General features: G+C 63.1%; 2 protein-coding genes across 6 annotated transcripts; one reads left to right on the top strand and one right to left on the bottom strand.

Moving 5' to 3' along the window:
- Window positions 1–22,950: 22,950 nt before the first annotated feature.
- Window positions 22,951–88,831, top strand: SLC12A7 (solute carrier family 12 member 7). 4 transcript variants are annotated; one of them, XM_070357766.1, is made up of 25 exons: window positions 22,951–23,175; window positions 63,175–63,269; window positions 63,586–63,708; window positions 65,911–66,057; window positions 67,203–67,257; window positions 68,513–68,643; window positions 68,900–69,141; window positions 69,650–69,861; window positions 70,848–71,015; window positions 72,388–72,486; window positions 73,044–73,101; window positions 73,402–73,576; window positions 74,033–74,151; window positions 74,461–74,559; window positions 74,938–75,057; window positions 75,715–75,819; window positions 76,654–76,822; window positions 80,522–80,717; window positions 80,946–81,115; window positions 81,364–81,495; window positions 82,006–82,113; window positions 82,409–82,587; window positions 83,139–83,153; window positions 87,052–87,185; window positions 87,473–88,831. In XM_070357766.1, exons 1-25 carry the CDS (start codon window positions 22,983–22,985, stop codon window positions 87,562–87,564), a joined length of 3,336 nt encoding a protein of 1,111 aa, XP_070213867.1. In that variant the 5' UTR covers window positions 22,951–22,982; the 3' UTR covers window positions 87,565–88,831. The 4 variants fall into 4 exon arrangements, with proteins under 4 accessions (XP_070213867.1, XP_070213868.1, XP_070213869.1 ...); XM_070357768.1 differs by lacking the exon at window positions 22,951–23,175 and adding an exon at window positions 50,148–50,377; XM_070357767.1 differs by lacking the exon at window positions 83,139–83,153.
- Window positions 88,832–93,786: 4,955 nt separating this feature from the next.
- On the bottom strand, window positions 93,787–113,887 carry NKD2 (NKD inhibitor of WNT signaling pathway 2). Of its 2 annotated transcripts, none has more exons than XM_070357771.1 (10): window positions 113,732–113,887; window positions 113,600–113,635; window positions 113,239–113,336; window positions 98,117–98,177; window positions 97,624–97,772; window positions 97,232–97,327; window positions 96,470–96,617; window positions 95,925–96,009; window positions 95,382–95,509; window positions 93,787–95,262 (listed from the first exon to the last, which is right to left on the bottom strand). In XM_070357771.1, exons 1-10 carry the CDS (start codon window positions 113,754–113,756, stop codon window positions 94,712–94,714), a joined length of 1,377 nt encoding a protein of 458 aa, XP_070213872.1. In that variant the 5' UTR covers window positions 113,757–113,887; the 3' UTR covers window positions 93,787–94,711. The 2 variants fall into 2 exon arrangements, with proteins under 2 accessions (XP_070213872.1, XP_070213873.1); XM_070357772.1 differs by having other exon boundaries at window positions 97,624–97,751; window positions 113,732–113,886.
- Window positions 113,888–124,953: the final 11,066 nt, after the last annotated feature.

Here is a 124,953-nt window from a genome sequence, read left to right on the forward strand (position 1 = left end):
GGGTCTCTCGGCTTCAGGGCCTGAATGCACACCCGGCAGAGCCAGGTCTCGGCCACAGGCCACGGAGCCTGTGCCCAGGCGGATGCTGCCGGCTCTCCGAGTCTGGAGAGGCGGGGCTGGGGAGGCCGTGCGTCCAGGTGAGGCGGGAAGGCAAGCCGCTCTGGATAAGGAAGGAGGAAGGGCCTTGGGCGAGCAGGCCTGACAGGCCCCAGGGGACGAGCTCCCCATGAGCCGGGTTTCCGGCACGATGATCACGACGACGACGACCCAGAGCCGAGGGGAGCGCCGCCTCCGGCTACAAACCCTCTCAGCAGGAGGGCGGGCCCCCGCGGCCAGGAAGACGCGGGCGAAGGCCCGACATGCATTCCTAAGTGTTTCTGCAGGAAGCAGGCCCCACCAGACGAAAGCGGCTGACTGCGAGCGAGCGCTTGGACCCCAGATGAGTTTCAGCCGGAAGGTTGGCGATGCGCAAAGCTTCTTCTTGAGGCCAGTCAATCAGGGCACAAGGCGATCAGAGCACAGCCAATCAGTTAAGTTCAGTGACTCAGTCCTGTCAGATTCTTTGCGACCCCACAGACTGCAGCACACCAGGCTTCCCTGTCGTTCACCCACTCCTGGAGCTTGCTCAAACTCATGTCCATCACGTCAGTGATGCCATCCAACTATCTCATCCTCTGTCGTCCCCTTCTCCCGCCTTCAATCTTTCCCAGCATCAGGGTCTTTTCCATTGAGTCAGTTCTTTGCACCAGGTGGCCAAAGTATTGGAGTTTCAGCTTCAGCATCAGTCCTTCCAATGAACACCCAGGACTGATTTCCTTTAGGATGGACTGGTTGGATCTCCTTGCAGTCCAAGGGACTCTCAAGGGTCTTCTCCAACACCACAGTTCAAAAGCATCAATTCTTTGTCGCTCAGCTTTCTCTAGGGTCCAACTTTCACATCCATACATGACCACTGGAAAAACCATAGACTTGACTAGACAGACCTTTGTTGGCAAAGTAATGTCTCTGCTTTTTAATACGCTGTCTAGGTGGGTAATAGCTTTTCTTCCAAGGAGCAAGCGTCTTTTAATTTCATGGCTGCAGTCACCATCTGCAGTGATTTTGGAGCCCAAAAAATAAATGAAGGAGTAGTGGCCAGAGGACCATCCACACCAGTGCCTGGGCACCACTACCTGTTTGGCTGACGGTCAACCTGGAGGGAAGGTGACCAGGGGCTTGGCGACCAGGTGGCCTGGGAGGTGCTTTGCGGATGGACCTGTGCGGATCGCAGAGTGCCAGAGGATGTTTGCCCGTTTATGCTCCCCAGAGGGACCTGGACCCCGGCGCAAAGGTGGATGACGTACTCCTCTCTGTGGGTGAACCGCCTCTTCCCCACCCTTCCTGGGGAGCTCAGGGCAGAGGAGGCAGAGAGGAGACCCGGCAGGCTGGAGGCTTGGCCTCCCCTCTCTGGGGCCCTGCTGGCTACAGCCAGGGCTGGGTGCACCGTTCAGTGCCCAAGAACCAGCAGAGTCCCCCCTGCAGTTGGGGACATAGGGAAACGCGTCCTTCCTGGGCAGGTGCTGGCTGGGGCATCCACCTGCCTTCCCCACCCAGAGGGTTTCTCACTCACCCACCCCGTCCGCCTCAATGTTTATTCAGAAGATTCTCCGTGGGGTGTTTCTGACCCTGAAACTCACTTCACAGCTAAGGATAAGGGATGGGTTCCCTGGAATGAGTCCAGACCCCAGAAATGGCTGACCTGAGAGAAAGCAGGCCTGCAGGCTGAAGGCCCCTCGTCGGCCCAGGGCACCATCTGGGGGCTGGCATGCTGCCCGTCAGCGCCGGCCTGGAGGCTGCCCATCTCCTGGGCCCATGGTGGGGGTGGTGGGGATCCATGTTTTGCTCTGCTCCTAGCTGACCCCAGCCCTGCAGCTGGGGGGAGCTCCCTGCAGGGACGCCAGTGGGGCTGAAGGGCTGCCCGGGCCTCCCTGGCTGCTGGGGCTTCGGAACCACTGGACAGCTGGTGGATCTCAGCTCCTGACCTGCCAAGGGCCCCAGGGGTGGGCCTGCTGGGCCTGCTCAGCCACTGTGGCAAACCTGAAGCCTGGAGGCTGAAACAGCAGACGTTTTTGGGGGTCTGGAAATCCGAGCTCGAGGTGCTGACCAGTCCTGCTCCTGGGGAGGCCTTTCCTGGCTCAGACGCCCCGTCTTGTGTGTCCTCCCTGGGAGAGACAGACTCCCTGGGGCTTCCTCCTATAAGGACGCTGACACTGTGGGATCGGGTCTCCACCCCTGACCTCGTTTAACCTTAATATATCCCAGAAGCCCCACCTCCAAACGCGACCACAGGACGTCAGGCCTCAGCATGTGAATCTAGGGACACAACTCCGTCCACAGCAAGGAGTGCACTGGGGCCCAGGCGTCCTCTGAGGGCCTCTGAGCTTCCCAGGGGAAGTCGGGAGGGTTTCACCAGCCATGCAGGGTGACCGCTCAGGACTGAGGGCCGGTCACCCCCCAGGTCAGGACCTGCATAGCTGAGCTCGGGGCAGGCAAGAGCACATGGGCGCGCAGGCGGGCGGAGAGGAAGGACAGAGCAAGCCCTGGCAGGCCGCCTGTGGCCCGAGTCAGGGATCGGCCGTCCTGCCGGGATCAGCTCCTTCGTCTCCGGCTCTTGTTGTCATGACCCTGGTGGTGCTGCTAATCTTAAACCTAGACCCGTGCTGAGGCCTGGGAGGAGGAGGGGAGGGTCCTGCTGCCAGGACTTTGGACCTCCTCCCGGGAGGAGCGGGGACCTCCACTGCAGGCAGAGGGACAGCTGTGTGGTGTTGCTGAAAGCCTCAGCATGGGTGGCTAAATCTGGGGAGAGAGGCCCTGGGGATGAGCAGGCAGGGATGGCCTGGATTCGGGGGTGGGGGCTGGGCATTGCCCTCTTCCGAGCATTTTCCTGGGGCCCGGGGACCCGTAGTCCCAGACTGCAGGGCCAAGCAGTGTCCCCAGTGAGAGGTGGTCACTGAGCCTGGGAACAGAGCGGGGCCCCTGGGGGGCTGGGCGGAGGACACAGCAGAGAGGAGCCTGCCTGGGCTGGGGGCGTGCCCCAGAGGAGCCCAGGCACCAGGAAGGAGGCGGTTGTGGCCCGCGTGGGCAGACCCAGGGTGGCGGGCCCTGTGCACATGGAGGCCCTTGGCAGGGGCGGGGAGGACCCGGCTTCGCCACGCCCATCGAGGTCACCGGCCCCTCCTCAGCCGGCCGCCCAGGCTAGGGGCACCTTTGGGTCAGCGGCTGGAGGGGAGGGGGTCCCATAAAGGCAGGGGCAGTGCTCAGAGGAGGAGCACGGTTGCAGGCCGCCTGCACTGGACAGAGGGCTGCCTCCGTCTGGGCGCTAAGGCAGCCCAGTTCCTTTCAGAGCGACGTTCCCATAGGTCGTGGTCACTGAGAATATCAACGAAGCAGACAAACCACACTTCTCTGCACAGCCTGCCAGGTGCCGAGACCCCTGCCCCCCTTTTTTTTCTGGCCACACCATGTGGGATGCGGGATCTTAGTTCCTGGACGGAGGATCAAAGCTGTGTCCCATGCACTGGGAACGCAGAATCTTAACCGCTGGACCACCAGGGACGTCCCCCCACCGCTGCCCTGTGATGGCTCTGGATGCACCAGGGTTTCCATTCATTCCAGGCACCACCCCTGATGGACACGGCCTATTCGGGCTGCTCCTGTGTCTTCACTGTACCATAACCTTCTCCACCAGGTGGGACCCCAGGGATCGCCTTCCAAATCTGTTTAGGGCGCTGGCATGAAGTGGGCAGCCAGGGGAGGTTAGGCTTGGGGGCGGGGTAGGGGTGGGTGAGGGTCACTCCAGACAAGCCTGTCCTGGTTGAAGCGGGTCACTACACTCAGAGGACACGTTGCTGACGGTAATGTCTGGACAGGCCAGCAGGGCGTGAGGGCGCTCAGAGAGACGTGGCACCCGCAGGCAGAGGGACACACGCTCACGTGTGCACACACGCACCCTAGCGGGGCCCCCAGGACTCCCTGGAGACTGGGGTTTGCACCTCAGCTGCTGGAAGCCCTGCTGCTGCAAGGTCATTATCCATGCGCCGGTCCATTCCCAGCCCCGGCTTCATGGGGCCCAGGAGAGGGAAGCCAGCGCCCTCTGCCTTGAGCTCAGGGCCCTGCAGAGAAGCCCCGTGTGGAGGGCGAGGCAGTGGGCAGGAGCACCGGGCCGAGGGTCACTCAGCTGCCGGCTCCCCGGCCACCTGGGGGTTTCACGTAGGTTCTCCTGACGCTCCTCCAGGAAAAGAGAAAAGGCTGGGACGTAAGTCCCAAAGTCTCACTAAAGTTTAAAACTGTTCATTCTTTAGCAAGTGGCACCGGTTCTTATTCCAAAATCACTGACATGACACCCGGCCCCTGTCTCTCTGTCTGTCTCTCTGTCTCCCAGGCCCACTGGTGGAAAGAGACTGGGGGTGCTCCATGCTGCAGGGGAGGGGTGGTTGCCCAGCAAAGGGGAGGGTCAGGGCAGAGGGCCCTGAGAGGGAGCAGTGGGAGCAGGAGGGACACCCCTAGGGCCTGAGTCAGGAGGGGTGTGCTCCGCAGCTGTGGTGGGAATGGCTGCAGGATGGTGCTGTCCACGTGGGCTCAGACCCACCCAGATCACTGGCTTACCGCACGGAGGGTGAGGCTCAGGCCCTGGCGGGTCTGCACGCTCCCGACACAGACAGACCCTGAGTCCCCAAGCCTGGAAGCCACAGCCTGACTTCAGATTTTCACAATTGAGCTAAAAACAAACAAAAACCCAATTCAGCTAGGTCGGCATTTGTGGTGGCTCTCCCCGCAGGAGGTGATGGAATTCCAGCCAAGCTCCTTCAAATCTTGAAAGACGATGCTGTGAAAGTGCTGCACTCAATATGCCAGCAAATTTGGAAAACTCAGCAGTGGCCACAGGACTGGAAAAGGTCAGTTTTCATTCCAATCCCAAAGAAAGGCAATGCCAAAGAATGTGCAAACTACCGTGCAATTGCACTCATCTCACACGCGAGCAAAGTAATGCTCGAAATCCTCCAAGCCAGGTTTCAACTGCACTGCAGGAGACCTGAGTTCGATCCCTGGGTTGGGAAGGTCATCTGGAGAAGGAAATGCCAATCCACTCCAGTATCCTTGCCTGGAGAATCACATGGACAGAGGACCCTGGTGGGCTACAGTCCATGGGGTCGCAAAGAGTTGGACACGACTGAACTGAGAGACTAACGCTTTCTTTTCAGGCTTCAACACTGTGTGAAGCAATAACTTCCAGATGTTCAAGCTGGATTTAGAAAAGGCAGAGGAACCAGATATCAAAGTACCAACATCCACTGGATCATAGAAAAAGCAAGAGAGTTCCAGAAGAACATCTACTTCTGCTTAATCGACTACGCTAAAGCCTTTGACTGTGTGGATCATGACAAACTGTGGAAAATTCTTAAAGAGATGGAAATACCAGACCACCTGACCTGCTTCCTGAGAAATCTGTATGCAGGTCAAGGAGCAGCAGTTAGAACCTGACATGGAACAACAGACTAGTTCAAAATTTGGAAAGGAGTGCGACAAGGCTGTATGTTGTCACCCTGATTATTTAGCTTATATGCAGAGTACATCACGTGAAATGCCAGGCTGGATGAAGCACAAGCTGGAATCAAGATTTCCAGGAGAAATATCAATAACCTCAGATATGCAGATGACACCATCCTTATGGCAGAAAGCGAAGAGGAACTGAGGAGCCTCTTGATGAAAGAGGAGAGTGAAAAAGCTGGCTTAAATCTCAACATTCAAAAAACTAAGATCATGGCATCCAGTCCCATCACTTCATGGCAAATAGATGGGGAAACAATGGAAACAGTGACAGACTTTATTTTCTTGGGCTCCAAAATCACTGCAGATGGTGACTGCAGCCATGAAATTAAAAGGTACTTGCTCCTTGGAAGAAAAGCTATGACCAACCTAGACAGCATATTAAAAAGCAGAGACATTACTTTGCCAACAAAGATCTGTCTAGTCAAAGCTATGGTTTTTCCAGTAGTCATGTATGGATGTGAGAGTTGGACTATAAAGAAAGCTGACCACCAGAGAATTGATGCTTTTGAACTGTGGTGTTGGAGAAGACTCTTGAGCATCCCTTAGACTGCAAGGAGATCCAACCAGTTCATCCTAAAGGAAATCAGTCCTAAATAGTCCAATATTCGTTGGAAGGACTGATGCTGAAGCTAAAGCTCCAATACTTTGACGCCTGATGTGAAGAATTTACTCACTAGAAAAGACCCTGATGCTGGGAAAGATTGAAGGCAGGAGGAGAAGGGGAGGACAGAGGATGAGATGGTTGGATGGCATCACCGACTCAATGGGCCTGAGTTTGAGTGAGCTCAAACTTCGTGATGGACAGGGAGGCCTGGCGTGCTACAGTCCATGGGTCACAAAAAGTCGGACACGACTGAGCGACTGAACTTCCCGCAGGGCCTTGAGGCTGGTTTGAGACCTGATCTGTCCTAGCTGCCCCCAGGCCGGTGAGGCTGTGCTGGAATTCGGTGTCCTCCATGGAACGGGTGGCACACGGGTTCCTCCAGGCAGCTCTGTGAGCTACTCCTTGTTCTGAGGCCCAGGCCACTCCCGCCTACCTCCAGGCTCTTTCCCATGCACAGCGCCCTCCACTTAGGGACAAGAAATCGGGGGTCTCTGCCATGCAGACCCCGCTACTATTTCTGCCCTGGGCTCGAACCTGCCTGGAAATTGTCAGCTATCAGGGCCTGGCACCCAAGGGCTCTCGTGAGGACCCGGGAGCTGCATCAGTGAAAGCTGTGGGTTCTAGAGGCCCCACCTCCTAGGCCCCACCAATCCCACTAACCCGCCCACGGATAAACCCTCCCACCGCCTCACTCCTCTCACCCCCCCACCCCGCCCACCGCCTCACCCCGCCCACCGCCTCGCCCCTCACCCCACCCACCGCCTCACCCCTCTCACACCTCACCCTGCCCACCGCCTCACCCCTCTCACCCCCCCACCCCGCCCACCGCCTCACCCCGCCGACCGCCTCACCCCTCTCAACCCCCCCTCACCCGCCCACCATCTCACCCCGCCCACCGCCTCTCCCCACCCATCCCCTCACACCTCACCCCACCCACTGCTCACCCCTCACCCTGCCCACCGCTCACCCCTCTTACCCCTCACCCCGCCCACCGCTCACCCCTCACCCCGCCCAATGCTCACCCCTCACCCTACCCACCGCTCAACCCTCTCACCCCCCCAACCCCGCCCACCGCCTCAACCCCTCTCACACCTCACCCCGCCCACCGTTCACCCCACACCCTGCCCACCGTTCACCCCACACCCTGCCCACTGCCTTACCCCGCCTACCGCCTCATCCCGCCCACCACTCACCCCCCTCACCCCGCCCACCACCTCACCCCTCCCACCGCTCACCACTCAGACACCTCACTCCTCACCCCTTCACCCTGCCCACCGCCCACCCCGCCAACTGCCTCACCCTGCCCACCACCTCTCCCTGCCCATCTCAGCCCTGCCACCCCCTCACCCCACCCATCGCCTCACCACGCCCACCACCTCACCCCTCCCTCTACTTACCCCTCCCACCAAAGGCAAAGTCCATCCTGCAGTGAGTCCTGGCCAGGGAAGCCTGGGAGTTCAGTTCAGTTCAGTTCAGTCGCTCAGTCGTGTCCGACTCTTTGCGACCCCATGAATCGCAGCACGCCAGGCCTCCCTGTCCATCACCATCTCCTGGAGTTCACTCAGACTCTCTGTTGTCCCCTTCTCCTCCTGCCCCCAATCCCTCCCAGCATCAGAGTCTTTTCCAATGAGTCAACTCTTCGCATGAGGTGGCCAAAGTACTGGAGTTTCAGCTTTAGCATCATTCCTTCCAAAGAAATCCCAGGGCTGATCTCCTTCAGAATGGACTGGTTGGATCTCCTTGCAGTCCAAGGGACTCTAGAGAGTCTTCTCCAACACCACAGTTCAAAAGCATCAATTCTTTGGCGCTCAGCCTTCTTCACAGTCCAACTCTCACATCCATACATGACCACAGGAAAAACCATAGCCTTGACTAGACGGACCTTTATTGGCAAAGTAATGTCTCTGCTTTTGAATATGCTATCTAGGTTGGTCATAACTTTCCTTCCAAGGAGTAAGCGTCTTTTAATTTCATGGCTGCAGTCACCATCTGCAGTGATTTTGGAGCCCAAAACGATAAAGTCTGACACTGTTTCCACTGTTTCCCCATCTATTTCCCATGAAGTGATGGGACCGGATGCCATGATCTTCATTTTCTGAATGTTGAGCTTTAAGCCAACTTTTTCACTCTCCACTTTCACTTTCATCAAGAGGCTTTTTAGTTCCTCTTCACTTTCTGCCATAAGGGTGGTGTCATCTGCATATCTAAGGTTATTGATATTTCTCCCGGCAATCTTGATTCCAGTTTGTGTTTCTTCCAGTCCAGCGTTTCCCATGATGTACTCTGCATATAAGTTAAATAAGCAGGGTGACAATATACAGCCTTGACTAACTCCTTTTCCTATTTGGAACCAGTCTGTTGTTCCATGTCCAGTTCTAACTGTTGCTTCCTAACCTACATACAGATTTCTCAAGAGGCAGGTCAGGTGGTCTGGTATTCCCATCTGTCTCAGAATTTTCCACAGTTTGTTGTGATCCACACAGTCAAAGGCTTTGGCATAGTCAATAAAGCAGAAATAGATGTTTTTCTGGAACTCTTGCTTTTTCCATGATCCAGCGGATTTTGGCAATTTGATCTCTCGTTCTTCTGCCTTTTGTAAAACCAGCTTGAACATCAGGAAGTTCACGGTTCACGTATTGCTGAAGCCTGGGAAGGTGCTTGGAAAGGGACCAGCTGGCCTGCTTTTAGGACCTGGAGGTGGGCGAGAGGAAGAGGCGGGACCCTGGCCGGGGTGAGGGGGAGCTGGACCTGTGCCCTGTGAACAGCAGTGGTGGGGGCTGACAGTGTGAGGGGATGTTTCCTTCACCCTGAGAAACGGGGTGGATGTTGCCGTCTATTTTAATATGTATGTGAGAGACTGAAGATGGAGAAAGACAGACAGCGGCCAGACCAACCGTGGAAGCAGAACTCGGCCCCGGGCCTGCGGCGGCCGCCCCAGAAGCCATCCAGCCCTACGATCCCTGCGTCCCTGATTCCACTGGTCTCCAGCTCAGGACCAACCGCAGGGGGCCGGGTGCTGCCCCCACCCACCTCGTGAGGCGCCCCTTCTGGCCCCCGTCAGCCTCCTCTGGCCCCTCATCCACTCTCACCTGGGGTGCTCTCCCCTTCTCTGCCCACCTCAGAGGCTGCACGTCCCCACCCCCACCCCCGGGTGGCCCACACTGGAGTCTATCTCGGGCTTCGCGCAGCTTGAGATGTCCCTGCCAACAGGGACCTTGGGCTCACATGAGGTAATCAAACCCAGGAAGGTCTGTCTGTACCTTCTGCCCAGCAGCACTGTCCCCGGGGAAAGGCCCAGGGAAGCTGAAGAGCAGGGAGGGCCTTGGGGCCCCCTGCCCTCTGGATCCTGCTGGGGGTCCTTCTGGGGGGAGCTCAAGGGTGGGCCGAGGCTGCCGTGAAGTCTGCTCGCTTGACATTGAAGAGTGGGCATCAGCTCCTGCGGGTCAGTGACCACTGTGTGACCTGTCTGCTCGCCATGTCCACAGGGACGGCCAGGGACACCTGAGAGCTGGCTGGTGGCTGGTACAGACCTCTCTGCCCCCACGTGGACACGAGGTGACAGACACTCAGCAGGCATGAAGACTGGGTGAGACTGCAACAGGAGACGCCTGTTTTGAACACAGTAGGGTTTTGGTTCTTGTTTCTGTTTCAAGTGTGACTGAATTCTCTTACGTTTAAAAAGTCAGCAAACCTAAAGCCACACCTGAAGTAGGAGTCAAGAGACACCTGCAGTAACAGGCGAGTTTGGCCTTGGAGTACAAAATTAAGCAGGGCAAAGGCTAACAGCGTTTTGCCAAGAGAATGCACTGGGCGTAGCAAACACCCTCTTCCAACAACACAAGAGAAGACTCTACACACCGACATCGCCAGATGGTCAACACTGAAATCAGAGTGATTATTTTCGTTGCAGCCAAAGATGGAGAAGCCATATACAGTCAGCAAAAACAAGACTGAGAGCTGATTGTGGCTCAGATCATGAACTCCTTATTGCCAAATTCAGACTTAAATTGAGAAAAGTAGGGAAAACCACTAGACCATTCAGGTATGACCTAAATCAAATCCCTTGCAATTATACAGTGGAAGTGAGAAATAGATTTCAGGGACTAGACCCGATAGAGTGCCTGATGAACTATGGATGGAGGTTCGTGACATTGTACAGGAGGTAGTGATCAAAACCATCCCCAAGAAGAAGAAATGCAAAAAGGCAAAATGGCTGTCTGGGGAGGCCTTAAAAATAGCTCAGAAAAGAAGAGAACCAAAAGGCACAGGAGAAAAGGAGAGATATAAGCATCTGAATGCAGAGTTCCAAAGAATAGCAAGGAGGGATAAGAAAGCCTTCCTTGGTGATAAATGCAAAGAAATAGAGAAAAACAACAGAATGGGAAAGACTAGAGATCTCTTCAAGAAAATTAGAGATAACAAGGTAATATTTCATGCAAAGATGGGCACAATACAGGACAGAATTGGTATGGACCTAACAGAAGCAGAAAATATTAAGAAAAGATGGCAAGAATACACTGAAGAACTATATAAAAAAGATCTTCGTGACCCAGATAACCATGATGGTGTGATCACTCACCTAGAGTCAGACATCCTGGAATGTGAAGTCAAGTGGGCCTTAGGAAGCATCTCTATTAACAAAGCTAGTGGAGGTGATGGAATTCCAGTTGAGCTATTTCAAGTCCTAAAAGATGATGCTGTTAAAGTGTTGCACTCAACATGCCAGCAAACATGGAAAACTCAGCAATGGCCACAGGACTGGAAAAAGTCAATTTTCATTCCAATCCCAAAGAAAGGCAATGCCAAAGAATGCTCAAACTACTGCACACTTACATTGATTTCACAAAAATAATGCTCAAAATTCTCCAAGCCAGGCTTCAACAGTACGTGAACTGAGAACTTCCAGATGTTCAAGCTGGATTTAGAAATGGCAGAGGAGCCAGAGATCAAATTGCCAACATCCATTAGATCATGGAAAAAGCAAGAGAGTTCCAGAAAAACATCTATTTCTGCTTTATTGACTATGCCAAAGCCTTTGACTGTGTGGATCACAACAAACTGTGGAAAGTTCTGAAAGAGATGGGAATACCAGACCACCTGACCTGCCTCCTGAGAAACCTGTATGCAGGTCAGGAAGCAACAGTTAGAAGTGGACACAGAATAACAGACTGGTCCCAAATCAGAAAAGGAGTATGTCAAGGCTGTATATTGTCACCCTGCCTATTTAATTTATATGCAGAGTTCAGTTCAGTTCAGTCACTCAGTCATGTCTGACTCTGTGATGCTAAGGACTTCAGCACACTAGGCCTCCCTATCATCAACTCCCAAAGCCTACTCAGACTCCTGTCTGTTGCATTGGTGATGCCATCCAATCATCTCATTCTCTGTCCTTCCCTTCTTCTCCTGCCTTCAATCTTTCCCAGCATCAGGGTCTTTTCCAGTGAGTTGGTTCTTCGCATCAAGTGGCCAAAGTATTGGAGCTTCAGCTTCAGCATCAATCCTTCTAATGAATATTCAGGACTCATTTCCTTTAGGATTGACTGGTTGGATCTCCTTGCAGTCCAAGGGACTCTCAAGAGTCTTCTCCAACACCACAGTTCAAAAGCATCAGTTCTTCGGCGCTCGGCTTTCTTTACGGTTCAGTTCTCACATCCATACATGACTACTGGAAAAACCATAGCTTTGACTAGACAGACCTTTGCTGGGAAAGTAATGTCTCTGCTTTTTAATATACTGTCTAGTTTTGGTCATAGCTTTTCTTCCAAGGAGCAATGCCTTTTAATTTCCTGGCTGCAGTCACCATCTGCAGAGATTTTGGAGCCCAAGAAAATAAAGTCTGTCACTGTTTCCATTGTTTCTCCATCTATTCCCCATGAAGTGATGGGACCGGACGCCACATCCTTCATTTTCTGAATGTTGAGTTTTAAGCCAGGTTTTCACTCTCCTCTTTCACTTTCATCAAGAGGCTCCTCAGTTCCTCTTCACTTTCTGCCATAAGGGTGGTGTCATCTGCATATCTGAGGTTATTGATATTTCTTCCAGCAATCCTAATTCCAGCTTGTGCTTCATCCAACCTGGCATTTCTCATGATGTACTCTGCATATAAGTTAAATAAGCAGGGTGACAATATACAGCCTTGATGTACTCCTTTTCCTATTTGTAACCAGTCTGTTGTTCCACGTCCAGTTCTAACTGTTGCTTCTTGACCTGCATACAGGTTTCTCAGGAGGCAGGTCAGGTGGTCTGGTATTCCCATCTCTTTCAGAACTTTCCACAGTTTGTTGTGATCCACACAGTCAAAGACTTTGGCATAGTCAATAAAGCAGAAGTAGATGTTTGTCTGGAACTATCTTGCATTTTCAATGATCCAGTGGATGTTGGCAATTTGATCTCTGGTTCCTCTGCCTTTTCTAAATCCAGAGTACCTCATGTGAAATGCCGGGCTGGATGAAGCTCAAGCTGGAATTAGGATTGCTGGGAGAAATATCAATAATCTCAAATACACAGATGACACCACCCTTACGGCAGAAAGTGAAGAGGAACTGAGGAGCCTCTTGATGAAAGTCAAAGAGGAGAGTGAAAAAGCTGGCCTAAACTCAACATTCAGAATTATGGCATCCGGTCCCATCACTTCATGGGGAATAGATGGGGAAACAATGGAAAGAGGGATAGACTTTATCTTTTTGGCTCCAAAATCACTGCAGACGGTGACTGCAGCCAGGAAATTAAAGGACGCTTGCTCCTTGAAAGAAAAGTTATGACCAACCTAGACAGCATATTAAAAAGCAAAGACATTACTTTCTCAACAAAGGTCCATCTAGTCAATGCTATGGTTTTCCCAGTAGTCGTGTATGGATGTGAGAACTGAACCATAAAGAAAGCTGAGCGCTGAAGAATTGATGCTTTGGAACTGTGGTGTTAGAGAAGACAGTTGAGAGTCCCTTGGACTGCAAGGAGATCCAACCAGTCAATCCTAAAGGAAATGAGTCCTGAATATTCATTAGAAGGATTGATGCTGAAGCTGAAGCTCCAATACTTTGGCCACTTGATGCGAAGAACCAACTCACTGGAAAAGACCCTGATGCTGGGAAAGATTGAAGGCAGGAGGAGAAGGGGAGGGCAGAGGATGGGATGATTGGATGGCATCACCGACTCAGTGGACTTGAGTTTGAACAAGCTGGGGGTTCATGATGGACAGGGAGGCCTGGTGTGCTGCAGTCCATGGGCTCGCAAAGAGTCGGACGCGACAGGGACTGCACTGAACTGAAAGCCACATTCTCAAGTGCCATCAGTTATCTACCCATGTCACCAGAAAACACACCACGGAGAACTGATGCCCAGCAGGCCTCGGAGGGGCAGGACCCAAAACAGCCTGTTCCCTGCAAGGTGGCCGTTCAGCCCCACTGCCCGGCCCTCTCCCTCCTAGCCGCTCCCCCGGGTTCCAGGCTTCTGCCAACCTAACGGTCACAGTTGCTGGACCCTCGAAGGGATGACAGGGGTTGCTTTTTACTCTTACAACCACTGTAGAACGTTGAGGAAGCTGGGTGCTTGCTGCCTGTGGCCACTGGGGATTGAAACCCAGAAGGCCTGGCTCTGGAAGGCCTGCCTTGACCGTCGGGAGCTGGAACGGCTGGTTGATGAGTGGACAGGTAGCTGGATGGTGCAAAGAGGTTGCGTGAGCTGGGAGCCTTGTCTGAGAGCTCCTCCAGGAGCCAGCTGGCCGTGGCATGAGGATTCTTTGCAGCTCAGATCGCCCACCTGCAGGCAGTGCCCGGGCCACCCGGTGCGGGAGGCAGGGCCGGCTGGGGTCTGCCGTCCCTTGAGGCTTGAAGGTCTCAGGCTCCAGGTACCACCTGTCGCCAGAGCCGTGGGAGGTGCCGTGGGGAGGCTCGGGGCCAGTATTACCCGGGGGCCCTGTTGCTGGAGCTGGCTGAGATGCCCAGCCCAGGAAACCTGACCTCCCAAGGGAATGGGGGTGGGAGGAGCCCAACGCATCGGGTGGCCGTGCTGGGCCAGGTGGCGGGTCAGGTGGCCGAAGTTTCCGTGTCCATGAGTCCAAAGTGGGGCAGGTGTAGCTGTGGGGAGGGGCTTACAGCTGGGGGCTGACCCCGAGACCCGGGAGCAATGGGGACAGGGTCGGGGGGCGAGAGAAGGGCCAGTGGGGAGTCTGAGCACCTTGACCTGGGGCTCTGGGCCTGATTCCAGAGCCAGGGCAGCCCAGCCAAGGCTGGTCAAACCCACAGCTCTGGACTCTGCTGCTGGGGGGTCCTCGGTGAGGACAAAGCCCACCTCCTGCCGGCCACTGACCGAGCGCCCCTGGCCCTAGCCTGAGGAGGAGATGCCCCCGACTGGGGCCTCCTTCCTGGCCCTGCAGAAATGTCCCCCGAGCCCTCACCTACCCCCACCCACCATTCACCAGCCAGCCCTCGTCACCCACCATGGCCAAACCAGCAGCGGCCGGGGGGCAGGGCTCAGGCCTGGTCTCGGGGCCTTGGCACCTGTGGGAGGCCGTGCAGAGAGGCAGCGCCCGGGCAAACGCCGGCTTTCCCAGCAGGACGAGGTGACATGGGGCTGCGGGGACTCCTGCCGCCAGGACCTGCCCTGCTGGGTCGTCTCCCGTCTGACCCCGCCCGGGACCATCCCAGCAGCCTCAGGACCAGCCCGCCACCCCCGGACCATCCTGCGTCACCCTGGGGTGCCCGCCCCTCTCTCCCTCTCCCCGTCCTCATTTAAGCTCCCCGAGGGCAATCACGACACTACCCGAGCTCAGCACACAATTAAAGGCAGAAGATGGGAACTTAAGCCAAACAGCCTTGAGGGTCCAGGGCAGATAATAGCTGTTTCGACAGGTTTCAGAAGAAAAGAAGAATGAAAATTGATATTTACCGAGTGCCAATTTATGGCTCAGACGGTAAAGAACCTGCTTGCAATGGGGGAGACCTGGGTTCAATCTCTGGGTTGGGAAGATCCCCTGGAGGAGGGTATGGCAATCCACTCCACTATTCTTGCCTGGAGAACCCCATGGACAGAGGTGCCTGGCAGGCTACAGTCCATGGGGTCTCAGAGTCGGGCATGACTGAGCAACGAAGCACAGTTGCACTGCAAGGGGAGTTTCAGGCGTTCATTCTCCCACCCATCGTCCACCCACCCACTGTCCACCAACCATCCATGCCTCCACTGTCCCGCACCCATTCGTCCTCGCATTTATCCATCGTCAGTCCGTCCACCCTCCCTCCTCTCATCCTTCATCCACCGCTCTACCTACCATCCATCCACCCCCAGCCACCATCTGTCCCTCTCTCCGGCCATCATCTCTGTATCCCTCCCTCCATTTATTCCTCCATCCACCCTTCATCCACCATCCACCCCCTCCACCCTTTCACCTTTGTCTACTCCTCCACCACCACCTGTCCCTCCCTCCATCCACCATCTCTGTATCCCCGCCTCCATCCACCCACCCTCCATCCACCCATCATTCCACATCAGTTTCTGAATGTCCAAGGCACTGCGCGCCGTCCTGGGTGCTGGAGCAGGAAATAATACAGTGGTGTCCACAGAGAATCAAGGGCCACAGGCCGCTGCTGTGCCCCAGAGTCCTGCTGGGCTGGTGGGTACCATCCGGTTTGGGCACTGGGGTGGCTCAGAGCCTGAAGAGGACATTCTGAAGGCGGGGGATGGACACAAAAATAAAGCCAGTCCTCCAGGTGTTTTCCAGGGGGCCCTGCATGTTTGGGCTCCAACTATGCATCCTCGAAAAGCCTGGGGCACCCCTTCCTGGCAGTGAGGGCCTTACAGCCCAGCATCACCTTTCAGAGGTGCAGGGACTTTGCTGATCCCTGCTGAGCTCCCCGTCACCCCTCAGTCTGCACCTCCACCACCCCCAACCCCTGCCTCACCCCTAACCCCCCACCCCACTGTGCCTGCCCATGGACTCCTGATGGGCAGCCACAGAGGGTCGGGCTGGCAGCTGGCCAGGGCCCGGGGAGCATCCCAAAGTCAGTGAGATGCGGTGGCTGCGGGTCTGTGTCCGCCTTGGCTGAGGGGAGGGGCTGCCCGGGGCTGGGGACACCATCCCCCCAAGTTCGGGCTTTGCATCCTGCAGCCGCAGGGGTCTCCTTTCCCAAGGGCAGTGCTGTCCCCGAAACACACCCAACCCTTAGCCCACCCCTCACTGGGAAGCGTCTCAGAGCTGCCAAGGGAGCCCAGCCTTGCAGAGGATCTCACGGGGCAGTGGGCCCAGAGCAAGCCTCATTCTCTGCAGACACGGAGCGGTGGGAGTTGCCCTCACAGCCAGGAGCCACAAAGGAAGCGAAACTGAAACGGGAGGCAGTGAGAGGAGCCGCCTCCCGGGCAAGAGGGCGCAACCCCAGGCGCCCCCGTGGGGTGGGAGGGCTCCCTCACAGTGACCCAGAGGGAGCCTCCTGGACTCTACGGGGCTGGGACCCCAGGTGGCCCGTGTCTCGCCTGGCCCTGCAGGACCAGGAGAGTGCAGGCCGTTGGCTGGAAGCTGCTGCTGCGCCGAGCACTGTGTTCCCGGGAACCTGACACACCTGGCCCTGGAGCTGGCCCCACGGGAGGCCCCGCGTCACCCCCGCCTCTTAACCGGGCCCTGGGGGCACCTGCCTGGGGCACCAGGCGACCCTGGTTGCCAAGCTCATACGCCCTCAGTGGGCTCCGCTGGCCACGGCTCCAGGCCTCGGAGGCATCCAGCGCCCTCCGGGCTGTGCTCCCCAGGGGCCTGAGGGCCGGCCAGGCACGTGCTTGTCACGGCAACGCTGGGAGCAAGGCCGCCTGGGCAGCCCGGCACAGCGGGGGCACGACGCCCCCGCCCTGGGGGACAAAGGAGCCTCGTCCACCATCTCCTGGGGGCGGTCTGTGACTCAGCACCCCAGCCACGGGGGGCGGCGAGGCCAAGACAGCGGGGCCGGCCCAGACTGGCCGCCTGGCTCTGCCCCGGGCTCCAGCTCCGGGCAAAGGAGCCCCCTCATGGCGCCCCTGCAGCCTGAGAGGGAGGAGGACGTCCCTGTGGGAGCTGCCCCGGGCCCAGTCCCCTTCCAGCGTCCGGCCCAGGGAGGCCACGTGCCCTCGGGCCCTGGCCGGGCTGCAGGATGGCACCTTGGGCCCCCGGGCCCAGTGGGCACCATCCATCACGCGCACGTGGGGGGCTCGGCCCGGGGAGACCCCGCCCCTTCCAGGGGAGGCCTTCCCGCGGACGCAGGACGCTCGGGCTCCCCCTTCCGCTTGACGTTGCAACTCGTGGGCTTTATTTTTAGAGGAGCGTTAGGGTGGCAGACGAATCTGTTGGAGAGGACGGACCGCCTCCCGCCATAGTTTCCGAACGGGTTGCAGTTCAGGGCACCTGAGGAGCCGCTCTCCTCATTGTCAGCGCTCGGCTGTTACGCCGCCTTTTCACTCCCTTGTGAACTTGCGTGTTCCCGGGGGAAGAGGGGCTCCTGGACCCCTGGCTCAGAAGACAGGAAGGAGAGGCCCTAGAAGGCAGAGGCAGCATGCACTTCAGGGACCCGCCTGCAGAGCGGGGGCCCGTGACCCTCCCTCCCGCCCCCACCCGGCAGCGGCCGCGCCTTCCTCTGGGAGGGGACGTGGTCTCGGGCAGCTAGAGAGCATCAGGCTTGAGTCCACAGATGGAGGGAGGGGGTTTACTAAATACAAGGCCGTCTGGATGCTCGCAGGTGAAACCCTGGGACGCTGGGTATCGTTCAGGATGACACGGGTGGGGTGGACGCAGCTGAGCCTGGGCAGGACGGGCGTCAGCTCAGGCCGTCTGCCTCGCACGGTCAGACCCCTGCAGAAGAGCGCTGCAGGGGAGTGCCTGTGATGGCTCTGCTTCTGCAGTGGCTCCTGGTCCCCAGCAGGGACGCCCAGTTGCACGGCTTCCTCCTCGCTGCCCCCAGGAGTGAGCCCACCTAGGGATATGACCACGGGGCTCAGCGCAATCACTGTGCAGACACAGGGCTGGGCCCTCCCAGCATCTGCAGCCCCCTCTGACCTCATGGCTGCCCACAGGGCCGGGTCAGGTCCACTCCTGAAGGCTTCCCGCCACCCCAGGTTCGCCAGCTGCTCCTGGGCCCCAGGGGCTCGGGTCCGCTGTTCCCCTCCAGGCAGCTGGGAATCGACCCAGCTCAGCCCACTGCCCAGGCCCAGCCAGCAGGCTCTTCCCACTAGTGTTTACAGATACAGTCACAGGCGGAACAAAATTGAAAGCCCTGGTCAGTGGTGAGAAGACTGGAGAAGGGTGGGCAGAGGTCATCTGAGCCTGAGACCTCAGAAGCCCCCGGGACCAGCCCTCCACCCCAGGGGCACCTCCCTGGGGAGGCTCAGCCCCAGCTCCAGCCAGCCCCAGGGGTGCTCGCTGGTGCTCGGGATTTGCCTCATATGCTGGGGGAAGCCCCCTGACCCCCACGGCTCTGCACGCCCCTCACCTCCTCCCCAGCCGCCCTGTCTGCATCTCTGAAGGCAGGTCAGCCCCACGAGGGCCCAGAGGGGTCCCGAGGCCCGAGCGCAGCTGTTCAGGGGGTCGTACAGGCCTCCCAGCTCAGGCACAGCAGGAGGCCAGGGGCCCTGCCCCCCGCCCCACTGTATCGCTCTCTCGGTCTCTGTCTCTGTCTCTGTTTCCCCCCTCAGCCTCTGCTCACACTGCAGCCCTCTCTCCCTGGGAGCCTGCTCTGGGGTGGGGGGGCAGGGGAACATTCCAAGGAGACGCTGGCCTTCTTGAGGTGCTCACAGGAGCTGAGGAGCTGCTGATGGGGAGGGGCGCGGCCTCTAGGTCAGTGACGAGCCCCTCTGCGGTCTCCCACCAGACAGAGCCCAGCTCCCTGGAGTGACTGCTCAGGCCTCTGACCACAGGCCTCCCTGGCAATGAAATGAAGCCCCCAGGCGCCTTGTATGTGTGTGTGCACGCGCGTGTGTCCACACACGTGTCGTCTTGGAGGATGGCTCCAAAGGGCCCGGGCCGTCCGGATGGGACCTGGAGACAGGCGCCGCCCACCCTGTCAGCTCCTCTCCTCGGATAACAACGGTCCCGTCCCTCCCGGTGCAGCAGGGCCTCTGGGAAGCTCCAGGTGACGGTGGGTCCCCTGGGCCAGCATGGACTACAGCCCGCGGGGGCCCGCCTTGGTCTGACCCTGTGGCTGCCCTGGCAGGGCCAGTGGGACATGCCGAGGAGGGCCACTCCCGTCAGAGAGGCCAGTGCCGCCTGAGCTCCTGAATGACTGCCAGGCAGTCAGGCAGGCAGCGTGGCTCCTGTTCAGATGGCTGACGGCACTGACTGCCGTGGACGCCCAGAGGCCCCGTCCCAGGCCTAGCCCATCACCTTCTGTCCACAAACCACTCCGACACTTGTCTTTCGAGTCCCCTGAAGAGCCCAAGCGCTGCCACGAGACCGGGCTTCTGGAAGCTAGGCTGCGGGTGCGTGCGTGCTCCCTAGCACACTTGTATGGCCGGGACGCCACTGTTAACGTCTGCTTTGCAACTGTCCGTTTCCATTTCCCTGCTCAACCTCAGAGCGCAGCCCCTGCCCACACGGGGCCGAGGGCCTGGGGTGCAGTGGGCCTGTTCACCCGAGGTCCACTGGCCAAAGTCAGCGCAGCCCCAGAGTCTTCCAGACTTCCAGGACTACAGACAGGGAGCCTGGCTGGGCCAGGCCACTGTGGGCACTGCAGAGGCAAGGCTGGGTGGGGGCGCAGGCTGTCCTCAGGCAGAGGCTGGGAGGGCCCCTCACCTGACGGGCCCCGGACAGAGGGAAGAGAAGGCCTCCCGGGTCAAGCCTGCCCATAGCCGCCTCTGGTCTCAGGGTGGAGTGTCAGGGCAGAGGAGGGCTCGGTGGTCCTTTCCCAGCTTGGTGCTTCTGATGACTGCTGATGACCTCCAGGGCTGTTCCCTTTTCAGTTCTGGAAAATGCGTTATTTCATATTTCCCCAGAATTTCTAGAAAATTCCAAAATAAGAACAAAAGGAGGGACGAAAACAGAAGAAGTAAAAGCAACAAAGAAAGACAAAGCTATCATTCTTTACAGGTTAAAAAAAAAAAAAAATCCCTGCAAACCACAGAGGAAACTGGGAAAACAAGCGAATAATGGAATTTAGAGTTCTGGGAGGTGGCAGGTCACAAAACAAACATGCAACAGCCAGTAATGTTTGTCCTGTTTTGGTTTTTACATTTCAGCAATAATTACAAGATCCATTACAGTAGCAACAAAAAATGTGAACATGCGTGAATTAATATAATGAGAAAGACTTGTGGGACCTGGGTGGAAAGATTAGACACTTTAAAGACAGTTTCCAGCAAATTTACTTTTAGAGTGAATGCTTTTTCAATCAAAACATGAAGGCACTTGGGGGAAAACTTTCCACAGTGATTCAAATATTCGTCTTGAGGGGAAAAGAGTGAAGGCAAAAATGGCCTAGAGAATACTGAAGAGCAGGGGTGGGAGTGCTGAGGCAGGACTGCCGTCCTGTGAATCATGGGGACAGAGGGTCTGTGGAAACCCCACTTCTGCCAGGAGGGCCTCCTGAGAACCTAGCAAAAGCCAAGAAGGCTGTGCAGGAACGAGATGGGAGAGGCTGGGTGTGCCTGCAGGTGTGAGCGGGAGAGAGATGGGAGTGTCCAGGTGTGCCTGCAGGTGTGAGCGGGAGTGAGATGGGAATGTCCAGATGTGCCTACAGGTGTGAGCAGGAGAGAGATGGGAGTGTCCAGATGTGCCTGCAGGTGTGAGCAGGAGTGAGATGGGAGAGGCCAGGTGTGCCTGTAAGTGTGAGCAGGAGAGAGATGGGAGAGGCCAGGTGTGCCTGCTAGTGTGAGCAGGAGAGAGATGGGAGAGGCCAGGTGTGCCTGTAAGTGTGAGCAGGAGAGAGATGGGAGAGGCCAGGTGTGCCTGTAAGTGTGAGCAGGAGAGAGATGGGAGAGGCCAGGTGTGCCTGTAAGTGTGAGCAGGAGAGAGATGGGAGTGTCCAGATGTGCCTGCAGGTGTGAGCAGGAGAAAGATGGGAGTGTCCAGATGTGCCTGCAGGTGTGAGCGGGAGTGAGATGGGAGAGGCCAGGTGTGCCTGTAAGTGTGAGCAGGAGAGAGATGGGAGAGGCCAGGTGTGCTTGTAAGTGTGAGCAGGAGAGAGATAGGAGAGGCCAGGTGTGCCTGTAAGTGTGAGCAGGAGAGAGATGGGAGAGGCCAGGTGTGCCTGTTAGTGTGAGCAGGAGAGAGATGGGAGGGGCCAGGTGTGCTTGTAAGTGTGAGCAGGAGAGAGATGGGAGAGGCCAGGTGTGCCTGCAGCTGTGAGTACAGGGCTCTGCTCACCCTCTCTGCTGCTATGTGGTTGGAGGTGGGGGAGACAACGAGAGGGTGAGTGTAAGAGGGGAGTCTTCACCCACAGCTCTCCACCTGTCCCCCTGTGCTCTGGGGGCCTCTAACCCTAACTTCTCATCTTCCCTCGTTAGCAGAGCTCCAAACGTTGGCAGGTCCGTGTCCCAGTCTTCTCAACAGGCAGGTGTGGCCACGTGACCACATTCTGGCTAACGGTGTGGTGTCTGATTTCTGGGCCACGTTCTGGGGAGGGGTGCTGATTGTCCCTTCCACTGCTTCTTCCCTCCGCTACTGGAATGCAAATGTGAGGGCTGGACCAGGAGCAGCTACGATGGATCAAGAGGTGAAGGAAAGGAAACTATTGCACTGCTGAACACCCACCACCTTCAAGTCACTGCTTAAATGTCACCACCTTCTGGCACTGCTCCAACATCCCACTTAAAATCTCACCCCCAGACCCCTTCTCTTTCTGTCTCTTACTCAGAGCTCTTGTCGCGGCCTCTCATATGGAACTCAGGCTTCAGAGCTACAGGGACTCCGGCCTCCTTGCGTCATCCCAGGGCTGGGCTCTGCTAGGCACCAGTACACATTCAGGGAATGGATGAATGAGTGAAGTGTTGCACAGGAGTGAGGTGCGAGGGGGGTGAACCTGAGGCTGGAGGGAAAGCAAACCGGGCATCCCTGGGGGCCCTGCCGTGGAAACCCGGGGACAGAGGTGGCTGGTTCTTGCCCAGGGCCCCCTTGCCTCCCCAGCCCCACCTTAGCCCTCCTGCCCTCCCGGGGCTTCTGCCAGGTAGAATTCTGAGGGAGGCCATCTGCCTGACCTCCTGGGCTGAATGACTAGACCCAGGTGGCCAAGAGGCCAGAGTGGGGGGTGGGAAATGCCAGGCCAGGGCCCCTAGCCCCCAGAGTCTCCCCGTGGGAGGCCTCTACCCTCGGTCACTGGGGAGTCTTGGTCCTGGCCCTCAGTGGGCATTCTCAAGGTCCCCAGGCTGCTTCAGGGGGTGGCCGCACTCCCCACACCAAAGCCGGACCTCCAGCGTCCCTGGCCTGTCTCTCCCCAGACCAGCCCTGGCGCCTGGGGCGGGGTCTCCGGGGTTTTGCAAGGAGACCCCGCGGCTGCGCTCTCCTGAAGAGACAGTACTGGCTTCCAGAGCAAGGTTTCAGCGTCTTGGGGAGAGCAGGGGCGCTCTGCGAAGGTGGGCACAGCCTCTGCCCAAGGCCCGACGGCTTTCCGCGGTGCCCGCGTCCCTCTCTGCGCTCCGGGCCGCCCCGCCCGCCCGGCCCCGGGCGCCCACGCCCGCGCCGGCCTAGGTCCCAGGGGCTCAGGGTCCATTGGCCTCTCGGGTGCAGCGCGTCCGGCCCCGCCCCTCCAGGCCCCGCTCCTCCCCGCCCTCCCCACACCGGGCCCCGCCCGCGTCCTCGCCGCCTTCGCAGCGCCCGCACCCGGAGGCCGGGGCTGCCGCTGGGGCCACCATGTCCCAGCGCTTTGTGGTGACCCCCGCGGCGGGCGGGGCGGGGGACGCGGGGCCCAGGCCCGGGGGCGGCGGCGGTCAGAGCTGCAGCTCCGGCCGGGGCCCCGACGCGGACCCCGCACCCTCCCCGGAGCCGCCGGCGGTGGACGCGCTGCCCATCCTGCGCTACTGCCGCGAGCCGAGCCGCTACTACGGTAGGTGCGCCCCCTCGGGGCGCCGCTTCCTCCGCGTCCGGGGCGCAGGGCCGGGCCTGCGCCGTGGATCCGGCGGGAGGACTCCGGGGCGCTGACCTCGGGGCCGCCGCGGGTGGTTGCGTGGTGTCGAACTGGGGTTCACCTGGTGCCCCCGTCTGCCTCGCTCCCCCGGGGGAGGACGGGGGAGGGCCTTGGCTTAGCGCCCCTCATCACGGTCCCCCTGCCTGTCGCGGGGCTCCGGACAGGAATCCGTCCTGGGCCGCTGTCCCTGGGGACTGGCTGGTGACAGCCCCAGGCTCCTAGTGACAGCGCCGCTCTGGGAGTGCAGGGTCCAGGCCAACTCAGCTGCGGTGTGTAGGGGCGGGGCCCCTCCGCAGCCTGCGGTGCTCGGAGGACCGCCAGCCCCGCCCGCGGCCCGCTGCCTCCTCCCCAGGGCCCCCACCCCGGCCTTTCATTCCTGAACCCCTGCCTGCGCCTCACCTTCAGCCTCCAGACCCCGGACGAGGGCGATGGCGCAGGCACCTGTGGCCGCCCCGTCTGCGCGGAGGGCTGGTTCATCGGACACTGGTCAGGCCACTGGGTCTCCGGTCCCGCTCTCCGCCGGGAGCCATTTCCTGGGCTCCGGGGTGGGGGTGGGGGGTGCGTGGGCACCTGATGACTGACCTGCACGCAGCCTCAACCCCAGAACCAGAGGGGTCCTCCCCACCTCCGAGGGGCCTCCCGGCTCCCGCAGACCCTGAGTCTCCTGTGAGCGCGGATTCCGCAGGCGCTGAGCGGTGCGCATCAGAGCCACTCCGTATTTCTGGGGTGTCCTGCCGGCCTGCATCCCTTCTGGGGAACCGAGGTAGAGGGGTGCACGTTCTGGGGCCGTGGCAGCGAGAGGCTCAGCAGCAGGCTCTCCATGGACCCCTGCCCAGGGAGGGCTCCCGACACAGCCTCGGCCTGGGCCAAGGGGCCTCAGCCTGGCCTGTTGGCTGGACCCCGATGGGCGCCGTCCCGCATGGGGCTGCTCTCCCACGCGGCAGGGCCCAGCAGGGGGATGCGACCTGCCCCGCGCCTTGTTGCCCTTTGCGCCCTCTGTGATGCCCACCCTCGGCACCCGCTGTGATGCCCTTTGCGCCCTCTGTGATGCCCACCCTCGGCGCCCTCTGTGATGCCCTTTGCGCCCTCTGTGATGCCCTTTGCGCCCTCTGTGATGCCGACCCTCGGCACCCACTGTGATGCCCTTTGTGCCCTCTGTGATGCCCACCCTCGGCGCCCTCTGTGATGTGCCCTTTGCGCCCTCTGTGATGCCCTTTGCGCCCTCTGTGATGCCGACCCTTGGCACCCGCTGTGATGCCCTTTGCACCCTCTGTGATGCCCACCCTCGGCGCCCTCTGTGATGCCCTTTGCACCCTCTGTGATGCCGACCCTCGGCACCCGCTGTGACGCCCTCGGCGCCCACTGTGCTGGCCTGTGCCCCTGGGGACGCCCTCCGCTGGCCTCCTGCTGTCTTCGTGCTCACACTCACATGCAGGAAGGGCACTGCCCAGCGTCCTCTACGTTGCAGGTGTGAGAACGGGGACCCCTGACTCCAGGACCGCCCCCACCCACCTCTTCTTGTGGGGCAGCTGTCTGGGCTCAGGCTCCCGGCCGCCCCCCGCCCCCACCCATTCAGCGTCCAGCCCTTGGGGGTAGAAACTGCGCTGAGTCTGGGGCCACTGCCTGGCTACCCAGCCGATAGACAGCCAGGCTCCAGCGGTACGGGAGTTCACGGGCACAGCGCCGCCAAGGATCAATCCAACGATTTTCTGTCGTTCCCACTGGACGAGAACAAAGGACCTATTATTTGACGCTGCCATTAAGAAGACAACGCAGACTAAGTTGAAAGCAGCAAGTGCGGGTCTCACCAGTGTGCCTGGGGCTGAGCCAGGGAGCGCTCGGAGGGCACCTGTCCTGAGCTGCCCGTCACCCACAGGTGGTGGGGTGACCCAGGGGCGCCTCCTCACGGCAGGGCCCAGGCCGAGGCCATGTCGGGAGCCCTCCCTGGCCTCCCGGCCACTGATGACCAACTGGAGGAGCCGCTGGGCGGTCTGGTCACCGACTTGGTCCCGCGCGCAGGGCGGGTAGGCGGCCACGCAGCTCGCCCGGGAGGGGCCCTGGGGGTGGGCAGGGTCGCGGGTGGTCGGGGAGGACCTGGCCGGCAGCGAGCGTGGGGACTTCCCGGGAGAGGGGTGCTGCAGAGAGGCCCCGGGGCAGGCCCTCCGGTGGGATCGGTGGGCTTTCCAGACACCTCGCTTCCCCTACCCTCCTCCTTGTGTCCCCACCCTGAGGGTCACACCACTCAGAGGCCCCGCCTCTCAGAGGCCAGACCACCCCCGGCCACCTCCGTGTCTCTGTGGCCCGAGGTGGGCTGCCCTTGAAACAGGCCCTGAGCAGAAGGTTCTAGAAGCGGGGGCCAGGCCCTGCCTCTCAGGGCCAGTGGACAGCGCCTGTCACTTCCATCACTTCCGGGAGGGGCCTCCCGCTGGGCTGGTGGGGCCTGCCTGGCCAAGGGACTTTGAGGACCACCCGCCAGCCTGTCCATCTGGGCAGCGGGAGCTCAGCGATGTGGCCTGGTTGGGCCTGCCCTGGGCCTGGGGAGGCAGGCACCACAGCATCAGCTGCACGGCCGCCCTGGGAGGAGGCAGGTGAGGGGGCGGCAGGGCCTCTGCCAGGGTCTCAGCGGTGCCCACAGCGTGGGCTCGACCTCTGCTTGCCTGCTCTGGGCCTCCGGCCCTCCTGCTGCTGGCCTGGGCGGGTGTGCTGGCCTGGGAGTGGGAGGTGCCCAGGGGCCTGAGGCTGAGGGGCTCCGGGGAGGTCAGCCCCCTTGTCTGCCCGCCTTGTGGGCAGCCCTGCCCTGTGCCCTTGGAGATGCCGGGGCGGGGCGGGGAGACTGGCTTCCCACGTCAGGGGACCGTCCCCCCAGCATCGCCCCACCTCCACCCTGATCAGGGTTTGGCCCTCCGGGTCCTTTTGGAGACAGGGTGTTATGCTGGTGAGACGTGAGTCCTGCAGGCTCCCGGGGTTACGCCTGGCGGAGGGAAGTGCGGGCCTCTCGCTCTGAGCACTCGAGCGAGTGTGTTTGTGCTGTTTCTGTGTGTGTGTGTGTGTTCACGCACATCTAATGTTCACGTGTGCCACTGTGTGTGCTTGTGTCTGTGTGTCTGTGTGCTGGTGTGTGTCTAATGTCTGTGTGTGTCTGTGTGTGTGTATCTGTGTGTCTAGTATGTCTGTGTGTGTGTTGTCTGTGTGTCTAGTCTGTGTGTGTCTGTGTGTCTGTGGGTCTAGTATGTGTGTGTCTGTGTGTGTCTGTGTGTTGTCTGTGTGTGTGTCTGAGTGTGTCTAATGCTGATGTCTGTGTGTGTTTGTGTCTGTGTGTGTCTGTGTGTGTGTCTGAGTGTGTCTAATGCTGATGTCTGTGTGTGTTTGTGTCTGTGTGTGTCTGTGTGTGTGTCTGTGTGTGTCTGTGTGTCTGTGTGTGTCTGTGGGTCTAGTATGTGTGTGTCTGTGTGTTGTATGTGTGTGTGTCTGAGTGTGTCTAATGCTGATGTCTGTGTGTGTTTGTGTCTGTGTGTGTCTGTGTGTCTGTCTGTGTGTCTGTCTGTGTGTGTCTGTGTTGTGTATGGGCCCCTGTGGGAGCTGGGGGAGGATTCCTCCTGCAGCTTAAACCACCCACAGCGCGTCCCTGGCTTCCCTTCTTTGCTACAGAACATTCATCTCGGCTTCTTTTCCGGGGCTGGGGCCGGGCAGGGGGCATCACAGGTTCTGAGGCACCAGCTCCCTTTACACATCAAGCTTCTCTTTAAATAGAAGCTTTAGCTCTTGAGAGCCAGGGCCTGTGTCAGGTGGCACGGTGGGGCCCCGGCCCCCAATGCCCTGGGTGGGCCCTCTCTGCCCACCCCGCACGTGCCAGCTCACACCGCAAATAGGCACAAGGGGGTCTCTATCGGTGGCCATGGGATGCCCTTTACCCACTGGCGGCTGCGCGCACAGGCCAGCTCTGCCCCGGGGCCCCTGTAGCCGCCCACTTCAGGCTGCCCTCCTGCACCCTGTGGGTAGTGCCCACCTGGCCTCTGGCTCCCTGCCCTCCCCCTCCCACCTGGCCTCTGTCCCCGTGAGCAGGGCTGTGGCCCCAAACAGGCCTGGGCTGGCACTCCAGAGGTGTGTCCACAGGGCTGACTCTTGGCCCAGTATAGTGATTGGAGGGGTGACTACGAACATGGGGCATGAACGACACTGTCAAAAGACAACCAACAGGTGGGAGGAGGTGCCTGCAACTCGTACGTCTGATGAGGGATTAATATCCACAATATATAAAGGACACCCACAACTCAACAATAGCAACAAAATCCAATCACTAAAAAACGGGCAAAGGTCTGAAAGTCATCTCTCCAAAGAAGACATATGAAAGGCCAGTAAGCATGTGGAAAGATGCTCAGCTGCGCTGGTTATCAGGGAGACGCAAATCAAAACCACGAGATGCCACTTCTTACCCATCTGAATGGCTATTAAAAAACCCAGACAATCACAAGTGTCGGCGAGGATGTGGAAGTAGCAGTGCCTGGGCACGGCCGATGAAAGCGGAAAACGTGCAGCCCTTGCGGAAAACGGCCTGGCGATTCCTCAAAAAACTAATCAGAGCTACTGCCTGACTCAGAGGTTCCACTCCTGGCTGTGGACCCAGCGGAACTGAAAGCAGGAGCCTGAATGGACTCCGAGCACCTGCGTTCACAGCGGCGGCGTGGAAACATCCCGGTGCCATCGCTGGATTGGCGGATCCACAGCCGTGGTGGGCACGCAAGAGAGAATGGGGCTCCAGCTGGAACGGGAGGACGCTCTGGCCTCCGCGACAGCGCAGGCGAGCTGTGAGGGCTTTGTGCTCAGTTAGCTGAGCCAGACACAGAAGGGACAGCCTGCTGGACTCTCCCTCTGTGAGGCCCCCAAGCAGCCCGGTCTCAGGGACAGAAAGCAGAGAGGTGAGGCTGGGGGCTGGGGTGGGAGAGGGGGTTCAGCGATGCTGAGGACAGGGCTTCCCTTGGGGAGACCAGAGAGTTCTGGGGGTGGTGGGGCGGTGTTCACACAGCAGCGTGACTGTCCTTAACGCCGCTGAGCTGTGCATATTAAAATGGCTGAAAATGCTGCTTCATGCCATAGAGGTTTTACAACACAACAAAACACCCCCAAAGTGGAAATACAGAAGGGCTGGGCAGACAGGAAAAGTAAGTTCTTCCCCAGGCTCCGTTCCTCCCAGAGAACCCTGGTCTCCTGTCTTCCATCTTCCGGGAGAGGCCAGATTGATTAACTCAATTCACACTGCGAGGCCTTCCCAGGAGTGGTCCTTTTTAATTTAAATTGCTCTCTGCAGGTGCGCGTTCAGGCCTCTCACAAGAGTGTGTTTGTCCACGGGCCTTCCTGTCTCAAAGGACTCCCCGTGAGGCCCTTCCCGTCCTGGAGGGGTGGGCGCAGGTCAGGACGGCCCAGCCACGCTGCTGCCCCTGGCTCTGCCTCTGGGCCGGAGCCCCTGGTGGGAAGGGGCGGCGTGCCCCCAGCCTCCCTGCCCGCCCAGGGCCCTCCTCTCTGGATGTGTGGGGATCTCAAGGCTGCCCTCAGCTGGGGGCACAGACCGGACTCCCCCTCCTGCACCCCCACCCGCACTGGTGGTCCTCAGCACAGACCCGGGAGCTCGGGTCTGTCAGAGGGAAGGGCGGGTGGGCCCTGGGTGCTCCTGGCCTCGTGGCTTCCTCGCCCTTCCTTGCAGCCTCTGCTGTCGTCTGTCCTCTGCTCAGGGTGGGGTGGGAGCCGCCTGCACTTCCGCCCTGGGTGCAGCAAACCTCCCGGGTCAGAGCTGGGGTGGGCTGAGCCTCATGCCCTCTAGGGGCCTGGGTGCAGGTGCTTGAGGCGGGACCCGGCAGGCAGGGCCCGGCGCTGACTTCCACACTGTGTCTTGGCCACGGGCAGGGAGCGTGCCTGTGTGTGTGCGCGTGTGTCTGTGTGAACAGTCTGTGTGTCTGTGGGCACGAGGGTGCGTATGTGCCTGTGTGTGCATGTGTGTGGCAACAAGGGCCCTGTGATGGGCTCAGAGCCGGGCAGCCTTCCCCTCCCGCCGTCCGGCCGCCCTCTTTCCTGCTGTCTGTGGGGCTGGTGGGTGCTTTCTGGCAGCCTCAGTGGAGGCAGGGTGTGGTGCCAGCCTCCTTGACTCCCTGCCCTGAGCTCAGGGAGCAGGGGGCCCTGGGGTAGAAGAGGCCATGAGTTGGGGAGGTTCACCCACAGCACAGCTTGGGGCTGCTCTGGCTTTCTTTGAGGGGGTGCTTGGGACGTTCTGGCGTCCCGTGGGCTCACCTCCCGGGCTGTGGGGGCCGCCCCCTTCCAGGGGGACTTCTTGGGGTCTGGAGGGTCCCCAGCCCTGCCCTGCACAGGCGGGTCACACCCCAGGCCTCAGGGGAGCCGGCACAGGGCCACAGCCTCCTCGGCCCCTGTTGGCCTCGCAAGCAGGCGCTCAGGATCCGGCGGCCACCCCGTGGGGGGAACGGGCGGGTAAAGTCCATTCTCCTCTCTCGACGTTCAGCTGGTTTGTCTGCACTGAGCTCCACACGCATCCAAAGGGCAGAGTGTGGGCTGCGGAGGAACGAGGCTCGTGGGGGTGGGTCAGTTGGCAGCACCCCGGGCGGTAACTTCAGCCTGGGGTTGGGGGACAGAGCGAGACGGAGAAACAGGAAGATAAGGAGACGGGAAAGTGTGCACAGAGAAGGGGTGGGGAAGGGGCCCGCTGACCCCTTGAAACGTGGCCAGTGCAACCCTGGAACAGGATTTAGTTTTTAAATGTTTAATTAGTTTAACGTGAAACTTAACTGCGTGCTCTGCGGCTGCTGAGCCGAATGGTCTGGGCGCTGGGGATGCCGCAGGGGAGGGACCAGGCAGGGCCCGCCGGACGACCGGCTGTGGAGCGGGTGGTGGGTGGTGGACGTGCCGGGACTCTGTGATGACCAACGAGTGGGCCGGCCTGGCTGCTGTCCCCAGTGTTCCTCCGCCTGGGTCCTGACCCTCCAGGACCTCAGAACATGACTGCATTTGGAGACGGCAATTAAGGTGGATGCAGTCACTAGGGTGGCTTCATCCCGGCTGTCCTTATGAGAAGGGGAGCTCGGGACACAGACACACAGAGGGGCTACCTCCCTGCGGACCCTGCCCAGTGCCCCCGGCTCTGTGCTGCCCTCAGCCCCCAGGTGGCTCCCCTGCCTCCCCACAGGGCACTCTGGTGGCCACGGGGAGCGGGGGCCCTGCGGCCGGGTGTCTGTTGACTGCCTTACCCGCACCAAGCCTCCTGCCCCCTCTTCCCCGCCACCTGAACCCTCCCCAGGGCCGGCTCCTGTCCTCGTTGCCTGGAGACGCAGGCACTCCCGTCCCCCTGGACTCATGAGCAGAGCAGGCGGCACTGCGACGCTGAGCAAGACTGTGCCGGGCGCACGGGGCCCGCGTCCCGTTTACAGAAGGACGCCTCCCAGGGGTGCGGGGCCGTGGAGCCTGCAGGTAATGCCAGCCACCCGCCTCCAGCCTGAACGCCTGTGCCCACCCGCCCAGGGCTGTTAGTGAGCTGAGGGCGACCACCCACAGATGTGGCCACTACCCAGACGGTGGTCAAGAGGACCCCAGTGCTGGGTGGAGCCAGCCATTGCCAGGGCCACCTTCCTCAGGAGGTACCCATCCGAGCCCATGCAGGTCGGGGGCTGCAGGGTCCTAGGGGCCTGGGTCCTGCCCTGCAGCCTGCACGAGGAGAGACCCCGCCCTCCTGTGGACTAGGGTGCTCCGTTGGCCCGCAGGGAGGGGTCCCCAGGCCCCGGATGCTGCTCCACCGCACGCCCTCCTTGGAGTCCTGACCTGTGAACACAGGCTGGGGCTCGTGGCCCTGCAGGGTTTCCCAGTCTGACGGGCGTGGGGGCCCCTTGGGTCTTGGGGGGTTGCTGAGCACTGCAGGGGAGCCGTGAGGCTCTCAGCCTGAACCAGCCTGGCTCGGGAGGGGGGTCTGTGCCCACCGACCTCGATGTGCTGAGGCGAGGACATTCCCAGCCACGGTGCAGTGTCTGGAGGCCTGGAGTGTGTACCCAGGTACCCCTGGAAATGCTGTTTTAGGGCAGGCTGCGAAGGTGTCAGAACGTGGGGGGCTAGGACGGCGGGGTGGGGGGCTCACAGACGTTCGTAAGACACGCAGGCCTGGAGTTGGGTCGCAGATGTGGAGCCTGGCTGCCCACATCTGTCTGGCACGGCCACGCGGCCCACCTGGAAGGCAGACCACCTCACAGAGCAGCCTCATCTGCTGGACGGGCCAGGCCTCGGTGTGCAATCTCCACGGGCTGTGCGCCCTTGGTGGGGGCTGGGGGCTCTGGGCGCCGCGTCCTGCACTGCCCGCCCCACATGTGTGGCCCACAGCCCCTGTTATGGGCACGTGGTGGGGTGGGGGGCCCAGGTTTGATGCCACTCATGGGCTGAATGGTGATCCCTAAAGACACATCCTTGCCCTGACCCCTGGTATCTTCCTGGAAAAAGGCTCTCTGCAGACGTGATTCAGGGTCTGGAGATGACGAGGTCATCCTGGCTTCGCTGAGGGCCCTGGCTCCAAGACGAGTGTCCTGAAGAGACATGGAGGGGAGGAGATGGGCATGCAGAAGACGGGGACAGAGGCTGACCACCTGCAGCCTCAGACGCTGGTCGAGGCAGGATGCATACTGCCCCCAGCCCAGGCCACACGCGAGCCTCCAGCCCCAGAGCTGAGCGAACGTTTCTGAGTCAGGCCACCCGCTGTGGTTACAGGTCTCAGCACCCACAAGACCCCGCTCTCGAGGGGCGCCCGTGGGGCTGGGCGGGTTTGTCTGAGGTGCACCCTGGCCCTGGCGGGGAGGGTGCAGAGGAGCCTGGGTGTGCCCGACGCCGCCTCGCTGGACCTGCCAGGGCCTCCCCCTGGGCGGCATCGGCATGGCTGCCCTCCAGGAGGCCTCACGTGCTCCGCTGCTCGGGACGCGTGGCTGGGCGCGGGGGCACGACCGCAAGCACAGGGCTGGAGGGGCCCAGGGGCAGCAGGCCCAGCCCAGACCGCCTCCCTCCCGAGCACCCGCCCTGCCGCCCAGGAGCCCGCGCGGCCCCCCAGACCCACCGTCCTGAGGGCCTCACGGGCGGTCCCGCTGTCACCCCAAAGCCGGGGGTGCCTTGGGGTTCAGCCAGTTCAGTCGCTCCCTAGTGTCCGACTCTGCGACCCCATGAACCGCAGCACGCCAGGCCTCCCTGTCCATCACCAACTCCTGGAGCTTGCTCAGACTCACGTCCATCAAGTCAGTGATGCCATCCAGCCATCTCATCCTCTGTCATCCCCTTCTCCTCCTGCCCTCAATCTTTCCCAGCATCAGAGTCTTTTCCAATGAGTCAACTCTTTGCATGAGGTGGCCCAACTACTGGAGTTTCAGCTTCAGCATCAGTCCTTCCAATGAACATCCAGACCTGATCTCCTTTAGGAGGGACTGGTTGGATCTCCTTGCAGTCCAAGGGACTCTCAAGAGGCTTCTCCAATACCACAGTTCAAAAGCATCAATTCTTCAGTGCTCAGCTTTCTTAATAGTCCTACTCTCACATCCATGCATGACCACTGGAAAAACCATAGCCTTGACTAGACGGACCTTTGTTGGCAAAGTAATGTCTCTGCTTTTCATTATACTGTCTAGGCTGGTCATAGCTTTTCTACCAAGGAGCAAGCATCTTTTAATTTCATGGCTGCAATCACCATCTGCTGTGATTTTCAGTTCAGTCACTCAGTCGTGTCCAACTCTTTGCGACCCCATGGACTGCAGCACGCCAGGCCTCCCATCACCAACTCCCAGGGCTTACTCAAACTCACGTCCATCGAGTTGGTGATGCCATCCAGCCATCTCATCCTCTGTCGTCCCCTTCTCCTCCTGCCCCCAATCCCTCCCAGCATCAGAGTCTTTTCCAATGAGTCAACTCTTCGCATGAGGTGGCCAAAGTACTGGAGTTTCAGCTTTAGCATCATTCCTTCCAAAGAAATCCCAGGGCTGATCTCCTTTAGGATGGACTGGTTGGATCTCCTTGCAGTCCAAGGGACTCTCAAGAGTCTTCTCCAACACCACAGTTCAAAAGCGTCAATTCTTCAGCACTCAGCTTTCTTCACAGTCCAACTCACATCCATACATGACCACAGGAAAAACCATAGCCTTGACTAGACGGACCTTTGTTGGCAAAGTAATGTCTCTGCTTTTGAATATGCTATCTGGGTTGGTCATAACTTTCCTTCCAAGGAGTAAGCATCTTTTAATTTCATGGCTACAGTCACCATCTGCAGTGATTTTGGAGCCCGAAAAAATAAAGTCTGACACTGTTTCCACTGTTTCCCCATCTATTTCCCATGAAGTGATGGGACCAGATGCCACAACCTTCATTTTCTGAATGTTGAGCTTTAAGCCAACTTTTTCACTCTCCTCTTTCACCTTCATCAAGAGGCTTTTGAGTTCCTCTTCACTTTCTGCCATAAGGGTGGTGTCATCTGCATATCTGAGGTGATTGATATTTCTCCTGGCAATCTTGATTCCAGCTTATGCTTCTTCCAGCCCAGTGTTTCTCATTATGTACTCTGCATAGAAGTTAAATAAGCAGGGTGACAATATACAGCCTTGACGTACTCCTTTTCCTATTTGGAACCAGTCTGTTGTTCCATGTCCAGTTATAACTGTTGCTTCCTGACCTGCATATAGGTTTCTCAAGAGGCAGGTCAGGTGGTCTGGTATTCCCATCTCTTTCAGAACTTTCCATAGTTTATTGTGATCCACACAGTCAAAGGCTTTGGCATAGTCAATAAAGCAGAAATAGATGTTCTCCTGGAACTCTCTTGCTTTTTCCATGATCCAGAGGATGTTGGCAATTTGATCTCTGGTTTCTCTGCCTTTCCTAAAACCAGCTTGAACATCAGGAAGTTCATGGTTCACGTATTGCTGAAGCCTGGCTTGGAGAATTTTGAGCATTACTTTGCTAGTGTGTGAGATGAGCGCAATTGTGCGGTAGTTTGAGCATTCTTTGGCATTGCCTTTCTTTGGGATTGAAATGAAAACTGACCTTTTCCAGTGCTGTGGCCACTGCTGAGTTTTCCAAATTTTGGAGGCCCCCAAAATAAAGTCTGACACTGTTTCCATTGTTTCCCCATCTATTTGCCATGAAGTGATGCTACCGGATGCCGTGATCTTAGTTTTCTGAATGTTGAGCTTTAAGCCAACTTTTTCACTCTCCTCTTTCACTTTAATCAAGAGGCTCTTTAGTTCTTCTTCACTTTCTGCCATAAGGGTGGTGTCATCTGCATATCTGAGGTTACTGATACAGCCCAGCATTTCGCATGATGTACTCTGCATATAAGCTAAGCAAGCAGGGTTACAATATACAGCCTTGATGTACTCCTTTCCCTATTTAGAACCAGTCTGTTGTTCCATGTCCAGTTCTAACTGTTGCTTCTTGACCTGCATACAGATTTCTCAGGAGACAGGTAAGGTGGTCTGGTATTCCCATCTCTTGAAGAAGTTTCCACAGTTTGGTGTGATCCACACAGTCAAAGGCTTTGGCACAGTCAATAAAACAGAAGTAGATGTTTTTTCTGGAACTCTCTTGCTTTTTCTGTGATCCAGTGGATGTTGGCAATTGGTCTCCGGTTTCTCTGCCTTTTCTAAATCCAGCTTGAACATCTGGAACCTCTTGGTGGGTGTCAGCAAAAAGTCACAGGGTGGGAGAGGAAGGTTATAGTGTTACAGCAAGTGAGGAGGACCCCAGGGGTCTCCCCCAAACAACGAGACTGGGGGTGCTTTAAACTAAGGGCACAGGCACATTCATGAAGGGGCCTGAGCAAAGAACTCAGCCTAGAACTGGGGCAGAGTCCACAGACACCAGGCCTGAGCTGATGGAAGTCACCCCTGTCAACACCATCCTTCCCTGCCCCAGGGTGGGCCCTCGGGAGGGGCTCAGACTGCTTTATGCTGAACCATTGTTTCTTCCCTTTGTTCCTGTTCTCTCCCTTCCCTGAAGATCACTGATCACTGAGACCCGCCCCAGGGCAAGCCTGCCTTCAGGCTTCAATGACAAAGCAGTTCAGTCGTTCAGTCGTGTCAGACTCTTTGCGACCCCATGAATCGCAGCATGCCAGGCCTCCCTGTCCATCACCAACTCCCGGAGTTCACACAGACTCATGTCCATCGAGTCAGTGATGCAATCCAGCCATCTCATCCTCTGTCGTCCCCTTCTCCTCCTGCCCCCAATCCCTCCCAGCATCAGAGTTTTTTCCAATGAGTCAACTCTTCGCATGAGGTGGCCAAAGTACTGGAGTTTCAGCTTTAGCATCATTCCTTCCAAAGAAATCCCAGGGCTGATCTCCTTTAGGATGGACTGGTTGGATCTCCTTGCAGTCCAAGGGACTCTCAAGAGTCTTCTCCAACACCACAGTTCAAAAGCGTCAATTCTTCAGCACTCAGCTTTCTTCACAGTCCAACTCACATCCATACATGACCACAGGAAAAACCATAGCCTTGACTAGACGGACCTTTGTTGGCAAAGTAATGTCTCTGCTTTTGAATATGCTATCTGGGTTGGTCATAACTTTCCTTCCAAGGAGTAAGCATCTTTTAATTTCATGGCTACAGTCACCATCTGCAGTGATTTTGGAGCCCGAAAAAATAAAGTCTGACACTGTTTCCACTGTTTCCCCATCTATTTCCCATGAAGTGATGGGACCAGATGCCACAACCTTCATTTTCTGAATGTTGAGCTTTAAGCCAACTTTTTCACTCTCCTCTTTCACTTTCATCAAGAGGCTCTTGAGTTCCTCTTCACTTTCTGCCATAAGGGTGGTGTCATCTGCATATCTGAGGTGATTGATATTTCTCCCAGCAATCTTGATTCCAGCTTGTGTTTCTTCCAGTCCAGCATTTCTCATTATGTACTCTGCATAGAAGTTAAATAAACAGGGTGAAAATATACAGCCTTGACGTACACCTTTTCCTATTTGGAACCAGTCTGTTGTTCCATGTCCAGTTCTAACTGTTGCTTCCTGACCTGCATACAAATTTCTCAAGAGGCAGATCAGGTGGTCTGGTATTCCCATCTCTTTCAGAATTTTCCACAGTTCATTGTGATCCACACAGTCAAAAGCTTTGGCATAGTCAATAAAGCAGAAATGCATGTTTTTCTGGAACTCTCTTGCTTTTTCCATGATCCAGAGGATGTTGGCAATTTGATCTCTGGTTCCTCTGCCTTTTCTAAAACCAGCTTGAACATCAGGAAGTTCATGGTTCACGTATTGCTGAAGCCTGGCTTGGAGAATTTTGAGCATTACTTTGCTAGTGTGTGAGATGAGCGCAATTGTGCGGTAGTTTGAGCATTCTTTGGCATTGCCTTTCTTTGGGATTGAAATGAAAACTGACCTTTTCCAGTCCTGTGGCCACTGCTGAGTTTTCCAAATTTGCTGGCATATTGAGTGCAGCACTTTCACAGCATCATCTTTCAGGACAAAGCAGCTCAGGCCCCAAATGGCTCGTCTTCTGTCACCAGAGCCTGGTTCTTTCTCCGGGGACCCTCCCCTCACCCTATCTGCTTACCCCAGGAGGAGGAGGAAGTGGCCCTGGACCCCTGCAGAGGGGATGGCTGTGTCCTGTAGTGGACTGAGAGGTGACCGAGGAGCCCGCAGAAACGGGGACCTGAGTTGGGGCCCGCTGCCCGGAGCAGACTTGACCTCAGTATGCGGCCTGCCAGCGGCTGGGCTCCCCCCCACCCCTGCTCCCGTGTGGCCGGGGCTGCTGGCAGGAGAGTCCCCCTTGAAGGCCCTCGAATCAAGAGAAGCCCCCCACAAGGGAGTGGCCCCACTGCAGCTTGCAGTCCTTGAGGGGCCCCCACACGTTCAGGAGCTGGTGATGGACAGGGAGGCCCGGCACGCTGCAGCCCATGGGGTCACAAAAAGGCGGACATGACTCATGGACAGACCTGAACTGAACTGGTTGACCCTGGGGGCAACTTCACTGGCCCCAGAGGCTGAGAGTGGTCACCGAAGGTCCAAAAGGGTCAGGCAGGACCATGGGGACATGAGCAAGGTGGGCGAGGGTGGCAGGAGGGCCTCGGACTGCCCGAGGTAGCAGAGGTGCCCAGCGCCACGGGGCCACCACGTGGAGAATGGTGCCCCGGCTTCTCCCCAGAGCAGTGTCTACCTGGACTTCACAAGCCTCAACCTGGGGATCATCCCAACCTAAAGGCAGGGTGGGTGATGTGCGGGGTGGGAAATGCTGCTGGTCTCAGAAATGCCGCTGGGGGTGGGCTGCCTGCTGTGTGCGGGGTCCTGGTTCAGGCACGGGAGCCACAACTCAGATCTCAGGGCCCGGCCTCCTCTCCCTGCCCCTGACCTGGGGTCCTAAGGATGCTCTCGAACGGAAGGGGGCGGGAGGCGGGGCTTGGCTGCAAGGGCCGCTGGCAGGAAGAGGGCCTCGGCCGCCGCTGTCCACCAAGCACAGCAGCACAGAGGCCTTGCTGTGCACAGGAGTGAGGAGCTCCCGGGGCGAGGGAGTTGGCCCCGCCGTGGCACTCGTTTGGGAGGGAGGGAAGGGGAGAGGGCATCCCAGCTGAGGGGGGCTCAGGTGTCCTGACCCGGCTACAGCCGGGGAAACCGATGGGGCTGGGAGGGGGCGTCCCCCCAGGTTGGTGAGAGGAGCCCTGGGCCCCCTGTGGTTGGTCCTGAGCTGGAAGGCGCGTCAGTGACTACCAGGGCCCGTCGCTGCTGAGGCTGTGGTTTAGCTTCTGGGCTGGCGGTGGCAGAGGCCGTGGGCCAAGCACCGTGGTCGCCTGTGAGCTGGCCGCCCTGCCCTTGGAGTCTCTGCACCAGTGATGGGGCTCCACGCGGAGCGGGACTGAAATGCTTCTGTCGTTGGCTTGTTTTTAGGTTTCCGGAGGGGAGCACGTAGCCCCCACGGCTGTGGGGTAGACAGCCCTGCGGTAGAAGCAGAGTGAGCTCCAGGGGGCCCAGGAGGGTGGAAATGTAGGGACAGTGCTGGCCCTGCTGAGTGGCACTTAGTCCAGAGCAAAGTCCCTGCCGCTGCAGGCACCAGGACACAACCTGCAGGGGTGTGGCCTGGGCCTGGGGCGTCAGCCCCTGTGGGAGACCCGCCTAACAGACAGCAGGGGAGCCAGGGTGACCGCCAGCCTGGAGGACCCGCCTGCCCGTGGGCTTGCTGGATGGCCCACGCCAGCCTCTCTCTCTTTCACTCTGAGCTGATGTCGCCCAGGTCCCGGGCCTCCTCGTGACTGGGGCTGCAGTTCTGTTCCTGGGAAACCCCTGCAGATGCAGAGTCAGAAGCCACCGCCGCCATCAGCTCAGCCACCAGACAGGCCCCAGAGGGGCATGAGAGGCTGCCTTCTCCAGCCATTCGGGGTCACAGTCACGGCCACGGCTCCGGCCACGACCCTACGGTCCCAGGGGAGGCCTGTGGGCCTGGGGAGGGAGTCTTCTTTTGCCTGTAGGTTCACAAAGTGGAGGAAACACCCCTCAGATGCAAGTGCCCTTTGCTTTTGCCCTCCCGCCAGCCCCTATGCCAGGGTGGGGTGGGGGCTCTGCTGCTGGGCCTCCCATCATCCTGCTCCCCCCAGGCTCCTTCCCGGCTGCCCCCGGCCCCCACCTGCCCCAAGGGCGCAGCCCTGCCCTGGTGTCCCCTGATGCTTGGCCTGCCCAGCCCGCCCTGCCCCACCGTCTCCCTGCCCTGGGCAGCAGAGGCCTGGGGAGGACGTCTGCGGTGAGTGGAGACCAGGCTGGCGCCGGGCACCCCCGCAAGGATACAAGAGTGAGGCCCGGGTCACTGTGCGTGCACCTGTGGGTCCATATGGGAGACCAGTGTGTGTCTCTGTGTGTCTCTGTGTGTCTGCATGTCTGTGTGTCCATGTGTATGTCTGTCTGGGTCTGCATGTCTATGTGTGCGTTCATGAGTGTGTCCGTGTGTCTGTCTGTATCTGCATGTCTGTGTGTCCGTGTGTGTGTGTCTGCACGTCTGTCTCTCTGTCTGTGTGTGTCTGTCTGTGTGTGTCTGTGTCCATGTGTCTGCATGTCTGTGTTCATGCATGTGTCCTTGTGTCTGTATTTGCATGTCTGTGTGTGCATCTGCGTATCTGTCTCTGCATGTCAGTGTCCGTGTGTGTCCATGTGTCTGTATTTATGTGCATGTCTGTGTGTGTGTGTGTGTCTCTGTGTGTCTGTGTTCATGTGTGTGTGTGTCCATATATCTGTAGGGGCTGTGCTGGTCCTGGTCTGACAGGCAGGGCCTCAGGAAGGGTTGAACGGGAATGTCCTGAGCGGAGGAGGCCAGCCTCCCACAGGACGGGCCGCGTCAGCAGTGAGACGACCGTCTGGGGGAGACCGGGCACCCTGGGGGCGGCCAGCTGGGGGTCAGGAGCCTGGGTACAGCTCCTCCCACCACTGTGCAGCCAGCCTGGGGTCAGGGACCCTCTGGGGAGGCCGCCAGGAGCAGACTGAGGGCTGGGATGGCCAGCTGGCCCTGCGCTAAGCCATCTGGGCCTGGGGGCTCACCTGTGGCCTGGCTCCAAGTTGGGGGTTGCAGAGGCCCCCCCCACTGGCAGCGGGAGCTGTGGCCTCTCTTCTCTGCCTGCCTGCCTGCCAGGCACACCTGATGCCCCTTGCAGTGGCTCCCGTGGCCGTTCCAGACGTGGCTCGCGCCCTGCCTGGCTTGACCAGGGTCCCCGGGGCCCCACCGGCCCCTTCTCTTGACCACCTGTGCACCCTGTCCTGTCCTCCGGGCAGCAGGGACCTCCCCACGTTGTGAGCTAAGATTCTCGCAGCCCCTCGGCTGAGTTAACGGGCCCTGCTTGGCCTGCCGCCCCGCCCCGGGGCAGGTCCAGGGGTGTGTGTGTGTGGGGGGGCAGTTTCTGGCCGCTCAAGCTGGAACCTGGACTCTGGCGACCCCCCTCAGGGGGACTGAGGTTTGCACTCACAGGGCCTGCTGGTAACACACGTGTGCACACACCTTTGTCTGTGCGCCGGGTTCCCGTGGCCTCTGTGGCCACACGTGGGCTCCTCACCCAGCAGACCCGAGCCCTTCCTGCCGCTGTGTACGAGCCTTGCTTCCTGTTTGTGCTGAGACGCACGCGACCCGGCGTTTACCACCCGAAACTTCTCAGCGCACAGCCCCGTCACACCACCTCCCTGTGACCCCTCGTCCTGTGCGGCTGCAGAGCCGTCCCCGTGAACACTGACTCCCCACCCCCGCCCGCCACCCCCTGCCCCCCAGGAGCCCGACTCCTCTGGGCCCCGGTGTGAGCGAGCCCTGCAGGGTCTGTCCTCCCGGGACGCGTGCACCTCGCTGAGCACCGGGTCCTCAGAGCTCACCCGTGCTGGAGCCTGGTGAGAGGGGAGGGGAGGGGAGATTCCAGAACCTTCCCCGAGTGGAGCCAACACTGGCCTCCTCTTCAGTCCTTCAGTGGGGCCACGGCGCTGGAGGGCAGGGTGCAGGCCCCTGGGCCTCCCGGTGACTGTCGGGCGAGTAACAGAAGGCCAGCAGGGGCGCGGAGGACACCGAGGGGGCCCCGGGCTGTACCTGGGCCTGCTGCCCCAGCTCTGCCTCCGGCCCATGTCCCGTGGGGAGCTGCCTTGTCCGTGGGCCTCCTGGGCCTCTGCCGCTCATCCTGGCTCCTCTCAGATCCTGCCAGGAGGCCGGGAGGCAGAGGCGTTCCAGCAGGTTCCAAGCCCGCCGCACACCCTCACGCCCAGACCCTCTCCCATCCGGCTGGCCCCCACTCAGCTCGGGCTGTCTCCCCACTTCCACCTTAGTCCCTGCCCAGACCACCCTCCCTGGACAGATTCCTGCCAGCTCCGTGGTGCCCATCCTCAGGCCCCCTCGGCTGCCTGGGGGTCCCCCTTTGTTCAGGGTCCTTCTGAGCTCCGCCCCCCCGAGGCTGGGCCGTATGCCCCCTCCTGTCCCCCTCGTCACCCTGGTGGCCCTTGTCCTCCGCCTCCCTGGCCTCCTCCCTGGGAGCCTCTCCTGGCTGAGGTCCACGTGTGTCCGAGGCTGCAGCTTCGGGGCGAGTGGAAGTTCTCCCTGTCCTCTCACCTGACTTGGGGGCACCAGGCAGAAAGCTGGGCAGGTTTGGGCCTGGCGTGTCCGCTCCTGGGCGTGGGAGCCCTGAGCTGAGCCCTCCCGACCTCCCTTGCCCTCTGCCTGCTCTCCTACCCCGTGAAGCTCCCCCGGCGCCCACCTTGGTGCTCGGCGAGGGGGCACCTCCCCGCAGTCAGCCTCACCCGGGGGCCCTGCCGGACCTGGCTGAAGCCAGCGCTGGGGCCTCTGCAGGGTTCCGGAGCTGCCGAATCAGCCACCTTGGTGGGGCAGCAGAGAGTCATGAGACGAGACTCCTGTAAACCGAACTGGTGCACTTTTGAGTGACTTTCACCCTTTTTTCTCAATCACATCCAGAAAGGAAGTCATCAGGTAACACCAGAGGCTTCTTGGGTTTTCAGGGGAGAGCAGAGTCCCGTGCCCTGGGCTGCCCCAGCGAGCACGTCCCTCCCCTCCCCGCCCCGCCCCCAGTGGGCTGAGCCCCACCCGCAGGCCCACGGCCCAGGGGTCGGATGACAGGGCACAGCCCAGGTCCCCGACCTCTGACGACAGCTGGCGTCTCTGCCTCTGAATCACCTGGTTCCGGGGCAGGGGAATAACGCAGGCCTTGGAAGCAGGCGTCCCTGGCTTCTGTGACGCCAGCCGAGGTCCTTTCTTTTCTTGCGGCTTCATCACGTCAGTTCCACTCCACCCGTCAGGCTGTGACCCTCCCCGAGACAGCGGCTGCGGGCGCCGTGGTGTTTATTCCGCAGCGGGTGTCGGTTCATCCTCAGCCCCCAGTGTGCCCCCGTCTTTCCTCTTTGGGAACCCTCAGTTTTCTTTGTCTGGGATGGGGGGGCGGTGTCTGTTTTGTAAGTAAGTTCATTTGTGGCTTTTTTTAGACTCACATGTAAGCCGTGCGTTTTCTCTGACTCGCTGCTCTGAGTGCGACCGTCTCTAGGTCCGTCCACGTTGCTGCGAACAGCATTGTTCCGTCTGCTTTAACGGCTGAGTGGCATTCCGTTGTCTTACGGGCCACGTCTCTATCCGTTCCTCTGTCCACAGACGCTTGGGCTGTTTCCGTGTCTGGCTGCTGTGAGCAGCGCTGCAGTGAACACTGGGGTGGGGTGTCTTTCCTTTCGATGCCCGTCCTTGCTGGCGTGGGAACCCGGAGGAGCTGCTGTCCCAGGGAGCCTGAAACTCTCTTCCCCTCCCCTCCGGGCTGGCCCCTCCTATGACCCCCTCCCCTCCGGCCTGGCCCCTCCTGTGACCCCCTCCCCTCCGGCCTGGCCCCTCCCGTGACCCTGGCCCCTCCCGTGACCCCCTCCCCTCTGGCCTGGCCCCTCCTGTGACCCCTCCCAAGCTGCAGTCACGGGGCTTTTCTGGTTCCCCTTCCTGTCCTGCATCCCTTTTCTCCTCAGCAATTAGATGGTCTGGCCCTGGGTTTTGTTTTCCTCCGGGCGTTCCCTCATATCACAGGGTCTGACCCGCCAAGCTTGTCTCTCAAAGGACCTGGATCTTGTGTTGGGGCACAGCCTGAGCTGGTGGATTCTGAGTCTGAGGCCTGTGTGACCTTGGCAAACTTCGGCGGCAATCAGAGCTTATTTTTAAAATGTATTTTTAACTCATTGCTGTGAAAATAGAAATTAATGGCTTGCAGCTTTTATACAAAAAGCTGTTCTCTGTAGACAGAGGCGGGATGTACGAGCTAGCACAGCCCTCTCCGCGCTCACGTGACTCGAGCCCAGCGTTTAAGGTTTGAATGAGGTCATTAAGCTGAGAGATAGCTGTCCAACCCAGGGACTGTCCATCAAACGCACTTCCCTTCTCTCTCTCCTCACGGAATCAAAGAAAGCCAAGAAGAGAGGTGGGTTTGGTTCAGTTTGCCAGAGCAGATCTGAAGTTTGAAACTCAGGGTGACGGCTCAGCCCGTGTGGGGACTGGTTAGCAGAATTGGCCACAGCCGGGCCTGTGTGTGTCCCCGCGCCCCCCACCCCCGACACGCACAAGCGTCCCTCAGAGGTTCACGTCCGGGAGTCTCGGCTGGAGCCACGTGTGGCCCCCAGCCTGGCTGCAGTCCTCTCCCTGGGCCCAGGACGGGTGGCATGACCTTGGGGCAGGTCCCAGTCTCGCTATCTGCGCTGTGGGTAATAATAGGGTAGAAATCACCACCCTGGGCACTCGAGGGTGGCCTGCTTATCTGCGGGCTGCAGCAGCTGTTTCATTTAAAAGACTGTGAGGTATTTTTGTCTCCACTGCACGTCACCAGACGCAGCAGGTCCAGAGGAGTGTCCCACGGGAGTCGGTACCCCCGTCTGTGGGTGAGAGTTGGCCACTGAGAGGCCTCCTGTCTCCTTCTGGGGGGCTGTGTGCACGTGTGTGCACCTCTGTGTGACCCTGTACCCGCAGGGAGCATAGTTTAAATGCTCGTGTTTACTCGACACAGACCCTGGAAAGTGTTCCCCACGACCCTGTACAGGGAGCACGGAGTAAAGGGAGTGATCAGGAGGTGGGAGGAACCCAGGTGTCCGTCAACAGCTGACCAATAAACCAGTGAGGCCCATTTAGACGCTGGAATGGGATTCCGCCTCCCAAGGAAAGACGTCTGAGACTTCCCTGGTGATCTAGTGACCGAGACTCCGAACTCCCAAAGCAGCGGGCCTGGGTTTGATCCTGGTCAGGGAACCAGATCCCACATGCTGCGACTGAGACCCAGAGCAGCGAAATAAATAGATAATTAAAAAAAAAAAAAAAAAAAAAGACCTTCTGATACAGGCCCCAGCGTGGAAGGCCCTCTAGGCTCTGCTGTCAAAGGACAGGCACTGAGCAAGTCCCCGCCTAAGGGCCCGGATAGTCAGACCCCCCAGAGGCGGAGCATAGGGTGGCAGGTCCCTGGGGCGGGGAGGGGGTGGGAGCTGACGTTTAAGGGAGACAAGTTCAGTTTTGCAGTATGAGAAAGTCCCAGATATGGAGACGGTGGTAGTGGCAACTTAACCACGCGTTTATGTGAATGAACACCGCAGAGTATTTGTGGGGCCCTGCCCAGCAGGGGGCTTCCCTGGGGGCTCAGATGGTAAAGGGTCTGATGGTCTTTCTCCTCCGGTGAGGGCTGCTCACCCCAGTCCACGCTGGAGCCCCACCCAGCCCTGTCTAGCTCACTGTCCCGGCAGCGGTCCGTGCCGGCTGCTGGTCCTCCTTCCCGCTGTCACGCGGGCAGGATGGTGCGGCCCCCTCTGCCTCCCGCCTCACAGCCCACCACAAGGGCCCGCTCCCTGCTCGCTGGTCGCTGTTGGCAGGGCTCGTGCATTGCTTGCAGTGGACCGACCCGGCCTGCTGCTGGGAACACCTGGGGTGTCTCTGGGCCCACACGGTACTGTGGAGTCTCTGGGCGGTGACAGAGTGTGGTTTGCACACCTGCCCGTCAGGTAGCCCCGTGCCCCGCCCTCGCCCGCATGGTGCCTGTCCTTCTGCCGGGAGGTCCTTCCAGGGTCCGCCCAGGCCTGGGTTGGCTGCCCAGCCCGTGGCTGCCGTGGGCTCCGCACCCACTTTCCCGCCCCAGCCGTGTCTGTGGAGCACAGAGGTGGTCACTGTCCCCAGTGACCACTTAGGGTCCTCTCGTGAAAAGTGTCTCAGGTCATGACAGAGTCCCCAGCCTCCACTCCTGTGTGAGCTTCCTAGGAGGCTCAGTGGTAAAGGACCCGCAGGTCAGTGCAGGAGACACAGGAGATGTGGGTTTGAACCCCGAGTCGGGAAGACCCTGGAGGAGGGCATGGCAGCCCACTCCAGTATTCTGGCCTGGGGAATCCCGTGGACAGCCCATGGGGTCACAGAGTCCAATACGACTAAGCATGTCTGTGTTTTCCAGCCTTGAGCTCAGGCTGCAGGCCTGGGGCCTCTCTGATGGTGAGCCCCGGAGCCACCCCACGGGGTGTCCTGGGAGCCTGCCGGGTGGCCAGGCTGCCCGCAGCCCTAAGGGAACCCACGGCGCTCTGAGGGGTGAGACGGGAGCCTGGTCACCGCATCAACAGGAAGGTCCTGAGGGGACCCAGTGCCGCGTGTGGAACCCGACGCCCTTTAGGAGGACTGCTGTTGGGAACCACCTGCAGGCGGGGCTGGGATGGAGGACCGAGCAGCAAAGGGGAGCCGCTGGGCCTGGAGGGAGGTCAGGGGCTCCAGAGTTTGAAGCTGACACTCCTGTCAAGCTCCCCAGCCTCACACCCCATCCTGGCACAGGAGGCTGGTGCCGGCCCACCCGGGAACTCCCCTGAGAGTCCGGCGAGGGCGGCTGTGCCCTGACCTCGCCCCAAGCCCTCCCGGGCCTGGGCTGGGGGTGCGTGGACGTGCAGGGGGCTGGGGGCTGCCCGGAGATGGCAGGGGGGGCAGGGGGCTGAGAGACTGGGCTGAGAGCCCCGAGGCCCTGAGCGTTGCCTCTGCTGCTGGTGGCCGGCCCGAGGCTGAGACGAGACGGGAGCTGCAGACCGGCTTGGATGGGAGGTGGCATCACACATGGGCATGGCCGAGGGCGGGGGCTGCTCCCAGGGTCCCTGCGGGGCTGACGGCCCTCAGGGGGTCGCGGTCCGGGGTGATGAGGGCTCCGGGCTTCCAGGCCCCTCTGGGGCCCCAGGACAGGGTTGGGCGGGGCCTGCAGTGACCACAGGACTGGCCTTTGCACCCCCGGGTCCCACTGCTTGAAAAGCGCCGTGTTGTCAGAGGTGCGACCCTCAGCGTCGTGGTGAGACTTGGAGCATCCTGTGGATCGGGCAGGACTTCTTCGAGCTTGCATGGGACCTCTTAGCTCCTGTCTGCAGTCTGAGGTCCAGACGAGCGTCTGTGCTTTCCCAGGGAGGGTCTCACAGGCCAGATCTGGTTTCACGAAAGAGTGGCGGGGCCGGCCTGCTGAACCAGGTGTCACATGCGGCCCCGCCCTCCCGGGACCCTCCTGAGGTGGGCAGTGGGCCTCTCCTTTTTGGAGAATTACAGCCATGGGGGCTGTGGTCCCTGGGGCTCCGGGCAGCTGAGACCCTCCCTCTCTGCCCCCTGGCAGATCTCAGCCCTGACCCTCTTCCCAATAAACCTGCTGGAACGACCCCAGAAATGGCCGGCATCTTCGGGGGTTTCAGCTCAGTTCAGCCCCATCCCGGCCTGTTCTGGGCCGTGTCCCACCCAGTCCCATCTCCGCCCAGGCCCACCCTCTCCCGGTGGGGGGATCCCCATCTCAGGGTCCATCACGCCCAGAGTGGCCTTCCGAGGCCCTGGCTGGCAGCTGAGCTTGTCCAGTCGTCCGAATGTCCTGCGGGCGGAGGGCCAAGAATCCCGTGGGGCCCGGCCAGGCCCAGTGTTTCTCTTTGCCGCCCCCATCCCTTCTCTGCAGGGTTTGGAAAGCTCTTTGCAAAGTCCTCAGATTACAGGGCCGAGTTTCTCAGGGTGGGGATGCTGCTCTCTCATCAGGGGCTCTGGGTCCCCTTGGTGGAACGCGGGCAGGAACCGGGAACCCGAGGCTGTGCTCCCCCGACCCCACCTGCGTCCCACCCTGGCCGGAGCCCGTGAGGACTGTTCCCAGAGCTGACGGCGAACGTTTGTTCGAGATTCATTGAAAAGAGGCTACTTGTGGAGTTAGAGGACAGGATGCGTCTTGGGCTTTAAAAGAAGTGGGAAGCCCTCGGTTGTTCTAACTCAGGAGTCCTGGGGGTGAGGTCGCAATAAGGGTGAGGAGGGTACTGCCCGCTGGTGTGAGGGCCCCCCAGCCTTGGGTGTGGGAGGTGAGATGCCCCGCCGGCCCCGTGGGGGTCTCCCGGATGGTCTGCCCTGCGACTGGCTCCCAGCCTCCAGCGCTCAGGCCCTGGGCTTCCTTTCCTCCGCTCCGCCAGGTCTCGGGGGTCTGCTGGTCTTCAGCACCACCCACCAGGGACTTTGCAGGGAGGTGCCGCCCACTGCTGCGTGCGCCCTGTTCCCGGAGGCCGAGGGCAGGGTGGGCGGGCCTGGGACATCCAGGCACCAGGATGAGCCGGCCACTCAGCCAGGAGGCAGCTGACGTCCTCAGCGGGGACAGGCGGGGCGGGCCTCCCCGGGGACACGGAGGGCGTGGAGACAGCGTCCAGGATCCTGCGAGGCCCCTTGGAAACAGGCGCGTCTGTTGTCTGTTCCGTTGTCTCACTGGACATCTAGCTGATTCACAAAGTTGTGTGGTTTCAGGTGCCCAGCAGAGTGGTTCAGTTACACACACACATTCTTTCTCAGATTTTTTCCCTTATGGTGTATTACAAGACGCTGAGCAGAGTTCCCTGTGCTATGTAAGTAGGTCCTTGATGTTTGTCTCTTTTACATATACTGAAAAAAGGAAATCTATTTACCGAGAGCTCTAAAGCTATCTTAGTTTGAAAAAATCCCAAACCGACAGGAACGTGCAAGGACCCACATGTGCCCCTGTGCGGTCCTTGCCCGCCACACGCTCCCCCCCCCACCCCCACCCCGCTTCAGCCCTTTCACCTGGAAAGAGGGCTGGGTTTTGTTTGCTTCTCAGGTGGCAACAACGTGATTCAGGAGCCAGGCATTGTTCCATGGGACCCAGAGCCAGCTGGGGCCAGGGCGCTGGCCCAGGCTTCGAAATGCAGGGCTCCTGAGTGGGCCGGACTTGGGTCCCCGAGGGGGAGCCCCCAGGTGGGGGGCCTGGACTTGGGGTCACAGTGTGTGGGCGGGCTGGATGCAGGGTCACCGACAAAGGCTTCTGCAGACTCAGCACCGACTGCCACCCCAAGTTACTGCTGCCTGTGGGCACGGGTTGGGGGGTAAGTTTTATTGGCAGGGCCCCGAGGGCAGGAGGCCTGCCAGCCTCCTCACAGCCTGGGCGGGTCTCAGCTCATGGTGGCCTCGGGAGCTTGCCAGGAGGTCCACCCCTCGGTTTTGCAGATGAGGAAACTGAGGCCAGAGGTTGCTGGCAGGGGCTGGGGTCGGCCCTTGGGTTTGCCGCTCTCTCCAGGCGGGGAACTTGCTGTCTGGAGGAGGCCCCGGGCTGGCTTGGTGTGTGTGTTGTTGGGGGGGTGTCCCAGGCATCGGGCAGGGGCGACCCCTCTCTGAGCCACGGTTGTGCAGGGTCCTCATGGGTGGCAGGAGAGGGTCTATTGCCCCCACCCCTCAGCCCCGCATCCGTGGTGTCATCTTCCCCAGGGAGCTGGCCCTTCCCAGAGAACGTCTGGGGACCCTCCCTGACCTGCAGGGGGGTGGACAGCCGCCTAGAACCATCCGCAGCCCGGAGCTTGAGCCTCGGCTTGGCTTTTTCGTGTTGAGTCCTCTCCTTCTCCTCAATCACTAAATACTTCGAAGGTCACCTCGAGGAGTTACTGCCTTTGTGTTTGGGAGCCTCATTGTAACTGAGCGTTTGCCCAGTTTCAGGGGCACACCAGCTGACAGTATTGTCCCAGTAGGGACTCTCCTAGGGAGCAGAGAGGAACGAGGAAGTGCATTTGGAAGCCCGCTGACACTGAAAAAGGCCGGCCTCTGCCATCTGACACGCCGGCCCCTTCCACAGGCCTGCAGAGCCCCCTCTGCACAGGCTGGGCTGCGGGGGTGGCTGGGTCAGCTGCACCCCCTCCTCAGAGGGCTGGTGCCGGGTAGGGGTGGGAGACAGGGGAGCCTTCCCAGTGGGCCCAGCGATCCGGGGCCGGGGTGGGACTCTAGACCGCCTCACTGCTTCTCTCGTCTTCCATGGGGATCAGCTTTTCTGGGCCTGGCTCTCTGCGGTTTGGATGTTGACAAGAACCCAAGGCAGGGGAATGCACAGCCAGATGCCTGAACAAAGATCAAGATAAAGCCTCCTGGCTAAGGCCCGTAGCAACCCCAGGCCTCAGTAAACAACCCGCCTGCTGTGCAGGAGACCTGGGTTCAACCCCTGGGTCAGAAGGTCCCCTGGACGAGGGCATGGCAACCCACTCTGGTATTCCTGCCTGGAAAATCCCATAAGGTCCCTAGCAAAGAGTCAGACAAGACTGATCAAGTAACACTTTCACTTTCCTGCTGGAGGCCAGGAGCAACCCCAGGCCTTTTCAAACAGGATCTGGGCCTGCTTGACCCACTACAGTGCCCCGACCTCGCTGCCCACACCACCTACATTTCACCTCATTTTTGTAAAAACGTTTCTGGGGTGACCCGCTGCACCCCGCCGCTGCAACTCTGAACTCATTTCTCTTCGATGGACTTTCAGCCGTTGCCAGATTTTCTGTGTCTTTAAGAGACTACAGGGTGCTTGGAGGCCACCTGGCAGGTGGCACCCTGGGTCTGGCAGCCCACCTGTGCCCTTCATGCCCTAGCTTCCCTTTCCCAGGGGCCTCCCCAGACCACACCGCCAGGGTCGGGCAGGGCGGGCTCCCTGAGCCAGCAGGGATGGGCCTGGGGCCCCGGTGGGCGGGTGCCCGCGGCGGAGCGCCTGGCGACCTGTGTCCTGCCCGTGTCCCTTGTGGACTGAGCCCTCTGCTCGCGGGAAGTGCTTCCCTAACCCGAGCTCTGGGTGAGTCAGGCAGCGGGGAGGGGAGACGCCCTCTCGGGTGAGGGGGCAGTGAGGCCGGAAGGGGTCCAGCTTCGGGCAGCGGGCTGGCAGCGAGGGCGCTGAGCGGGCAGAGGCCTGCGCCGGACATTGGCAAAGCGGGCAGCTCCGGAACCGAAAGTCAGCCGCTGGGGCGGGGCGGGCCGGGGGTCCGGAGGCGGCGGCGGCCCCCGCGCGCGGGCCGGGGGAGGGTTCTCGGTGGAGGGCGCCCGGCGTGGCTCCGGGCACACAACTTCGCCGGGGCCGGCGGGCCGGCAGGTGCGGTCACGTGGGGCGGGCGGGCCGGGGGCGGGCCGCGCGGACCCCGCCCCTGCGCCCTGGTCCGGCCGCGTCGGCGGGAGCGGGCGGAGCCGCGCCCGGGCGCGCGGAGCCGAGCGGGGAGCGTAGAGTGGCCGGAGCTCCGGGCTCGCCATGCCCACCAACTTCACCGTGGTGCCCGTGGAGGCGCGGGCGGACGGCGCCCAGGAGGAGGCGGCGGAGCCGAACGAGGCGCCAGGCCCGCCCGAGGGCGGCGAGCCCGACTGCCCGAGCCTGGGTGAGCGCGGCCGCACCTGCCCGCGGGACAAAGGCGGAGGCCCGGCTGCGCGGGTCGGCGGGCGCGCGGGGGAGGCCGGGGCCGGAGGAGAGGGCGTCTCGGGAGGAGGGGCGGGGAGGCGGACGGCGCGCCTAGAAGGGCCGTGGGGCTGCTCTCCGCCCCGTTCCCGGGCCCCGCCGGTTCCTCTCACTCCTCGCTAGTTCCACCACTTTGCCTGCCCCTGCAGTTCCCCTCTCGCCGCCCCGTCTCCTGCCTGCCGCGGCCCGCTGCCCGAGCTTCGTGGTGGGGGCGCAGGGCGAAGGCTTCAGGGACCGTGGGCTCGCATATGCCGCGCCCCCACGTCCCTCCCCTACGCGGCCCCGGCCCGGGACGCAGAAAGCACCTTTTTCCCCCACTTGGGGAGGGGTCGTGAGGAGGTGCGAGACGCCCTAGGTAGCTGTGGAGACGGAGGAGGGTCTCTTCCAGAGCGTCCCCAGGCCCCCCAGGTGACCTGGTGTGACCTCCACCCCCGGAGAGGCCGAGGGGGGCGGAGTGCCTGCCTGCTTCCTTCCCGGCCGCCTCTGCTCCACTGCGCTCCGCTCGCTCTGGGGCAAAGGGCCGCCAGGCAGATAAGCTGCCAGGAGGACCGGCCCACTGCCCTGTGGGGTCCTGCGCTGGAAGGATAGCAGGTCCCTGCCGGGCGGAGAAAGGCCGCCATCGCCCCCCACAGAGCTGCTCAGACCCGGGTCCTCCTGCCCCTGTGTTTCTGGAGCCCGGAGGTCTCTGGCACTTTCACTTTCTCTGTGGGGTGGGGATCCCCAGCCTGCTTCTCCATCACGGGGGCTCCAGGCCCCGACTTCCCTACAGCTGGTGGGTGGATCACCCGAGGGCGCCGCCTCATCTCTGGGCTCAGCCCCTGTCGAAGTTGGGGTTACTGCAGCATCAGGGAGCAGGTGACCAGGCAGGAAAGACGGTGACGCCAGGGCAGGCGACAGGTCCTTCGAGCCGCCTCCAGGACAAGAGGCCGGGTACCTCCTGGGGCTGTGCACCATCCCGGCCGGTGAGGGCGGCTCCGCAGGGTCCTGCCCCCTCCCTCAGGGTCTGCCTGCTTTCCTCTGCACAGAGGTATGGGACTGGGCAGGGCTCCAGCGGCCTGTCCGGTGGAAAGCAGGCGGGACTTGCAGGTAGAGTCCCTGAGCCCAGCCTCCCCAGCCGCGGCTCCGGCTAGGGGGCCAGCGGCCTTCCCAGGTGAGCCGCACCTCCCTGGCCCCCAGGAGCCATCGGGTCCTCAGGGGACCCTTGCCGCCCCCCAGGAGGGCACCCCCCCACCCGCTGGCCCCTTCTCAGGCAGGCCTCAGTGGCTGTCTGCAGACCTGGGCATGGCTGCAGGGGCCCGCGAGCCCCCTGCCCACCCTGGGTCTGAGGCTCCTGCTTTCTCTGCCAAGCCCACTTCAGCCCCTGCCTTGGGCTTGTCCAGCATCGCGTTTGCTTGCGTGTTCAGAGGCAGGGGCCCTGGCAAACACCACGTGTGGGCATCTCGCGTGCCTGTCGACAAGCCCTCCGGGGTCTGAGCTGACCCTGGCCTTGAACGAGCTGGCACAGGACTGAGCCCGGGGCTTCTCTGTCTTCACTCACGTTACCTTGGAGGAACGGCAGCAGGGGCCTTGGTTCTCTGGGCAGAGCCCCTGTGGCTCTGCAGGCAGGCGTGCTGTTGCCTTTCGGAGTCCGCTCGAAGCCGTCAGCCCACAGTGGTGCCCAGAGAGGCCTTGTGATGGTGGCCAAGGCATGGCCAGTGTGATGGGGCGGCTGGGAAACAGCTCACGTTCTGCTGTTGAGGGGCCCACCCTGCAGCAGGGAACTGCTGGTGGAGCCCCTCGCAGACCCATGTGTGGGGTCCTTGCCCCCTTGGCCCAGCCTAGGGCCTCACCTACTCATCACAGGGTCACTGAAGATCCTTCCCGACTCTGTGACTGGCCCTTGAACCCCTGAGGAGGCGCCTGGCTTTCCGGCTGGGCCTCCTGATGGTGCTGGTGAGACAAGCTCAGGGAGGCCTTCCCGAGCTGGAGCATGCTGGAAATTGAGGGCTGGGGGAGGGCTGCCCCTGGAGGGGCCGGGCTCACTTCTGCGCCTACTTGGCTGACGCGGCCGTGGGACCAGCCCAAGTCTGCCCACCCGAGCCCACGGGCCTGGCGCGTGAGCCCGTGACACGTGGAGGCCGGCCCAGGCTGCCTTTGCTTCCTGCGCTCCCCTGCGCTCCTGGCCAGGCCTGCGTGGGGCCCTGTGGTCAGTGTGTGAAGCCATGGCCCGCTTCTGGCCGTCCGAGGCCCGGGCCTCCACTGGGGTGCGGTGGCCGACACCCAAGTCTTGACCTTGCGCTGCTGCTGCTGTTGTGACCTTGGCTGAGTCGGGTTGGCAGGCCTGGGGTTTAGAGCTGGGGGGGAGGCCTGCGGGCAGTGGTGGGGGGGGCGTCCAATGTTTGGGAGGTGTTGTGTGCGCTCCCGGATATTCGCCGGACCCCACCAGCCCCCACAGAGGGGGTCCCGCCCGTCTCCCCCCGGACTCTCCCCTCCCCCAGCTCTGCTCTCACTTCCCTTTCCTTCCTGGCTCTTCCTCTTTGGATGCCTTTCCTGTAATTTCTTGCTCTGTGGCTCAAGCCCTGAGGGTCACCTGGGGGCTTCCTTGACCTCTGCGAAGGCAGCCCGAGCTGCCGACCCTGGAAGCCCTGGGGGCGTCATCTGGGGTCCTGCTGGGACTGAGGGGTCCGGGGAGCAGGCTCTGTGCTGCCCGTTTCCCCGTGTGGCCGTAGCCCTCCAGGGGCTGCTCCCACGGGCTGGCTAGGCGAAGGATGTGAGCTCAGCCGCAGGGGCCTGAGATGAGCCTGTGGGTTCTGTCCCGCGGGTCAGGCGTGCAGCCTTTCCCCGTCGCCGGGCTCCAGGAAGGAAGGGCTGCGGACTCTGAGCAGGAAGGGCTGACCCTGGCCCGTGTCCGGCACCCCCGCCGTGGGAATCTCTGTGGGCGGTCTGGGCTCTGGACCTCACTCAGGGAGTCTGTGATGCTGGATGGAGGGGGTGGGAGGGCCAAATTCCATCTTTAAAGGCGCAGGACAGCCCAGGCCTGGATGCTCATGGGGCGGGCGGCCTGCATCCTGGCCTCCCCGTGCCTGTCGAGGCTCTGGGGCCACCTCCAGGCCACGGGTCCTTTTCTTGGAAACCGGGAGAAGCGTTCTGAGTTTCTCTGCCGAGCCCTGCAGACCTGCGTGTGTGCGTGCCTGTGTCTGTGCGTGTCTGTGTGGGTCTTGTGCGTGTCTGTGTGTGTGTGTGTCTGTGTGTGTGTGTGTCTGTGTGTGTCTGTCTGTGTGTGTCTGTGCGTGTCTCTGCGTGCCTGTTTGTGTCTGTGCGTGTCTGTGTGTGTGTCTTGTTCGTGTCTCTGTCTGTGTATGTCTGTGTGTGTCTGTCTGTGTGTGTCTGTGTGTGTCTGTGCGTGTCTGGGGTGCTGGTTGGAGCACTGCCCTGTGTGTAGGTCCCTGGCAGCCCTGGGCAGAGGGGTGCCTGTGTGCTCCATGGGCTCCATCAGGGAAGAAGGGGCCCCGGAGGCCAGCGGGGCGTGTGCATGGAGGGGCCTCTGTGCCCAGGCCAGGCTCGCCGCCCCTCTGCCCATCACCTGGGTGGGGCAGTGGGCTGGGCTGAAGGGACCCACTGCTGCTCCAACCCCGGGGGCCTGCTGCTTGGTGGCGCCCCAAGGCCTGTTGGAGAGCGGGGTCCCCTTCTCACCCTGGGACTGGAGGGGACTCAAGTAATTGACCCTAAACGTCTGCTGTTTTGGGCTTCCCAGGCAGAGCTAGCGGGAAGGGAAAGACAGGAAAGAAAGTGAAGTGCTATGTTGTGTCTGACTCTGTGATCCCAGGGACTGCAACCCGCCCGGCTCCTTTGTCCACAGAATTCTCCAGGCAAGGATCCTGGAGTTGGGTGCCATGCCCTCCTCCAGGGGATCTTCCCGACGCAGGGACTGAACCCAGGTCTCCTGCATTGGAGGCGGATTCTTTACCGTCTGAGCCACCAGGGAAGTTCAGTGGTAAAGGACCAGCCTGCGACGCAGGAGACACAAGAGGCTCAGGTTCGATTCCTGAGTCGGGAAGATCCCCTGAAGGAGGAAATGGCAACCCACGCCAGTATTCCTGGCTGGAGAATCCCATGGACAGAGGAGCCTGGCAGGCTACGGTCCACAGGGTCGCAAAGAGTTGGGCACGACTGAGCACACCACATCCCCTGCGTGGAGGCAGGCGGTGGGCTGGTAAGCACTGCCTGGAGGAGAGGGAATGGGGGAGACTCACTGCAGCGCTGGAGGCCGGGCGGGGACGGTGATGAGCTTGTGGACCCATCAGGGTCGTGGCACCCCAGGGTCTTGATCTGCTGCAGCTCAGGGTGTCACAGGCTATGCAGCAGCACCTGGGGTGGCCAGAGGTGTCTGCCAGGCCGGACACGGTGGGCGAGGGAGCTGCCCTCCACATCTTGCCTCCCGGAGAACCTGTTCATGGGGATGGGGCTCTGCCCAGCGGCCATAGTCGCGAGCCGACCCTGGCAGGTCCTGGTGCCTGGGCGGGTGACCCCTGGGTCGGCCTGCACTGCTGCGCAGGGGGATTGTGGCCTCATGCGGGGCTATCTTTCCCAGGCCCATGGTCGGGCTCAGGGTGGGAATCGGAGGCACAGGCTGGGGGTGGACGTGTGCCACTGGCCGCCCCCAGGGTCTCCATCCCCAGCCGCACATGCGGGAGGCTTCAGGGCAGAGGCTGCTGTCCAGCGGTGAGCGTGGGCTGTGGTCTCTGCAGCCATTGCCTTCTGCTCGAGGGGGAAGACCCCCCACCCCGGGGCCCATGAGACGGAGGCCAGGCCAGGTCTGGGGCCTGGTGGGAGTAGACGGCTCCCGGGCATGGCAGCTGGGCCTGGGGCCTTGCGGGCTGCTGCAGGCGGCCGCCGTGGGCTGCCTGCTCGGGGGCCTGGGGCAGCGCTGTCTGCAGAGAGAGCAGAGAATGAAGGGTTAACACGTTTCTTTCATGAGAAAGCGGGCACCCCCCGAGAGCCAGGCCTGGTCTGTGCAGATAAGCTGTGCTGCAGTGGGACCAGCCCAGGAATGAGACGCCCTGGCTCCCCCATCCATGGCCGCTCCCCCATCCACGGCGGCCCGCGCTGTGCTGGGCCCGGAGCCCGCTGCAAGGAGCCCCAGTGAGTGCCCTGTCCAGGTGCCCTTGTGGCTGGTGGGGGGGTGGGGGTCTGCAGCCGTGCCCCCGGAGGGTGGTTGGGAGCCGTCGGTGCTGGGTCTTGCCTGGGGCCTCAGGCGTCTGTGCGGGCCAGCTGCCCACGTCCCTGCTTGGGCCCAGAGGCGGGGCCCCGCTGCGCATCCGTTTCCTCTTTTTGGGGTGCTTTCTACTGAGGACAGAGTTGGGGGAGGTGTAAGCTCCGTTTCTGAGCTTCACGTGGCCGGGGTGGGACCCGTGACCCTGCGCGAGTTTCCTGGGCTTAGGTTGTCCTCAGGCCGTGTGCTGGGAGGGGAGCCGGACGGGCCTGCGGGCCTGTGGTTGCCCCTCGCAGCCAGGCCGCCCCCTTCTGCCCTGCCTGAGGCTGCTCTGCAGCCAAGCCTGTCTGGGATCTACACGCGGTTAGCGTACGGCTGTCCCCCAGGGTACCGTCTCTCAGGTGTTCCCCGGAGTGGGCTGTCCCCTGGGGGGTCAGGAGGCCCCTCAGAGACCCCGCATCTTGCTGAGGCTTCTCACCCTGCCTACTCTTCTGCTCTGGAGCTGGCCTGTCCCAGAGGTGGCCCTTGGGTTAGGCCCCGTTCTCAGGAGGCTCGCGGGATGGGACGGTCTCTGGGGAGGGATTGTGTGGAGCCAGCATCAGAGGACAGGAGCCCCAGGTGGTTCTTGGGTTTCCTCCTCTCTCTGAGTGGGGTCTTGACCGCAGCCAGATGGAGCCTGAGCCGGTAACGGGAGCCGCCTCGGGAGGCCGCTGGGGTGCCCAACTCCCGCCTTCGGCTCTGGCTGCGCTGGCCCTGTGCCCCACCTAGGCTGGGATCACAGCCGCGGGTCCCTGAGAAAGGAGTGGCCGGAGAGGGCGTGGCACCCACGTGATGGAGGGGTGGCGGGGAGCCATGCTCCCTGAGTCCACCGGTGGCCCTCACCGCCCGGCGCGGGGTCGTGTCCAGATGAGAGGAAAGTCCCTGGAACACACTCTGTTCTGGAGGGCCCAGCTGTGCCCCGTCCCACACGCGTGTGCTGACCATGCGTCTGTGCACACCCCGGGTATCTGGCTGCTCCTCTGTGTTGGCGCCTCTCCGTAGCCGAGACGCCCAGAGCCGCCCCGTCTCAGCAGGGGGTGTCTGCAGCCCGACTGTCGGGGTGGCCGTGGCCTCGGTCCTCCCGCCCCGGAGCCTTCCTGAGTCTTTCTCTGAGTCCATCCCGCCCTTCGTGTTTTGAGGAGCACCTTTGTCCCTGGGCTCTGTGGGACAGCGTGGGAGGTGGCGGTGGCGGGGAGGTGGCGGTGGCGGGTTAGAGGGCGGTGAGCAGGACACAGCTGGGCCAGTGGGCCTTGCCCCGTGGCCCTGCTGCCTGCTGTGGGTTTTGGCTCATTCCTGGTCATGCCAGGGTGCTGGTGGCAGGATGCCCCCGGGAATGAGTGTCCTTTCACGAGGGCTCTTTGGAGGTGCCATGAGCTGGCCCTGCCCACCTCTCCACGCCGAGCTCCCCCGCCCGCCAGGCGCTGGCTCCAGGCGGCCAGCCAGATGCCAGGCGCACGCCTGTGGAGGGCACTCCCAGGTGGGGGCAGGGTGCCAGGCCCGCTTCCCGCCCTGTACCGTGGTCCGGGGTGGGACGACGCTGCCTGTAGCTCTGGCAGGGGGGCTGTGTCGGTGGTGGGGTCAGCTTGGGGTGGGGCAGAAGGGCTGGGTGCACAGACAGAGACTGAATCTGCCAACCTGGGGTCACCCGGCCAGGCCCCTGGCAAATGGCGTCTCAGCATCTGGTCCTCCCTGAGATGGCACGGGGGCCTCGCAGGCCAAGAGTGAGGGTCAGGGAGACCCGCGGAGGCTCTGGTGCTCAGGGCCCATCCACCCCGCGGAGGCTCTGGGGGCTCGGGGCTTGTACCCCCCGCAGAGGCTCTGGGGGGCTTGGAGCCCATCCACCTGCCGCCCCCCTCACGGCTCCCAGCTGTGGGCTGGAGTGTCCATCTCCCACTGGAGCCCCAGGTGGGAAGGCTGGCCGGCCCTCCAGGAGCAGACGCTGGGGGAGATTCCCGTGCCGGAGGCGGTGTCGGCGGGAGGGCTGTGGGCGGCTCTTAGCCTCTGCTTTCCTCTCGGTGTTTCCTGTGTCTTTGCTGCAGAACGAGTTACTGTTTCAGCCCCAGACTTGCTGTGAGAGCAGCAGAGCCCCTGGGCTCGAGCGGTTCTGTTTCTCCGGCCTGATGGCAGGGTGCTCCTTCTCAGCCCGTGCCCCTCGGGCATGCACTGGTGGCCAGGCCCTGGATTTCAGATCCAGCGTCAATCCTGGCCACAGAGCATGGAGGGCAGGGGGCGCTCATAAACTCGGTGTCGGGAGACCTAAAACCCCTGGTTCCAGCCCCTGGTGACGTGGAGGAGAGCCCGCCGTGGGGGCCGTGGCCGTACGGGGAGCCCAGGGAGTGGCCGGTCGGGCTCCACACGAGGTCGGCAGGTGGGGCCACGGTCCTGGAGGTGCCCTGCGCCCCCGGGAGGGCTGGGTGCCCCCTGTGCAGGCCGCCCATGCTTGGTGGCAGGAGGGGGCTGTCGTGGGCCAGCTGACCCTCAGGAGTGCCTCTGGCCCTGAGCCTTGGGGCCTTTCCCGAGACTCATGCTGAACCCCAAACATGGAGGTGGAGGAGCTGCTGCCCTCGGGGCCTCGGCGGGCAGGGCTCTGACAGAGGCTCTGCCCCCACCTGGTCCCGGCCACCCCCCACGCCCTGTGGAAGGCCCTGCTGTGTTCATGACAGGGACGCCCAGTCTCCTCCGGGGAGCAGGAGCCAGAGTGCCGTGCAGACTTCCCGCCCCGAGTCCGGAGCCCTGCGTTCCACATGTCCGTAGTCCCCACTCATGTTTACTGATTCGCGGTTCAGTTTGCATCTCGTGGAGCCATCAGTGGGGCATCAAAACTGGTGAGGGGAAACCAGATGCAGGGCAAGTGGAAAGGGTGGAGGCCGTGGGGTGGGTCAGCATGCAGGGTGAGCCCCAGCAGTGGCACGCGGGGGGCTTCTGAGGGGGCCCCGCCTGTGAACTGAGGCGGGCTGTTCAGGCGAGGGGGAACGGACAGACGGAGGGGCCAGCTCTGCTGGGGGCGGTGGGGGGTCCGCCCCACAGTCTCCAGGCCATTCTGTGATTAGACGTCTGATGCGAGCCTGGCCTGCCCGTTAGAGCAGGTTAACCCGTGGGGCTGCCTGTCCTGAGCGCCCCGGCCTGGGGATGGCAGGGTGGGGGCTGCCCTCCCAGCCGGCCTGGCCCCAGACACCTGATCTGCATCGGGGGCGCCCTTGTCACATGGCCTGAAGGCCGCTGGACCCTCGGGGGCACCGGGGGACCCGCCCCAGGAGGATGGATGCTTCAGGGCCCCTGGGATTCCCTCTGCTTGGGCTGGTCCTGGGTCCCCGTCATCATGAACAAGCAGAGTGAGCATGGGGCTGCAAGCCTGGAGCGGGGTCCAGGCCCCAGGAGGACCCCCGCCCTTCAGAGTCCCCATGTGAACGGAGGGCTCAGGCTCTAGAGGTCTTCGTGCAGGGACTGCTTTGTGCACACAGGAGTTGTAACCTGCTGCTCCCTTGAGAGATGAAAGTGGATGCTGTCCAGAAGTGAGAGTGATTAACACAGGTGACCCCTCAGGTGGAAACATTGGATTTTTCCTTTAATTACGACCCTGATCTCTGTGCGGGGGTGTTCTGTGTTTTATTTGGGCCGTGCTGGGTCTTTGTTGCTGCCTGGGTCTTCTCTGTCGCAGCGAACAGTGGCTTCTCATTGTGGTGGCTCCTCTTGCTGCGGACCTCAGGCTCCAGGGCCACGCGCTTGGCTGCTCCAGGGCACGTGGGGTCCCCCAGCCCAGGGCTGGACCCCGTGTTTCCTGCTTGGCACGTGGGGCCCCCCAGCCCAGGGCTGGACCCCGTGTCTCCTGCTTGGCAGGTGGCTCCTCACCCCTGGGCCACCAGGGGAGCCAGGAAGCACTCTTTGATCTTTAGTCAGGGGTCTTGGCTGGAGCGGGTTGAGGAGGAGAAGGCTGCCCTCGGCCCGGTCCAGGCCCCCCACCTGTGGCCGCCCCTTGCTTGGGAAGGCGCTCGTCCCCACGTGTGCGTCTCCGTGGTGCTGGGCCTGAGCCCTGGGGAAGCCTCGAGGGCTGACTCCCCGCCCATGTCTCCAGGAGGGGAGGCAGGCAAGTCTTGGTTGAAGGATGAGCTGTGAAGACGGTGGTCCCCCGTGGGAACTGAGGCTTGCGGTGTGCTGGGGGCGGCCTCCAGGCCCAGGGTTTATGGAGACGCTTGAGGGGTGTGCTGCTGTGTCTGTGGTGTGTTTTGTGTGTGTCCCATGTCCTCTGTGCTCATTGCACGTGACGTCTACAGCGTGCCCAGAAGCCGCAGGTGGGAAGGCAGAGGCCCCCGGGCGCCGGGCTTCCGGTGCGCTCGCCCTGCCTGCAGCGTGCAGCCCATCCTGGCCTGGGGGGTGTCCGCGGCGCTGTCTCCCAGTCTCCACGTCGTCCTGTGTAGCTACCGCACCGCCTGACCCGGGTCCGTACACCTAGCGGTGGCCTGTCCCACACCCCGGCCCCTTCTGTTCCCTTCCGGCCTCTGGTCGCAGAGCCCCATCCGTCTGGGGGACGGGCGGGCTGTCCCAGCTCCCGATCGAGGTCGCTGCTTGCTTTCCCAGCCGTGCCTGGGGCTAACCCCACTGCAGGTGCCCAGCCACCCTGTGCCCAAGGGCGTTCAGGCCGACCCGCCAGAGGCCCCCCGACCACAGGCTGTGCTTCCAAGGTGGGGGCTGGGGTGGGCGCCCCAGGGCTTTTGTGCTGAGCAGAGCGGAGGCCCTGCCCGCGCCAGCCACTTCTCCCGGATGAGAAATACAAGTCCCAGGCAGGGTCCGTGACTTTGTGCAAGGTCGGGCAGACGGGGAACCCGACACCCCTCTGGGGGCGGCCGGCGCGGCTGGAGCCGGCGCCCGGGGCTGGGCCAGCCTGCGTGTCCTCCAGCGTCCCGTCCGCAGACAACTCTCTGCAGCTTCCGTTTACGCCAGAGCCCCAGTCGGAAATGCTGGCCTCTCGTTACCAGAAAAAGGATTGTTATTACCAGAAAAGCACGGTCGTGGGGACGGGAAAGGACGCTGAGTGACCAGCGGGAAGGAGACAGGGAGGGGCTGGTGCTGCCCAGACGCCCGCCGAGCAGGGAGGGGCGCTCTGGCGCGGATTCTCGCCCAGGTGAGGGCAGTTGAAGGCAGCTGTGTTTCTTAAAGGGCTTCCCAGGTGGCGCGAGTGGCAGAGAGCCTGCCAGTGCGGGAGACGTAAGAGACGCAGGTCCGACCCTTAAGTCGGGAAGACACCCTGGGGGAGGAAATGGGGTCCACAGAGGTGTGTTGTGGGCTTTGTTTTGACCTGACGCCAGAACCTCAGCTTCAGAGAACACACTTGAGCGCAGGATAGCGTGTTCCCTGGCGCTGGCCCTCCTGCCTCGTGCTCCCCAGTGCCCCTCCTCATGCTCTGTCCCGTCTGCCGAGAGCAGGCGGCCGGTGTTGTGCCATCTGCGTTTCCTCTCGCGAGCCCTGCAGTCCAGTCACCAGCCTCGGGACCTGCAGTGAGTGCAGGTCTTGGGCTTCGCCATCAGCCCAACAACATCTTTCGTGGAAAGTGCCGGCTGTGCTCTGCACCCTGACGCCCCGTCTCGGTCTTCTTTCTCCCCCCTTCCGGAACCTTCTGGAGCCTTCTGGAGCTGGCCTGTGTCCCCTGTGGCTTCTCTCCTGAGGAGGGTGGTCCCCACTTGGCTTTCAGCTCATGTTGGGGCTCAGGAGCCCCAGCAGGCATGCCCTCTCCTGGGTGTCGTCAGCCTGTGACCCACACATTCACCTGACCTTGGTTTGCTGGGTGGTCGGCTCGTCTGGACACCACCCCTGCCATGTGGGCAGCTGGAGGAGCCGTGGACAGCCCTGTCCCTGCCTCTAGCTCTCACTTGTGCTCCTAGCGTCTGCTGGCAATTCCCCCCCGCAAGCACTGACCCCCATCTCTGGGCCCCGTAGGCCTGTGCCCCCACGGTGGTCCCCGGGGCTGGGCAGCGGGCAGTGTGGGTCCATCCAGCAGGGGCCAGGGCTCTGCCCGCTGAGTGCTTTCACGGGCTGAGCCCTGGGAATCTTCTGGGAAGGGGCTGAGAGGCCTGGGGGGGGGCATGGAGCTGAGTGGGGCCTCTGGATTTTGGGGGGCTCGGCAGGTGGCAACCCCTGGGCCCCAGCAGCTACTGTTTGTCTCGTGGCGAGGCGTGGGCACATGGATGGATGGAACACGCTCGCCCTGTGCGTCTGGGCTGGGCTTTTTCTCGGGACTTGGGGGTCACCCATGAGTCACCCCCCAACCCCCAACAGGGCCTGGTGAGTGGGTGATTCTCTGCCATGGCCATGCTTGGGGCTGGCCTGGGGCCTGAGAGAAGCCTGCTTTGGGTGCCTTTTCCCCATGTCCTCGCTCAGTTCTTTCAGTAGGGCCAGGTCTGTCCCAGAAGGCCCATGGGTGGCGCTGACGTGCAGGAGGCCCCAGCCGCTCCCCTAGCTCACCTGTGTCCTGGGCGGCTCCCAGAGCGGCGCTGACCTTGAGCCAGGGCTGTGCTTAGAGCGGTGCCCACCTGGTTTTCCTGCTCACGTTGCAGTGGAGCACACGGTCACGCCCGTGTCTGAGGGTCTGGGCTGACCCATTATTGCTCTGTGGACGGCTGGTGCCAGAGGTCTCCAAACACTCGCGCTGGGGTTGGTGGCCCAGGCCTTCCCGACAGGAACTACGGAGACGGCAGGGCTGCGGGTGCTCCGTGTGGGCTCCGGGCCCCTCACGGGGCGGGGCTCCCAGCGGGCAGGGTCCCCAGGCCCGGGGGTCGGAGGCGCTGTCAGGGCAGAGCCTCCTTACAAAGGCCGGTCCCCGCTGACGCTCAAGGCCAGGCTGGCGGGAGCTGCTGGTCATGAGCTATTTGTCCTGAGGGACCTGTGATGCTGGAGCCGGACCCCAAGCTCTTGGACCCAGCGCTGCCCTCAGCCTCGTCTCTGCCTGGCGCCTTCGCCTGGACAGATCACCGAGGGCGTGAGGGCCAGGTCGAGAGGGGCCGGTTTGCTTGTCACCGCCCTCACCCCCACCCCTCCCTGGGACTCCCGCCCCGTCTCACTGAGCCCCTCCCCGTCTGGCCCGGCCACTCCCTGTCTGACCGAGCCCCGCCCCGTCTCGCTGAGCCCCTCCCCGTCTGGCCGAGCCCCGCCCCATCTGACCACGCCCCTGCCACATCTCAATGAGCCCCACCCCGTCTAACCCAGCCCCTCACTGTCTGACCGAGCCCCTCCCCGTCTGGCCCGGCCATCTGAGCCCCACGCGCTGCCACATCTCACTGAGCCCCATCTGACCACGCCCCGCCCAGCCCCTCCCACTGGCCGAGCCCCGCCCCATCTGACCACGCCCCTGCCACATCTCACTGAGCCCCACCCCGTCTAACCCAGCCCCTCACTGTCTGACCGAGCCCCGCCCCGTCTGGCCTGGCCACTCCCTGTCTGCCCGAGCCCCGCCCCATGTCCCTGAGCCTCGCCCCGTCTGACCGCGCCCCGCCCCGCAGGAGACGGACACCCCAGGGAGAGCAGCCCGTTCATCAGCCATGGGGAGGCGGACACAGAGAGCGTCTATGAAGGGAAGAACATGGCGCTGTTTGAGGTGAGCCTCACTTCCCCCTCCAAGCAGGTGGCAGGAGGAGCCATGCGAGAGGCCCACCCCCGGCCTCACGGTGAACGGAGGGTCCCGGCTGAGGCCTCAGGGAGCCCCTCGGAGGGGCTGGACCCGGGCCACTTCGGAGCTCTGACCTCGAATCCCTGACCCCTGGGCCGTGTCCACAGCCCCCTGCCCACTTTGGATATGTTGGCCTCAGGGCAGACGGAGCGGGGACACCCCCCCGGGTGGTTGATCTGGTCAGTTGGGCGATATCTCTGGGGTGGGGATGGGTAACTGACTCCATGTCTTGGCCCCAAAACAGGAGGAGATGGACAGTAACCCCATGGTGTCCTCACTGCTCAACAAGCTGGCCAACTACACCAACCTCAGCCAGGGCGTGGTGGAGCATGAGGAAGCAGAGGACAGCCGGCGGCGCCAGGCCAAGGTGAGCCCCACCCCGGGCCCCAGGCCCCCAGGCCAAGGTGAGCCCCACCCCCGGCTCCAGGCCCCAGGCCAAGGTGAGCCCCACCCCCGGCTCCAGGCCGCCTGGCCAAGGTGAGCCCCACCCCGGGCCCTCACCCCCCGGGTCCCCCAGCCTTGGACTGCCCCCTGCCCTGGCCCCTAGCCCAAGGTGCTCCCAAACCCCGGGCCCCCGCCCCCCGGGTCCCCCACCTGGCTCCCAGGCCAAGGTGACCCCCTACCTGTGACCACCCCCCGGGACCCCAGGCCAAGGTGCCCCCACCTTGCAACCACCACCCCCAGCCCTCAGGCCCCCAGGCCAAAGTGCCCCCCACCCCGGGCCCCCCACTCCCCGGGTCGTCGTGGGCCCTATCTTGCTCCCACCTTCCCAGGGGCCTTATTTCTGAGCATTGTCTCTGGGACTCTCTCCCAAGATGAGCCGAGCTGCCTGCGGGTCCCCGCGGAGGCCCTGTGTGCACAGGGGAGATCGTGGACTTGTGTCCCGGGCAGGTGGCCCCGGCCTCCGTCCCCCGGGGGCTGGGAGCAGGTGCCGCAGGCTGCCCGGGACCCTCTGCATGATGTGTGGCCGGGTGGGTGGGTTTGCCAGATGCCCCAGCCACCCCACCGAAGACTGAGCGTGGGTCCCTCCAACTGAGGGGCACTGAGCTGGGGCATCCATCCCCCGAAGACGCCTTCTCCAGGGTCCAGGCACCTCTCATGTCCCGGGCCTGGGGACCACTCGGGTTGACCCTTCAAAGCGGCCTCTTTTGCAGTGCTGGGGGCCCTGAGTGGCCTTTCAGGACGGGGCTCTCCTCAGCTGCTGGCCCTGGCTGGGCTGGGGGCTGGCCTTGCATCACCCTCTCGTTTGCTGCCAGGCCGTGAGCCCCCAGTCCCCCCATATTCCCCCCATAACCACTTTGAATGTCACACGCCGACACTCGGGGTCTAGGCTGTGGGGCCGTCCCAGCTGAGCCCGCCAGGCATCTGACCCACCTCCCTGGCCATCGGTGCCCCCCAGAGTCAACTCCTGGGTCATCTGCTCTGCAGGCGTTCCTGTGTGGCCCACCCAGTCTTCCCCAGAAGCACCCCCCGACTTCCTTTGAGGGGGTGTCTTGGGGCTGGACTGTGTCTCCCCAGCCTCCACGGGATGCCCCGTTTCAAGCAGCCTGACCCCTTTCATGGGAAGTGTTTTTGCAAGCCGGTCCTCCAGATTTTTTCCCCCTTGCTCACCTGAGTTTAAGCTGCTCCCCCCGTTAAACATTCTCTTGTCTTCTCGGCCAGGTGACCCCAGATCCCAAGTGGGCCACCCGACGCTGAGGTCTCGCCGGCCGTCGGCAGGACAGGCTGGCCCCCGGCCCTGACTCTGGGGTCTCGCCGGCCGTCGGCAGGACGGGCTGGCCCCCGGCCCTGACGCTGGGGTCTCGCCGGCCGTCGGCAGGATGGGCTGGCCCCCGGCCCTGACGCTGGGGTCTCGCTGGCCGTCGGCAGGACGGGCTGGCTCCTGGCTCTGTTTTCTGGGTGGCTTCCTGGGCCGTGGTCCGTGCGGGGTCCCAGGCGTTCGCATCACGCGCCCTCCTGCGGTTACCCCTTGGCAGGGCGACCCCTCTACCAAGCTGTGTCTGGGCCCCGTGCGGGCGGGACCCTTGGGAAGGGGTGGCCTGCAGGCAGCACGTGCCCCCCGCCCCCTCGCAGGTCCCCCCCTCGCTGGACCTCCACCTCGTGGTCAGGACCCGGCAGGTGCCTGTCGTGGTTTAGGCCCTGGTGGCTAGTGCCTGGTCCTTCCCCCAACCTCTCTTCCTCCAAGTCGGGGTCTCCTGAGGACCGGGGTGCAGGCATGCTGGGCTATCTCCCCACCTTCTCATAGCGCCCCTAGGAGAGGAGGGTGGAGCCTGCCCCCACCCCTGCTCCGGGTTCTGTCTGAGCCCTAGGCGTCCTCTACCTCCCTGGGGCTTGCGGTCCTGGGGCCCGGGACGTGCACGCGGCTCCTGGGCTGAGGGGAGCCGGCCCGGCCCTGGCAGCCTCTCCGTGTCTTCCCAGGGCCTGGGGCATGCACGCGGCTCCTGGGCTGAGGGAAGCCGGCCCTGGCAGCGTCTCCGTGTCTTCCCGTCCTCTGGCCTCCCTGCAGTCCCGGGGCCCGGGGTGTGCATGCGGCTCCTGCCCGGCCCTGACGGCGCCCGCTCTCTTGCAGAGCCCTGGCATGGGCACCTTCATCGGCGTCTACCTGCCCTGCTTGCAGAACATCCTGGGCGTGATCCTCTTCCTGCGCCTCACGTGGATCGTGGGGGCGGCCGGCGTGCTGGAGTCCTTCCTGATTGTGTCCATGTGCTGCACCTGTGTGAGTGGGGGGGGCGTCGGGGCCCTGTTAGCGTGCCCCCACTTTCACCTGTGCGTGGGGCAGGGGGCTGGCCGTCAGGGTCCACCCGTCGAGACCCCAGCCTCGCCTGTGGGCAGGTCGGCCCTTGGCTGCTGACGGGTGGGCAGGGCTGGGGGCTGGCGGGGTCTCCACAGAAGCAGGGTGAGTGAGTGTCCCTGGACGGTCACCACTGCCGGCCGGCCTGCACTTGCAGCATCTCCCCTGCCTGCTGGGAGCTTCTGGGCATTCCCCGGGGCTCCCATTGGAAGGAGGGGATGCCTGCTGGTGACGTATTCAGACCCGGGTGCACCAGGCCCTCTCAAGTGGCCCCTGGCCCCTGCCCTGCCCCTCCCTCCATTCCTGTGGTGAGGAGGGCCATTCAGCCGCCCTGACCGCAAGCGCCACCAGCCCAAGAGGACCCAGCGGGCAGACGAGTAGGGCCCCCGGCCGCCCCGCGGCAGTGGGGTCGCGCCGTGGTGTTCTGCACTTAGTGTCCCCGGGAGCATCTTTGGAAGAATCTCCCCCAAAACCGACGAAAGCAGGAGACGGAGCAGGGCCTTGTGAACCGGAGTTGCGCCCGGCAGGACCCGTCCAGTGGGTCGCCGAGGCCTCACGCCTCCCTGGGCTCTTCCGTCTGGTTTTCAGGTTGTGAAGTGTTGCCTGCCCGCCGCAGGCATGGCCACGTCCCTGTGCAGGTGGTGGGGCTGGAGGCGGCCTGCCCTGGACAGGCTCCCGTGGTCTCCGCCCCACGGTCGGGGGTGCGCAGACAGGGTCCCGGGCACGTCACAGGAAGTGTGCCTCCATGGGGTTCCCCTGCGTCCCCCCAGGAGATAAGCATCTCGATGGGGCCTCTTGCCTCCCACGGGGAGTGGGCACCCACTAGAAACCAGCCCTTCAGTGCAGGAGGGCCTTGAGCCCGGGCACCCCTGGGTGATCCCAGGAGCTTGACGTTGGAGGTCAAGTAGCCAAGGTCCCGAGTGCTCCAGCCATGCGGCCGCCCGGCCCCTCTGTGGTCAGAAGCTGGGAGCTGGCCTGTAGGCGGCCCTGCCCGGGCCTGGCGCCGTCTGCATGCTGAGGTGGCTGTTGGAAACCCTCCGTCTTCTGAGAGGCCCCCTGTTTATCCTCAGACGATGCTGACTGCCATCTCCATGAGTGCGATTGCGACCAATGGCGTGGTCCCAGGTAGGGGAGCTGCGGGCAGCTGGGCGTGGCGGGGCGGGGCTGCGTGGCTCCGAGGTGGACAGGGCTGCGTGGCCACTTCCTGTGACCTTTGCCTACACCCCGGGTGGCCTCAGGCTTCAGTGGCTCAGTGGTGAAGAATCCGTCTGCAGTGCAGGAGACCCGGGTTGGATCCCTGGGTGGGAAGATCCCTGGAGGAGGGAATGGCAGCCCGCTCCAGTCTTCTTGCCTGGAGAATCCCGTGGACAGAGGAGCCTGGTGGCCTGCCGTCTATGGGGTTGCAAAGCGTCGGATGTGACCGAGTGCCTGAAGCACCCTCACCACCGGGTGGCCTCGGGGCAGCAGAGAGTGGTCCCGGGGTGGGAGGGAGCCTGTGTCCTGAGGGGTAGACGGCAGGGAGCTCGCCCTCCAGGGGCCCTGTGGGCAGAGACCCTGCGGTTGAACAGGGAGCCCCCCACCCACCGCGTCCCCACCCCCGGGCGCGTCGGGGCTTCTGTGAGGCCAGGTGGGGTGTGTACCTGTGGTTCATCCCCTGGAGCCCGCACACCCAGGGTCCCTGTGAGACTGGGTTTCTCCTCCGAGACACCTCTGTGGCGTTTCCCATCGTGTTCCCGCTGCCACCCGTGGGTGGGGCTGGTGCCTCACAGGCTGTGGCGTCTCTTTGGCCCTGGATTCTGGCTTCCCACAGATTGTGGTTCTCTTCCCAAGGCGAGTCGTTGCCAGGATTAAACTACACCAGAGTGCCGTGGGGCTGGGGGAGGTGGCCGGGGGTCCCAGGAGGGCCTTATGGGCAGCCCCCCGAGGGGCCTGCCGCTCTTCAGGAGGGGGTGCGCCTTCAGGTGTCCTCCAGGTGCCCCTTGCCACGCACGGTCCCTGGTCGGTGTCCGAGTGGGGTCTCAGCCCGCCAGCAGGAGGACCAGGGACGGGCCAGTAAGCTGGGCGCCCTCACGCCCTGAGGTGAGACGTGGAGCCGATGACTCAGTTTCCTAAACGTTCTCGGGCGAAGTTAAGAGAACGCAGGTGTCGGCCGTCGTGGTCTCGGCCCTGGGCCCTGACCCCCTGCTTGGAGCTGCACCTCCTCAGCACAGCGTCCGAAGTCGGCCGCCCGCTGGGAGGAGGTGCCGGTGGATACCAGGCGGGTCCCTGGCCCGCCTCCGCGCGCCCCGTTCCGGGATGAGCCCGCCTGCCCTGGGAGGCTGGTATTCTCGGCCGGTGGCGCGTGTGTAACCTGCCGTGTCCCGTTCGGCCTGTCTTGCAGCGGGCGGCTCTTACTACATGATATCACGGTCTCTGGGGCCGGAGTTCGGGGGCGCCGTGGGCCTCTGCTTCTACCTGGGCACCACGTTTGCAGGGGCCATGTACATTTTGGGGACCATTGAGATTTTTTTGGTAAGTGCTTTGTTTCGGGCCGGGTTCCTTTGTCCAGCACATCGGTGGCCATCTGATGCCCGTTTGGTGACCCGAGGGTCTGTCCCAGCGGCATCTGCGGGTGTGGGGGCTCATGGGGTGGGGGCGACACCCAGTGCAGAGCCCCTGAGAAGGCCCTCTGGGAGGCACTGGCGCCCCAGCCCCTCCCTGCTCCCGGGGGTCCCCTTGGCAGGGTGGGCGGCCTTCCTGACCTGGTCCTGTGCCCTGTGCCCTGCAGACCTACATCTCACCCGGCGCAGCCATCGTGCACCCTGAGGGCGCGGGGGGTGAGGCGGCAGCCCTGCTGCACAACATGCGCGTGTACGGGACCTGCACGCTGGCCCTCATGGCCACGGTGGTCTTCGTGGGTGTCAAGTACGTGAACAAGCTGGCCCTGGTGTTCCTGGCCTGCGTGGTGCTCTCCATCCTCGCCATCTACGCTGGCGTCATCAAGACCGCCTTCGACCCGCCCGACATCCCGTGAGTCCTCCGCCAGGTCCTGGGGCTGTACCCACTGAGCGTGTCGGCCGGGCTGGGGACCGGGCCGTGTCCACAGCCGTCGGCGCTCTGGCCGGGTGGAGGACGGGCTGGCAGGCCTGGGACCCGTCTGGCGGCACCGCGCTGCTCCCGGCCGAGGCCTGTCCTCCCCGAAGCCCCTGAGCAGGCTCCTTCCTTGTCCCCTTCGGGATTGAAGGCAGCGGCCCTGGTCACGGAGCGAGTGAGCCCCAGTGCCGCCCACACGGGGCTGGTCCAGGGGGCGCCTGGTCCGGGAGGCGCTGGCCCTGAGTCCCCACCCCCGGCTCCTGTGCGCCGCTGTGCACCCGCGGGCGAGCTGTTTGCGCCACGTCAGACGCCCCAGAGCAGAGGGTCACGAGACAGACCGGGGTGTCCCGCTCGTGGACGCAGCTCCTCCCCAGAGACCCCTAAGCCACACTTGGTTACAGAGGGGGACAGTGGGCAGAGGCTTTTCACTGCCCGCCCCTACCAGGGTCTGTCTGCTGGGGAACCGCACGCTGTCCCGACGTGGCTTCGACGTCTGTGCCAAAGTCCACACCGCCAACAACAGCTCAGTGACCACCGCGCTCTGGAGCATCTTCTGCAACGGCTCCACGGACAGCACTTCCTGTGACCAGTACTTTCTCCACAACAACGTCACCGAGATCCAAGGCATCCCGGGCGTGGCCAGCGGTGTCCTCCTGGGTGAGTGTCCCCCCCCATGGGTGAGTGTCCCTCCCTGGTAAGTGTCCCCACCGGGGTGGGTGTCCCCCCCTGGCGAATGTCCCCTCCTGGTGAGTGTCCCCTCCCGTGGGTGAGTGTCCCTCCCTGGTGAGTGTCCCCACCCGGGTAAGTGTCCCCCGCTGGCGAGTGTCTCCCCCTGGTGAGTGTCCCCACCCGGGTGAGTGTCCCCCACTGGCGAGTGTCCCCCCGGTGAGTGTCCCCACCTGGGTGAGTGTCCCCCGCTGGCGAGTGTGCCCCCCTGGTGAGTGTCCCCACCCGGGTGAGTGTCCCCCCCTGGCGAGTGTCCCCCACTGGTGAGTGTCCCCTCCTGGTGAGTGTCCCCTCCCGTGGGTGAGTGTCCCTCTCTGGTGAGTGTCCCCCCCTGGCAAGTGTCCCCTCCTGGTGAGTATCCCCTCCTGGCGAGTGTCCCTTTCTGGGTGAAAGTCCCCCCCAGGTGAGTGTCCGTCCCCTGGGTGAGCATCCCTTCCCTGGGTGAGTGTCCAGTAGGTCTCTGCTGGCTGGGCCTCCACTCCCGCTCCTTGGGACCCTGTCCTTCTGTCCTGCTGGTGGCCTTGTGACTACGTCCCCGGTTGCTGACCCTCTGGGCCCCCCGGGTTAGTGTTCCCCAAGCTTAGATGCCTGGTACGCCGTGGAGGGGGCAGGTCAGGCCTGGCATCGCACTCCCAGCTTTGGGCTTGCGGAGCAGCAGTCTGGGGTTGATGAGGAGGTGCCGGGCGGCCGTCAGGGCGGCGTCAGCAGTCGGGTTAATGTCGGTGCACAGCTGTCGTCCACAATGTCTGGTGTCTTCAGACTCCAGCACTGAAGCCTTTGCTTCGGCCGTCAGGAGACATAATTTTCCCTGGGCTCAGTTGCTCCGAGTCCACATTCCCTGTCCAGGCGGGGTCAGCGCTGGGGAGCTGAGCCCTGGGCGGGTACTGGGGTCTCGTGAGCCGCCCTTGCCCCCGCAGACAACCTGTGGAGCATGTATGCAGACAAGGGGGCGTTCGTGGAGAAGAAGGGGGTGCCCTCAGTGGCCGTGCCAGAGGAGGCCCGAGCCCGCGGGCTGCCCTACGTGCTAACCGACATCATGACCTACTTCACCATGCTGGTCGGCATCTACTTCCCGTCCGTGACCGGTGAGGCCCGGGTCCCAGGGGTCCAGTACACACCCCCCTACTGAGTGGGGGGCCTGGGCAGCTGTGTGGCGTCAGGCAGGTTCGTCCACGCTCTCCTGAGAGGCCAGGCTATTCAGAGAAGCCCTGTGACCGTGGCGTCAGCAGTGGACGCAACGGCTGTCGGAGGCTGCTGTCCTTGTGCATATGAGAGAGTCTGCTGACCTTCCTGGAGGGACTGGGAGACTGCTGTCCTTGTACGCAAGAGAGAGTCTGCTGACCTTTCTGGAGGGACTGGGTTGCAGGCTAGCCCCCACGCCCATGTGCCTGCGTACACACACACACACACACACACGTCCACAGGCTCACGCGTGCATACATGCATGCACACCTACTCTCAGGAAGCCCTCAGCCTGGCCGTGGTCCCCTGGCCCCCCAGCCGACCGAGCAGCCCGTGGTTGCATTTCGGTCCCTGCTGCTCCAGGCTCCCTAGAGCCTGTCCACACACACTGGGGAGGCCGGCCTGCCGGGGGCCGCTCCCCTCCTGCCCGTGGCTCAGAGCCGGGGGAGGACAGACATGTCTCTAGCCTCCCCGTGGAAGTGGGTCATGTCTCACTTAGGCGGTAGTTGGGGTGGGGTCCAGCTCCTTGGGGTCTTTCTCCTGTATTCCTGTCTCCCCGCCTGTCGGTGATGAGGGCATAGGAGCCTCCCCTGTGGGTGTGGGTGTTTCCACGCCCCGTGGCACCACACCCACGGGCTCTGCTCAGGCCACACCTGGGACAGATCACAGGCGCTCAGATCACATGTATCTCCATGAGCACGTGCTCTGAGCTCAGATGGACTTACTCAGAGTGTATGTGCTGGACAGAGCGATGGGGGTGGAGGCGGAGGCTGCTCCCCGCGGGGGGTGAGGGGCTGAGGCTGGGCCACGTGCTGACCCAGGCCTGGCCCGGGGGTGAGTCAGCGTTTGGCAGCGGCCTCCCAGGACTTTCTCACTCCTGGCTGCGGGGATTAACGGCGTTCAGGGGACGAGGTCCGAGCTGGATGCTCACAGAGGCTGGCTCTGGCATTGGCGCCCGGGGCTGAGCCTGGGCTGAGCCATGCTCTGCTCTCTGCTGTGACTTGGTTCATGGCTGGGCGGCTGATCCTGCGGACACTGTGGGGGACCTCAGGGTGCCCACCCACGTGCCCTGCAGTCCCATGGCATGTGGTGAGGTCCAGCCCGGTCTGTGAGGCCCAGCGTGATGACAGCGGCCCTGTGCAGCCTGGGGTCTCTCCTGTGTGTTGTGAGGGAGCCCCCCTGCCTCCCACTGTGCTCAGACTCTGCCCGAAGGGGCTGGGCGGGCACCGTCTCCCAGGTGTGCCCGGGGACCATCACCACCCTCTGCTTCCACAGGCATCATGGCGGGCTCAAACCGGTCCGGGGACCTCAGGGATGCACAGAAGTCCATCCCCACCGGGACCATCCTGGCCATCGTGACCACGTCTTTCATTTGTACCCTTTGAGCCCGGTGTGGGGGCCCAGTGTGGGAGGGTGGGCGGCTGTACCGTCCTCTGCTTGTGGCTGGGCCCTTGGGGCCTCCTCCAGGTGCCCCCCACCCCCTCCTCTAGGTGGCCTCGGGTGGCCCTGACCACACGCCCGCTGTCAGAGGGGCCGGGCTAGCCTCGCCCTGACTCCTGGACTCCAGCCTGGGTTGGTTGAAGAGTGTGGCTTTGCCTGAGAACCAACCGCATGTAGTGAGCACTTAGCTCCATGACGCGTGATCACATGCAGCTACGTGTGTGCTCACACCACGCTTTTGTCCAGCGGGGGTCCCTGGCGTCGCCGTGCTGGTGGGGCCGTTTCTCCCCGAGTTCACCCCTTCCCAGCCGGCGAGGGTTCCCACTTGGTCCCAGCAGTGGTCACACCAAGGGCCAGGCCCGTCCCGACTGACCCGAGGTATCCCGTCCAGGGGGGCCGAGACCCGAGCAGGGGTGGGCAGGCGGGGGGCTGGTGTGAGCCGCCCTGTGGCCAATGTGTTCTGCCCGCTGCGTCCTTGACCCCGGCTGCAGACCTGTCCTGCATCGTGCTTTTTGGGGCCTGCATCGAAGGTGTAATCTTGCGAGATAAGTACGTTTCGTTCACGGCTTCCAGGAGCTCCTGGGCCAGCGCTGGTTTCTTTGATGACTAGTATTGAGACTGGGGAGGGCAGGGTATCCAGCCTCGCGTGTCAGGGTGTCCCAGCGGTCGGTGTGCTGGGGTCGGGCCCGTGCATCCCTCCTGTACTGGAGCCTGGAGCCCGCACCACGACCCTGGGCCCCAGGAGAGCTGGGTGCAGGGGCTCCGGGGGGGCTGTCGCTCCCTCTCGGTGGGTGGGAGTCAGTCTCTGTTCTCAGCCGCCCTCTGGAAGCTTGCACCCCCCGCCCCCAGGTTTGGGGAGGCCCTGCAGGGGAACCTCGTCATTGGTATGCTGGCCTGGCCATCTCCCTGGGTCATCGTCATCGGCTCCTTCTTCTCCACCTGCGGGGCCGGCCTGCAGAGCCTGACCGGGGCCCCGCGGCTGCTGCAGGCCATCGCCCGGGACTCCATCGTCCCCTTCCTGCAGGTGAGTGCCCCCCCATCACGTGTGTGAGACCCCCGGGAAGCCTGCCTCTGAGGGCCCGGGGTCTGCCTCCGAGCGTGAGCGTCGTGATCAAAGGCTGGGAGGGTGCAGGTCCCCACCTCCAGCCTGGCCGCCCCGCCCTGAGCCTGTGCTCTTGTCTCGCTCTGCGTCTGCCTCGGACTTTGGGTTTCCCGTCCCAGACCATGTGCGGGAAGGAGGCAGGGGGCAAAGCTTCCTCCCGGGAGCCACGGTCCCCACGGGGCCCTCCCAGGCTGTGCGCCCAGCCGGCACTCGACGGGAGCCCCGGGCTCCGCGCTCTGGCCTCTCCTCCTGGCTGTGGCTGGGTGGGGTCCATTCTAGTGTTGCAGCCCTGAGGCCTCCTTTGAGCTGAACACAAGCGTCTCGACCTCTTGCCCACACGTGAGTGTTCTTCCGGCGCCCATCCCCTTCTCCGGGCAGGTGTTTGGCCACGGGAAGGCCAATGGGGAGCCCACGTGGGCCCTGCTGCTCACGGCACTCATCTGCGAGACCGGCATTCTCATCGCCTCCCTGGACAGCGTGGCCCCCATCCTGTCCATGTGAGTGGCTGCGGGGGGCTCCTGTTCACGGAGCAGGGGGTGCAGACGAGGCTGGGAGGACCCCCCGGGACCCAGCCCGGCCCTCACGGGAGTGGTGGCTGCAACTGGGAGGACCCCCGGGACCCAGCCCGGCCCTCACGGGAGTGGTGGCCGCAACTGGGAGGACCCCCGGGATCCAGCCCGGCCCTCACGGGGGTGGTGGCCACAGCTGGGAGGACCCCTGGGATCCGGCCCGGCCCTCACGGGTATGGTGGCCACAGCTGGGAGGACCCCCGGGACTCGGCCCTCATGCTGCCGCTCGTGCCCCAGGTTTTTCCTCATGTGCTACATGTTCGTGAACCTGGCCTGCGCCCTGCAGACCCTGCTCCGCACGCCCAGCTGGCGCCCGCGCTTCAAGTACTACCACTGGTGAGCATGCGGAGCTGTTCCTGCCATCCCAGGGGCGTGTTGGGGGCAGCCCTGCCAGGGCCCCAGCCATCCTTCCTGGACCGGGGGTCTCCCAGCCCTGGGGCCCCCCGCCCTTCCTGGACCGGCCGTTCCCCAGCCCCGGGGCCCCCCCGCCCTTCCTGGACCGGGGGTCTCCCAGCCCCGGGGCCCCCCACCATTCCTGGACCGGCCGTTCCCCAGCCCCGGGGCCGCTTCAGCCCTCGGGACGGCCCGGGTGGACGTGCCTCGGCCGGCACCAAGGCTCGGGTCCTTCTGCTGGGGTGGGGCAGGCCTGCAGGGCGGCTGCTCCGGCGCTGGCTGGGGTCTGGGTGGCGAGTGTAGCCCCACTGCTGCCCCCAGGACGCTGTCCTTCCTGGGCATGAGCCTGTGCTTCGCGCTGATGTTCGTCTGCTCCTGGTACTACGCACTGTGCGCCATGCTTATCGCCGGCTGCATCTACAAATACATCGAGTACCGCGGGTGAGCGGGGCCCTGCGTCCTTCAAGTCCGCTCTGGGTCTGTTAGGATCTGTCGTTGGGTTTGTCTGTGTCCCAGTGTAGAAACCAGGCTGTTTTAGCAGTGTGTCTGTGAGCTGTGAGATCCATCTAATAACGACCCTGACGTGTGGTGGATTATAATGTTTCTAAAGGGTTCCCCGTGAGATCCTGAGCGATGGGCGGGTCACTTGCATCTCAGAGCCCCAGGTCCATCACGGGGGCATTTTCCCTGGACACCCTGGCCCCGTCCGGGAGCAGAGGCCTTGGGGAGGTGGGACCTGGGGGCGTCTCGGGCTTGAGGCAATGAGAGGGCTCTGGGGGTGCAGCCTGAAGGCCCCGTCCAGCTCTTCCAAGCTTGGAGGGAGGGTCTGGGGGCCTCAACCACTCCCGTAGCCCCCTGCCCCGCCCGCCCTGTTGGCAGCCCCGTGCCGTCCAACGCTGGCGCCAGTGCTGCCGCCCCCCCAACCCCATTCTGCACAGGTCGTCCCCCTCGTCCTGCTGCCCCATTCCTGCCCAGCCCAGGAAGCCCCCCTGTTTGTCACAGAAGCACCGAGAGACCCCCACGGCCCCGGGCTGGCTGACTGCGGTCCACCCGGGTGTGCTGGGGGCCGGGCCTCATCCCTGTGCGCCTCCCCCGCAGGGCCGAGAAGGAGTGGGGTGACGGCATCCGCGGGCTGTCGCTGAACGCCGCCCGCTACGCCCTGCTGCACGTGGAGCACGGCCCGCTGCACACCAAGAACTGGAGGTGAGCTGGCCCCGCCCCGTCCTGGCGTCAGGCCCCGCCCCGTCCTGGCGTCAGGCCCCGCCCCGTCCTGGCGTCAGGCCCCGCCCCGTCCTGGCGTCAGGCCTCACGGAGGGAAGGGTGCCCCCCCATTAGGGGCGGTGAGACCGGGAGCCGGGACCACTCACCTGACCATGTTCCCCATCCGGAGGTCTGGCCTCACGGAGGGAAGGGGTGTCCCCCGTTAGGGGCGGTGAGACCGGGAGCTGGGACCACTCACCTGACCGTGTTCCCCATCCTGAGGTCAGGCCTCACGGAGGGAAGGGGTGCTCCCCCCCGTTAGGGGCGGTGGTCCCTGAGCGCCAGGACCACTCACCTGACTGTGTTCCCCATCCTGAGGTCAGGCCTCACGGAGGGAAGGGGTGCCTCCCCCCCCGTTAGGGGCGGTGGTCCCCGAGCGCCAGGACCACTCACCTGACTGTGTTCCCCATCCTGAGGTCAGGCCTCACGGAGGGAAGGGGTGCCCCCCCCCCCGTTAGGGGCGGTGGTCCCCGAGCGCCAGGACCACTCACCTGACCATGTTCCCTATCCTGAGGTCTGGTCTCACGGAGGGAAGGGGTGCCTCCTCCCTTTAGGGGCGGTGAGACCGGGAGCCAGGACCACTCAGCCGGCCGCCCAGCTCGGGTCTGATCTCTGGTCAGGGCGTTGGGTGCAGGGGGTGAGCAGAGCTAGATGGGGCCCCACCGTGGATGGAAGGGGCCTGCCCGCCTCCCCACTCCTGGGAGGGGCAGCCCCCTGGAACCTGGGCTCTCCCTGGTTGGTGCTGCGATGCCGCGGTAACGCCCCCCCGCCCCCCAGGCCCCAGGTGCTGGTCCTGCTGAACCTGGACGCCGAGCAGCGCGTGAAGCACCCCCGCCTGCTCTCCTTCACCTCACAGCTCAAGGCTGGCAAGGGCCTGACCATCGTGGGCTCCGTGCTGGAGGGTACCTTCCTGGACAAGCATGTGGAGGCTCAGCAGGCCGAGGAGGTGGGCTGCCTGGCATGGGGGGAGTGGGCGGCCCCACCAGTGTTTCCACGCGCGCCTGCCACCATCCCTTGGGTTGTTCTGTTCTTGTTTCCAAGCAGGTGTGGTTTCTGAGTTTGAACCGGCAGGGAGGGAAGACTTAGAGTACACACCCTGAGGCCTTGGGCGGGGCCAGGCCAGGGCTCTGATGGGCTGGGCAGGGCAGAGGGCAGGGCTGAACGCTGCCCCCAGGGCAGGACTCTGAGTGGGCAGGACCGGCTCGAGTTCCCTCTGTTCCGCTTCAGGGCCTGTTCAGAGAGGGCCACTGGGGCCATCCAGCATTCTGTCCTCCGACTTTGACTCAGATGGGCACAGCCCGGCCGCAGGGTGTGGGCTGCCATGGGTGCCCTCGTCTGCTGTCCCCACATGTGGGCTGTCTGTGGGTCTGGCTTAGCCCTGCCGTCCCTGTGTTTATAAACCAGGCTGCTCTTGGAGGTCCTCCAGAGTGCCTGGGGGCGGCCCAGCCTCTTGGAGGGTCGCAGCCCATGTATCTTGAGGCGTCTACCCCCTTCCTCAGCAGTGGGACAAGCAGCCCCAGGGACCCGTCCAGGGGCCAGTGCCTCTGACGCAGGCTGTTGGGGACATGTTGAGGCCTCTTCCTTGTCTGCAGGGGCTCCAGCTGTCCTCTCTGGGGTCATCGTGACCCAGGGGTTTGACACGGCAGCTGTTGATGTGAGCTGTGGATGTAGACGCCACGGTCATGGCCGTGACCTTGGGCATGACACCGAGGTCATGGCCGTGAGCCTGGGTCATGGCTGTGGGCCGTGGGCGCAGACACCAGGGTCGTGGCCGTGGGCCGTGGGTTTGCACCCCGGGGTCGTCTGTGACTGTGGGTGTGGACACTGGGTTTGTGGACGTGATCCTGGGTGTGCACCCTGGGGTCGTCTAACTGTGGATGCGGACACTGGGTTTGTGGCTGTGATCCTGGGTCATGGCCATGGGCGCGGACACCGGGGTCGTGGCCGTGGGCCGTGGGTTTGCACCTGTCGTCTGTGACTTTGGGTTAGACACTGGGTTTGTGGCTGTGACCCTGGGTCATGGCTGTGGGCCACGGGTGTGGACACTGGGGTCGTGGCCGTGGGCCGTGGGTGTGCACCCCGGGGTCGTCTGTGACTGTGGGTGTGGACACTGGGTTTATGGACGTGATCCTGGGTGTGCACCCCGGGGTCGTCTGTGACTGTGGGTGTGGACACTGGGTTTGTGGACGTGATCCTGGGTGTGCACCCCGGGGTCGTCTGTGACTGTGGGTGTGGACACTGGGTTTGTGGACGTGATCCTGGGTGTGCACCCCGGGGTCGTCTGTGACTGTGGGTGTGGACACTGGGTTTGTGGACGTGATCCTGGGTGTGCACCCCGGGGTCGTCTGTGACTGTGGGTGTGGACACTGGGTTTGTGGACGTGATCCTGGGTGTGCACCCTGGGGTCGTCTAACTGTGGATGCGGACACTGGGTTTGTGGCTGTGATCCTGGGTCGTGGCCATGGGCGCGGACACCGGGGTCGTGGCCGTGGGCTGTGGGTATGCACCCTGGGGTCGTCTGTGACCGTGGGTGCGGACACCGGAGCGTGGTGTGGGTTTGACCCCAGGTCACGGTCACGATCCTGGTGCGGATGCCGTGTGTCATCCTCTCCGGCAGATCAGCTCCAAGTGTTGGCGCTGTCTTCTGGAGCCCCTGCGTCTGGTGTGAAGACGCTCCAGACCCGATCCCCACGCCAGGGTGGGGGCCGGCTTTGTGCTCAGAGTGCCGGGTGGCCTCCAGCTGCACTCGTGCGGGGCCGCGTGCCGGAGAGCGTCTTCTCTGTGACCGTGGCCCCTTTGGCCCCCCAGTGTCTCTGGGGACGGGTGGGGAGGTGGGCGTCTGGCCCAGCACTGAAGGGGTTGGGGTCAGAGCTCAGTGCCGCCTGAAACGACACCAGCACAGCTAGATTCACACCCCCCCTTCCAGACCTGGGGGCATCACCCACGTGTTTCTCCGGCCCTTCCTTGGCTGTTGTTTTTAAACAAACGACTTGGGGGAAGTACTGTTCCGCGTACTCATTTTGCTTTTAACCATTGTTCTCCCAGTTGGCCAGATGCTTGTGGTGTTTTAACAAAGACCGCACAGGGCTCCTTTTCTGGATGAGCTCTGAGTTCTGTTCTGTGGAATCCGCTGTCCTTGGCGTGGGGGTGGTTCCCGACACCCCTGAGGCCGGGCAGAGTTGCAGTTCTCGTCTCTGTGATGGTTTATGAAGAGGCGGGCCACCCCACTCGGGTGCTCAGCCGTCTCTACCTGGAGGGCCCTGCCCCATCCCAAGCCGGTGGCTGGATCCTGGCGCTGCTGGGGGTCACCCCAGCTGTCTGGTAGGGGTGGAGCTCAGCCCCGTGTGGATTCCCCAGGGGAGGGGCTGGTGGAAGCGCTCACGGGGGCTCAGAGCGTGAGGACCGCGGGCAGGCCATGGTCGAGTGCTCCAGGTTTGCTGTGCTGGACGCGCCTGCTGGATGCGCCCACGCGGCTTTGCAGGCAGAAGCCTGGGCAGTGCTCGTGGGCCTGCCTGGACACGTTACGTGTCAGCCCGTTCGTGGAAGCGGCGGCCTTGCTGGGTGGGGGGCCCTGCTGGTTCTGGGGAGATGGAGCGACCTACATCAGATGATCCAGTGAGTGGAGGGCCGTCCGGGTGTGGGGGAGCACGGGTGAGGCTGGTCTCCTGGGGCAGAAGAGCTCACCGTGGACCCTCAGGCTCAGCGTGGGGCTGCTGTCTGAAGCCCTGGAGCGCTGCTGCTCGGAACCCCACGGGGGCTCCTCGAAGCCCCAGCACAGGTCCGCATTCCTGCCCGTGATCGGGAAAGCCATTGGTCTCAGAGCTGGAATGTGTGGCCTTTGAGCCCCTCGAGCAGGGAGGCCAAGCCCCCAGACTGGTCTCCGGGAGCGTATGTCCAGGGGTTCTGAGCGGCGGTGCAGCTGCACTGAGGCGGCCCTGGGCCACGTCCCAGCTGCTGGGACCCTTGCAGGTGGTCGCTTACGTCTGGGCTGTCGAGGGGGCCGTGCTGCCGAGGGGAGACGTGTTGGTGAGAGTTCCCTGGGTGTCCGTCACAGGTGCCCACAGCAGGGGCTCAGGATAAGTGAGGTTGGCTGTCTCGGTTCTGAGGCCAGAGGCCCAGCGTCCAGGCCTTCTTCGCGGGGCTGTGCTCCTACTCGGGCGGGGCCCACGCCAGGCCCCTGAGTTTGGACAGAAGGCCTCCCGTGGTCCGTGAGTGTATGGCCTCCTTGGGCATCGAGCTGCCGTCGGGGGCTGGCGTGCGGTCCAGGAGGCCGGCCTGTCCCTCCTGAACCGCCGGCTTCGCAGGCTTCCAGGAGGAGCCATTGGGCCCCACGCGTCCTGGCCTGGCCCCCAGGAAGCAGGAGCGGGGGCAGGGTGTCCGCGCGCGGGGGTGGGTGGGCCGTGACCGCACGGTCCCAGTGATGACCTTTGCCCCCGCGCTCCCGTGGGCGCGTGCACGCACATGTGCTCACGGCACACAGGCAGCGCCGAGCACACCGAGCCCTGGCCTGGGCTCCATCCGCTCAGCCTCCAGCCTCTGTGTGTGAGGCTGTGACGTCTGTGTGGAAGTTGCCCGGCGCCCGGGCTGGGGGTGACGGGGTGCCTCCAGCCCCCCGCTGACCGCCGCTCGCCTGCCCGTGTCGCAGAATATCCGGGCCCTGATGAGTGCCGAGAAGACCAAGGGCTTCTGCCAGCTGGTGGTGTCGTCCAGCCTGCGGGATGGCACGTCGCACCTCATCCAGTCGGCCGGCCTGGGGGCCATGAAGCACAACACGGTGCTGGTGGGCTGGCCTGGGGCCTGGAAGCGGGAGGACAACCCCTGCTCCTGGAGGAACTTCGTTGGTGGGTTCGCGGCCCCCGCCCCGCTCGGAGAGGGGCTCATGGTTCCCGGGGAGTGGGGGGCTGGGGGCGGTTCCAGGCCGGCCACCCCAGCTGCAGGGTGGTGAGCTTGAGGGCCCTGCCCCCCAGGGGCTGCACTTGGACCCCAGCCCACCCCCACCCGGCTGCTCCCAGCGGCCCCAGGCGGCTGGGTCCTGTGGCCCCGTGACCCATGACCGCCCCTCCCTGCAGACACCGTGCGTGACACCACGGCCGCACAGCAGGCCCTGCTGGTGGCCAAGAACGTGGACCTGTTCCCTCACAACCAGCAGCGCTTAAGCAGCGGGCACATCGACGTCTGGTGGATCGTCCACGACGGGGGCCTGCTCATGCTGCTGCCTTTCCTGCTGCGGCAGCACAAGGTGGGGGGCAGGGGGTGGCATGCGGGCGGAGGGGCGCAGGGGGAGGCCACACAGGGAGGCCCGCAGGGTCGGGAGGAGCAGGGTTTACGTGGGGGCAGGGCTCATGGAGGGTGGGGTCACCGGAGGCTGGGCTTGTGGGGGTGGGGTTGCCCGAGGGTGGCGTCATGGGGGTGGGGTCACTGGGGGGTGGGGTCGCCCAGGCTGGGATCCGGGTGGCAGCACGCAGGAGTGACGGCCCCGCCCCCCAGGTGTGGAGGAGGTGTCAGATGCGCATCTTCACGGTGGCCCAGGTGGACGACAACAGCATCCAGATGAAGAAGGACCTGCAGACCTTCCTGTACCACCTGCGGATCAGCGCCGAGGTGGAGGTGGTGGAGATGGTGAGGGCCGGTGGGCGCTGGGCAGGGCCTCCGATCCCCACAGCCCCTGTCGAGTCGTCCCCGGCGTCCATCCTGAGCTCCCGGACGGCTGCGTCTCAGGCTCTCTCTGTCCCTGTGGGCTTGGCTTCAAGGAGGGCTGGGTGGCTTGCAGCGAGGCCCTCAGTGTAGCTTTGGCTGAAGCCTTCCCTGTGGGTGGCTGGGCTGTGAGTTCGCCGTGGGAAGACTCAGCTGCACTGAACGTGACCGTGGGACCGGCCGCTAGTCGGGATCCGAGCGCCGTGGCCAGCGAGAGGCTCCCGTCGGTCCTGTGCGGGCGGGTGGCCTGTGTCCAGAGCCGGGTGGTCCTCACTCCTCGAGGGCCTCTCACGTGTCCGAGACCGTGGCTCCGGGAAGGGCGAGGTGTTCAGTCGTGACGTCCCGGGGTGGGCCCGCCGGAGCCAGGCTCTGCGCCCACAGGGGCCACGGCCTGTGGTCGGGGGCGGGGGTCAGCCTCATGCTCCGGGCCCACAGGTGGAGAGCGACATCTCGGCCTTCACTTACGAGCGGACACTGATGATGGAGCAGCGGTCGCAGATGCTGAAGCAGATGCAGCTGTCCAAGACGGAGCGGGAGCGGGAGGTGAGTGGGCTCTGAGGTCTCCGGTGCGTTTCGCCTCCACGCCTGGCCCTTCCCCTTCCCATCCCCCTCCCGCCTCTGCCGTGGTCAAGGTCGTGCCCTCATGGGCCTGGGCTCAGGGGCCATGTCGCTGTGTCCGTCTTGGGTCCTTGGGGCCGGCTGGCTTCTCTCTCCACAGGGGTTGGCTCCCGTCCTGGAGGGCGTCGCAGCCCCGGGCCAGCACCGCGCTCTCGGGAGCTGCGTGTGCCCGCGATTGTGCGGGCTGGTGAGTGAGGCTGTGCTTCCCTGCCCCCGCTAGGCTCAGCTGATCCATGACAGGAACACGGCCTCGCACTCAGCCATGGCCGCCAGGGCCCAAGCCCCATCCACACCCGACAGGGTGCAGATGACCTGGACGAAGGAGAAGCTGGTTGCTGAGAAGCATCGGAACAAGGACGCCACTGTGTCCGGGATCAAGGACCTCTTCAACCTGAAGCCGTGAGTGTCACGCTGCCCCGACCGCAGCTGAGGGGCCCCCCGCTGTCTGTTAGGAGCCGCAGCCCACACAGCCCGTGAGTGGGAGGGGGCTGGGCCAGCCTAGGGCGCAGTTAGCGGGGATGCTGGGGAGAAGGCCGGTGAGGCTGCCGTTGATGTTCCTGGTGGGGGTCCCAGCATCCAGAGGTCAGGGCCAAGCCCCAGTGGGGACCCTTCGAGCTGCCCTTCCGCCTGGGGCCCACGCCCTGTGTGGCTCACGGCTGCGGCGTTGAGCTGAGAGCCCTGGGGCTGGCCCCATCACAGTGCGCGGTGTGGCTGGACCTGGGAGATGGGGGGGTCCTGGGTGGGAGGCCAGGACAGCGTCTGCAGAGTCTTGGGCGATGGAGCTGAGCCACGGAGCCCTACTGGTCACAGGATCCGGGGGTCCGAGGGGCCCGTCCCTTCGAGAAGGACCCTGTCAGCTGAGAAGGGTGGCCTGGCGGAGCTAGTAGCTGTGCGACACGTGCTGTGTGTTCTCCTGAAGTAACACACTCTCTGTTTTCTCTCCCGTGTAGTGAATGGGGAAACCTGTAAGTCGCCCCCTTACCCCGGACCTCGTAGACGTGGTTGCCTGGCATGCGCTGCACGCACAACCCCCGTGAACCGCGTGTGCATGTCCGAGTGTGTACACAGCCCCGTGTGTGTGCAGGGCCCAGTGTGTGGGTGCTTCCGTGAGTATGTGTGTGTGCCTGGCCTTGTGCATGCGTGTGTCCCTGTATATTTACTTGGCCCCACGTGTGGGTCAGTGTGCACATGTGCAGCCCCATGTGTGGGTATGCTCGGTCCTGTGTGTGTGCATGTCTGTGTACATGTGCCTGGCCTGTGTGTGTGTCTGTGTGTATGCGTGTCTGTGTGTGCATACATGTGTCTGTGGCTATGTGCCTGGCCCGTGTGTATGTCTGTGTGTGTGTGTACTTGTATGTCCATGATGTATATATACATCTGGTCTGTGTGCGTGCATGTCCATGTGTGCCTGCGTGTTCGTGTACATGTGCCTGGCCTCTGTGTGTGCGTGTCCATTATGTACTTGTGCCTGGCCTGTGTGCGTGCTCGTGTGTGTGTGTGTGTGTGTGTGTGCATGTCTGTGTACGTGTGCCTGGCCTGTGTACATATCTGTGTATATCTACGTGTCTGTGTACATGCGCCTAATCTGTGTGTGCGTGTCCGTGTACTTGTGCCTGGCCTGTGTGCGTGCTCGTGTGTGTGTGTATGTCCGTGTACGTGTGCCTGGCCTGTGTGCATATCTGTGTATATCTGCGTGTCCGTGTACATGCTCCTGATCTGTGTGTGCGTGTCTGTGTACTTGTGCCTGGCCTGTGTGCGTGCTCATGTGTGTGTGTGTATGTCCATGTACGTGTGCCTGGCCTGTGTACGTATCTGTGTATATCTGTGTGTCCGTGTACATGCTCCTGATCTGTGTGTGCGTGTCCGTGTACTTGTGCCTGGCCTGTGTGTGTGCATGTCCATTATGTACTTGTGCCTGGCCTGTGTGCATATCTGTGTATATTTGCGTGTCCATGTACATGCGCCTGATCTGTGTGTGCGTGTCCGTGTACATGTGCCTGGCCTGTGTGTGTGCGTGTATGTGTCCATTATGTACTTGTGCCTGGCCTGTGTGCGTGCTTGTGTGTGTGTATGCATGTCCGTGTACGTGTGCCTGGCCTGTGTACATACCTGTGTATATCTGCGTGTCCGTGTACTTGTACCTGGCCTGTGTGCGTGCTTGTGTGTGTGTGTGTGTGTGCATGTCCTTGTACATGTGCCTGGCCTGTGTACATATCTGTGTATATCTGCGTGTCCGTGTACACGTGCCTGATCTGTGTGTGCGTGTCCGTGTACATGTGCCTGGCCTGTGTGTGTGCGTGTCCATTATGTACTTGTGCCTGGCCTGTGTGCGTGCTCATGTGTGTGTGTGTGTGTGTATGTCTGTGTACGTGTGCCTGGCCTGTGTGCATATCTGTGTATATCTGCGTGTCCGTGTACATGCGCCTGATCTGTGTGTGTGTCCCCGTGTACTTGTGCCTGGCCTGTGTGTGTGCGTGTCCATTATGTACTTGTGCCTGGCCTGTGTGTGTGCACGTATGTGTCCATTATGTACTTGTGCCTGGCCTGTGTGCATGCTTGTGTGTGTGTGTGTGTGTGTATGTCCGTGTACGTGTGCCTGGCCTGTGTGCATGTCTGTGTATATCTGTGTGTCTGTGTGCACGCACCTGATCTGTGTGTGCGTGTCCGTGTACATGTGGCGCTCCCCCACCCTGGCTTTCCGTAATTTCCTGTTTAGTTTGCTCCCTCTGGCCAGAGCCGCTCGGGGCGCATACCCAAAATTTCTTCTCCGGGTAGCACGTGAGCACCGGGCCAGGGTGGCCTGAGAGGCTCTGCGGAGGAGCGGAGGCTGGCTGTGCCCGAAGCTGCAGTGATTGTTTACCCATGTCCCTCGGGGCCAGGGGTTCGGGCTCTGCGTTCCGGCTCAGCTGGATAGCATGTCCTCCCGTCTGCCTGGCGCCGGGCACACCTTGCCCCCAGGAAGCGGCACCTTCAGTCTCAGGGGCAGGGGTGTGGGTGAACCTCTGGAGCTGGGGCTCCAGGCTGGGGGTGCTGTCTCTGCCTCTGTCTGCCCTGGCCCCCTGTGACTTCCGGGCTGTCTTCCCTCCCTCGGGAGCCCTGGCCACTTGCCCTGCAGAGCCATGGATTTCGGGGCTGCACTTCCAGCCCCTAAATCCGAGTGGACTGCACAGAGGGGACAGGACCCACAGACGAGCTGGGAGCACAGGGCCGAACACTTGCCTGCTGTTCTCTTGTGAATTTAAAGTGCCCTCCATGCAAAGCCTCCTGACTGAAAAACAAAAACAAGTCTGCGGACACAGAGGCGGGCGTCCCCGCAAAAGGCGCTGTGAGCCCTGGGCCCGCACCCTGTGTGTGCCCGGTGGGTGAGCAGGATGCCTGGGAGGCGGGCTCAGGGACAGGGCCTCCCCCCGGGCGCCTCCTTGGAGTCGGCTGGAGGGACTCCCGGAAGGTGGGCGGTAAGCCTGTTGATGACACGTGCCTGCCCCAAGGGGGGCTCCCTGGGCCCCGTGAACTGGGTGTGTGGTCACCGGTGTCCTCCGGGCCACCATCCGGAGCGAGGATCTGGTCTCCAGCTCTGTGCCCAGGCTGGCCATGAGTCCTCCACCGTGCATCCAGCTGCCCGCCCCCCACCTGAGCCACAGCACTGGCCTGAGTGCCCTCCCTGCCAGGCTCAGCTCCCGGCTGTCCATCCCCGTCTGTGGCCTCACAGCTGGTCTCTGTTCGCGTCCTGGACACTCAAGGGCTGCCTGTACTCCACTCTGCACGGGGCCTGTCATCTGGGAGGCGTGGGCCTGTCTGGCCCCAGACTCCTGAGTTTTAGATTATATGTTTTCAGACCCTTAACCCAGAGAGACCCTTTGATATCACGTGCACATTCCTGGAGTCATTGCCCCCAAACACACTAGTAATTGTGGTCCATCCTGGCAACTAATTCATGGTTCTTGTAACAAAAGACCCCCGACTGCCGTGGACAGGCCCAGCCTGTAATTTTATCAGACAAAATTGGAGAGAGGAAGCCAAGAGCTCCATTTCCCTGCTTCCCTCCTGGTAATTGGCGGCTGTAATTGGCTTCATTTGGCCGAAGGGCTGTGTTGATCAAAGGCTGTGGTCCACGATTCCTCCGTGGGCCTTTCCCTGACCCCTCGTGGGGCGGCCTCTGTCTGCCCACTTCTCTCAGTTCGGGCCGTGGGTGACCTTCATGCTGTGTCTCCCATGCGTGGCCCCGGAGTTGGCAGAGGTGCCCGAGCGCCCAGCACACAGAGCTGCTGGCGCCATGAGGCAGCTGGGGTGCGCTCCCATGCATCCTGGAAGGCGGCTTGCTGGGGGGTGCCCAGGAGGGCGGGGGGCATCCCCAGGCCCACTCCCCTGGGGACCCTCCCTCAGGTCCCCCGTGGCTGCTCCATCCGCTCCTGAGGAATGGAGACGGGGCGGGCCAGGAGGACATGGGCACAGGGTCCGGTCTCCGCGGGCGGGGGGCCCTGTTCCAAGACCTCCGGCCTCGGGAGCAGGTGGAGGGCCAGGCCCCCCCTTACTCGCCCTCTGCCTGGCCCTCTGGACCCCAGCCCATGTCAGAAAGAGCGAGGGGCAGCCTTTAAGGCTGACCCAGCCCCGGGCAGGGGTCTCCATGGGAGACGCCCCGCGAGCTGGCGGGCTGCCCCATACCATCCCGCAGCTGTGCTCGGAGCACAGAATCCAGCTCCCCCCGGGCTTCGTCACAGCCCCCCGTGGACTCAATTCCCCTGGGGTGCTCTGTGCGGCGGGTCAGACCTGTGCCCACCCGCCCTTTCTGATGGGAGCCAAGCAGGCCTGAGCCCGGGGCCCGGGATGCGGCTGGAGGTGCCGAGTGAGTGTCTTCCTCCCCAGGAACCAGTCCAACGTGAGGAGGATGCACACGGCTGTGAGGCTCAACGGCGTCGTCCTCGACAAGTCACAGGATGCCCAGCTGGTCCTCCTGAACATGCCGGGGCCCCCCAAGAACCGGCAGGGGGACGAGAACTGTATCCTTCGCTGGCACTGTCCCCGTGGGGTGGGTCACGCTGCGCTGCCCCCTGCTCAGCGGAGGAGCCCTTGCTGTGGGCTGAGGGGTGGCCTGGGCAGCCCAGGATGTGGGGTCCTGGTGGACAGACAGGGCCCCTTCCCCTCCCCCAGTCTCCCACCCCGAAGTACCTGGGTCCCAGCTTTCTCCACCTCCGGCCAAGTCCCGACGATGCAGCTCGCGGGGAGTCGGGGGCGCCCTTCGCGTTTGTGTGGGGCCGGCTGCGTCCTTAACTCGGCCCCACTGCAGATATGGAGTTCCTCGAGGTCCTGACCGAGGGGCTGAACAGGGTGCTGCTGGTCAGGGGCAGCGGCCGGGAGGTGGTCACCATCTATTCCTAGTGCCCTGACCCCGCGGGCCGGCCGGGCAGGTGCGCCGATGGAGCCGCAGAGAGCCCTGACCGGCGCTGACATCCCATGGAAGTCGCTAGAATGCCCCCAGGCGCGCCTGTCCAGGCCGAGCGCCGGCATGCACTCAAGCTTTGCTTGTGTCCACCCCCCGGGCTCCTCCCCCCAGGAGGCTGGCAGAGACTGAACGCAGCGGCCACCTCGTGTGGCCCAACGAGGTGGGAAGCCCCCGGACGGACACTCAGAACTGACTCCCCGAGGTGGGAAGCCCCCAAACGGACTCTCACAACTGACGCCCCGAGGCAGGAAGCCCCCGGACAGACTCAGAGCTGACTCCCCAGCTGGGCCTTTGGGCTGATGTGCACTTAGGGTTACTCTGAGCCCTGGCCCCAGGTGCCCACGAGGAGCCACACAGACCCTGGGTGGCCCTGGGCGCGGGGTCTCCCCAGCTGCAGCCCTGCCTGGGTTTAGGCTCCAGGAAACGGCAGGCGACGGCGGGGACGCCTTCGGGATCTGGAGCCCCGCACACGCGAGCGTCTGACGCACGCTTGCTCCGGCGACCCCGGTTCCCACTGCTCATGCTGGAGGGGGTCGGGCCGCGGCCAAGGCACCCAGCCGCACTTGGAGCACTGACAGGTGGCCCCGGGCCGCGTGCGCGACGCCCTCCGATGGCTGGCCTGTGTCTGCACTTTGCACACGCCGTCACACCCACTGTGTGTTGTTGGAGTACCTTGTGTGCCTCACTTTTCCTTACGGCTTATTTATTTATTTAAACACTGAGGGGCGGGGGGTTCACTGGTAAAAGCTGTCCGTACAGAGATCGCTTCAATGGAAGGGGCCCGAAATGGCCCAGCCTTGCTGTCACTGGCTTCTGTGGGCTCCCAAGGAATCGGCCTGGTCCGCGGACATCAGGTCAGGCGGGGGCTAAGCTTCCGGACATGCCCGAGGGGTTGTTGGGCAGCGTGCAGCGGCCACAGCTGGTGCCAAATGCCGCGGGTGGGCGGGGGTCTGGTTCAGGGCTAAGTTGGGCAGTGAAACCCAGCCCAGTGGCTTCCGGCCACCTCCCACATCTGGGGAGGGCCCGCGGGTCCCGCTCCTGAGTCCTGTGGCCCCGGCCGGCGTGGGCCTGTCTGTGTCTTCACCAGCGGCCTTTCCACTGTCAACTATGGAACCGCAAGCCATTTAGAGTTGATTTCTTGTTTCCCTTTTTGAGGTTCTTTGTATCATTTTGTTAGCAGAATAAAGTTGTATAGAACCCGAATGTGTTGAAGGATGTCGTGTGACTCTTTCAGCCGAGAAGTGAAACACTCAGCTGCCTGCTGCTTCTCTTGGAGTTGACCTCAGGTCTGATCAGCAGGGCACACCCAGGTGCTGGAAGAGCGACTGCGTGAACTGGCTGAAGTAAAGACAGAGACCAGAGCGACCACAGCGGGTACGGGGGCTGAGCTGTCCCAGACCCGGGTGGGCAGCCCGGCCATGAGGTCCTGCTGTGTGCTGGGGTGACTCCACCTGTAATCCCCCCACAGCAGAATCAGGAGAGAACCGTGACGAGGGGCCCTCTGTTCGGACACGTGGGCTGGGGCTGCAACAGCCCTCCCACCCAAGACAGGGACCCAAGGGAGGGAGACCAGAAGGTGCTGCCCAAACGCAGAGACCGCTGGGGCCGCTGTTGCCGCTTCTCGGGGTTAAGCCGGGTGACCCGGCCGTTCTGCTGGTGGACACGATAGCTGGTGGACACGGACTCCACAAAGGCGTGGCCGAGCGTGTCCCTCCTCACTGAGCCGTCCCCACGTGGGAGCACGGGCAGGCAGGACGCACATGTTCTCAATGGCGCTGGTCAGTCCTGAGATGGCGCAGGGCTAAGCTGCCTGCGGGGAGCCCAGAGCATCCCACGGCGAGAGACGTGGGCGCCATGGTCAGCTGCCCCTCGGGCCACAGAGCTGGGGAAGCCAGAGACAGGCATGGGCGACAGGCAGACATGGGGTAATGGAGCGAGAGGCCGGGCAGGCACGCAATCTGTTCAGGTCACAAAAAATGCTCCGAGTAGGACGTGGCCCCTTGGCCTCCAGGCCAGTTCCCCACCTCTGCACTGGTGTCTGTGCCTCCCTGGTTTCCCCAGCAATGTCTGACTCCCACGTGCCAGACCCTCTCATCCCTGCCAGACTGTACACTCCTCCCCAGACCCCCCTCTCGTCCCCCCTCCCCAGCCTCTCACACTCCCATCAGTACACTCCCCCCCAGACCCCCTTGCATCCCCCCAGGCTCTCACGCTCTCATCAGTACACTGCCCCAGACCCCCTCTCGTCCCCGCCCCCCGGGCTCTCAGGCTCTCGTCGGTACAGCCCCCCACCCTCACCCCCAGGGATGCAGCACTGCCTGTAACCTCGCAGCCCGTCCATCCCCTCCGTGTCCCTGCCCGGCTGTTTTCTGAGTCTCTGGGGAGGCGCCGTGTTCCCACCCCCTCCCGTGGTGTGTGTGTTCCCACGGTCCTCCCGTCGCCTGTCCCGTGGGGGACGTGGCCCACCTGTGCGGCATCAGGCTTTTCAGGGGCGGAGAGGCAGCTGGGGCCCAGGTCTGTCTGTGTTTGCTCCTCCCAGGGCACTGACCCCCCAGCCCCACCACCAACCCTACCCGAGGTGCCGGGGGTGTTGGGTGGGAGCGGAAGCTCTGGAGCCGGAGGGAGGGCTTGGCTGATGCCGGCGGTGGGGCCGCCCTTCCCGCCCTTCAGGCCCAGACCAGGCGACTGTCTGGGTGTGGAGGCTGCGGGGGGCCGTGTCCTCTGCTCTCCACAGGCTCGCCCGCTCGCTCCCCACACTGGCTCTAGTGAGGGGCCTGGTCCAGGACAAGCTGGGGGCCAGGCAGCAGGCAAGGCTGGCACGGAGTGGGGGCACGTGGGCTGCGGCTCGGGGTCATCTCAGGTGCAGAGGCCTGGGGGGTGAGGGTGGTGAGGGAGTCAGGATGGGGTGGGCCGGGGTCATGTGGGGTCATGTGGGGGTCATGCAGGGTCTGGGGTGGGGTAGGACAGGGTTATGTGGGGTTGTATGGGGTCGTGTGGGGCCTGGGATAGGGGTCGTGTTGGGGTCGTGTGGGGCCATGTGGGGCCTGGGGTGGGGTGGGCTGGGGTCATGTGGGGCCTGGGGTGGGATGAGACAGGGTCGTGTGGGGCCTGGGGTAGGGGTCGTGTTGGGGTCGTGTGGCGCCTGGGGTGGGGGTCATCTGGGGATCGTGTGGGGTCTGAGGGTCATGTGGGGCTGTGTTGGTTCTGGGGATCATGTGGGCGTTGTGTGGGGGTCCTGTGGGGCTGTGAGGTCTGGGGGTTATGTGGGTTCTGGGGGTCATGTGGGGCCTGGGGTGAGGTGGGCCGGGGTCGTGTGGGGTCTGGGGGTCGTGTGGGGCCTGGGGTTGGGTGGGCCAGGATCGTGCGGGGTCTGGGGGTCATGTGGGGTCGTGTGGGGTCTCGGGGTCATGTGGGGCTTGGGATGGGGTGGGCCAGGGTCGTGTGGGGTCTGGGGGTCGTGTGGGATCGTGTGGGGTCTGGGGGTCATGTGGGGCCTGGGGTGGGGTGGGCTGGGGTGGTGTGGGGCCTAGGGTGGTGTGGGGTGTGTGGGGTCTGGGGTCGTGTGGGGCCTGGGGTGGGGTGGGCCGGGGTTGTGTGGGATCTGGGGATCGTGTGGGTCATGTGGGGTCTCGGGGTCGTGTGGGGCCTGGGGTGGGGTGGGCCAGGGTCATGTGGGGTCTGGGGGTCGTGTGGGATCGTGTGGGGTCTGGGGGTCATGTGGGGCCTGGGGTGGAGTGGGGTCTGGGGGTCGTGTGGGATCGTGTGGGGTCTGGGGGTCGTGTGGGGTCATGTGGGGTCTCGGGGTCGTGTAGGGCCTGGGGTGGGGTGGGCCAGGGTCGTGTCGGGTCTGGGGGTCGTGTGGGGTCTGGGGGTCGTGTGGGGCCTGGGGTGGGGTGGGCCAGGGTCGTGTGGGGTCTGGGGGTCGTGTGGGGTCATGTGGGGTCTGGGGGTCGTGTGGGGCCTGGGGTGGGGTGGGCCAGGGTTGTGTTGGGTCTGGGGGTCATGTGGGGTCATTTGGGGTCTCGGGGTTGTGTAGGGCCTGGGGTGGGGTGGGCCAGGGTCGTGTGGGGTCTGGGGGTTGTGTGGGGCTTGGGGTGGGGTGGGCTGGGGTTGTGTGGGGTCTGGGGGTCCTGTGGGGCCTGGGTGGGGTGGGCTGGGATTGTGTGGGGTCTGGGGGTCTTGTGGGGTCGTGTGGGGCCTGGGGTGGGGTGGGCCGGGGTTGTGTGGGGTCCTGGCTTGGGGGGCCCTAGGTAGGCCCGTCTTCCGGCCGCACCAGGGGCCACGGGTGCGGCTGTGAAGGATTCGTCTCGTCTGTGCTCAGAGGGAGCGGAGGCGGGAGACCCGGGGCTGGGCGCCGGCCGGGCCCTGGTCTGCACGGCCGCACCAGGGAAGCAGGCCGCGCTCTGGCTTTGCCTTCCAGCCGGGCAGACAGAAGCACGGCCCGAGCTCAGGCCGCGGGGTCCAGGTGGGTGGCGCTGGCCTGGCAGGCCCGCCCGGAGCCGCTGACGGAGCGGCAGTGGACCCTCAGACCGCGCCCGAGCCTCGCCGTCCAGAAAGGAGGCGGCGGGAGATCCGAGGGGACGGGGGCACCAGAGCTCCTTGGCCGGGACCAGGGCTTGGCGGCCAAGCCGACTGCCAGCCCGGGGGTCGGGCGGCACAGAGGCCACACTGCAGTCTCGGAGACCTTTGCCCACTCAGCTCTAGGTTCGTCTGGCAGCCGCCCTCCAGAGGAGCTTCGAGAACGTGAGACAGGTTGGTCCGGCTCTGAGGTCACCCAGTAGCCAAGTCTAAACAAATAAGTTAGTTGTTTTGTTTATTTCTGTTACAAAAGGGATCTGTCCTCCCTTGACTGGTCACCATGAGGCCTTCCTGGTGCCCAGAAAGAGGGTGGACTTGGCACCGGGGCCTCCAGTCAGCGGGCAGGGGCTGCCTCTGAAGCAGGCCGCACACGGCTCCCCGACTCCCCACCTCTGTCTCCGGCCATCACAGCCTCTTCCAGGAGGGCGTCCACTTCCTCTGACCCAGGTGGTCCCAGGGCCCAGCCCCTAGCCCAAAGGCAAGCCACCGCACCCGGCAGACAGCCGTTGTCCACATGTGGACATTGGTCACCGCGTCCATGTGACACAGGACCCCGTGTGTGGTGGCTATCCCGCGGCTTCTGTCCCTTCTGCCACCCTGGACCCGTGCTGGGGTCGGGGGGTGGCGGTGGGCGTCCATCCTCGGGGAGCCACAAGCCGCAGACACGCTCTGCTTTGGCTCCGTCTGAGAGTGGCCTCTCACTTACGTTTCGTCATTAAAGCCAGGCTCTGGGCTCCGGCTCAAGTGCAGGCCTCCCCATGCTGCTGGCGGGTCGGCAAGCTTGTGCCCGAGGGCGGCGCAGGCAGCGGCAGGACTGGCCGGGTCTGCGCATGGAGGAAGGCCGGGGCTGGGGAGGCGGAGGGAGCGCAGAGCGGGGCTCACGATGACCGCACGGGACGCGGTCACGAGGAGGCCACACCCCGCCCGCCCAGCCGTGGGCCTCCGGGCCAACGCGGCCCGGCCCGCTCCTCCTGAGAGCCTGAAATGAAACCCCAGCTCCTCCTTGAGTGTGCGGGCCACAGCTCCTGGGAAACCCCAAGGGGTCTTTCAAGCAGCCGTGAACACGGGGTCTGGAGGGGGAGGCCCGGAGGCGTAGGGCGCCGCCTTCTCCAGACATTCTATCTGCAGAGAGCCAGCGCCGCCGCCTAACCTCAGTCCACACAGCCCCCCAGACAGTAGCTGAAAAGGCCCCACAGCATGAACGCAATTTCAGGCTTAGGGGGTCTTCTCGAGATGAAGGTTTGATCAGGGGGATCCCCTGGAGGAGCAAATGGCCACAGTCCACAGAGCTGCACAGAGTCAGACATGATTGAAGCAGCAGAGCAAACGCATTCGCGTGACGTGAAGCCAACTTCGGGCTCAGGCTTTTCTCTTTTTCGTTTTGGGAGCAGTGACGGGGGGCAAGAGTGAGCCGTACACACGGAGCTGTGGCCTCCCTGCAGGTCATGGACACGGACACACCGTCTCCCCCAGGAGCACGCCTGTCCCGGCCGAGCGGCCAGCTGTCTGCACTTGGGGCCAGACGCGCTGGCGGAGGTGGATCTATCAGCTCTACTGAAAACTCACTTGAAGACGAGGTGTGACATGTTGCCAAATGCACGTATTTTTATTATGACTGAGGAAACGCAATCACAGGTTGACCACCAAGTTGCTTTATCCGTAAAAACAGTGCCAAGGAGGAAATACAAAACCAGCAGCACAAATTCACAAGTGGCCTGTCCTGGGCTAAGCGGCGGCCACATCGGGCCTCAGGGGGATCCACAGGCCGAGGTTCCAGGACGCTGGGCGCACTGTTCCCTGCAGCTCTCTCCTGGTAGCTCTCTCCCGGCCTCCCAGTGGGAAGGGCGCTTTCCCAAAGCTGAAGCTGTGTGCAGCGCTCCATGGGGTACGTTCGAGCCCACGGAGGACAGGAGGCCACCTCCGCCCAGCCATCCACGTGCATCATCAGGGGCGCCCACACCTCCCCAACCCCGCCGCGGCCTCTGCGTCCTCTCAGGGTGCTGGGGGCACCCCCACAGCCTGCTTCCTCTTGGCTCCCGGACGACTGATGGGGAGTTGCCTCCCCTGTCTGCAGGCCACACACACCCCCCGGCTTCGGGCAGCAGCGGCTCCCTGACCGCCCTCCCAGCTTCATGAGGATGAGCTGTAGGAGCTGCAAGGGCCCCGTCCACCCAGTCCCGGGTGACCACGAGGCTGGCACCCCTGCCCGCCCCCCGCCCCAAGCGAAGCCTCCCCAGCGCTTGCTCTCCGGGGAAAAAAAACAGGCCAGGAGCAGCCAGCAGTTCCCTCCTGCCCTTGGGCCTCACACTGGAATCACGACAGAAGCAGGCGCAGGCATCTGAAAGCGAACGCGTGTTTAGGGACGACACGGAAAGCTTGGTTGGGGGGACACCCAGGGCCGCGGGCTGCTGGCCGAGGGGGGGCCGGGCGGGGGCCCTAGGCCGCATGGTGGTGGGGACACCCAGGGCCGCGGGCCGCTGGCCGAGCGGGGGCCGGGCGGGGGCCCTAGGCCGCGTGGTGGTGGTGGTGGTGGTGGTGGTGGTGTTCGTGGTGGTGGTGGTGTTCGTGCCGCTGGACGGCCGGCCCCGCGAAGGCCTCGCCCAGCAGCACAGGCGGCAGCTCCTGCTCCAGCGCCGCGGGCGGGCCCGGCGCGGCCTTCAGCGGCGAGTGGCCCTCCCGCGCCCTCTGCCGGCACCGCCGGTGGCCGTAGGGCGGGGGCGGCGGCTGCGGGAGGGGGTGGGCCTCCAGGGGTGCCTGCGGCAGCGGGGCGGGCGGGTGGAAGCTGAAGGACCGCCCGGGCCTGAGCCCGCTGGGCGCGCCGGGGGGCCGGCCCGAGCCCTGGGGGGACCTCAGGAACGGCCGCTCGGGGCCCTTCGGCCGGGGCGGCAGGTCCAGGGCCCGGGGCAGCGGCTCAGCGGCCGGCAGGGCGAACTCGGCCAGCCCCGGGCAGCGGCGATGGTGGGCGGCGTGCACGTCTGACTCCTGCGAGCGGGACCGGCCCTGCGGGTGCGAGGCCCTGGCGGGGGGCTCCGGCCGGGCCTGCGTCGGGGGGGACCCTGCAGACACAGCAGCCGTGAGGGCCTCCACGGGGCCGGGTCTGTCCCGCTGGACCCGCTGCTGCCAGGACCCGTGACCTGCAGGCCTGGTGCCCGGGGGCCGGGCCCCCGGGACTCACCTGGTCCGAACTTGGATGCATAGTTCTCGATTCCGGCCAGGTCCAAGTAGTGGTTCCTCCGCTCCGTGTTTTCATCCACGCAGTAGGGCCCCCGCTCCGAGCAGGGGTGGGGGTCGGCGTTCGGCCTCCTGAGAGGAGCGGAGGGGTTATAGCTCTGATCTCCGCTGCTCTGACCTGCGAGGTCGAGGACAAGCAGGGCCCACTGGGCCCCAGGACTCTGGTGCCACCCTGTGGCCTCCGCCACCGTCGTCGCCCGGGAGCTGGTGAGGGCTCCATGACCGCTGCTGTTGGGGGTGGAACCATGGGGCCCGGGACCGAGCGGGCTGAGGGTCCGGAGAACACCCCCCCGATGCCCGTGAAGCCCCGCGGCCTCTCAGACGACACTGGGCCTGTCCAGCTCCCACCCAGGGGCCGGCCACCCACCCCATGGCAGGGAGCGCCTGGGGCCACCCCAAGGGGACAGCCCTTGAGGCCTGCAGGAAGCAGGGGTGTGGCCAGGGTGCTCCCGTCCAAGGGGAGCAGAGCCGGGGCCCAGGCCCTCACCGGACGTGTGCGGACAGCCTCCTGTCGGCCACCCTGGGGTCCTCACTGAGCTCCGCCTCCGCCCTGCAGCGACTGGCTTCGCGGTCTGAAAGCGGGGGACGTGGCGGGCAGCCTCCACTCACCCACTTCCTCTGCCCGCGTGCTCACCAGCCCCCGCGCATTCACGCGCTCATTCACACCTTCACTCACTCGTGCATCGGTCCAGTTGTTCATTCGTCACTCACGCATTCATCCGCACGTTCAGTCAGTCCCTTATTCATTCGTCACTCCCCACTCACGCCGGTCACTCCTCACTCACTCGTGCACCTTCAGTCTTGCACGCACTCATTCTCTCCTCACTCGCTCCTGCACACCCAGTCCTTCACGGAACTGTCCCCAGCCCGCGCCTCGCTCTCTGTGTTCAGGATGCCACGGAGCCCTCTGCCATGAGGTGGACGTTGAGCGGAGGTCATAGTTAACACCCCCCGATCCCGCACGGTGAGTGGGCCCTCGGGGGAGCGGCAGCGTGGGGCGGGGAGGCAGGGACCAGGAGCCTGGGCCCTCACCCTGGGCGGCAGGGGGCCCGTCCTTCCTCTTGCTGGAGGGCTCGGGGCTGACGGTCAGCTTCACACGGAGGGTCTTGCTGCTGCCCGAGCAGCGGTGCACCGAGGCGTCGACGACTTCGTAGATGGTGTGCATCAGGCTGGACATGTCCTGGGCGGGGGTGGCGGGCAGACGTCGGGGCACAGGAGGACTGGGGGGCCAGCCCAGGCCGCCCGCTGCCCGCTGCCCGCTGCCTGCCTCCCACTCCTCTGCGCCGCGGAGGCACCGAGAGGCCTGAGCCGGCAGCCCTGCTGGAACCACCACGTCTCTCTGAGCTTTTCAAGTTCAAACTGGGTCTGAGTTCAAAGGGCTTAGCAAGCAAACGATCAGAGCTGCTTTTAACTCAGACACGCTGTCTCAGTCATCCTCCGTGTCTGCTTCCTTCTGAGGGGCCCTTTGCCCTCCTGGTCACAGAAGGCAGCAGAGCGGCGTGCCGGGGGCACCCCTGGGACCCTCACGGCCCTGCTGAGGGGCTGCTGGCCAGGGCAGAGACAGGCGTGTCGGGCTCCACCAGGAACGGCACAGACAGCGGCTGGTCACAGGGGGGACAGACGAGGCTCCAGCCGGCCCTGCTGGTGACCTGGGTCCTGCCCTGCAGTGGCTCCCTCCCCGCAGCCTGACCCGGGAAAGCTTCCTGCCTCTCCTCCCGCCTGGAGGGCCCAGCCGTGTCCCCACCGTGGGACCCGGGCCTCCTCATCTGTCTGCCGCCAGCGCCAGACCATCACCTCTCTGGTGGCCTTGCCGCTGTTGTCGAAGCCGTAGAGCGTGAACGTCCACTCCTGGTGATCGTCTTCCTCCACCGAGACGTCGCACTGGACCGCCTGGGGGGCACGGGGTGGGCGGAGGGTCATCTTCACCCACTCGCCGGGCCCCCAACCCTGCCCCGTCCTCCGGGGACCAGTCCCTGCCCCTCCTGGCCGGGCAGGGAGACGTGACGGTCCGTGCATGACCCGGCTTCTGGGTCATTTCCATGGCTCTGGCACTGAAGCCTGGGAAAGTCCCGCGGGTTACGTGGGGCCACAGCGGCTAGCTCTGGCCAGGCGCATGGGGACCCCTCCGCCCAGCAGAGCCTACCACCCCGGGCACCCACGGGAGGGGGAGTGGGACAAAGACCTACGTCCACATTCAGGCGCCGCTTGCCCAGCCCTCGGGCGCCCTCGCGGCTCGCCGCTCTCTCTCCATCGTCCACGCAGAAGAGCTGTCCTGGCCCCTCGCAGGCCTCGGCCTTCTCAGGAGGCAGCATCACTGCGGGGTTGGGGGGTGGGCCTGTCGTCCCGGCCCAGGGGGAGGGCTGGGCAGGCCTAGCGTCCCCAGGGGCAGGTGGTGGGGGTGGGCCCGGTGTCCCCAGGCGCAGGGGGGTGGGTGGGACCCCCCAGAAGGGTCTGAGCTGAGATTCTTGGCACAGGGCATCAGGTGGCCTGGGAGGGAGGCCAGAGCGGCCCTCAGGGTGACCCCAGCCCGGGGCGCACCCCTGCCCTGTCCGCCTGGCTGTGGCAGCTTCAAACCCGGGCTGGCCGGGGTCTGGGGGCTAAGTGGAGGGGTGCACGGTGAGGGTGGTTCAGGGTGTCCGGGGCAGGGGGCATTAGTGAGGGCTGGGGAGTGGGACTCACCCTCGAGGGGACACTGGTTGTCGCGGAAAGGCCCTTCCCTGAGGTCCCCGCCCAGCAGCTCCTGCAGGGAGAAGGGACGGCACAGACCATGAACGCCCACCCGAGCTCGGGGGCGGGCACCGGACCTGCCTCCTGGGCATCACGCTCCGGCTGCAGGAGCACCAGCCTCTCCACGCTCACTCAGCCTCGGGCTCTGAACGTGACACACGCCCATCCCTGGGCGTGGCTGGCTCCGTCAGAACCGCCTCCAGGACGAGACACAGGGCCCCGGACGAGACGCAGGGCCCAGGACGGGCCAGTGCTTCTCAGTGCAGCTTGCATCACCCCCAAGGACATGGCCTTCACCGGAGGGCACGGGGCAGCAAGAACAAGTCTCTCTGCCCAGCTTCTGCTGAGCGACGCGGGCACAGACCAGAAGCCGGGCCGTGAACGGGCGAGCTCACTGGCCGGCACATGGCACCTCCCGCCCCAGCTGGACAAGAGCCAGGGAGCGCCCCAGCAAGGCCCAGGAACCGGGTGGCCAGGGCTGCAGGGGGCGCCTCCTTCGCGGGGCTGGGCCAAGGACGCAGACAGAAGACGCCCCCCGCCCCCACCCCCCACGGCCGATCCTGAGGCCAGTTACAGGACCAACCTTCCAGCCAAGCTGGGAAACCACAGAACTGAGTCCCCGGAGCTGGCAGAGCCAACCCCAGGGTCAGAACAGACGCTGGGCGAGCGGGGCTGGACCCAGGGCGGAGGGGGCCCTGCCCGTCTGTCTCCTGGGCTCCCAGGCGCCCCCCAGCATCCTCCTCTCGGAGGCCCTGACCCTAACCGCCGCACCCCCCGGTCACGCCGCTTAGAAGCAGGTGACTTTCAGTTTCCTCGAGAGGCCAGGCGGGCGGTGTGCCCGAGCTCGCTTTAGTAGGAAACCAAACACCGGGTTACGGAAACGCCGCTGCCTCCGCCACGCAGCCCGCCGCCATGGGACGCACCCGCTGGCCCAGCTCGGAGGGCCCTGAGGTCGCCCCGCATACCAACACAAGGGCCCTCCAGCCAAACGGACTCCAGCCTGAGCGCTCTGCCCCGCGGACACCAAGATAAATTCCAATCATAAGACCCTGGCTTTAAGTTGAACTTTTTCCATAACATCAAAGTGAGCTGTGAAGCGGAGGTTCCGGGTGTCTGCGGGGAGCAGGCGCAGTGCCTGGCCAGAGGCAGGTCAGGCGGCCCCAGGGACTGCATCACAGGGGGAAGCCGGGGCCAGCCGACATCCAGGGGGGCTGTGGGCCCTGCGGTCCTTGCCACGTGCTGCGGGGCCAGAACACAGACGGGTGGACCCAGGGGCTCAGGCACTGGCAGGAAGTGCCTTTGAGGACTCCGCCCCCCAGCTCGGATGGCCCGCTCTCACCACGTTCCCCTCCAGGGGCCTGGCCAGCCTCCCCGTTGGGCTGGTGGTTGGAGGCTCAGATCCTGCGTGGCTCCTGACGACCCCACCTGGAGTAGAGGCCCCTGTATTCACCTCCTTAAATCACAGAGGCGAGAAAAGCGGCAGGAAGCACCTCCCCGGAATCTAAGGATCTGAGACCAGACTGGGCACAGCCTTTCTTTAAAAGAGCCAGTCTCAGTGGGGAAGCATCCAAACCCGCCCCTGGGGACCCGCCGGAGCCCCAGGGCTGGCGGGGAGGCTGGCCCTGAGCACTCGGCCCCCGGGCCATGGGGTGGGGGACCCGAGAATCTCCTCACTGCTCGCCGGGCTCGGCCGAGTGTGCAAAGGAAGAGCAAAACCCACCCGTGGCCTCTACATGTGAGCTTAAGAGAGTCGGAAGTTCAATAATTCCTTCCATCTTTTTGTTTTAAAATAACCTGAGCGCTTACTTTGGGTAGGCGGCGCCGGTTACAGATGAGATGTTAATACGTGCTTTGGGCTGGGGAGGGGTCAGGACAGGGTCTGTGTGAGCCTTGGTGGGACCGAGATGCTCCCAACGCTACGATCACAAACACACCAAGGGCAAAACCAAGCAGTCCCTGATCAGCAACGGACGTGCCCACCTCCCCAGACGGTGCCTGCATTCCCTAACGGGGCTGGGGGTTCAGGACACTCGGAACGTTCCTCCACACACCCGTTCCTCCACACACCCTGACGGGAGGACAGGCCGGTGTGAGATCCGGCAGGTCACCAGCAGTCTCTGAGACGTGGAGCTATCAGACAAGGGGGCGAGGAGACTTGCGGGAAGCGCAGCCACGCTCGGCCCCGTGACTGGTGACTTGCGTCCCATCCATCCTGGTTACACACAGATGCCCTCTCACCTGCGCTGCTGCAGCTCAACAGAAGGGCCAAGAACTTAGGATGTAGGACACGCAGCTCAGGGCTGCTGGCCAGACGTGCAGCCACCCCGCTGGCGACCTCCTACGTGGCTGGAAAACCCAGGCCTTCCAGCAAGACTGGGGGTGAACAGATGACCTCCCCACACACGCACAGGCTCTGCCCGGGCCCCACCCCTCCTGGGAGGCCACCTGTGCTGGCCTCTGTCCCCAGGCAGAGCCCCCAGCTGCAGACGCTCCCCAGCAGCAAACTCCCATCTCGTGCCCTCCCCCTCTCCTCAAGGGAGCCCCAGCCTCCACCTACAAACCCTCCAGCCCCACCTTCCCACCCCCCATCCCGGCCCCGCTTGGACAGTCCTTGGCACCAACCGCCTCCGACTCTGCTGAGGGACATGGCTCTGTCCCCAAGGCACCTGGGGCTCCTCTACCTGCCAGCAGGGGCCTGCGGGTGGCCCAGCCCACCACCCAGCCTGCTCAGACCCAGGCCTGGCCTCCTGCCGACCCCGGGGGCCCCCAGCAGGGGAAGATCGTGCCCCATCCTCCAGCGTCCGAGGGGCCCTCCTTCAGCCTGGTGCTCTGGCTGCCAGGGACGGGCCGAGGCCCTCACACCGGACACTTTCCCCTCCAGGTCGTCCCTCTCCATCACCGTCAGGCAGCCTCTGCCTTTGCTGCAGGCTCCTGCTGCCCCGTCCCGGCCCCTTAGGCTGAGGGGGTCTCAGGGAGCCCACCATCGCCTCCCCGGGCATGACTGCCCTGAACCCCAGATACTAGAGCACATCCACCCCACGAGGCATGGCGCAGCCCTGAACTCTCGGTCCCTCCCAGCAAGTGACTGCGGCCCGGCCAGGTCCCGCTGCAACGCCGGAGGCGGCCCACCTGCCCAGGTGGGGGCGATAGGCACGGAGGTGTCGGGGGAGTTCATGGAAAGGCTCGGACCCCCGCCTCCCCTGAGAAGCCAGGAGGCCCAGCCACACTTTTCCTCTGCCAGGGTCCCCTTCCGCCCACTGGAGCCGGGGACGCTGGGCGGTCCACCCTGCAGGTGGGCCGGGGCGGGGGACACACAGCCTGGTCGAGGGGCAGGACACACGTGCCCATCGGAGGCCACGGGCTGCGGGGTGGTCGGCTGGGTAGGAAGGAGGACGCTCCGGTGGTGCTGCCGACCACCCCCTGAACTCGTCTACTTTTCCAGCGTCCAGATTCACACGTTCCTTCAAGATTCAGTGCCTCTGCGATCTCAGGAAACACTCCCAGGCTTCGAGGGCGGCCAGGTCCCTAGGAAGCCCCACTATTGTTCGGGTAGAGGCCCTCCGGCTCTAGAGTCCCTGAAAGATCCCCGAGGGAGACAGTGCATCTGTGTGGTGGCGGAGCACGTGGGAAGATGGCTTTTACAAACCCGCTTCACCGTCACCCGGATAAAGAGCCTGCCCAGAAAAAACGCCCAGGGCCCCTGTGTGCAGCGCATCTGCGGCAAGCCTGGGGGGAGCCCTCATATTCCGACCACCCCCCCTCCCAATGCTGCCAGGACTCAAAGTCCCTTCCGACGCTGTTCACAGACCCTGTTCACAGACAGGCTGGTTCCCGCTCTGTCCCTGGGGGCTCAGCGCGCGGATCTGGGGATTTGGGCTTCAAGAGAGGAGCCCCCCCAGGACCCCAGGGCCCGAGGGACAGTGCGTCTGTGTCCCGGGGCCATAACAAGTGGTCCCCAGCCAGGCAGCTCACACCTGAGGCCAGAGTCAGGACTCGTGGCGTGGAGGGGAGCCCCCTAGGCTCCGGGGGCAGGGACCCTTCCTGCCTCTCTGGCTCTGGGGACCCTGGGCTCATGTCTGCGCCCCCAGCCTCCGCTCTGTGGCCGCTCAGCCTCTGGGCGTGCGTCTTCTGTCCGAGGTCGGACCCGCGCCCGCCCCTTTACAAAGACAGGAGGCGACAGTCAGGGCCCCAGGACCACCTCTCATCTCGAGACCCTTCACTCAGTCGCATCTGCAGAGACCCCTTTCCACTAAGGTCACAGTCGCGGGCTCTGGGACAGGGAGCAGCCCCGAAGTCCGGGAGCCGCCAGCCAGCCGAGAGTCTGGACTGGCCACTGACCACCGCCTCCACCTCTTTCCAACAGCACGCGGACGGGGTATGGTGACTCCCCAGGAGGATGGGGTGCGATGACCCCCCAGGAGGATGGGGTGCGGTGACCCCCCAGGAGGATGGGGTGCAGTGACCCCCCAGGAGGATGGGGTGCGGTGACCCCCCAGGAGGATGGGGTGCGGTGACTCCCCAAGAAGACGGGGTGCGGTGAACCCCGGAGGACGGGGTGCAGGGACCGCCCATGCACACGCTCACGGGGCCCCGTCCCCCTCAAATGGGGACAGACAGGAAGTACATCAGCCAGAAACCCAGCGGAAGCCAGGCCCCTCCTCTGGCCTGAGTGGGGAGAGACTGCAGCGCGGGTCACAGTGCAGGTCATGGCGTGGCCCAAGGACAGGCCTCCTGCTCCCAGGGCACGCCTTCCAGACTCGGGGGCCCCAGAGGACAGGCTCAGCTTCCTGTGACGGATCTGAGGACTGGCAGCCGTGACCAGAACCCAGAGGGTCCCCAGCGGAGAGCCCGGCTGCCCGCAACCCCCAGGAACTGCCCCAGCCCCTCCGCTGCCTTCAGACTGGCCCCGTTCCGTTACAAATACAGGTGGTCCACTCAGTGTCTGCAGCCCCCTTATGGCTTGGGAGCTCTGGGTCCTGGAAACACTGGCGCCGAGGAACCTAAGGTCAACGGTGCTTCCAGGGCCTGTGTGGGGCGGATTCCTGAGTCCTGAGGTGAGCTGTCTGCAGGGGAGCAGGAGAGGCCCAGTGTGGATGGCAGTCCAGGCAGAGGGGAGAGAGGGAAGACGGGGGTGGGGGGAGGCTGGGGGACAGGAGGGGCGCGCGCAGGGCGAGGACGGAGCAGGGGGTGAGGGTGTCCTCCAGGCCGAGCGGCTCCCGGTGGAACAGCCTCTTGTCCCAAGTCCCTCAGAAGAGGGTGGCCCCAGTGCTGGGTGGACGCTCGGGGCGTGGTGGACTCTCAGGTTACGGGGACGCTCGGGCTGCAGAGCCCACACCCCGGGTCACAGATGCTGTCCTGAAGGTGTGTTCACTGAGTGGCCCCACGTGTTCCCTCCTGCTGGTTCCACCCCCAGCCACTGTCTCCCAGGCTCGCAGCGCCCCTCTCTGGCTGCGCCCCTTGCTGCCCTGCGGGCCCTCCACCCTGGCCTGCTCACACCAGCCCTGCCTCCTGAGTGGTTGGCCATGGGGGCCTGCTGATCAGAGACAGAGCCTGGCCTCACCTCCCACCCTGGCAGGCAACACCCTGGACAGGCAGAGTGGGCAGAGGCCAGGACCCCGGGCAGTGCCCACCAGGCTCGTGCTACCAGGTACCAAGGTCACTTCCAGGCAGTGCCTGGGGCTGGACAAGGGGGTGATGTGTCATGCAAGGGTGACCTGGGCCAAGTGAGGGTCCAGGGGAGCCCCTGGGCTCCTGCTCAGGCTGTCAGGACGCTGGACGGGGCAGGACTGGTATGGGATGAGTTGGGGCGGGGGCGGCTGGGCTCCCCAGGCTCTGGAAAGAACTGGGTCCTGCAGGAGAAGGCAAGGACGGGGCACTGGGGGGAGAGTGGGAGGGCAGGGGGGCAGCAGAGGGGAGGGCAGATGGCTGGGGATGAAGGCGCAGGGCCCAGGAGAGGCAGTGGCCTCGGTGGGAGAGATCGAGGGTAGAGGCAGACCTACCCGCACCCCTGACGGAAGGCCTGGTGGGGACACATCACAGACACACTGTCAGGGAGATGGAGGCTGCTCCACAGGCTGCAGGAAAGGCCTGGCGGCTTAACAGCTGGGGTCGCGGCTTCAGCGGCTGAATAGCCTTAGAGGGGACAATGCAGGTTTGAGGCTTAATAATTCTAGCACATGCGCAGTGAGGCCTACGGAGGGGCTCCATCAGAGGGGCTGGCGTGGCCGTGACTGTCAACTCCTGACGTTAAAGTGCAAGTTAAGGCAGACACAGTGTCGGGGAAGGGGCCTTCAGGGTCCCCACAAAGCTCCAGGACCCGAGGGCATTCTGAGACTTTGTGCAGCAGGGCTCCTGGGTGAGCGCCGTTCAACCAGACTTCCTAACAACCAGATTTGGAATTTAGGCCTAGAAACTCAGTTCTCTGGGGATCAAAGGGTCTCCTAAAGTAAACACCTACAGACCTAATGGGCCAGCCTGCTCCGTAACTGAGGTCCTGGGTGAGGACGTCTTACCCACCACAGCTGCTCACGACTTCACTCATTTTGGTCAAAAAAATACAGAATGTATCTGGCGTTAGTAGTAAAGAACCTGCCTGCCAATGCAGGAAACGTAAGAGATGTGAATTTGATCCCTGAGTCAGGAAGATCCCCTGGAAGAGGACATGGCAACCCACTCCAGGATTCCTGCCTGGAGAATCTCATGGACGGAGGAGCCTGATAGGCTGCAGTCCACGGGGTCGCAAAGAGTCGGACACGACTGAGCGACTTCGCTGCACCTTTAAGGTGTGTGCAGGGAAAACGTAATAAATGCAGAGCCAGTGAGAAGCTGCACAGCGTGAAAAGAAGTGCCAGCTGCTCAGTCATGTTCAACTCACTGCAACCCCATGGACTGCAGCCCGCCAGGCTCCTCAGTTCATGGGATTCTCCAGGCAAGAATACTGGAGCGGGTTGCCATGCCCTCCTCCAGGGGATCTTCCCGACCCAGGTATCAAACTCAGGTCTCCTGCATTCAGGTGGATTCTTTACCGTCTGAGCTACTAGGGAAACCCTATATGCCCTATATACAAGCACACACACACAGACATGTGCGCACACACATACACACATGCATGTTCACGCATGTATGTACAGACACACGTGTACACATGAATACACACAGGTATATACATGTGTGTGAACACACAATATACTCACAAACACAACATATGCACGCACATGTGTGCACAGATGACATACATATGCATGAACCTATACACATACGCATGTGCACATATGAACATGAGTTTGAGCAAACTCCAGGAGACAGTGAAGGACAGGGGAGCCTGGCATGATACAGTCTACGGGGTCACAAAGAGCCAGACGCGACTGAGCAACTGAACAATGATGTGCACACATACACATTCATGTACACTCACATACACGCATGTACAAATGCATATATACACACATATATGTGTGCGAGAACACATACATATATGCATGAGCACAACAGACAGAAGCACACATATTTACACATGCACACACATGTACACACGCACACACATACATGTGTGAGCACACATACGTATATGCATGAACACAATAAACACATGTACACGTACACACATATATGCGTGTACACACACGTATATGGTGCATGCACACCCACATATACATGGATGCACACACAATCTCTACCACAGAGAATCGAGACGTGTCCATAACATATACTAAAAAACTTCAGTGATTTCAATTCTCAGCATCCTGGAACTTGGCTTTTCATTTAACACAAAATCATTCTGCAACAAATCTGCAGACTTCATTTTCTCCCAGTCGTGCCCACTACCGGCTCAGTCTTCAGAGCCAACAAAGAGGAGCTTCGCAGAGAAAGGAAGATCCCCGGGATCCACCTCCTGGTGCCCGCCCCTTCCCTCCCCTCTGAGCCCCCAGCCGCCGAGGTCACGGCGCACACAGAGTGTTGACAAGACACCCGTGCCCCTGTGCGGGAGCCATCGAGCCCGCCAGCGCACTTGGGCAGAGGAGGTTTCCTGCCGCCGGGTCTGAAATGCAGACTCAGGTTCATCTTCCTCTACCTGAGCTCTTCCTCTGGAAAAACCACTGGACTTTCATTCCCTTCCACCCGTACTAAAGCCTCGTGTTTCCCATTTCAAAAGATCAGTTCCAAAGTAGAGAAGAACCCTACGCGTTTTCAGCTTTGTGTTTTTAGCTGAGAAGGCCCCACATGTTCACACGTGACGCCAGTGTCCCCAGCAGAGGCAAGCGTGCTGGAGACGCAGAAGGCTTACACTTGATTGCAGCCCAGGACCCCAAGGGCTGAGCTGCTCTGAGAAGCATGTGGGCTTCCCTACCTCTGGAAGCACCCACAACCTCAGGTGGAAACGCCTGCAGGGAGGCGACACCCACACCCGGCTCTGTGGCTGCATCCAGACCCCTGGGGCCGGAGCGGAGACCGGCGCCCCTTCCCTGGTTTCACAAACAGGAACCAAAACTGACTCAAGAACAATTCATTTGCGATGCCACCCGTGAAAGATAGAGAGAGTCCTGAGCAGACCTGCACTTGCCTCGCTGAAACCTTCCAGCCGCCTTTACCCGTTCCTCCCACCCTCACCCCCACCTCCCACAACCAATTCATTCTCTGCAACGGGGAGCTTGTTTTATAAACGTGTTTACATATTTCTAGTCTTCGTAGGTGAGAGATCACACAGTATTTGTTCTTCTCTGCCTGACTTACTTCACGTAGCACCATGACCTCAAGGTCCATCCATGTTTGGGGCAAGATTTTTTTTCTTTATGCTGAGAAATATTCCACTGCATATACACACCGCATCTTCTTTATCCATTCATCCACCATCAAAGGACACTTAAGTTGCTTCTGTGTCCTGTTGCTCAGTTATTAAGTCGTGTCTAACTCTTTGCAACCCCACGGACTGCAGCACAGCAGGCTTCCCTGTCCTTCACTATCTCCTGGAGTTTGCTCAAACTCATGTCCACTGAGTCAGTGATGCCATCCAACCATCTCATCCTCTGTCGTCCCCTTCTCCTCCTGCCCTCAATCTTTCCCAGCATCAGGGTCTTTCCCAAGCAGTCAGCTCTTTGCGTCGGGTGGCCAAAGTCCTGGAGCTTCAGCCTCAGCCTTGTCGAGGCCACTGTGAACAACGCTGCGGGGAACGTGGGCTGCACACCGCCTCCTGGAGTTAGTTCTGCTTTCTCTGGATCTGTACCCAGGAGGGAGCCTGCGGGGTTGCCTGGCACTTCTGTTTGTCATTTCTGAGGCGTCTCCACAGTGTTCTGCATAGCGGCCGCACCGTTTTCGTCCCCACCAACAGCGGAGGGGGCTCCCTTCCCTCCACACCTTCCCCAGTGTTTGTTATCTGTGCTGTTCTGGCGGCAGCAGCCCCGAGGGGAGGTGACGCCTCGCTGCAGTCCTGGTGACTAGGACGTCCAGCGCCTTTTCACGGACCTGCTGGCCTCTTGCATTTACTCTTCGGAAAACATCTGTTACGTAATGACCTCATCTCAGAAGCGGCCCTGGCCCGGGGCAGCCGCGTGGTCTGGGAGCAGCAGACGAGCCCCCAGAGCAGGAGGCCTGCTCTCGCCTCCCACCCTTCTCCAGGTTTCCCCTTGGAACCTCAGCGCAGCTCCGGGGGTCCCTCCGTCCCAGCACCCAGACAACGCCCACGGTTCTTCCCCAGGACAAGCCGCAGGAAGGGCCTGGGCGCCCCTCACGGCAGCCAGGAGGGCAGAGGCACCTCAGTGCCCTCCTAGGGGAGGACACCTGGCGGGAGGGCGGAGCTGACTGCAGGCCCTGCACCGGGTCCGAGCCAGGGCCTCCCTCTGGGCAGCACTGGGCCTGCGGCTGAGGGCACCTGACCTGCCCACCCTGGGAGCGAGGGGGCCGCGGGGTCAGGGGCCATGGGGTCAGGGGCCACAGGGTTCCGGAAGCCACCAATTCAAGGCCGCAACCATCCACCAAGCTCCCAAAAGAACCGGAACTACGCCTCGGGCTGGGGAACATGCCAGAGGACACCCGTGGGTGCCAGGCTCGGTTTTAAAACAGCGTTAATCACTTCAGACAAACCAAGGGAAGGAGAAGAAGGGCCCCAGCCCCGTCCTCCAAAGCTAGGAAGACACATGCTGGGAGGCCTCAGCCCCGTGCACTGCGGTCCCCCTGCGGAGCTGTCTCCCCCTGTGACACCCACCGCCCCGTGACACCCACCTGCCCTGTGACAGCCCACCACCCCGTGACGCCTGCTGCCCCATGACACCCCACCTGCGTGCTCTTCATGGGCACCTGGGCTCTGGGTCGGACCTGCAGGGCCCCGCCTCGCTCGTGTGCAGAGCCTGGGCCTAGTGTGACTCAGATAAACCACACAGACGCCTACTGGGAGGCAGGAGGCACCGTCCCTGGAGGAGCCCTGAGCCCACAGTCCCAAGCCCAGGCAGCCGCAGACGCCAATGCCAGTGGAGGCTGGGCCCCAGATCTTCTCCTGCAAGATACCCTTTCACCACCCTTCCTCCTCACCAGACTCCGGCTCCCTACAGTCAGGCGTGCGTTCTCACAAGGCCACAGGGAGAGCCGTGACCGGGCAGATGGGCGGCAGGACATCCCTTCCCGCAGCTCCTTCGGCAGCTCCAGCAGGGGTTCCGGACCAGGGCCCTCTGCCCCGGCCCCACCGAGCCCGTCTGTGGTCTGAGACGGATGCCTGACACATCACGCGCTGACCAAGCCAACACTCTGAACCCTGGTGCCAAGGGTCTGCCTTGCTTCCTGACATCCGGAAGGACCCCGGCCAATTTCAAGACCAAAACCTCCAGCGTGTTCAAAAGCGAGCGGGGACTGCGGGACCCTCTGCACCGCTTCATGGACGGTTCCGGGACCCTCCACACCACTTCTGGACAGTTCCGCAAAACACGTGAGACCCGCCGAGCTGGCTGGGGGCGGGCTTGGGCCCGTGAGGTGTCACACAGAGCGTGCAGAGTTGGGCCGCCCATGTGGCCACTTAAATTTATGAACGAAGCCACGTTAGACGTCCGGGTCCCGTCAGCCGTCACAGTTCAGGCTCCAGCCCAGCTAGCAGTGACCAGCGTGGGCAGCGTGGATGCAGACCACGACCAGCTTACCAGGTAAAGAGCAAGCCCTGCAGCAGAAGCCCCCTACGTCACTCGAGCTCCTTCTGCACGAGGGGTGGGGAGGCGGGTGAGGACACCTGCTGCCTGGACGCGTCCCGAGGTGAGCGGGCAGCGCCGTGGCTTCTCTTACTTCTGGAAGCTGGTGTTTCTGACGCCTCAGCAGTGCACGGGCCTCCCCGAGCCGCCCCCGCCCTGCGGGCCCCTCCTCTCACAGCAGTGTCCCCAGCAGGGTGCTCCCGGCACTTCCCCACCCTCCGTCCGAGCACCGGCCCTGGTCTGCACGTGGGGCTTCACTGGGGCTGCCCCCCAGAGCAGGCATGGAGGTGGGGAGGTTGAGGCCATGTGTCCATGGGGCAGGCAGTGAGTCCATGTCTCCCACCCATCCTGGGGGCACTGCCCCTCCTGCCCTGCCCTCGGGAGGGCTCCGCCAGCCTCTGGCCACACCACGGCCGATATGGTCCCCTGGAGCGGCACTGCGGCCAAGGCGGGGGCACCAGCTACGGCCTGGCTGTGTCCACGCCCCAGAGTCCTGGCCGCACCACGGGAGGGTGGCTCAGCACGAGGGAGACGGGCACACACGCTGCCCTGGTGCTGTCCATGGAAGCCTGGGTGGAGTGGGTACTGCATGCATGGGGTCTGGCCCTTCCCGGTGCCCTCAGGCCCTCCCGGGTATCCAGCACCATTGGCCGCAGGCCCGTAGGTGACCCCCAGCCCTGCACCGCCCCTCCGGTCCCAAGGGGATCCCGGTGAGCATGTCGCCAGGACACGCACCTGCAGGCAGCCCCTCCCCGGTTTCTAGGTGAGAAACAGGCAAACTCTAGCCACTCACCCTGGACACGCCCACCCGCAAGCAGCCCCCTCCCAGGGTCCTCAGGCCCCCTCCCTGCCCCCAGCCCCTCCAGGCATTTCTGACAAAGCGGCCTCATGGTTCCGAGGTCCCCAGAGGGGTGGCTCATCAGGTGAGGGTTAGTTGGGACCACCCAGCTCATCCTTAGGTTGAGTGGGGTCCCAGGGGGACATCTGCAACTCTGGAAGCCTAGGTAGGGAGAGGGACATGGACGCTGCCCGACCTCGAGGGGGTTCCCGATTCCCTGATCTGCAGGGTCTGGGCCCCCAGGGCTAGGATTGGTGCTTTCAAACCCTGAGGAGCCCCCAGGGCTGCGTGCACACCTGTGCTGGCCTTGCACGTGGCCAGGCCACGTCTGGAAGCAGACACCAGGCCCTGGGTGCCCAGGGGGCCCGAGAGGAAACCAAACATGTCTGCTGGGGCTGGCGTGGTGCCCAGACGCCCACACATGCCTGCCAGGACCCCACAGGTCATGCATGTGCTGGAGGGGCAGCAAGGTTCCCCAGAGCCTCCCGACCCCGCCTTCCCCCGTGACCTCAGCCCCCACCGCCCCACCTGTGGTAACAGCATCACCAAATGGTGCACCGTGACTCCGTGAAGTACCTGCAGATTCGGCCGCCCCTCCCGGGACCCTTGGTGCCATCCCCGCCAATGCCCCACAGCCGCCCCCACCCTCTGGGACACGTGGCCTTGAAGCAACACAGAGCGTTTCTCGGATTCACAAGGAGGACCCTTCTAGCTCGTGAGGCAGCTATCCACCTGCCGGGAAACTAACGTTTACCAGACATTCTGGACGTGCACAAGGGGAGCACTGGGAGCCACCCGGGCTCCCTGACTTGTGGGCAAAGCCAGTCGCGTTCCCTTTATCGTGTGTGTGTCGTGGGAGCGGGTGGGTTAGGTGGGGGGATGTGCACTTAATTTGCACAAGGTCACTGGCCACCGTTCTTGTGGCCACATGGCGACCCGCAAGGAAGCACACGGTGGCCTTGAGAGAAGAGGGACGTGTCCCCGCGCCGGCCCCAGCTGGAGGTCCTGGGGGCACAGCACAGTCAGGCAGGGCATCCTCGGAGCCTCCCCCGGGAGGCAGAGACAAAGCTGGGGCTGGAGACGAGACAGAGGGAGAGCCGGCCCCAGTGTCCCCCGACCGACACGCTCCGGGGAGAGCCAAGGTGGGGTGCTCGGGGAGGGGACAGCAGCGTGGCAGCAAGACGCCTGAGCTCCCGGGCCAGGGGTCCATGCTCCAGGTCGGGGGCTCTCAGCCCACGGCCAAACAAGGAAAGGACGGAAGGAGACAGGGAACAATGACCTGTGCTAAACACAAAGGGCCATCCGTTATTCTGAGGCTCCGCTCTGCCTGCCCCTCAGGGTTAGAAAGCAGACTCAGCCCGTGCGGCTGCCACAACACACCCAGGCCGGTGACTAATGAACAAGAGGACTCATGACACAGTCCTGGAGGCCGGATGTCCGAGACCGAGGCGCCTGGACTCCGAGACCGAGGAGGCCGGGCGTCCGAGACCGAGGAGGCTGGACATCTGAGATCGAGGCACCTGGATGTCGCAGACCGAGGCCCCAGCCACTTTGGCGTCTGGTGAGGGCCCCTTCCTGGTGCGTAGACCGTGCCCGCTGCCTGTCACCCCACGTGGTAGACGGGACACCGAGCGCTCTGGGGCTCACACAGGCGCTGATCCACAGTGAGGGCTCAGGCCCCGGGCCCTAACCGCCTCCTCAAGGTATCACGTGGAGGGAGGCGAGGCTGAATTTCGGGGTGACGCCAACACTCAGACCACAGCAGAGAACAAAACAAGGGAACTACCCGAGCCACACGCCACACCGCTCCTTCAAACGCGTCCCAGCAGCGTGGGGTCCCTGGGCCTCAGAGGCCGGCACGGCGGCCTCCACCACCTCACGGCCATGCAGCGGGAGCGTCATTTTCGATCTCCATAAATAACACGCACGGGCAACGTGTTGGGACCTGCTGTGTGGTCCACATCCCGAGCTGACGGAGGCTCGTCCACCTGTTTCAAGGCCTGAGGTGCCCATGCCTGGGAAAAAGCCCCCAGGTGGACGGCCACCAGGAAGAGGAGGCGTAAGCCCGGGACCGCTCTGCGTCACCTGCCGGCATCTCTGACTCCTCACGCGCAGGAGGACCAAGCAGGCAGGAGACAGCACCCCGTTACCAACACTCACCTCCCCAGACAGACATGATCGGCCCAGAGGAGGGGCGGCCCTACCCTGGCCCCCTGGCCCAGAGGAGCACACAGCCTCCAGCCGCACTGTGACGTGCCCAGCAAATCCTCTAACGGGGTTCCTGCCTTTACAGGTGTGGGATTCAAACCTGACTCCCAGAAAGGAGGAGTTCCGACTCAAGTGGGCCTGATCTTAGGGCATGTCTTGCCCCTCACGAGCATTTACAAACACCTTCCGAGCGTTTCATTTACCAGCTGGCCAGAGAGTGTCCTTCCAAAAAGGGAGCTGCCGTGCCTCTGAGTGGGTGCGCTCTGTCTGCAGTGGACTCCTGGGGCCACTGGGGAGCGAGCAGTGGGCGAGGAGGGGTCTCAGCTGTCTGGCCTGGCCATCTACCCGAACCCACTCCACACTGGTGCCTGGAGCCACCCACCCTGGCAGACGGGTGGGGTCTGGTTCACCCAAGGCCCCTCTGGCGCCCCAGGCCTGGATGGACACCCTCCACGCCCACTCACAGGGGCGCTGTGTACGGAATGGGGGCCTTGATGCTGACAGCAACTTCAGTCTGGGGGGGCCAGCCATGCCCCTGAAGCCTGGCTTTCCCTTGAGCCCAGCAGCCCCCGACACAGCAGATGGGCAGCGTGGTGGCTTTTAACTCGCCACCACGGCTGTGCAGCGCATGGATCCTAAAGAAAGTCAAGCCCCAGCCCCGCGCCCAGCTCCCGCCTGGGATACGCAGGCCTTGCGGCCACAGGCCCCCGTCCGGGAGCGGGAGGGGCTCCCTAGGCCCCGCCGCAGTCCGTCTGCCGGCCATCTGCGCCGCCGCCTTCTTTGTCCCCGGACCCCGGGTCCCGGTCAGGGGCTCAGCTTCGGTGCTCGCGGCCCAAGGAGCCAGCCGGGCCCACCACGCCTACCTGCTTGTCCCTGGCGCCGTGCTCCGCGCAGCCCCGCCGCTCTGCCTCCTCTGCGCCTCTGCGGCCGCCCATGTACGCAGACACCACGATACTGTCCCCTGCGGGGCCGCGGGCGGACGCGGCACCGAGGAGAGAAGGAGACGCCCGTGAGCCCGCGGGCGCTGCGCCTGGCGATGCCCGCCGCCCTGCGCGTCCGCCCCTCTCCGCGAGGCCTGGGGCACGGGGCTCAGGCCCGGGGCTGGGATCGGGGTCGGGGGCGCCGCGCCGAGGCCCCTGCCGCCACCCCAGGCCTCGGGGGCAGCACGCGCGCCGCGCTCCGGGCTCGGTCCCCCGCGCCCCGGCCGCTGCCCCGCGCGCTCACCTTCCGGGCTCTCTCTTCGCTTGAAGGCTGAAGCGGCTGCGGCGCGGCCGGAGGGCGCGGGGAGAGGGAAGGGACAGTGAGTGGCCGGCGCCCGTCCGCCCCCGCCCGCCAGCCCGCCGGCCCGCGCCTCACCGTGCTTGGACTGGATTTTCCCCATGTCGCCTCCCACCCGCCCGCCCGCGCTGGGCCGGGATCCGCTGCGGGTCCAGGGGGCCGCGGAGACCCGGCGCGCGGGGTCGGGCGGGCGGGCGGGCGGGGGCGCGGCGCGGCGGCGGCGGCCCGGCTCCCTCTGAGCGCGCGCGCCCGCGCCCCGGCTTTAACCGCGGCCCCCGCAGCGCCCCCCGCGGCCGCCGCCCGCAGCGCACGGGCCCGGCCTCCTGCCCGCCTCCTGCGGGGGCGCGAGCCAAGCCCTGGGCGCGGGGGTGGCACCGCCCGCGACAGGACCCCCGACAGGACGTCTACAAGGCAGTCGGGGGCTGCGGTGGACGCTGTGGGGACAGCTCCCAGCCTCACCCTCTCACGGCGTGTCCTGGCACCCCCAATTCGAGAGGCACCCCAGCGCCCTTGCCCCTTTCTGAAGGGGACCTTAGAGGGGACGCGCCTGGCTGCTGGTGGAGCTGGTCTCGGGGAGAGGTTGGGGGCCGGAGAGGGCAAGAGGCCTGTGGGGAGGGTCCTTTGGAAGGACAGGAGGTGGGGACCGGGGCTCTGGGAAAAGCCAACTGCAGTCCCTGCCCAACTGCTGGGGACCCGCCGGACTCTTTCTACCTCGTGGTATTCAAGGACAGGCAAGGACCCGGGGGGCGGAGGGATAGACTCCTGGGCAGTGAGGGGTGTCGGCGACCTGGGGTCTCTGGCACCCAGCGCGCCCACCCCTCCCCAGCCCCACCACCAGCTCCCTTCCAGCTCTTCGCCTGCAGCCCTGCCCCATCCCACCGCCGCCTACCCTACGGGAAGGCTTCTCAGTCTGCCTTCCCAGAAACCGCCCCTTCTCACCTCCTTGAACCCCGGCTTGCCACTGCCACTCAGCTTCTCTCGATTCGGCTGAGCCCCCTCACTGGCCAGTCGCCTACGTCTCCTGCAGCAGCTGCAACCCAGCAGGTGCCTGTCAGCCCGAGTCACGGCCACATCTCCGTGGGTGACCCACATGGCCCAAGGCCAGCTGGTGCCCTGGACATGGGTGAGGTCCCTCCCCTGCCCGGGCCTGGCCCACCCCCTCAAAGAGCTGGGCCTCCCCAGCGCAGCCCCCACACCCACCAGGCCGCCCCACACCTCTCACTGCTGGGGCAACAGGCCTTGACCAGCCCCCGCCCAGCCGAGCGCAGCGACACTCCACGCGTACTCTGTGCTCCAGGCTCCGGGCTGTCCAGTTGTGGGTGCTGCTGTTGCCTCGTTTTAGAGGGTCCAGGTGCCCCAGGGCTTCCCTGGGGACTCAGACGGTAAAGACAGTGAAAGTGAAGGCCGCTCAGTGGTGTCCGACTCTGCGGCCGCATGGACTGTACAGCCCTTGGGATTCTCCAGACCAGAATGCTGGGTGGGTTGCCATGCCCTCCTCCAGGGGATCTTCCCGACGCAGGGATCAATCTCAGGTCTCCTGCCTTGCAGGTGGGTTCTTTACCAGCTGAACCACCAATGCAGGAGACCTGGGTTCAGTCCCTGGGTGGGGAAGATCCCCTGGAGGAGGGAACCGTTACCCACTCCAGTGTTCTTGCCTGGAGAACCCCATGGACAGAGGAGCCTGGCGGTCCCAAAGATTTGGACGTGACTGAGTGACGGACAGCTTCCCACCACAGGTGCCCCATGGTTCCCTTGGCCGCACAGCTAGTCCAAAACCGGATGGGAGGCTGACCCGGAGCCCTTTCCTGACCCAGGCCGACTGTCAGCCGGGAAGCACGCTGCCCGTGGAGGTGTGAGCGTGTGTCATGAACGGTGCCGCTGGCAGCCTGGCCCATGAGCCTTTCCCACTATCTCTTCTGCAAGACCCCAGCTGGAGGCCAGCCCCAGAGGGGCCCACCCTTCAAGCAGGACCTGCCTCCCACCCTGGCCCTGGAGGCAGGGTCTCCGGGGCCCTGCAGGTGGCCCTGCCCTGACCCAGTGGTGGCCGCCTTCCATGTGGCTCCCAGCTGCAGATGGGGGCCCAGGCCTCTCTCTCCCAGCAATGCTCCCTGGCTCTCCCCGCTGTCCTCTGACTCCACTATGGCCTTTAACCCCCAGCTGAGAGTGCAGCTTGAGAAGGAAATGGCAACCCACTCCAGTGTTCTTGCCTGGAGAATCCCATGGACGGAGGAACCTGGCTGGATACAGTCCATGGGGTCACAAGAGCTAGACACGACTGAGCGACTAGAGAGAGAGGAGAGGGTGCGGCGTTCGTCATCTTCTGGTTTCACGGGCCCTGTCAGTGTCTTTGTGACGATAATAACACTATTGTGTGCACGCAGACAGTCGGCGTGGGGACGGCAGCCCTTCCGAATGCACCGTGTTTACATCCACACCGGGCAGCGGCTCGGGGGTCGGCTGTGACCCTGTGTGTGGACCCACCCCTGGAGGGGCCCTGGTGTGCCCTCTGGCTCCCCACCCTGCAGTGTGAGGGTGTTGGCGAGGATGCCCGCCAGGTGTGCTGGCAGAGACCGGCGAGCCTTGTCCTTTCCGGCAGAGGCTCTGGTCTTTGTCACGCGTGGGGTCATCTAGTCCTGGGAGGGTGGGAGTGAGCTGACCTTCCGGGGCTGCCTGGCATTGGCCTCACGGGCACCTTATCACAGAGCGCTGGGCAGTGGGACCGTCAAGCAGAAGCCTCACCCTGTCCACGTGGAGCTGGACTCACTGGCAACTTTAAACGTTATCCTCTGCGCTCATTCTTTGGCTTCCTCGAGCTCAGTGCACACGCCTCAGGGTGCCCGCGAGCTCTGTACGGCCCACGACATCCGTGTTTTCATGGATGTGCACAACCATCCCTGACGGTTTCAGCACATCTTTGCGCCTCAGAGAGAAACCCTGGCACGCCCATCTTCCTACGCCCAGCTGCCAGGGGCGTGCCCACCCTCCGTGGATCACCCTATTCGGGACATTTCACGTGAAGGGCGTCCTGTGGCGTGTGCCCTGTGAGTCCGGCTTCCTCCACGTGGCGTAGTGCATCCAGGCTTCGTCTGTAACATGTCAGGGCTCTGTGCCTCTCGGTGCCTGAGTGGCGTGCTGTGCTGCGGGTGGGCCCTGTTCTGTTGAACCGTGTACGCCTGGGTCGCTCCACTTTCAGGGGGCTCCGGACGCTCACGCATAAGCCTGTGGATGGCACCTGGCGTGGGCTCTCAGGGTCCCTAGGGACCTCTGTTTCGCGTTGTGGGACGCGAGCGCGCTGAGGCCCAGCGTTCTCCACGCTCCCGACCGGCCGGCCGTGGGGCGGCTCCACGCCCTCGCGGATCCTGTCCCCGTGCATGTGGTTCACGCAGCAGGTGACGCGGTGTCTCTCTGGTTTTGGTTTGCGTTTCCCCAGTGTGTGCCGACGTCCAGCATCGTTGTCTGTGCTTGTCTGTTTGCGTATCTTCCTTGGAGAGCTGTCTGTTAAATCTTTGTCCTTCTAACCATTGAGTTGTGAATGTTCTTTATATATTATGGATTAAAGTTTTTTATCAGATATATGATTTGCAAATATCTTTTTCGCACCTTGTGGGCTGTCTTTTCCCTGTTTTCATGGTGTTCTTTTAATTTTGATATTTCCAATTTGTCTGATTCATTTTTTGTTGCTCGTGGTTTGGTGGCATGCCTCTGCATTCTTCTGGTTTGTCTGTTTGATCCTTTGCCCACGTGTCCGTGGGGCACAGCCAGATATCCTGAAAGCCCCTCGAGGTCACTGGTGCTGGGAACTCTTGACTCGGATTCGATGAACCCTAGGAGGGTCACATGGCAGAGACACAGGTGAGCGGAGGTGGGGCTTCCCTGGGGCGACTCGAGGGGGGCTCACCCACCAGGACACTCGGGCTTCCTCAGTGGGCGTGGACCCGGCCGGGGCAGCGTTAGCACCCACACCCACACCTGGAAACGGGAGGAAGCCAGGACGTCCCACCCGCTCTGGCTGCCAGGGTCCCGAGGAAGAGCCTGTGCAGTGACCGCGGCCTGCTCCACCTGCACCCCCGTGCTCGGGGCAGGTGTGATGGCAGGAGAGGGTGGGGCTGATGTGGACAATGGCCGTCACCTCACAGGGTCCTGTCAAGGGAGGACCCCACCAGGACTGAGGCCCCGCCCCACCCGCCTCCCGGGCCCAGGACGACAGACCGCATCCCCACACCCTCTCTGCGTCGGCCAGTGGAAGGGCCTTCTTTTTGCTGTGTCCTGCGTCCTCCACTTGGCCCTGTTCTGGGTGGACAGTGGCCATCGTTCCCCAGCCTCACCGAGCAAGGCCTCCAGGTGACCCACAGTGGGTGCAGAAACAGGGCGTATGTTGAAGTTTCCTCCTTGGAAGAAAAGCTGTGACCAACCTAGACAGCGTATTGAAAAGCAGAGGCATTACTTTGCCAACAAAGGTCCATCTAGTCAAGGCTATGGTTTTTCCTGTGGTCATGTATGGATGTGAGAGTTGGACTGTAAAGAAAGCTGAGTGCAGAAGAATTGATGCCTTTGAACTGTGGTGTTGGAGAAGACTCTTGAGAGTCCCTTGGACTGCAAGGAGATCCAACCAGTCCATCCTAAAGGAAATCAGTCCTGGGTGTTCATTGGAAGGACTGATGCTGAAGCTGAAACTCCAATACTTTGGCCACCTGATGCGAAGAGTTGACTCATTGGAAAAGACTCTGATGCTGGGAGGGATTGGGGGCGGGAGGAGAAGGGGACGACAGAGAATGAGATGGCTGGATGGCATCACCGACTCGATGGAAGTGAGTTTGAGTAAGCCCTGGGAGTTGGTGATAGACAGGGAGGCCTGGCGTGCTGCAGTCCATGGGGTCGCAAAGAGTCGGACATGACTGAGTGGCTGAACTGAACTGAAGTGAAGTCTCCAGAGAGTGGCCACTGCCTGCCTGGCTACCTGGCTGCCCTCAGCCGGAGAGACGGCTGACAGGAGACGGGGCGGCAGACTGGGGCCCCTTTCCCTGAGGCCCGGGTCCCAGGGCATCGGGCGGCAGCTCAGATGGGCCGGCCCTGACTTGGGCTGCCCTTTGTTCACTGCTCCTGCCTCCTGGCCGCCGTCTGCTGCCTTCGTCAGCTCAGCTGGGGGACGCCCGCCTCCTCCTCGGAAAGGCCCCCGGGGCTCCTGTTACCCCAGTGACGGCTGCTCTGCCGGCCCCATGAGGCCCCTCCTGTGTCTGGAGTGGGACGAGCACAGACTCCCTCGCTCAGGGTGTGTGACCTCAGAGGTGCCCAAAGGCCATGCTGCCCGGGACCCTGCAGCCCACAGCGCCATCTGCCAGCCCCAGCAGGGACGCCCACCCGTCTGCCTGGCTTCCAGCTCAGGGCACCTCAAGGAGCCAGAGGGACCCCGTCCTGCTCAGCTCAGCCTCCGGGCCTGGCTGTCCGCACCGCTGGCAACCCCCCGCCTGGGGCAGTCAGGTCCCTGTGACACACAGTCCCTGTGGAGCCGCTGTGCGTCCCTCTTTGTCCCCACAGGGTCGAGGGTGTACCGAGGGTCCAGCGAGCCCGAGGGGCTTCAGCAACAGGCCCGAGGAGGCTGGGAGGTGAGTAGAGACCCGCTCCCGGATTTCAGGGTGTCCTCGCCACTGGAGCCCAGCCAGGAGGGGCTGGAAGGCCGGCTCAGGAAACAGGGACATCCGCCTGGCGCTTGGGCTCACCAGCCAGAAGGCAGTCTGGCCTCCGCAGGCCTTTTCCTCCGGAGGAAGCACTGGAACCGCCTTCTCTCCGTGCTGGCCGGGCCCTGCGGCAGCTGCCCCCTCAGCACGGGTGTGCTCAGTCGCTTCAGTCCAGCTCCTTGCAACCCCGCGGACGGCAGCCCACCAGGCTCCTCTGTCCCGGCTTCTGCAGCCTCAGCCCCCAAAGGGGCTGTCTCGGCCGCTCGCTGACCAAGCCTGCCCAGCCCGGGGGGGTGAGGCTGCGCCCCCCGTTTGGACTCCAGCTGCTGGGCCTTTCTGGGGAAGCTGGTTCAGGCTGGGTCCCCCCGTCTTTGGGCTGCAGGCAGAAGACCCCGCCTGGGGCCATACCCCGCCAGGCTCCCAGTTCTGCTGGCTGCCGTGGGGGCGGGGAGTGGGCCCCCAGCCAAGCCTGGGCTCCTGGGAGAGGCCGCCTGCCTGCACCGGGGGGCACGAGGCGGGGTAAGCAAGTCATGCCCTGCCCAGCTGAGCAGTGCTGGTGTGGTTTCAGGAGACACCTTGAGTTAAGAACCTGCAGGCGGAGCGTCATGAGGCACTTGTCTCAGGCTGAAGCCACAGCTTGCAACCCCATGGATGGCAGCAGGCCAGGCTGCAATGCCAGGGTCTGGCCGGTCAACTAAGTGCTTGCCACCCACAGGCACTGCCGCCCAGTGAGGCCCTCGCTGGCTAGGAGGGGTGTAGATGAGAAGCCGTGATGGTGGGCAAGGGACCAAGTGCTGACCCGGAGAGAGGGGCCGGATCCCCTGGATGGGGGGCACCCTGGGCTAAATCCAGACCTCTGCCCACACCCCAACCCACCCTGGTCCTGGAGGACCCCCACCCCCACCCCCGGCAGCGATCCCAGGTCAGAGGGGACCCTGGGACGCAGCAGCCCCAGCCCCTGGGCCTGGCACGGACCCCCAAGGACATGTCGCCAGCCCTTGGTGCCCGCCAAGCCAGTGCTTCCATCTCCCTGACACTCGGGCTGGAGCCGCTGTGGTGCCAGCTGTGATGCCGGCAGCGTGGCCGCCCCCACCCCTCAGTGGGGCCGTGTTGGCCACCATTCCTGCACTGTGACGTCTGCCATGATGTCCTCGGTGTGGCCTCCTCCCCGTCTGGCGATGGGGCTGTCAGTCACCATCCCCGGGGGACGTTCCCTGGGGCCCCCCCTTGTCGTCCACCTTTCGGTGGGCGTGATGTGTGCCCGTGATGGTGCTGCTGCTACGCTATGACCCCTGCCAGGCTGCCGTCAGCCCTTCCCACGAGGTCAGCCCAGGGCTGTTTGCCCAGGGCCCTTCCTGTGGCCCCGACGGGCATGTCCTCACCACGGCCTGCCTGTGGGACCCTGTTAGCCTCCTGCCTGGGGTGCACACTCTGCCCTGGGCTCCCCGCTCCTGCTGCGGGCCTTCCGCGGCTGGACTCAGTCTCCCTGTGTGTCCCAGCCCCCAGGGAGGTGGGTCAGGTGGGGCCACTTGCTGTGTCCTGTTTGTCTTCTGCAGGAGGAGAGTGTGGGGCCACCTGGCAGCTGAGACCAGCTCAGGCTCACTCAGAGGCCTAAGCCTGGCGCGGGGCCACTGACCGCCCTGCCCATCTGGTCTCCAGGATGGCCATGTGGGAGGAGGCGGGTGGGTGGGGTCCTTGCCCCAGCCCGTGTCTTCCCTTCCAGGCCCTGGAGCCTGCGGGACAGTTGCTCTGTTGATAAAATCAGTTCTCAGAGCTTTCAAAGAGCAAGGCTGGGCTTAGCGGCGTCCTCCGTGATTAGTCTGCCACCCTGCAGCCTCTGAAAGTGCTTCCTGAGATCGCATCAGGTCCCAGGCTCGTCTTCAAGGCGAGGAGACGCGTCTGCAGTGGGGCTGAGCCCGAGGGGGGACGCTCGGGCCCTGTCCCGTCCTCCCCACCGCCTCCCACCCAGCAGGTCTGTGGACAGCTGGCTAACTGGGAAAGTGTCCTGTGGGAAGCGTGGAGGAGGCCAGACTGGACCCTTCCAGGGCAGGGCGCTCCTGCTCTCAGAAATGGTCACAGCCCCGTGGACGGGTGGCATTCCCAGGCTGCCTGCCCGCGGCTGCCGTGGGGTCTGGCGATGGGGTGGGTGCGGGTGCGCCCCGGGATCCCCTGCTGACACCCTGCAGGACCCGCACCCGAGGACAGGGGTCCACACCACAGCGTGGAGGGGTGGTGTCCCAGACTAAGCGCTTGGTCGGGCAGCGGCCTGGGAAGCCACCTGGACCTTCCCAGAACACGGCCGGGAGCCGCCTCTTTCCCCTCCTCCTTCTCCTCCTGTGCGGTTTCCAGATGCCCACGAGGCCGGACTGGAATCAGTAGGTTCCTCTGCCAAGAAGCATGGTCACCTCCTGGGCCCTGAAAGAGCCTTCCGCCAGAGCCGAGGTCAGAGCGGAGGTCAGCATGGAGGTCAGAGCCGAGGTCAGAGCAGAGGTCAGCACAGCGGTCAGCACGGAGGTCAGAGCCGAGGTCAGAGCGGAGGTCAGAGCAGAGGTCAGCACGGAGGTCAGAGCGGAGGTCAGCATGGAGGTCAGTATAGAGGTCAGAGCCAAGGTCAGTATAGAGGTCAGAGCCAAGGTCAGCACAGAGGTCAGAGCTGAGGTCAGTATAGAGGTCAGAGCAGAAGTCAGCACAGCGGTCAGAACGGAGGTCAGAGCGGAGGTCAGCACGGAGGTCAGCATAGAGGTCAGCATGGAGGTCAGCACGGAGGTCAGAGCTGAGGTCAGTATAGAGGTCAGAGCAGAGGTCAGCACAGCAGTCAGCACAGAGGTCAGAGCCGAGGTCAGAGCGGAGGTCAGCATGGAGGTCAGTATAGAGGTCAGAGCAGAGGTCAGCATGGAGGACTCAGAACTGAGGTCAGAGTGGAGGTCAGCACGGAGGTCAGGGCGGAGGTCAGCACAGAGGTCAGAGCGGAGGTCAGAGCCGAGGTCAGCATGGAGGTCAGTATAGAGGTCAGAGCAGAGGTCATCACAGAGATCAGCACGGAGGTCAGAGCGGAGGTCAGCACAGAGGTCAGCGTGGAGGTCAGAGCCGAGGTCAGTATAGAGGTCAGAGCGGAGGTCAGCATGGAGGCCAGTATAGAGGCCAGAATGGAGGTCAGTACAGAGGTCAGCACAAAGGTCAGAGTTGAGGTCAGAGCGGAGGTTGGAGCAGAAGCCAGTGCCTCCAGGCAGAGCAGAGGCCAGTGTCCTTGAGAACAGGGGGCAGGGCATGGAGGGGGCTGCAGTTCTCAGTCTCTGACCCTCAGGCCCCCCACCTTCTCTGTGGTTGCCTCCGTGTGGAGCTGGCCCCCCTTCTCTGTAGTCACCTCCGCGTGGGGCTAACCCCCACCTTCTCTGTGGTCACCACTGCGTGGGGCTGGCCCCCTCCTTCTCTGTGGTCACCTCCGCATGGGGCTGCCCCCCCAATCCTCTCTGTGGTCACCTCCGTGTGGGGCTGCCCCACCTATCCTTTCTGTGGTCACCTCTGCGTGGGCTGGCTCCCTCTTTCTCTATGGTCGCCTCTGCATGGGCTGGCCCCCACCTTCTCTGTGGTCGCCTCTGCATGGGGCTAGCGCCCCACCCTCTCTGTGGTCAGCACCACAGAGCTGACTCAAGTTATCGTAAACGCAGCCTCATGGATGTTTTTGTCCAGAAAGGATGACACGGGAGAGGACCAGGGATCTGGAGGCGGGATTCCCACAGCAGGTGCCGAGTGCGTTGCAATCAGCAGAGCTGAGCGGAGCTGGGTGTTTCCACTCAAGCCGGATGGCGAGGAGTGGAGGGTATATGTTTTTCCAGCACAGAACAGCCAGCAGTGCCCCCACCCAGGTGTGTTCCCACCTCCTGCCCTGGTCACCGGGGGCCAGGCGAGGGCAGCGGACCCAGAGCCACCCAGGGCCCAAGCCGTGCCCCAGGGCCAGTGCGTTGGCAGCAACGCCTGGGTGTTTGAGATCTGCCCATATGGATCAGAAAGCTTCTTAATACTCACAACACACATCGTACACGTTCATCAGAATTATTTTTCCAGGTTGTATTTTGGTCAAAAGAGAAGTTCATTACCTTTTCTCGTTATAAAAGTTCTGACCACTACGGAAAATTTAGAAAATGTAGAAATTAAATAAGAAGAAGGAAATGAAAATTTCCCCAGTGCCGCCTCCCCAAGATAACCACTTCATTAGCCAGAGTTTTGTGTCTGCTCGTTTTACTGAAAACTTTTCATGGTCACTCTCTGCACAACCAAAGGTTCCTTAAAAGCAAGATCTACGTTCCTGCCTGCAGCTGCTCGGCACAGGATGGGCACTGGTTCCCACCTGCCTCGGTCACAGCGTTCCCGCTCTATGATTGAAGGTGCTGAGTCACGCCTGTCTTTGTCACAAATCACTGACCCTGTTCCAACTGTCCCCTGAGCTGCCCGGCAGAGGTGTGGAATCGCTCTCACACTGGTGATGTCCCGAGCTACACTGCTTTTCAGAACGCCCTCGCCAGTTCACACTTCCCTTAGCACTGGCGACCCACTCCAGTACTCTTGCCTGGAAAATCCCTTGGATGGAGGAGCCTGGTGGGCTGCAGTCCATGGGGTCGCTGAGGGTCGGATATGACTGAGTGATTTCACTTTCATGCATTGGAGAAGGAAATGGCAGCCTACTCCAGTGTTCTTGCCTGAAGAATCCCAGGGACGGGGGAGCCTGGTGAGCTGCTGTCTATGGGGTCGCACAGAGTCGGACACGACTGAAGCGACTTAGCAGCAGCAGCAGCAGCAGCCTACAGGCAAGCCCCTGGCATTCCAAAACCAATGAGAAACTGAAAAAGTCTCATTTTTGTTTAGTTTTTATTTTGTTTAGTATTTATTTCTTTGGCTATGATCAAGATTGGCTTCTGTATTAATGCTTACGTTAATTACATTTCTATAGTTACTACAGCATAATTTTTATTCGTGGGTGAGGGCTTTTGCTGGGCTTCCCTGGTGGCTCAGGGGTGAAGAATCTGCCTGTCAGTGGGGGAGACAGTGCAGGCGGGTTTGATCCTGGGTCAGGAAGATCCTCTGGAGAAGGAAATGGAAACCCACTGCACTATTCTTGCTGGGAAAAACCAAGGACAGAGGAGCCTGGCGGGCTACAGTCCATGGGTCGCAAAGAATCGAACGTAATTTAGCAACTAGACAACAGGAGCTCTCTGCGTGTGAAGGACCTATCTGCCCTAAACAACGGGAGCTCCTTGCACGTGAAGGGCCTGTCTGCCCGTCTTCTGCTGCGAACACTCACCCAGTCTGCTCTCAGACTTGCTTTCTGTTTCTGATTTACGGAAGGTTAATATTTCTATGTAGGAAAAAAAATCCCTGCACCTTCTCTTCTTCTGTGATTGGATGTGTTTATCCTTGGTGAGTCTTAGCGCATTGGAGCAGCTGCTTTAGTCTGCTGTGGACGGCAGCTGCCCGGATCCCCAAGCCCCCGTCCATGCCTGGAGCGGCCGGAGGTCCGGCAGTACTGAGCAGGCGCTCGGGTCCTCCGCTCCCCTGGACTGGCAACCTTGGCAGGATGGGTGAGGGTGACCACCTGCTGCTCGAATCTGGCCGGGAGCGCCAGGGGCC

Source organism: Bos mutus, chromosome 20 (assembly GCF_027580195.1).
Source record: "Bos mutus isolate GX-2022 chromosome 20, NWIPB_WYAK_1.1, whole genome shotgun sequence".
NCBI classification, from domain to species: Eukaryota; Metazoa; Chordata; class Mammalia; order Artiodactyla; family Bovidae; genus Bos; species Bos mutus.

Excerpts from the sequence above, each read along its gene's own strand:
- NKD2 (XM_070357771.1), bottom strand. The coding sequence starts at position 113,756 with ATGGGGAAAATCCAGTCCAAGCACG. Across the intron at positions 113,337-113,599 it reads GCGAAGAGAGAGCCCGGAAG|GGGACAGTATCGTGGTGTCT; the intron begins GTGAGCGCGCGG and ends GCGGCCCCGCAG. Across the intron at positions 97,328-97,623 it reads AGCGGCGCCTGAATGTGGAC|GCGGTCCAGTGCGACGTCTC; the intron begins GTAGGTCTTTGT and ends CGTGCCCCCCAG.
- SLC12A7 (XM_070357766.1), top strand. The coding sequence starts at position 22,983 with ATGTCCCAGCGCTTTGTGGTGACCCCCGCGGCGGGCGGGGCGGGGGAC. Across the intron at positions 67,258-68,512 it reads GACCAATGGCGTGGTCCCAG|CGGGCGGCTCTTACTACATG; the intron begins GTAGGGGAGCTG and ends CCTGTCTTGCAG. Across the intron at positions 69,142-69,649 it reads TTCGACCCGCCCGACATCCC|GGTCTGTCTGCTGGGGAACC; the intron begins GTGAGTCCTCCG and ends CGCCCCTACCAG.